Source organism: Salmo salar, chromosome 14 (assembly GCF_965601325.2).
Source record: "Salmo salar chromosome 14, fSalSal1, whole genome shotgun sequence".
Lineage (NCBI taxonomy): Eukaryota > Metazoa > Chordata > Actinopteri > Salmoniformes > Salmonidae > Salmo > Salmo salar.
This window is the reverse complement of record NC_138304.1, coordinates 100,910,522-101,054,700: the sequence shown is the minus strand read 5'-3', so window position 1 is coordinate 101,054,700 and position 144,179 is coordinate 100,910,522. Positions and strand designations below refer to the sequence as shown.

Genomic DNA, 144,179 nt, shown 5'->3' with positions numbered 1-144,179 from the left:
CATATCTAAAACTCTACAGATTAAACGTTGTGTTAAATCAAAGTTTAATACTTGGAAATAGCATCACATTCCATAAATTACCATGTACATGATTAATAAATTAACATTCATATCATCATTATTATTATTATTATACATCAACTACACTTTAAATAGCACCCTGTTCCCTACATAGTGTACTACTTTTGACAAGGCCCCATAAGTAGAGCACTATGTAAGGAATGTAGTACAGCTGTATTTGGGATGCGGTCCATTTACATGAACAAATAAACCACGGTGTCAAGTGGAGCAGGTAAATGAGAAGACTTTCCATTAATGCTTCACACACCCTATTCCCTACATAGTGCACTACATTTGACCAGGGCCCTATGGGCCCTTGTGCACTATATAGGGAATAGGGTGCCATTTGGGACTGACCAACTGACCACTGATCCCAAATCAGCATTTATCAGCGAATGGAATGGGGGTAGTGGGAACATTGTGGGGAGCAGCAAATGTGATATAGACCAGGTTAAGAGAAGAGAACAGCCAGGTAACAAGGATGATGCTGACCAGGTTAAGAGAAGGGAACAGCCAGGTAACAAGGATGATGCTGACCAGGTTAAGAGAAGAGAACAGCCAGGTAACAAGGATGATGCTGACCAGGTTAAGACAAGAGAACAGCCAGGTAACAAGGATGATGCTGACCAGGTTAAGACAAGAGAACAGCCAGGTAACAAGGATGATATAGACCAGGTTAAGACAAGAGAACAGCCAGGTAACAAGGATGATGCTGACCAGGTTAAGAGAAGAGAACAGCCAGGTAACAAGGATGATGCTGACCAGGTTAAGAGAAGGGAACAGCCAGGTAACAAGGATGATGCTGACCAGGTTAGAGAAGAGAACAGCCAGGTAACAAGGATGATGCTGACCAGGTTAAGACAAGAGAACAGCCAGGTAACAAGGATGATATAGACCAGGTTAAGACAAGAGAACAGCCAGGTAACAAGGATGATATAGACCAGGTTAAGAGAAGGGAACAGCCAGGTAACAAGGATGATGCTGACCAGGTTAAGAGAAGGGAACAGCCAGGTAACAAGGATGATATAGACCAGGTTAAGACAAGAGAACAGCCAGGTAACAAGGATGATGTTGACCAGGTTAAGAGAAGGGAACAGCCAGGTAACAAGGATGATATAGACCAGGTTAAGAGAAGAGAACAGCCAGGTAACAAGGATGATGTTGACCAGGTTAAGAGAAGAGAACAGCCAGGTAACAAGGATGATGCTGACCAGGTTAAGAGAAGGGAACAGCCAGGTAACAAGGATGATATAGACCAGGTTAAGAGAAGAGAACAGCCAGGTAACAAGGATGATGCTGACCAGGTTAAGAGAAGAGAACAGCCAGGTAACAAGGATGATATAGACCAGGTTAAGACAAGAGAACAGCCAGGTAACAAGGATGATGCTGACCAGGTTAAGAGAAGGGAACAGCCAGGTAACAAGGATGATGCTGACCAGGTTAAGACAAGAGAACAGCCAGGTAACAAGGATGATATAGACCAGGTTAAGAGAAGGGAACAGCCAGGTAACAAGGATGATGCTGACCAGGTTAAGACAAGAGAACAGCCAGGTAACAAGGATGATGCTGACCAGGTTAAGAGAAGGGAACAGCCAGGTAACAAGGATGATGCTGACCAGGTTAAGACAAGAGAACCGCCAGGTAACAAGGATGATGCTGACCAGGTTAAGAGAAGAGAACAGCCAGGTAACAAGGATGATGCTGACCAGGTTAAGAGAAGGGAACAGCCAGGTAACAAGGATGATGCTGACCAGGTTAAGACAAGAGAACAGCCAGGTAACAAGGATGATGCTGACCAGGTTAAGAGAAGGGAACAGCCAGGTAACAAGGATGATATAGACCAGGTTAAGACAAGAGAACAGCCAGGTAACAAGGATGATGCTGACCAGGTTAAGAGAAGAGAACAGCCAGGTAACAAGGATGATGCTGACCAGGTTAAGACAAGAGAACAGCCAGGTAACAAGGATGATATAGACCAGGTTAAGAGAAGGGAACAGCCAGGTAACAAGGATGATATAGATCAGGTTAAGAGAAGAGAACAGCCAGGTAACAAGGATGATGTTGACCAGGTTAAGAGAAGGGAACAGCCAGGTAACAAGGATGATATAGACCAGGTTAAGACAAGAGAACAGCCAGGTAACAAGGATGATATAGACCAGGTTAAGAGAAGAGAACAGCCAGGTAACAAGGATGATATAGACCAGGTTAAGACAAGAGAACAGCCAGGTAACAAGGATGATGCTGACCAGGTTATGTAACAGTCAAAGATGAAAAACTAAGGTGGTACTGAAGTAGTTAAAAGGAGAACAGGCAGTTTACAAGGATTAACTGAATGAGTAACAAATGGAAAAATAATGGGTAATTAAATAAACCAATTAGTGTGAAAAACAGAAGAGAAAATGTGTTATTGAACAGGTAAAAGAAGGGGGGACAGCCAGGTAACAAAGGGGGAACAATGATGGTTGGGTGAAGAGGTAAGGACTGGGAAAAGGGAAAAACAAAACTCCACAAGTACTGTCATCATGTGCAAATCAACTTTAAAACAGTCAAAAGATTCAAATCAATGGCACAGGTCTGCATGAACAAAACAATATTAAAAGTATGTGCATTAACAATAAATACCAGTACTTTACCATATATTTCTTCCCTGACTCCCATTCCTCACTCTCTGCGTGTCTCGCTAGTGTTGTGATCTAGTAGTGTCACTGTCTGGTGAGATCAATAAAATCAAGGAAAGGTGCCTGTCAACAGTCAACAGGTACTAAATGAACAAGTAAAGAAACTGGTCAAATAACCCCAGGAAGTGGAAACCCTTCAACAACAAAAATAATGCTGCCCTCTACAACAGGCAGGTGTTGCACCCCAATAACTAACATATCTTAGTGGTATTATGTACAGGTGAAATGTATTGGTAGAGGGGCGGCAGGTACCCTAGTGGTTAGAGTGTAGGGACGGCAGGTACCCTAGTGGTTAGAGTGTAGGGGCGGCAGGTAGCCTAGTGGTTAGAGTGTAGGGGCGGCAGGTAGCCTAGTGGTTAGAGTGTAGGGGCGGCAGGTACCCTAGTGGTTAGAGTGTAGAGGCGGCAGGTACCCTAGTGGTTAGAGTGTAGGGGCGGCAGGTACCCTAGTGGTTAGAGTGTAGGGGCGGCAGGTACCCTAGTGGTTAGAGTGTAGGGGCGGCAGGTAGCCTAGTGGTTAGAGTGTAGGGGCGGCAGGTACCCTAGTGGTTAGAGTGTAGGGGCGGCAGGTACCCTAGTGGTTAGAGTGTAGGGACGGCAGGTAGCCTAGTGGTTAGAGTGTAGAGGCGGCAGGTAGCCTAGTGGTTAGAGTGTAGGGGCGGCAGGTACCCTAGTGGTTAGAGTGTAGGGACGGCAGGTAGCCTAGTGGTTAGAGTGTAGGGGCGGCAGGTACCCTACCTAGTGGTTAGAGTGTAGGGGCGGCAGGTACCCTAGTGGTTAGAGGGTAGGGGCGGCAGGTACCCTAGTGGTTAGAGTGTAGGGGCGGCAGGTACCCTAGTGGTTAGAGTGTAGGGGCGGCAGGTACCCTAGTGGTTAGAGGGTAGGGGCGGCAGGTACCCTAGTGGTTAGAGTGTAGGGGCGGCAGGTACCCTAGTGGTTAGAGTGTAGGGGCGGCAGGTACCCTAGTGGTTAGAGTGTAGGGGCGGCAGGTAGCCTAGTGGTTAGAGTGTAGGGGCGGCAGGTACCCTAGTGGTTAGAGTGTAGGGGCGGCAGGTACCCTAGTGGTTAGAGTGTAGGGGCGGCAGGTACCCTAGTGGTTAGAGTGTTGGGGCGGCAGGTACCCTATTGGTTAGAGTGTAGGGGCGGCAGGTACCCTAGTGGTTAGAGTGTAGGGGCGGCAGGTACCCTAGTGGTTAGAGTGTAGGGGCGGCAGGTACCCTAGTGGTTAGAGTGTAGAGGAGGCAGCAGGTACCCTAGTGGTTAGAGTGTAGGGGCGGCAGGTACCCTAGTGGTTAGAGTGTAGGGGCGGCAGGTACCCTAGTGGTTAGAGTGTAGGGGCGGCAGGTAGCCTAGTGGTTAGAGTGTAGGGGCGGCAGGTACCCTAGTGGTTAGAGTGTAGGGGCGGCAGGTACCCTAGTGGTTAGAGTGTAGGGCGGCAGGTAGCCTAGTGGTTAGAGTGTAGGGGCGGCAGGTACCCTAGTGGTTAGAGTGTAGGGGCGGCAGGTACCCTAGTGGTTAGAGTGTAGGGGCGGCAGGTACCCTAGTGGTTAGAGCGTTAGACTAGTAACCGAAAGGTTGCAAGATTGAATCCCTGAGCTGACAAGGTAAAAATCTGTCGTTCTGCCCCTGAACAAGGCAGTTAACCCACTGTTCCTAGGCCGTCATTGTAAATAAGAATTTGTTCTTAACTGACTTGCCTAGTTAAATAAATAAAAAATGTAGTTTTGTCATTGAGCTGTTCTTGTCTATTGACGTTCTGTATTATGTGTCATGTTCTGTGTGGACCCCAGGAAGAGTAGCTGCTGCTTTTTCAACAGCTAATGGGGATCCTAATAAAATACCCAAATGCAAGTTAATGTTTCAACAGTGTTAACTACGGTAAAAGACTGGCAAAGTATTTCAATCTAAAACAATTAAAAGACTTTACAAAAAAAGTCTCACTATTCAAGGAAGACAGTTAAGAAATGTAATAATAAATGGTTAGAATTGAGATTCCTTGATTAGTAAAAAATTTCATCATAGACAGGGGTTATTTGCGCGTTAAACTCTTACAGAATATGTTATAATTTGGACGGCTAAGGGCACTTAAAATACATTTGAGTCAAATTAAAATCTTATTTTAGATGTTCGTCAAAACCTGTTCTTTATAGCGTATACAATAGTAAAGGAGTTAATTAGAACCATTTCCCACCATGCAGTGTAACATCTTGGATAGGTCCCAAATGGCCCTGGTAAAAAAAGTAGTTCACTACATATGGAATAGGGTGTAATATTGGACGCGGCCCCAGGCTAGCTGACAACATTTCTTCCGGACAGAAACAGGGATTGTGAAAAGGTCAGAGAGAGAAACACTGTGGAAGTGTTAAATCAATGCGAGTGACAGAGACACTCTCTACAGTCTGGTATCTGAGGAGTCGTTGGTCCTCTAGCTGCTGGGAACATTTCCAGAACATTCTACTGGGGGTAAAAACAATAAAACTGGTCTACAAACTAAATAAAATGTTTTATTTTAAAAAAAAATTATGAACTTCTTATCCGAAGGTGATTAAAATATGATAATCATATTCCTTTTTGGATTTCTACTCAAGAGGGAGAGAGAGAGCAGTATCGCTTGCATTAACGCCTTGTGTTAATTCCAAGGACGAGCCAAAAAAAAAAAAAAAAATTATGTGGTAATTCAATCAATATGGAAAAAGGCCTTCATTCAGACACTAAAGGCAACATAAAAACAGCATTCCTAAAATAAGAGTTGCTGTGTAAATTTCTCCCGCATGTGAAACGGTCAGTAGAGTAAGTGTATGCCCTAAGTTATGTTGTCTCTGCATCTACATTCAGCACTGTGTTTAGACTAGCTTGGCCTCAGTGGATTTGTCATGAGAGAATGACAATTCTCACAGGGACCTAGTTTAATCACCTAACACTTCCTCTGCTCTCTCTCGCGCGCGGACGCAGTCTGTCTCACGTTGTTATTCATGATGCACCAGCCACCCTCCTCCCTGCTACTCCCCTCTGCTACTCCTCCCTGCTACTCCCCTCTGCTACTCCTCCCTGCTACTCCCCTCTGCTACTCCTCCCTGCTACTCCCCTCTGCTACTCCTCCCTGCTACTCCCCTCTGCTACTCCTCCCTGCTACTCCCCTCTGCTACTCCCCTCTGCAGTGTCACAAGGATGCAGGCAGTGTCACAAGGATGCAGGCAGTGCCACAATGATGCAGGCAGTGTCACAAGGATGCAGGCAGTGTCACAAGGATGCAGGCAGTTGCCACAATGATGCAGGCAGTGTCACAATGATGCAGGTAGTGTCCCAAATGACACCTTATTACCTACGGGGGCTCTGGTCAAATGTAGTGCACTATATAGGGAATAGGGTGCCATTTGGGACTCAGACTCAGTGTCAACACCAGAACTTCTACAATCTCCATGTCTTTTCTTTGATCTCGACCTTCCTATTTCATTCCTTTATTTGATCCCTCATCATCGTCATCACTCACCGGTCCATTCTATTCTTCTGGACTCACAAACTCACACTTCTGTGGTGCTGCTTGACAAAGCTCTCCTGTCTCTCTCTCCCTATCGCCTCCCTCACCTCCTCCAATCTATCCTGCCTTGGAGTGGGGATGACAACGTCCCTCACAACTCTCTCCTCTGCCTTGGGGTTCCCGTCTCTGTTCTTAGCTATCAAGGACCTCTCCTTTTCCCAGTCCTTTCCCATCAGGCTGCTCACATCCCTCACAACTCTCTCCTCTGCCCTGGGGTTCCCATCTTCTGTCTCTGTTCTCAGCTATCAAGGACTGGTCCCTCTCCCTCTCCCAGTCCTCTCCCATCAGGCTGCTCACGTCACTCAGATCCCCCAGGTGCTCCACCGAGTCACACTTCCCCAGATCCGAGGCGATGGTCTGGAGGCTGATGTCAGACATGGAGTCTGACCCTGCCTCTCCCCTCTCCTTGTGTCCCCAGCCCTGCTCTCTGTGTCTCTCCACCCACTGCCTGGTCTTCTCTCCATCAGCCCAGTCCTTCTCCTCCAAGCCTCCTCCTCTGCCACAGGCTCCTCCAACCTGAACTCTGACCTCAGCCTCCGCCCCCACTGGGGAGCTCCGCCCACCGCAGGCTACGGGGTGGGCCCTGGTGGCTCGGACACGCCCCCTCTGAGCATGGATCTGCTCGCTGATTTGCTCCAGGTTGCGCAGGGCGACGGAGTAGCGCATCTTCACCTTTGCGACACGTTCTTCCAGCTGCACCACATTCGCCTTGTGCTCCTGTCAGAAAAGAAAAACAGACAGTAAGCTGCTTATGCCCTGGTCATTCAAATCAATGGGAGCGTCTCACGCTGTGCAAAGGTTACGCGTACGGGTCCAACGTAGCAGGCCATGTGTTGCTGAAAACATGTCAGATCTGGCCGAGCGGGAGCATGTCCATCAGGACGAGAACGGTTGTAGCACTGAACCTTGAGGGACACCGTAGATAATAGTGGACTCAGTTCTTGAATTTATTCAGATATAGACTCCTGTCCTATGGGCCATTCTGGTTGGGACAAGGCTACTCACCTCTAGTATGTGGTTGAACTGAGCCTTGAGCTCAAAGTAAGGTTTGGACTTGACGATGACCCTCTTCAGGGATTTCTGGAGGGTCTGGACTCGTTGTTCTGCCTCCTGGCACAGCTGAGTGACCCGCTGGTGCTCCCTCTCACTTCGCAGCCGCTCCTCCTCTGCCTCGTTCACCTGGGAAACACAAGCACGCAAACGCACACACGCACGCACACACAATTAGCAGCCGTCGGTCATGCCCTTTGACATCAAGCCGTCCTGAGCCAGCCTCACTCTGTAGGTGCCTCTTTCCACATCAATCACCAGAATCAACACACTGGCACTTTTACAAGGAGAAAAATCAACCAAGAGTAGAATACCTTATTTTACCTCACACATACAGTGCCTTCGGAAAGTATTCAGAACCCTTGACTTTTTCCCACATTTTGTTACGTTACAGCCTTATTCTAAAAGTGATTGAATTGTTTTTTTCCCCGCCTCATCAATCTACACACAATATCCCATAATGACATCACAATATCCCATAATGACAAAGCAAAAACAGTTTTTTAGAAATATTCTAACTGAAATATCACATTTTACATAAGTATTCAGACCTTTTACTCAGTACTTTGTTGAAGCACCTTTGGCAGCAATTACAACCTCGAGTCTTCTTGGGTATGACCCTTCAATCTTGGCACACCTGTATTTGGGGAGTTTCTCCCATTCTTCTCTGCAGATCCTCTCAAGCTCTGTCAGGTTGGATGGGGAGTGTCGCTGCACAGCGGGTTCAAGTCCGGCCTCGGGCTAGGCCACTCAAGGACATTCAGAGACTTGTCCCAAAGCCACTCCTGTGTTGTCTTGGCTGTGTGCTTAGGGTCATTGTTCTGTTGGAAGGTGAACCTTCTCCACAGTCAGGTCCTGAGCGCTCTGGAGCAGGTTTTCATCAAGGATCTCTCTGTACTTTGCTCCGTTCATCTTTCCCTCGATCCTGACTAGTCTCCTAGTCCCTGCCGCAGAAAAATATCCCCACAGCATGATGCTGCCACCACCATGCTTCATTGTAGGGATGGTGCCAGGTTTCCTCCAGATGTGACGCTTGTCATTCAGGCCAAAGAGTTCAATCTTGGTTTCATCAGACCAGAGAATCTTGTTTCTCATTGTCTGAATCATTTAGGTGCCTTTTGGAAAACTCCAAGCGGGCTCTCGTGCCTTTTACTGAGGAGTGGCTTCCGTCTGGCCACTCAACCATAAAGGCCTGATTAGTGGAGTGCTGCAGAGATGGTTGTCCTTCTGGAAGGTTCTCCCATCTTCACAGAGGAACTCTGGAGCTCTATCAGAGTGACCATCGGGTTCTTGGTCAACTCCCTGACCAAGACCCTTATCCCCCAGTTTGGCCAGGCGGCCATCTCTAGGAAGAGTCTTGGTGGTTCCAAACTTCTTACATTTAAGAATGATGGAGGCCACTGTGTTCTTGGAGAACTTCAATGCTGCAGAAATGTTTTGTTACCCTTCCCCAGACCTGTGCCTCGACACAATCCTGTCTCAGAGCTCTAAGGACAATTCCTTCAACCTCATGGCTTGGTTTTTGCTCTGACATGCACTGTCAACTGTGGGACCTTATATAGACAGGTGTGTGCCTTTCCAAATCATGTCCAATCAATTGCATTTACCACAGGTGGACTACAATCAAGTTGTAGATACATCTCAAGGATCATCAATGGAAACAGGATGCACCTGAGCTCAATTTTGAGTCTCATAGCAAAGGGTCTGAATACTTATGTAAATTAAGGTATCTGTTTATTTCATTTGTAAACATTCTAAAAACCTGTTTTTGCTTTGTCATTATGGGGTATTGTGTTTAGATTGAGGAAGAAAATTGTAATTTTTCTCAATTTTAGAATAAGGCTGTAACTTAACAAAATGTGTTAAAAGGCAAGGCGTCTGAATACTTTCCGAAGGCCCTGTATCACTCACACTCACCCTCTGAACAGAGCAGCATTAAGCCATCAACATCACGACCAACTGTTAGATTGACGCTTGGTGATGATAATACCTGGGTGAGAGTCCCTCTCTTCAATCTCACATATGCATGCTAAGTGCACTGTGGCTCACTCGAGTCACTTCCATAGCAGAACAGAACAGCGGAGCTCCATTGCATGAGAATGAGGACATCCAACCTCCAATTAATTATCATTGATTAAGCACAGAGAGTGCTCGTCTCCCTGCGCCACGCTGGCCGTCTCAGGCTACATAATAAATAGCTGATGTGGCCATCTGACACTGACCCAAATGGTGCTCTATTCCCTATGTAGTGCACTACTACCCTATGGGCCCTGGTCAAAAGTAGTGTAGTGTGTAGGGAATAGGGAGCCATTTGGGATGTAGCCTTAAACCTCCACTCCAGACTGATGAGGAGGCTTAATGCTTTCACATTTCCATTGGACCTTATTCAAGTACAATCTTGTGGGTGAAGAGATTGATAGTTCTCACAGGACCCCTCTACCATTATTCACTGTCTACCACAGATATAGCTTTAGCCACTAGTAGGCTAGTGATTGTCTAGTGCAGAGATAATCAACTCCAGGACTGGTGGGTTAAGCCACTAGTAGGCTAGTGATTGTCTAGTGCAGAGATAATCAACTCTGGGACTGGTGGGTTAAGCTACTAGTAGGCTAGTGATTGTCTAGTGCAGAGATAATCAACTCCAGGAATGGTGGGTTAAGATACTAGTAGGCTAGTGATTGTCTAGTGCAGAGATAATCAACTCCAGGACTGGTGGGTTAAGCTACTAGTAGGCTAGTGATTGTCTAGTGCAGAGATAATCAACTCCGGGACTGGTGGGTTAAGCCACTAGTAGGCTAGTGATTGTCTAGTGCAGAGATAATCAACTCCAGGACTGGTGGGTTAAGCCACTAGTAGGCTAGTGATTGTCTAGTGCAGAGATAATCAACTCCGGGACTGGTGGGTTAAGCCACTAGTAGGCTAGTGATTGTCTAGTGCAGAGATAATCAACTCCAGGACTGGTGGGTTAAGCTACTACTGGTTTTATTTTCTACCTGGTAATTAACCCCTCACCTGCTGTACCACGTCTGAATGAGTCCCTGGTTAGAAGGAGAAAATTGACACCTGGTCTGGTCCTGTCCTACCATAGCTACGACCTGTCCTCTCCCTGTAACTTGGAGAACCCCCTCCTCTCCCTCTTCCTGTGCCTTAGAGGACCCCCTCCTCTCCCTCTTCCTGTGCCTTAGAGGACCCCCTCCTCTCCCTCTTCCTGTGCCTTAGAGGACCCCCTCCTCTACATTTTCCTTTTTTTAATATATTTTAGTCATTTAGCAGACGCTCTTATCCAGAGCGACTTACAGTAGTGAATGCATACATTTCATACATTTTTTTCCATACTGGTCCCCCGTGGGAATCGAACCCACAACCCTGGCGTTGCAAACACCATGCTCTACCAACTGAGCCACACGGGACCTCTGTCTCTTCCTGTGCCTTGGAGGACCCCCTCCTCTGCCTCATCTCTCTCCCTCTCTCTGTCTGTACCTTGGAGGTGGCGTGGTTGAGCATCTCCTGCCAGGTGGGGTCCAGAGTGTTCCTGTCTGCTAGGAGCCCCTGCTCTGCCACGTACACCATCTCTCTGGCAGCCGTATGCATGGAGACGGCTCTCTCGTACCGCAGCGCTGCCTTCTGCGTCTCCTGCTGGGCCTATGAAAACAACAACCAATCATAGTTCAGTAAAAGAACACCACACAACCAATCATAGTTCAGTGTAAGAGACCACACAATCCATAAATAGTTTCATAACAGAGACACCACAACCAATCATACGACGAACCAATTACTAAAGGGGCGAATTCTGACTTAACGGTAAAGTTCAAATGTAATTCCCATCGACATCAATCCATGACTAAGTGAAAATCTGATTTAAAATGGAAGTCAGGATTAGCCTCTAAAATCAAGAGCTAGACGGTGGAGGGGACACTGAGGAAAACAGGAAGTCTCCCCATCACCAGCTATAAAACAAGACGGCAGCAACAGCTACAAATCCTAGAGAAGTGAAACATAAAAATAGGTGATCCTGATCGTATTCTAGTCATTCTAGAGAATTATGTCAAAGCCAGAGAGAGGGAAGATTTGTCCGTGTTGGTTTAGGGAGAAGGGGAGACAAAGTATCCATCCCAAATGGCACCCTATTCCCTATATAGTGCACTACTTTTGACCAGGACCAGGGTGCCATTTGGGACCCAGTCAAGGTGACTCAGAATCACAGGGCAGGACAGAGCAGTCTCCTGAGATAGGCTGTACCAGCAGGAGGGGGCGGGGCCCGGAGGAAGGCACAAGGTTGAACAAAGTTTATGGTTGTCAGGTGAAGATTGATGACGGCTTCACTTTGAACACCCGTTATCATTTTTGTGACACAGTTCCCTTGACGGTCAGTCTCGCTCAATAACAGTCAGACGTGTGGCAGGCGAACCAAGCAACTGTGTTACGGACAGAATAATAAATCACAAAAGGTGCTTAGTTGTCTCCTGAATAGACATCCACGTACGTAACATCTACAGTATCAGTCGAAAGTTTGGATACACCTACTCATTCAAGGGTTTTTCTTTATTTTTTACATTGTAGAATTATAGTGAAGACATCAAAACTACGAAATAACACATATGGAATCACGTAGTAACCAAAATGTTTAACAAATCTAAATATAATTTATATTTGAGATTCTTCACAGTTGCCACTCTTTGCCTTGATGACAGCTGTGCACACCCTTGGCATTCTCTCAACCAGCTTCACCTGGAATGCTTTTCCAACAGTCGTGAAGGAGTTCCCACATATGCTGAGCACTTGTTGGCTGCTTTTCCCTCACTCTGCGGTCCAACTCATCCCAAATCATCTCAATTGGGTTGAGGTCGGGTGATTGTGGAGGCCAGGTCATCTGATGCAGCACTCCATCACTTTCCTTCTTGGTCAAATTGCCCTGACACAGCCTGGAAGTGTGTTTTGGGTCACTGTTCTGTTGAAAAACAAATGATAGTCCCACCAAGCCCAAACCAGATGGGATGGCGTATCGCTGCAGAATTCTGTGGTAACCATGCTGGTTAAGTGTGCCTTGAATTCTAAATAAATCACCAACAGTGTCACCAGCAAAGCACCCCCACACTATCACACCTCCTCCTCCATGCTTCACAGTGGGAACCACATATGCAGAGATCATCCATTCACCTACTCGGCGTCTCAGACACGGAGGACGGAACCAAAAATTTCAAATTTGGACTCATCAGACCAAATTACAGATTTCCACCAGTCAAATGTCCATTGCTTGTGTTTCTTGGCCCAAGCAAGTCTCTTCTTATTGGTGTCCTTTAGTAGTGTTTTTTTTGCAGCATTTATTTGGGCTGCAAGTTCTGAGGATGGTAACTCTAATGAACGTATCCTCTGCGGCAGAGGTAACTCTGGGTCTTCCTTTCCTGTGGCGGTCCTCATGAGAGCCAGTTTCATCATAGCGCTTGATGGTTTTTGCTACTACACTTGAAGAAACTTTCAAAGTTATTGACATTTTTCAGACTGACTGACCTTCATGTCTTAAAGTCATGATGGAATGTCGTTTCTTGCCATAATATGGTCTTCTACCAAATAGGGCTATCTTCTGAATACTATCTACCTTGTCACAACAGAACTGATTGGCTCAAAGGAATTAAGGAAAAAAAATCCACAAAAAACGTTTAACAAGGCACACCTGTTGATTGAAGCTGGTTGAGAGAATGCCACGAGTGTGCAAAGCTGTCATCAAGGCCACGGGTGGCTACAAATATATCAAAATATATTTGTATTTTGTTTAACACTTTTTTGTGGTTACTACATGATTCCATATGTGTTATTTAATCGTTTTGATGTCTTCACTATTATTCTACAATGTAGAAAAAAGTAAAAATAAAGAAAAACCCTTGAATGAGTAGGTGTGTCCAAACTTTTGACTGGTACTGTACATGTCTAGGAAATTAGACCACCCAGCTTCTTTCTACTTTTCTCATCTACATTTTCATAGCATTGCTCTCTCTAATTCTCTCTTTCTCTCTCTCGGAGGAGCTGAGCCCTAGGACCATGCCTCAGGACAACCTGACATGATGACTCCTTGCTGTCCCCAGTCCACCTGGCCGTGCTGCTGCTCCAGTTTCAACTGTTCTGCCTGCGGCTATGGAACTCTGACCTGTTCACTGGACGTGCTACCTGTCCCAGACCTGCTGTTTTCAACTCTCTTGAGACAGCAGGAGCAGTAGAGATACTCTCAATGATCGGCTATGAAAAGCCAACTGACATTTACTCTTGAGGTGCTGACTTGTTGCACCCTCGACAACTGTGATTATTATTATTTGACCATGCTGGCCATTTATGAACATTTGAACATCTTGGCCATGTTCTGTCATAATCTCCACCTGGCACAGCCAGAAGAGGACTGGCCACCCCTCATAGCCTGGTTCCTCTCTAGGTTTCTTCCTAGGTTTTGGCCTTGCTAGGGAGTTTTTCCTAGCCACCGTGCTTCTACACCTGCATTGCTTGCTGTTTGGGGGTTTTAGGCTGGGTTTCTGTACAGCACTTTGAGGTATCAGCTGATGTAAGAAGAGCTATATAAATAAATTTGATTTGATTGGCCGTGAGGTTGGTTGTGGCTAATCAGGTCAAATTTCCAATCCATTATTTGCTTAATTGGTTTTCAATTAGATCCCTAACGGTTATCCTTACAATTTCCATCAGTTCCATTCGTTTGGAATTACCCTTCACAACGCTGATTAAACATGACTGTCACGCGTGCCAGGTTTCACCAAGGGTTAAATGTTTTATGTAATCAATAAGGATGATTTATTAGGCGGCTCCCTTGTATTACGCCCAAAATAACAATTTAGGAGGTTAAATTCATATTAGCATCTTAAGGAAAATGTTTTTTACACATTTATGCATGTGGAAAAAGATTTGTAAATGTAGGTTGACAGAAGCTGGTTAACTAAATGGATATTTTGTCATACCAAAGATAATATTAAAATTCAGTCCGACAAACAACCCCCCAGAAACACGCCAACCTCTTTGGTTAGTCTGCGGGCTTCGTAGTAGGGCCTGGCCTTCTCGATACAGGTGCCTAGCTGGGAGCCCTGAGCATTGAGCTTCCTGGCTGAGTCAGTGAGGATCCTCCTGTAGCTGGACCTAGCATCCTGAAGGAGAGAGAGACATTCACCAGTTAACCTCATAGCTCAGTACTGTAAATGATATGCTACCATTAAACTATAATCACACTAATATCATCCTCAATAGAGCTCTTTGCGATAGACTTTGACACAAGGGAAGAAAGTCATCTTCTCCACACCGCCTCTCTGACCTCTACTCAATAACAGTATGTTGAGGAGGACCTTGTGGCTAAATGAGGCCTGACTCAGTAGCCCATATGCACACAACATTCTCTATGTCAACACCAACAAAGAGCGGGTGCACCAAAAGAAAACATGTAAAGTGTAGCGCTAGCATTTAGGCCTCAGTCAAACAGACACCGTGTTGGGTAGTGTGGCTGATACGAACACTGTTCTGGGACAAATAGGCCTAGCCTCTCGAGACACATTACATTTGTTTCTGGGTGACCAGGCAAGGTTACAAAGAGCTCACTCACATCCAGTTTCAGTTCCAGCTTGTTGATCTCATCACTGGCCTGATTCAGGTGTTCTAGCTCCTCCTGAGAGAGAGAGAGAGAGAGAGAGAGAGAGAGAGAGAGAGAGAGAGAGAGCATTACAACACGGCATATAGACATGACAATTGAAATGTCTTTATTATTTTGTGAGTGTAATGTTTACTGTTAATTTTGTATTGTTTATTTCACTTTTGTTTATTATTTATTTCACTTGCTTTGGCAATGTAAACATATGTTTCCCATGCCAATAAAGCCCCTTAAATTGAAATTGAATTAACTGTAAAGAGAGAGAGTGAGAAAGAGTGGGAGGGAGGGAAAGCGAGAATAGGAAGAGGTTTATTATTGGCCCTGGTCTTCATCACAGTAAGCGAGTAGGAAAATGTTTCATATTTGGCTTAGCCTGGGCATAAATTGAATTACAATAAGTATGAAAGGAATCCCTGTGAAATTGTGGAATTAATTTGCAATGCAGATGTGGGCTTTAAGTTGCATAACTAGGCTAAATAATGCAAGCATCTGCCATACTGACATTTTGTTTCCCCATGGTTATTCATTTAGCTGTATTGACTGGGATGAGTATGCACTTGTCAAGCAGCCTACAGTACATGTAACCAGTATGAAGCATGGATTTGCAATAAAACAAGTCAGATACTGTACAGGCTGCTGTACTGTCTGTCTAACGGACAATTTCAATAAAACAATTTAACATAAAACGTACCTGAATTCGAGGGTCCAATTCCTCTTCATATTTGCCTTCATCAGCATCCTCAATCTTTTCCCCAGTAACAGCATCATCCTTACATTCTGTTTTCATCTTGTCCATAGTATTTTCGTTGCCTCCATCTCCTCCTCCTTTCAGGATGCAGTTGTCCCCATCCTCAGCCTCTTCACCGGGGGTCTCCTCACGTAGGCCCGCCACTTCGGGAACCCCAGAGCCGGATGGATTTTCACGCGAACTCCCTGGCTCCATTTGTGGCCCGGGGGTTTACTCGACAAAATATGAAATGTAAATTTATACAAGTCGTATAAAATGTTTAAATACGTGCTATATGCACCACATGTTGGAAATCCACGTTTGCAATCAGCACCTATTCCTATCTAAACTAGCAGCTAGATAGATATCTGTTGTTTGCTAGCTAAATGCTGTAATCAAGCCATTGCTTTCCTTGGCAGGCTAACTAGCTAAGGTTAGCTAGCTGCTAGTTCGCTGAACTTGCAGGTACATATAGCTAGCTAGCTAGCTAGCTCAAGCTGTAGCTCCATTTACGCCAGATAACGTCATCATATTATCTGTGGTGTAGCGTGAACCAGTAAAATACTGTAGCTTTAGACAAACCAGTCCTTCTGCCTTGTCATGACATGTCATCCCCCCATCTCTTCCCTGCTCTGTGTTGGCAGCCCTAGCTGGAGGTGTGAAATGTATAATCCGTGACAAATTTTGAAATGGTTCCATTGATGTTTGATTTAATCAAATTACAGTATTTAAAATAAAATTAAAAAACATTGAGAACATTAAATGCATTTCATAGTATCAGCCCTGCATGTTAAATCCCCACATTTATATGCATGGCTCTTTCCCCGCCGCAATGAAATACACCCAACTTATATTTGAATGCTTGTAAATGTTTTATTTTATTTATTTAACTAGGCAAGTCAGTTAAGAACAAATTCTTATCTACAATGACGGCCTAAGAACAGTGGGTTGACTGCCTTGTTCAGGGGCAGAAAGACACATTTTTACATTGTCAGCTCGTGGATTCGATCTAGCAACCTTTCGGTTACTGGCCCAACACTCTAACCACTAGGCTACCTGCCGCTACCTTCCGCCCCATATTGCATAAGTATTGCAGGCTAAGTCATACATTTCTTTAAATAATTTTATTTGCCCACCAACCCAAAAGGAGACAATGGCAATATCACCACCAAAAACAGAGACAAAGCACTTGCTTTCTCCATTTTGTCCTACCCAGCACCGGTCACGGTAGCCTGGGTGCCAGTTTTACCTTGCCAACTCCTTATGGAATTGCCATGTTTGGCTTGACAATGACAAAGTAGGTAAGAGCGCAAACAGATCTGGCACCAGGCTACAGCCATTGCGCTGCTGTGTCCAATTCAAGATCCAGTACAGTATATCCAGAAGTCTCCATATACCTTCTTCAGAAGATCATTCAACCGTCACCTCTACGGGGAAAAATAAAAATAAAAAGTCCTTTCATGTAAAAAAAAATTTAAAAAAAGAAAAAATTGAAAAGATCCTTATTCTTGTTCTTCTCTTCGTCCCCCTCTTGTTATCAAGTGTGACTCTTCTGTCGTTTCCAGAACCTCTTGACTTCGCCATGTCCCTGCGGTGAAACCACAATCACCCTGTGAGCCACGTTCTGCCACACCAGACAGCCCAGGCCCTGGAGAATGGAACACAGACAGACAGAGAGAGTAAATACATTGTAAATACAACCCATATTTATGCTTATTTATTTTCCCCTTTTGTACTTTAACCATTTCTACATCGTTACAACACTGTATATATACACACACACAATATGACATTTGTAATGTCTTTAATCTTTTGGAACTTCTGTGAGTGTAATGTTTACTGTTCATTTTTATTGTTCATTTCAATTTTGTATATTATCTACTTCACTTGCTTTGGCAATGTTAACATATGTTTCCCATGCCAATAAGGTCCCTTGAATTGAATTGAGAGAGGGGGTTTAAGTAATAAGACAGAGGTAGTATCCCAAATAGCACCATATTCACTATGTAGGGGATAGGGTGCTATTCGGGAGGCACTCAAAGGCAGCAGCCTGTGTCTGTGCTGGAGCAATGAATAAAGTACCTAGATTGTACTGAGAGGGAATAGATGACATGAAGAGAAGGTCAGACAAGCAGTTGCTACATGTGACAGGGCCTGCAGATGTTAGGCTGATAATGGTAATGGTATTCTACCATTGTTGAACTATAACCCTTTCATAGTTCAAATATTCAGAAGATGTGTAGAAGATTGTAACAAGGCTAATTTAATAAGAGTGCACAGTTAACGTCAGATAATGTAATGAGAAAGCGGGATACCTAGTCAGTTGCACATTTGACATTGTAATCATTTAGCAGATGCTCTTATACAGAGCGACTTACAGGAGGAATTAGGGTTATGTGCCTTGCTCAAGGGCACATAGACAAGATTTTTAACCTAGTCGGCTCAGGGATTCAAATCAGCTCGGTTACTGGCCCAACGCTAGGCTGCCTACTCTGGCATTGATGAGCACAAATCCTGCTCCCCCAAGAAAGCAGCGGTATTGTCCCCGTCTCTAGAGCCCCCCCCCCCCGTCCCCCAGGTCCTAGGTTGTAATTACACCTCTGATCTCATGCTGCTCCCATGACAATAATGTTCATTGGTGAGTTCATTGACACAGAGAGAGAGACAGAGAGAGAGAGAGAAAATAAAATAAGATATCTGACCTGCGCTCTGTCCCGCAACACCTCGAAGTCAGCCTGGGAGAGGAACTGGTTATACAGCACTCCTGAGATGGACAGAGAGGTAGAGAGAGAGACAGAGAGAGATAGACAGGGAGGTAGAGAGGAGAGAATGAAAGATACAGATAGCTTATAGACAAGGTTAAAGGTGCAGCCCACATCAATACTCTATCACAGATTACAAAACATCTGAGAGCAGGGGATCCAACACACACATCACACACACAGGCCACCTTGTCAGTCATCCTACTGTGGGAGGAAAATGAAACCCAAAAGAAATCAATCAGCTTTGTAAGTCCTCGCGGAGTAGCTAGAGGTGCCCCTGGACAACGCAGGAGAACATACAGGACTGGGGCCTTATGTAGAAAGTAGAGGTCGACCGATTATGTTTTTTTCAACGCCGATACCGATTATTTGAGGACCAAAAAACCGGTACCGATTACGTCGGCCGATGTTTATGTATATATTTGTAATAATGACAATTACAACAATACTGAATGAAGAATTTTAACTTAATATAATACATAAATAAAATCAATTTAGTCTCAAATAAATAATGAAACATGTTCAATTTGGTTTAAATAATGCAAAAACACAAAGAAAGTAAAAGTGCAATATGTGCCATGTAAAAAACCTAACGTTTAAGTTCCTTGCTCAGAACACCGCTCAGTCAGACTGCTCTATCAAATATCAAATCATAGACTTAATTATAATATAATAAACACACAGAAATACGAGCCTTAGGTCATTAATATGGTCAAACCTGGAAACTATCATTTCGAAAACAAAACATTTATTCTTTCAGTGAAATACGGAACCGTTCCATATTTTATCTAACAGATGGCATCCTTAAGTCTAAATATTGCTGTTACATTGCACAACCTTCAATGTTATGTCATAATTATGTAAAATTCTGGCAAATTAATTACAGTCTTTGTTAGGAAGAAATGGTCTTCACACAGTTCGCAACGAGCCAGGCGGCCCAAACTGCTGCATATACCCTGACTCTGCTTGCACAGAACGCAAGAGAAGTGACTCAATTTCCCTAGTTAAAAGAAATTCATGTTAGCAGGAAATATTAACTAAATATGCAGGTTGGTGCAACGACAGTGATTTTTTTCACGAATGTGCTTTTGAAATCATCACCCGTTTGGCAAAGGAGGCTGTGATTCGATGATAAATTAACATGCACCGCATTGATTATATGCAACGCTGGACAAGCTAGTTAAACTAGTAATATCATCAACGATGTGTAGTTAACTAGTGATTATGTTACAATTGATTGTTTTTCATGAGATAAGTTTAATGCTAGCTAGCAACTTACCTTGGCTCCTTGCTGCACTCGCGTAACAGGTAGTCAGCCTGCCACGCAGTCTCCTCGTGGAGTGCAATGTAATCGGCGTCCAAAAAATGACGATTACCGATTGTTATGAAAACTTGAAATCGTCCCTAATTGAATCGGCCATGCCTCTAGTAGAATGTACTTTAGAGTAGGTCAGGATGTTTCTGGATAAAAATGGGGTTTAAGTGGTGGCCGTGGCCAATAGCACGGTCGCAGACTGAACCTTTTAGAGGCTGTCCTTCTGGCATCTTTGACAAGAGCAGTGTGAGGCTTCTTCTTTTTTCTTTCTCATGATTGTTAGTTCTCAAAGATGATCTTATTTTAAAATATATACAGTGCCTTCAGAAATACATTTGCAAAAATTAAAAATAAAAGTTTTTACTTTGTCATGAGGGGTATTGTGTGTAGATGGGTGAGAACAAAATATCAATTTAATCAATTTTGAATTCAGGCTGTAACACAACAAAATGTGGAATAAGTCAAGGGGTATGAATACTTTCTGAAGGCACTGTAGGTCAATTATCTTTTCTACATACTATATCAGATGTTAGTCATTAAGTTTATACTGAAGACATTTTACCATCCCGAAAATGATTTTCTGAAGAAAAAATAAAATACTATTGTTGTTATATATATATATATATTATATATATATATATATATATTTTTTACTGGATTGACTTACCCGGCCTGAAAAAACTATGTTTCTATGCAGAAAAAACCCTGGTGGATCTGTTTAGCCTTTCAGATCAAAATTAATAGTATTAACATGGATAGAGGGGACCTGATCCTAGATCAGCACACCTACTCTGAACCACTTGACACATACTGGTTTCATTTCAAAACACTGAAGTCTTACGGCCTGTTTTTTCACCCAGCAACTGAATTCCTATTAACGGCACGTCTCACATGGTTCTTACCAGAGATCAGAGACACTGGGTGAGAGAGTGTGATCTCACTAACCATTAGGTGGGACTGACATAATTCATCACAATGACAAAAGAGAAACCTGCTCATGAAAAAAAACTAGTATTAAACACACACACACACACACACACACACACACACACACACACACACACACACACACAGCCTCACCCTCAGAGAACTGTAGTCGATCTCTCTCCAGCTCCCATAGTCTGATCTGGTCTGTGATGGTGGGGGGAAGCACTGGGTTCTGAGAGACAGAGAGAGTAGGTTGGAGTAGGCTTCGTCCCAAATGGCTATTCACTATGTAGTGTACTACTTTAGACCAGGGCCCATAGGGAATAGGGCCCATTGAGAATAAGGAATAGGGCCCATAGGGGATAGGGCTCTGGTCAAAAGTAGTGCACTATATAGGAAATTGCGTTCTATTTGGACCAAAACCTTAGTCTAGCATGGTAATGTCAGGATGACATAGGAGTAATGGACCTCCAGCATGGGAGTAGGGTCAAACAGGTCAGTCAGATATTACTGTAATCAACAGAACACAGAGAGGCGGAAGAGACAAGAGAACAAGAGGGCGAGAGAAAGACAGCATGAGACCGACAGAGAGCGAGCGAGCGATGGACAGAGAGCGAGAGAGCGAGAGACGGACAGACAGACAGAGAGCGAGAGAGCGAACGAGCGACAGACGGACAGACAGAGAGCGAGAGACGGACAGACAGAGAGCGAGAGACGGACAGACAGAGTGAGAGAGAGTGAGACAGATGAGGGAGCAGACTGATATTTGGAGATACCTGTTTGAGCATGACAGGATGTGCTCTGGTCCTTAGAAAGTGGAGAATCTGAAAAGCACAAAACCTTGACCGTAAACACTTCCCCACACAACATCAGAAGCACCAATCCACCATTTCATGTGCAGTACAACAATCAACTAAAACACACACAGACTGAAAGAGACAAAAACATACATACTTTCCCAACCAGCTCAACCATGTATAACAGTGAATCCCAGAACTCCAATATACTGAACAGAGAAATCCATTAACACAAAACCTAACAAACTCCAAGCTGCCATTATGTTGTTCAGTAGTGTAAAGTAACCTGCTATCTGCTGTGAGGAGGGTCTATCTGCTGTGAGGAGGGTCTATCTGCTGTGAGGAGGGTCTATCTTCTGAGAGGAGTGTGTGTGTGTGTGCGTCTACCTGTTGTGCGGTGATGCCGTTAGCGATGGCCTGCTGTACTGACTCCCTGGTAACCTGGGCTACCACCACGTTAGGGAAGCGATAGAGACACTCACTAAACAGAGCCACCAAAGCGATCTGCAGCTCAGAGTCTGAGGAGAAGAAGACAGATGAATAAGGTAACACTAATTCACTACCACCTGGATATGAGAGTGAGCCAAATCAGAAAACACTTCAACTAAACGAACAGTACGGAGCAGTTATCTGACAGATAGGAGATAAATAATTAATTATTCAACATTATGCTTCCGTTATGAATATATTAATAACATAAATGACTGTATCTATGTGTAAATACCTGTTATCAAACAAGTGTCAACCATTTTTTTTAAATGACAGAAAATAAATAACTTAAGACTATTCAATACCACCTGGAAATTAGTAATAAATGAAATCTACAATCTCAAACAATGAGAGGGATTTACACACAGGAATGAATCCTAAATGGAGATCAACACAGATAACTATCAACACAGATAACTCAGAGTTGAGGTGTAAATCTTGAATTGGTCAATGGGAGATTTGACTGAAAACTTGAATTCCTCTGGTTTCCGTGGTCCACACTGTCAGACAATACACTGCAGAGTTAGACCTTCCATCGGTACATACTAGTATAAGCATAGAGCCGATAGTTGGTTTCCACGACGATGAAACCTGAATCTCCGGTCCCTGGGGTAGCGCCCATAGCGGTGGAGGAAGAGTTGGCGGAGACGCCAGCAGACAGGGTGATGGCCAGCCTGGTAGGGTAGTACCTTCTAGACTTCCTCTGAGGAGACCAGAGAGAGAGAGGGTAGGGGTACAAGACCAGGGGTGATAAGGACAGTGAGAGGAGATATAAATGTTATTAGTGTCTGTCCATTCTGTGCTGTCCTGATATCTTGCTCTTCCACCATATTTTTAGTTTGTTTATTTGACAGCACGTACACATTTTTAATTTATTTTTTAAATTCTACAAGCTTTAACAAGGGCAAGGCACTCCCGAGTGGCGCAGCGGTCTAAGGCACTGCATCTCAGTGCTTAAGGCGTCACTACAGACACCCTGGTTCGATTCCAGGCTGTATCACAACCGGCCGTGATTGGGAGTCCCATAGGGCGGCGCACAATTGGCCCAGCGTCGTCCGGGTTTTGCCGGTGTAGGCCGTCATCGTAAAATAAGAATTTGTTCTTAAGTGACTTGCCTAGTTAAATCAAGGTTAAATTAATACAAATAAAATATGCAGAGGTTTTATTGTCCTCTCAGGAATTCTGTCTTATTTACATCGGTCCCCCACACAAGCCTTTAAATGCTGTGACACTCTGTGGAGATTGGGCATGGGAGTGTTCTGGTTACTGTAAACTTGGTATCGTTTGATTGGTCAATGGTGGTTGGTTTTGGGTTAAAAGGTTACTCCTTCAGATGTTATGAAATGGAATTAAATGTCTTTGTTCTCTCTCTCTCTCTCATCCTGGTTCCAGTCCATGGAGGAAGGTTGTATGATCTCATTTCCTAGGCTTCTAGGCCCAGTAAGCCTCTCTTTGTTTCTGCTTTGTCCTGTAAGTTAACTTTAGGATCTATATGGTTGGAATAATGTCTTGGAATGATTGTTAATGCTTTGTATAACTTAAGCTTTATGCCTGGTATGTGAATCCATTCATTTTACAAAGTAATTTAATATCCGTCTTTGAAATAGACAATTCTCAGACCAATTCTTGCTAGTCAACGTCAACTCATTGCCTAATGCTTGCTTGTATGTTTGAATGTTGTTTATGGAGTCATAAACATTTTAATAGGCTAATTGCTTAGTCTTATTACAAATCACATGAGGTATTTATTTATATTATATATACACACGCCAAATATGACTGTCCACTACAATTGTAGCTACTTTGCTAATTCTCCTCCACCATATCTCACCTTTCTCTGGAAGACGAGGCCAAACTCTCTCAGGTGCTGTAGGAAGGTGAGCAGAGATTCACTCATCCCCTCCACTGAGTAGTCCTGGGGCACAGGACAGGGGTGACAACATCAGTCGATAAGAGACTATAAAACAGAATATTCCATGACCTAATAATCCAAAATATATATTTTTTTTTTTTCTTCTTTTTTTTTCTTTTTTTTCTTCTACTGTATCATTGATTGTATGTTGTTTTACTCCATGTGTAACTCTGTGTTTTTGTATGTTGTCGAACTGCTTTGCTTTATCTTGGCCAGGTCGCAATTGTAAATGAGAACTTGTTCTCAACTTGCCTACCTGGTTAAATAAAGGTGAAATAAATAAAAATAAATAAATAAATAAATGACTATGAAATATTTTGACATGACGTCATGCTGTGTAGAAATCAATCAGTGGTTAAAGTTGAGTGTTCTGCAGGGTATGCAGGTAAGACGCCAGGCAGCTGAAACGTCAGCACTACAAGACTCACCCTGCCTAGTGTCGAGAAACTGAGCTGGAACAAGAAGGACAGAATCTCCACCAGGTCCATTCCACGAGTCTGAAAGATGAGAAGGACAAGAAAGAGCACATAATACTGGGAGAGAAGTCTGTCTGTGTGCCTCTGTGTGCCTCACGACCTACCTGTGCCGTGTTGAGGTACTGTAGGGTGTCTGACGACCTACCTGTGCCGTGTTGAGGTACTGTAGGGTGTCTGACGACCTACCTGTGCCGTGTTGAGGTACTGTAGGGTGTCTGACGACCTACCTGTGCCGTGTTGAGGTACTGTAGGGTGTCTGACGACCTACCTGTGCCGTGTTGAGGTACTGTAGGGTGTCTGACGACCTACCTGTGCCGTGTTGAGGTACTGTAGGGTGTCTGACGACCTACCTGTGCCGTGTTGAGGTACTGTAGGGTGTCTGACGACCTACCTGTGCCGTGTTGAGGTACTGTAGGGTGAAGTACCAGAGCTGAGAGGCTGTGTCCAGGAGGAGGAACTGGAAACCAGCTGAGGTGATACAGGGAGCATCTCCAGCCTCACTGGAGGAGGGGAAGAGGTGTAGGATAAACGAGGAGAGAAAGAGGACGGAAAAGAGAGGAACAGAGGGATTTAGAGAGGAAATTAGAAATAATATTGTGGTGGGGGAAAAAAAATACAAATACATGGAAAACAGAACAGTTGAAAGTGAAAATCCCAAACACATTAACACAAAAATAATGCAGGTAAAATAGGGATAAAAAATACAAAATGACAAGAAATAAAGAGTGTATGTGTTTAACATTGAGTTCATAGTGGTCCCTCAGTGGGGTGGTACCTACGTTCTCATGAGGCCAGCCTGAATGAGGAGCTGGGACAGGTCCTGGCTGACTGCAGCACTGGGACAGCCAACCATGAAGTGGAGAACCACCTCCCAGCGCTCCAAGGCATACTTATCCAGACTCTCCACGTCACGGGCATGTCTGTCAGGACCAAGACTGTCACCCTGGTCTGCCCATGACTTACCCCTGATAGGAGGTAGAGGAAGTAGTGGAGGAGGAGGAAGAGGAGGAACAGGAAGGGGAGGAGCCTTATGAAAGACATGTTCACTAAGTAAAGTTTTAGCTTTGGTAGTTCTACTGCTAGCATATTAAACCCCAATATGTACTGTAGATACTAAGTACCTTACAAATGAAAGAGTTGACTTACCCTCCTAATAATGCTATTCTCAGGTTGTCTTTGAATACGGGGTTCAGAATGTTTCCCTGCAGGCCTCCCTGTAGCTGCTGGCTGTGCCATAGTCTGAGACCAGACAGCACAGACACACACTGATCATGATCCCTGAAGGAAGAGAAGAAAATCAGGCCATTTTAGAACACAAACTACAGAAACTAAAAAGGTTAACTGACAGTAATTTAACAACCTGACAGTTAATTGAATTTACAATAGAGCATTGGACAGGTACTATGTATGGTTCAGACTCAGACTTACTTTTCACTGTCTTTTTTCACCCAAAGAGCCACCGCAGCCTGAGGAAGGGGTTGGTCTAGAAACAGCATTCGCATTACATAATTCTTGGCCAATGGGGGGAGCTCCCTGTCAAGCAGTGAAACAAGCAGATAATCTGACTCCCTGATTTACCGTGCATGTGAGTCCCATCATCATGTATGTAAACTCAGCAAAAAGAAACGTCCTCTCACTGTCAACTGTGTTTATTTACAGGAAACTTAACATGTGTAAATATTTGTATGAACATAACAAGATTCAACAATTGAGACATAAACTGAACAAGTTCCACAGACATGTGACTAACAGAAATGGAATAATGTGTCCCTGAACAAAGGGGGGGGGGTCAAAATCAAAAGTAGCAGTCAGTATCTGGTGTGGCCACCAGCTGCATTAAGTACTGCAGTGCATCTTCTCCTCATGGACTGCACCAGATATGCCAGTTCTTGCTGTGAGATGTTACCCCACTCTTCCACCATGGCACCTGCAAGTTCCCGGACATTTCTGGGGGGGGGGGGGGGGCCCTAGTCATCACCCTCCGATCCAACAGGTCCCAGACGTGAGATCCGGGCTCTTCGTTGGCCATGGCAGAACATTGACCTTCCTGTCTTGCAGGAAATCACGCACAGAACGAGCAGTATGGCTGGTGCTATTGTCATGCTGGAGGGTCATGTCAGGATGAGCCTGCAGGAAGGGTACCACATGAGGGAGGAGGATGTCTTCCCTGTAACGCACAGCGTTGAGATTGCCTGCAATGACAACAAGCTCAGTCCGATGATGCTGTGACACACCGCCCCAGACCATGACGGACCCAAAAACCTCCAAATCGATCCCACTCCAGTGTACAGGCCTCGGTGTAACGCTCATTCCTTCGACGATAAACACGAATCCGACCATCACCCCTGGTGAGACAAAACCGTGACTCGTCAAAGAGCACTTTTTGCCAGTCCTGTCTGGGCCGGCGACGGTGGATTTGTGCCCATAGGTGACGTTGTTGCCGGTGATGTCTGGTGAGGACCTGCCTTACAACAGGCCTACAAGTCCTCAGTCCAGCCTCTCTCAGCCTATTGCGGACAGTCTGAGCACTAATGGAGGATTGTGCGTTCCTGGTGTAACTCGGGCAGTTGTTGTTGCCATCCTGCACCTGTCCCGCAGGTGTGATGTTCAGATGTACCGATCCAGTGCAGGTGTTGTTACACGTGGTCTGCCTGTCTCCCTGTAGCGCTGTCTTGGGTGTCTCACAGTACGGACATTGCAATTCATTGCCCTGGCCACATCTGCAGTCCTCATGCCTCCTTGCATCATGCCTAAGGCATGTTCACGCAGATGAGCAGGGACCCTGGGCATCTTTCTTTTGGTGTTTTTCAGAGTCAGTAGAAAGGCCTATTAAGTGTCCTAAGTTTTCATAACTGTGACCTTAATTGCCTACCGTCTGTAAGCTTTTAGTGTCTTAACGACTGTTCCACAGGTGCATGTTCATTAATTGTTTATGGGTCATTGAACAAGCATGGGAAACAGTGTTTAAACCGTTTACAATGAAGATCTGTGAAGTTATTTGGATTTTTACGAATTATCTTTGAAAGACAGGGTCCTGAAAAAGGGACGTTTCTTTTTTTGCTGCGTTTATACGTTACAAGGTGCTAAAAAAAAAAAAGTGTAGACAACCTGTGTTCTGTTCCATATATGTTATTAAATAATAGCACACGGTAATATGTACATTACAGATAAATTGTGTACGAAAGCATAGCAAACAGCAGGACTTGTACATGTCATATTTTACAGTTACTTTAACAGTATCGTTTAAATGGACTGATCCTGTACCTGTAGACAGCCAGACATGTGGCCGGATGATTGTACAAGCGGTCTAAGATCTCAGGGCTCAACTCTTTCAAATACTCATGGAGGTTCTTGCATTGTAACTGAACGCGCAGCTTCATCTTCTACAGACGACAAAAACAAACAACAACAAAAAAGATGCAAATGACAACTATAGTAAGAATGAAATGTGTTTCTTCTATGGCTAACATAATGACACAAGTCTGAAGAATACAAGCTTAGCTAGCAAGCTAACGAGGATGTAATGGAGCGTTTTAAAGTGAGACAGAAAGTGTAATCAACCATGTACATCGACATTGTATTGTTTACCTTATGGTTGGGTATCGGAAAGGTCCAAAATAATTCCTATAAACTAATAAATTCAGAAATGTTCAGCATCTTGTTTTTCTCAGCAAGTGAATAGAAGCCATGTTGGATGATCACGTGATCCATACATCCAGAAGGAGGAGCGTTCTGATTGGCGCAACTACTTCCGCTGCGGTCAACGTCACAGTGAAACGGAAATGGGGTATTTTATTTTGGATAAATAAAGATTACAATAATTGCTCATTTATACATTTGTAAACATGAAGTAGGTTGTTTAGATAAATTCTCTGTCGTTGGTAAAATGTAGAAGGGAAAGGATAAAAGCAACACGAAACATGTTCTAAAGACATGTTTTAAATACAAAAAAAATCACACTTGAAAAATCAGTATTCGAACCTCATTCGAAATCCTGCGACTGCAATCCAACTGAAGTGGCAAAGGCATTAAAATGCTTAGCACCCCAGAGCGACTGGCCTAAGCCTCATTACAAGTAATGAAGGGCAATGAATAGCATAACAATTGTGTTTTCGCCAATACGATCTCAAGTTTGCATTACATTGATCAAACACATTCTTGTTCACAGACAAAATAAAGGAGAAGAATATTGAAGGAGGTCCAGGGGAATGGGGAAGCATCTCAATCTCTTCTCAGGAGTCATTTTTCTCTTTATCTGTATGCACAAATTAAATCAGAAAAAGTAACATATCCACTCGCTCATGAGTAAACATTTAGAATATGTACAGTTTATTGGGTAAGTGCTTGTCACATTGTGGTGCAGAACAACATAAAATGGAATAGATTGCTGAATCTGGGGGTGAGAACAGCTCAGAATAGCCTTGGTGAATTGGTGTTTGAGTGAGATGTAATAGGTGTGTACATTCTACATTACCTGCAGAAGACAGCCTGTCCTTCATCTGCATATCTCATTTGTCTGGTGTGATAAACCATCCCTTCTTTATTGCAGCGAGAGCAGCGCCTTTCAATCTAAAATGCCAGAGTTTGAGGAGGTTAGAGAGAAGACATACAGTGGTATTCAGTGGTACAATGGTATTCAAATCTGAGCACAGAGGTCCAGAGTACTGCTGGTTTTCTGTTCTACCTGATAATTAAACATTTGTCCCCGATTAGAGGGGATGAATGAAAATCAGAAGTGGAACTGTCTTTGAGGTCCAGCTTTGAATACACCTGCAGTGGTGTACTATTACACTCAAATTTCTCATTTGGTAGTTTATTGATCACTTTAGGAACTTTATAGGTGAATTCTTACCACAGCCCCCATGAATTCTCCTCATGAGTTCTGAGTCCTCCACCTCCACAGCAACAGTGGACAGTTCTAGAGGGTTAAAGACAACTAAAGACTCGACCTCTTGACCTGAAAAATACACACACACACACAAAAAAACTGTTATATCAAGGGTCCCATACTTATGATGACAAAGGAAACAATGTTGTGACGACTACTTCTTTGTCTTTGTGAGAATAGTTAACTAGCCAGGGGTGTATTCATTAGTCGGACTCCGTTGCAAAACGCTTATTCTGTTGCAAAATGTTTAGCAGCTTTATGGGACTAATGAATACATCCCTGATCCCAGATCTGTTTGTGACAATGACACATATATACATACACACACATATACATATATATATATATACACATATACATACACACACACACACACACACTACCATTTTAGGGTCACTTAGAAATGTCCTTGTTTTTGAAAGAAAAGCAATTTTTTTGCCTATTAAAATAACATCACATTGATCAGAAATATAGTGTAGACATTGTTAATGTTGTAAATGACTATTGTAGCTGGAAACGGCTGACATAACTGCAAAAGGGTTTTCTAATGATCAATTAGCCTTTTAAAATGATAAACTTGGATTAGCTAACACAACGTGCCACTGGAACACAGCAGTGATGGTTGCTGATAATGGGCCTCTGTACGACTATGTACAGTCGTGGCCAAAAGTTTTGAGAATGACACAAATATTAATTTTCACAAAGTCTGCTGCCTCAGTTTGTATGATGGCAATTTGCATATACTCCAGAATGTTATAACAAGTGATCAGATGAATTGCAATTAATTGCGAAGTCCCTCTTTGCCATGCAAATGAACTGAATCCCCCCAAAAAACATTTCCACTGCATTTCAGCCCTGCCACAAAAGGACCAGCTGACATTCTGTCAGTGATTCTCTCGTTAACACAGGTGTGAGTGTTGACGAGGACACGGCTGGAGATCACTCTGTCATGCTGATTGAGTCCGAATAACCGACTGGAAGCTTCAAAAGGAGGGTGGTGCTTGGAACCATTGTTCTTCCTCTGTCAACCATGGTTACCTGCAAGGAAACACGTGCCGACATCATTGCTTTGCACAAAAAGGGCTTCACAGGCAAGGATATTGCTGACAGTAAGATTGCACCTAAATCAATCATTTATCGGATCATCAAGAACTTCAAGGAGAGTGGTTCAATTGTTGTGAAGAAGGCTTCAGGGTGCCCAAGAAAGTCCAGCAAGCACCAGGACCGTCTCCTAAAGTTGATTCAGCTGCGGGATCGGAGCACCACCAGTACAGAGCTTGCTCAGGAATGGCAGCAGGCAGGTGTGAGTGCATCTGCACACACAGTGAGGCGAAGACTTTTGTAGGATGGCCTGGTGTCAAGAAGGGCAGCAAAGAAGCCACTTCTCTCCAGGAAAAACATCAGGGACAGACTGATATTCTGCAAAAGGTACAGGGATTGGACTGCTGAGGACTGGGGTAAAGTCATTTTCTCTGATGAATCCCCTTTCCGATTGTTTGGGGAATCCGGAAAAAAGCTTGTCCGGAGAAGACAAGGTGAGCGCTACCATCAGTCCTGTGTCATGCCAACAGTAAAGCATCCTGAGACCATTCATGTGTGGGGTTGCTTCTCAGCCAAGGGAGTGGGCTCACTCACAATTTTGCCTAAGAACACAGCCATGAATAAAGAATGGTACCAACACATCCTCCGAGAGCAACTTCTCCCAACCATCCAGGAACAGTTTGGTGACGAACAATGCCTTTTCCAGCATGATGGAGCACCTTGCCATAAGACAAAAGTGATAACTAAGTGGCTCGGGGAACAAAACATCGATATTTGGGTCCATGGCCAGGAAACTCCCCAGACCTTAATCCCATTGAGAACTTGTGGTCAATCCTCAAGAGGCGGGTGGACAAACAAAACCCAAAAATTCTGACAAACTCCAAGCATTGATTATGCAAGAATGGGCTTCCATCAGTCAGGATGTGCCCAGAAGTGAATTGACAGCATGCCAGGGCGGATTGCAGATGTCTTGAAAAAGAAGGGTCAACACTGCAAATATTGACTCTTTGCATCAACTTCATGTAATTGTCAATAAAAGCCTTTGACACTTATGAAATGCTTGTAATTATACTTCAGTATTCCATAGTAACATCTGACAAAAATATCTAAAGACACTGAAGCAGCAAACTTTGTGAAAATTAATATTTGTGTCATTCTCAAAACTTTTGGCCATGACTGTAGATATTCCATTCAAATCAGCCGTTTCCAGCTACAATAGTCATTTACAACATTAACAATGTCTACACTGTATTTCTGATCAATTTGATGTTATTTTAATGGACAAAATAATTGCTTTTCTTTCAAAAACAAGGACATTTCTAAGTGACCCCAAACTTTTTAACAGTATGTTCTAACAGTGTGTGTGTGTGTGTACATTACCAATCAAAAGTTTGGACACACCTACTCATTCAAGGGTTTTTCTTTATTTTCTACTATTTCTACATTGTAGAATTGTGAAGACATCAAAACTATAAAATAACACATATGGAATCATGTAGTAACCAAAAAAAGTGTTAAACAAATCAAAATATATTTTATATTTGAGATTCTTCGAAGTAGCGACCCTTTACCTTGATGACAGCTTTGCACACTCTTGGCATTCTCTCAACCAGTTTCACCTGGAATGCTTTTCCAACAGTCTTGGAGTTCCCACAAATGCTGAGCACTTGTTGGCTGCTTTTCCTTCGCTCTGCGGTCCAACTCATCCCAAACCATCTCAATTGGGTTGAGGTCAGGTGATTGTAAAGGCCAGGTCATCTGATGCAGCACTCCATCACTCTCCTTCTTGGTCAAATAGCATTCTACAATGTAAAAAATAGTCAAAATAAAGAAAAAGCCTTGAATGAGTAGGTGTGTCCAAACCTTTGACTAGTGCTGTATAGGAATGGACAAAGCCATCGATCACGATACCATTCATGCGTATGTATATGTAACCGATGTGAAATGGCTAGTTAGTTAGCGGTGGTGCGCGTGTAACCGATGTGAAATGGCTAGCTAGTTAGTTAGCGGTGGTGCGCGCTAATAGCGTTTCAATCGGTGACGTCACTCGCTCTGAGACTTGAAGTAGGGTTGCCCCTTGCGTTGCAAGGGCCGTGGCTCTTGTGGCGCGATGGGTAACGATGCTTCGGTGGGTGTCAGTTGTTGATGCGTGCAAGGGTCCCTGGTTCGAGCCCGGGTTGGGGCGAAGAGAGGGACGGAACCTACACTGTTACATTGATGCTGTTGACCCGGATCGTTGGTTGCTGCGGAAAAAGGAGGAGGTCAAAGGGGGGGTGAGTGTAACCGATGTGAAATGGCTAGCTAGCTAGTTAGTTAGCGGTGGTGCGCGCTAATAGCGTTTCAATCGGTGACGTCACTCGCTCTGAGACTTGAAGTAGGGTTGCCCCTTGCGTTGCAAGGGCCGCGGCTTTTGTGGCGCGATGGGTAACGATGCTTCGTGGGGTGTCAGTTGTTGATGTGTGCAAGGGTCCCTGGTTCGAGCCCGGGTTGGGGCGAAGAGAGGGACGGAACCTACACTGTTACACGCGCTAATAGCGTTTCAATCAGTGACGTCACTCGCTCTGAGACTTGAAGTAGGGTTTCCCCTTGAGTTGCAAGGGCTGCAGCTTTTGTGGCGCGATGGGTAACGATGCTTCGTGGGTGTCAGTTGTTGATGTGTGCAAGGGTCCCTGGTTCGAGCCCAGGTTGGGGCGAAGAGAGGGACGGAACCTACACAGTTACATATAGACTCAATAGCGCATTAAAGCCTAATTAAATCAGTTAAGATGGCGTCTCATGGAGACAAAAAAAAAAAGTGCAGGTTTGAGCTACTCCAGGAAGTGACATTGCAGGCTAGTTCAGTGCTGCTCCCTCTCATTGAGTAACTCAAGTTGAAGGCTGACCGGGGTGCTGCCATTAGCAAAACAATTATCCTTATGACTTCTTCTGTGTGCGATTTTAAAATAAATCAGTAAAATGACATACTTCTGGTGCATTAGAATTTTTTTTGGTACGAAGACTGTCTTCAAAACATTTTGGAATTTACATGAAGATTGACATTTTTTTATTAACTAGTTGGATGTCCTTGTTGTGCTAACAACGCTTGCGGTACTACGCTGGCTTCAATGAGAGGGGGCAGTTGTTTTCCTCTGGTTTGTGCTCTTGCCAACTCCATGGACTACCATAGAGGATATTTGTATCTGTGAAATTATAGGGCCTGTGAGGCAATCGGCATTTTGAAAGTCAATTTTCTTCTTTACAATTGGCTGATCCCTACTGATGACCTGATTGGACATGACTCCAACAGGGTCACCAGGAGGGATCCACCAATGAAGTTGGAAGTCCCACCCAGTTGACTATATAAAAAATGGTGGAATCCATCAATGGCGCTGCCCATACTATTATAGCCTTTTGGCCACTAGAGGTCTTTATCATTCTCAATTGGACCATTCATTGTCATGCCAAACATGATGGCACGAACAGACTGGCAAGCAGTCTCCCCCTTTTGATAATGATTCTGTATGTCAGTAGGATACATCATTATTTACAGCAGAGAAATGTTACTGACAACAAACAACACATGCTCACCGCGGACAGTTGACTGTGTCCTGAAGCCCAGGTAGAGGCAGTACGTTCCCACACTCAGGACAGAAGTTGGGCTCTTCAGTGAAACACATCACTGGCTAAGTATTTCAGTGAACAATGTCAGCAAACATTTGTCAACAAACATTTTTTTTACCTTTAATTAACTAGGTAAGTCAGTTAAGAACAAATTCTTATATACAATGATGGCCTACCAAAAGGCAAAAGTTCTCCTGCGGGGACGGGGGCTCGGATTAAAAAATATATATAGGACCAAACACACATCACGACAAGAGAAACAGCACTACATAAAGAGAGAACTAAAACAACATAGCTAGGCAGCGACACAGACAACAGCACAAAGGGCAAAAGGGTAGAGACAATAATACATCACGCAAAGCAGCCACAAGAGTGTAAATGATTTCGTCTTTGAATGAAGAGATTGAGATAAAATTGTCCAGTTTGAGTGTTAGGCCTCACTCCCCCCTATCTGAGATATCTACTGCAGCCCTCATCCTTGCAGCTCGTTCCAGTCGCGAACTGAAAAGACGAGCGACCCAGGGATGTGTGTGCTTTGGGGACCTTTAACAGAATGTGACTGGCAGAACGGGTGTTGTATGTGGAGGATGAGGGCTGCAGTAGATATCTCAGATAGGGGGGAGTGAGGCCTAAGAGGGTTTTATAAATAAACATCAACCAGTGGTTCGTGCGACAGGTATACAGAGATGACCAGATTACAATGATGTGTCCAATAAGGAGCATTGGTGGCAAGTCTGATGGCCGAATGGTAAAGAACATCTAGCCACTTTACTTCAAAACGTCAAGCGTTTAGTTAACGGACTTATTTTCACATTTTGAACACAACGTTAGCTACCCTGCTGTCAACACACATGTATCCAGATAACGCGATTTCCAATCTTTTAAATTCTCTGTAGACGCAGATGTTATAACAAGTTTGTTATTTTTCCTGTAATTCTTCTCAGGCAAATGCGTTTGAGGACTTTGTTTGAGGACTTTCAACGCATGCTCACAAAGTCGCGTGTTGATGACGTTTTAAAATAAACGGTAGCTCATTTGTAATCGCTGCAGCTACGTTTCTTCATCACGAATACGGTCACCAGTGCTTACAAGTTAAACACATCTGAAATAGAAAATGAACACAATTAATATGTTGAAAAACGTCTTTAAATATAGCTAGAAAGTTTGTCAAGCTAAATAACGAGTCGTGTGTGTGTGTGTTAGCCAGCTATCTACGGTACGCGACATTTATTTTCGTAGAATACCAGGAGGCAAAGTCAATCATATCCGCCGGGTGATTGGTTGAGGTTTCTTGGGTATGTGAGACCACTCCGAGCCCTGACCAAAACACCACACGGACGACAATTTCTCTCGTTTTTAATCTGAAACCGGTAGTAACGACCCATTTAAATTACAATTATATGATGAATCTAACATTGTCACCGAGGAGGGCTTGCTAACTACCTCTCATCACGATTTGAGCAAACTGAGGAGTAAAAACATGGCTCCCGTTGATGACAGCACAACATTAACACAATTTAGAAAACAAATACAATAAAATAGTTAACTCTTTAAAGTAGTGTTAGGGCTGCGTCAATTCAATTCTGGTATCAGAACAAAATTTAACACTAGGCTACTGAATATATTTTCAGCTGTTTATTAATAGAATTAGTCAAGCAGAATAAATGGTAAATGCAATCTTCATATATACGGATTCACTGTAACACCTCGCAGGGCAAACAGAGAACTGAAAATGACATCATAAGTTCTTCCTTAAATACTCTGACAGAGATAGTTCCCGCTCACTGCTGGCCTGTCAGAGGGAGGATGAGCGTGGTTTAAACTTACTCATCCTATCGTTGGCGTGCAGGCTGGTCCCAGCCTCTAGACGCATCTTTGTTGCCAAGCATAGTTGTCTTCTAGCTTATCTTCATGTGTGTACCCGAGAGTCAGACACCCAAGGACAGTGCCTGTTCTTGTGCCACAGCCATTCTCCCCTCTATCAGTTCCTCACATACACCTGTCCTTGAGCGGCCCCACAACCAGGCATTGTGTGTGTGTGTCACGAGTCTACTCAGCCTACACTCCTACTAGCCAGCAACCCTCCAGTTAGTCATGTCTATTATATGTTGCTCAATCTATGTTAATACAATATAAACTTATTAGTGCATTACAGTCCGTTCATACTTAGGCCTACATCTACTGTAAATGGTAATGCATCACATCTAATAAGTGAAATAAAACCCAACAATCCACAATAAGAAATTTCAGAGAAATTTAGGATTCCCCCTTTTGACACCCGCTAGGGTGTCACTCACTCACTAAAATACAATACAAACACTTTTATTAATAGGCAATAACGATAACAAAAACCTTCAGTCCTCCAGCTACACCTAACTTGTACTAGGTTGACTACCAGCCACCCAGGAACTTCATTTTTCTTTTAGTTCAGTATGAGTGCATCCCCCACGGACGATCCTGGGTGTGGATGTGCTGTGCCAGGCCAAGTCTGGTATGTTATTCTGGCCGCCCTACAGCAGCTGGAGCCTGTCACTGGACTAGTAATGTCTCTCTCTCTCCCCCTCCCTCTCTGTCTCTCTGCCTCTCCCTCCCTCTCTGTCTCTCTGCCTCTCCCTCCCTCTCTGTTTCTCTGCCTCTCCCTCCCTCTCTGTCTCTCTGCCTCTCCCTCCCTCTCTATCTCTCTCTCCCTCCCTCTCTCTCTCTCTATTTGTCTGTCTGTCACTCGTTGTCATCTGGACTGTTTATAGAACTAGTGTTGTTGTTGTCATCTGGACTGTTTATAGAGCTAGTGTTGTTGTTGTCATCTGGACTGTTTATAGAGCTAGTGTTGTTGTTGTCATCTGGACTGTTTATAGAGCTAGTGTTGTTGTTGTCGTCTGGACTGTTTATAGAGCTAGTGTTGTTGTTGTCATCTGGACTGTTTATAGAGCTAGTGTTGTTGTTGTTGTCGTCTGGACTGTTTATAGAGCTAGTGTTGTTGTCGTCTGGACTGTTTATAGAGCTAGTGTTGTTGTTGTCGTCTGGACTGTTTATAGAGCTAGTGTTGTTGTTGTCTGGACTGTTTATAGAGCTAGTATTGTTGTTGTCATCTGGACTGTTTATAGAGCTAGTGTTGTTGTTGTCTTCTGGACTGTTTATAGAGCTAGTGTTGTTGTTGTCATCTGGACTGTTTATAGAGCTAGTGCTGTTGTTGTCATCTGGACTGTTTATAGAGCTAGTGTTGTTGTTGTCGTCTGGACTGTTTATAGAGCTAGTGTTGTTGTTGTCGTCTGGACTGTTTCTAGAGCTAGTGCTGTTGTTGTTGTCATCTGGACTGTTTATAGAGCTAGTGTTGTTGTTGTCGTCTGGACTGTTTATAGAGCTAGTGTTGTTGTTGTCGTCTGGACTGTTTATAGAACTAGTGTTGTTGTTGTCATCTGGACTGTTTATAGAGCTAGTGTTGTTGTTGTTGTCATCTGGACTGTTTATAGAGCTAGTGTTGTTGTTGTCATCTGGACTGTTTATAGAGCTAGTGTTGTTGTTATCGTCTGGACTGTTTATAGAGCTAGTGTTGTTGTTGTCATCTGGACTGTTTATAGAGCTAGTGTTGTCGTCTGGACTGTTTATAGAGCTAGTGTTGTTGTTGTCATCTGGACTGTTTATAGAGCTAGTGTTGTTGTTATCGTCTGGACTGTTTATAGAGCTAAGTGTTGTTGTTGTCGTCTGTACTGTTTATAGAGCTAGTGTTGTTGTTGTCGTCTGGACTGTTTATAGAGCTAGTGTTGTTGTTGTCATCTGGACTGTTTATAGAACTAGTGTTGTTGTTGTCGTCTGGACTGTTTATAGAGCTAGTGTTGTTGTTGTCGTCTGGACTGTTTATAGAGCTAGTGTTGTCGTCTTGACTGTTTATAGAGCTAGTGTTGTTGTCGGCTGGACTGTTTATAGAGCTAGTGTTGTTGTTGTTGTCATCTGGACTGTTTATAGAGCTAGTGTTGTTGTTGTCATCTGGACTGTTTATAGAGCTAGTGTTGTTGTTGTCGTCTGGACTGTTTATAGAGCTAGTGTTGTTGTTGTCATCTGGACTGTTTATAGAGCTAGTGTTGTTGTTGTCGTCTGGACTGTTTATAGAGCTAGTGTTGTTGTTGTTGTTGTCGTCTGGACTGTTTATAGAGCTAAGTGTTGTTGTTGTCGTCTGGACTGTTTATAGAGCTAGTGTTGTTGTTGTCATCTGGACTGTTTATAGAACTAGTGTTGTTGTTGTCGTCTGGACTGTTTATAGAGCTAGTGTTGTTGTTGTCGTCTGGACTGTTTATAGAGCTAGTGTTGTCGTCTGGACTGTTTATAGAGCTAGTGTTGTTGTTGTCGTCTGGACTGTTTATAGAGCTAGTGTTGTTGTCGTCTGGACTGTTTATAGAGCTAGTGTTGTCGTCTGGACTGTTTATAGAGCTAGTGTTGTTGTTGTCATCTGGACTGTTTATAGAGCTAGTGTTGTTGTTGTCGTCTGGACTGTTTATAGAGCTAGTGTTGTTGTTGTCATCTGGACTGTTTATAGAGCTAGTGTTGTTGTTGTCGTCTGGACTGTTTATAGAGCTAGTGTTGTTGTTGTCGTCTGGACTGTTTATAGAGCTAGTGTTGTTGTCGTCTGGACTGTTTATAGAGCTAGTGTTGTTGTTGTTGTCATCTGGACTGTTTATAGAGCTAGTGTTGTTGTCGTCTGGAATGTTTATAGAGCTAGTGTTGTTGTTGTTGTCATCTGGACTGTTTATAGAGCTAGTGTTGTTGTTGTCATCTGGACTGTTTATAGAGCTAGTGTTGTTGTTGTCGTCTGGACTGTTTATAGAACTAGTGTTGTTGTTGGCATCTGGACTGTTTATAGAGCTAGTGTTGTTGTTGTCGTCTGGACTGTTTATAGAGCTAGTGTTGTTGTTGTTGTTGGACTGTTTATAGAGCTAGTGTTGTTGTTGTCATCTGGACTGTTTATAGAGCTAGTGTTGTTGTTGGCATCTGGACTGTTTATAGAGCTAGTGTTGTTGTTGTCATCTGGACTGTTTATAGAACTAGTGTTGTTGTTGTCATCTTCTTGGTCCATCAGTCCATTAGTATCTGTGAAGTACTACGCTTTCTAATGAATTAAACCTCCCACCCTGGCCACTTCTCTCTTTGTTTAGGTGTCCTGTGCTGGTGACGTGTCACACCTGAGAGCTGGCCTTTCAGATCAACAAGGAGTCTTGAGAGATTCTCCATGCCGACTATCAAGGTATACAATGTTTATCTACACCCTTTAAAACCTTAAGTCTTGATAAGAACTGCAGTGTTTCAGTAAAAAAGTAGAAGCTGACCCAAACTCCACATCGTTGGCAGAGGTACCGGCTAACGGAATAGCAAACTTTTTAAAATAAAGGCTTGTTATTTTTAAAGCGCGCTGTTTCACCACCGCTGCGCTCCCGAGTGGTGCAGCGGTCTAAGTCACTGCATCTCCGTGCTAGAGGCGTCACTACAGACACCCTGGTTCGATTCCAGGCTGTATCACAACCGCCTGTGATTGGGAGACCCATAGGGCAGCGCACAATTGACCCAGCATTGTCTAGGTTAGGGTTTGGCCGGGGTAGACCGTCATTGTAAATAAGAATTTGCTCTTAACTGTCTTACCTAGTTAAATAAAAAAGAAACTGTTTTTCTCTCACCAGGGGGCAGTGTTCTTTGGTGGCCTGTCTATAAAGAAGGATGAGGAGGTGTTGAAGAGGGAGTGTCTCCATGTGGTCGTGGGGACGCCGGGGAGAATCCTGGCCCTGATCTGCAACAAGACCCTCAACCTGCCACACATCAAACACTTCATCCTGGACGAGTGTGACAAGATGTTGGAGCAACTTGGTGAGTCTGATCTCCTCACAGTATCCGAATGACACTCAGAAACAGACGTGGGGTGTATTTACTAGGAACCAAATGGAAGCAAACCGTCCGAAATGGGGAGGGACCTACCTACCTGAACTTGTCCAATTAGGAACTCTCATTTTTGTTGCAAAAACACGTTTCTACAGTTTGCTACGCTGTGCACTAATGAATACACCCCTGATTAATCTGCAGCATCCATTATTTACTCAGCTATAGTGAGTGATAACTGAATTCTCCCATCTCTTTCTTTCCGTTCCCTCAGACATGCGCAGAGACGTCCAGGAGATATTCCGTCTGAACCGCTGTTATGAGAATTTTGTTCCCAATGTTCATAAACTGAACTTCAATTAAACTACTCTGTCTGCACCCCAGAGTTTGTAAGGTTCTGGTTAAATGACACAAACGGAGGCCCAGCCTACAATAGTCAACCAAGTTTATTCACGAGAGCTCTGAATATCATACAATGTACACAGCCTTTTATACCTAACATGTGGTCATACCATATGTCATACCCCTTACAAATGCCCCTCCTCTTCTTTAACACTGTCAATGCTTATTTACAAGTCTTCTCCATCACATACATTGCTTATCATATCCTGCCCCATGTTACATAATCTACTGTAAGCCTAAAGGTTTCTCCCCTCCCTGGGTGGGGAGACCTTCTTCCTGTTATCAATTTCACAGTGGTCACAAGTTGTCTGCTGTCTGTTAACAGTTCTCCTTTTCCTTGAATGTCTCACTTATATTGCTAAATAGTAAAGTCTTAGCTTGTCCTATGCACACACAGTTATAGAATTAGTATTATAATCACTCAGTTATACATTTTCAGGGTGGAATCATTTAGTCAAAACCTTAAACATATCAATTATTTTATCAACCGCCCATGAGAAACAGGTCATGATTTTCAGCGCCACCCTGAGCAAAGAGATCCGCCCCGTCTGCCGAAAGTTCATGCAAGATATAATTACACCACCTCCTCTCCTCCTGTATCCACCACGCCTCTCCCCCCGCCACACCTCCACCCACCCCCCCTGCCTGGTGGAACGAGGCGTGAAGGGGGTTACCCTACGGCCGCCTGAGTGTGATATGAGTGATAAAGTGATGTCTTTCTATATGCCAAACAGACCCACCTCTATAAGGGAAGTGTCAGCCCATTGACATAGTTCTATGTCACTAACTCAGTACAGTAATAACTTGCGGTACTAGTGTAGTGGCTGACCTTTCACCAACATGTCATGCATTGCGGTAATGGGATCTCAGTTATAGACTGGCTTATGTTGTTCGCTTGAAATTTACGCAGTCTTAACTTCTTGACGATGTTGAACGCTGTCCAGCAGGCGCAAGTAGGTCCAGTTTTCAGTCTGTACGCTACGAATCGGACATCCCCCTGATGTCACGATGCTTTCGTTCAAAAGCAGTTAAATAATCTTGTAATCTAGCCGAGCAAAAGCAATATGTCACGACCCCTAATCTTCCACCTTTTTATTTATTAAGGAAACTGCTTTACCAGCCTGGCATGAGTGTGTACACTCTGCTCCGAGCTGCTCGTAAAAACTCCCCCAGCTCACTGCCCTGTAGAAGGACTCTCCCTGGAGCTGGACCCGCTCATTTGGCAAATGACAGGCACAACTCTCTGAGGAGAGAAAGACACATTTAAGCAAATATAAATTATCTCAAAGAACCTCAGTCAAACGAATAAAACGAGCAACTAGAGAAATGAGGAGGAAGACTTGACAAGCACCAAGTTCTGGAGAGTAAATGAAGTGGACGCTGCCTGGCTCTCTGGGCCGCTGGAGTTCATTAGTTTCCCAACCAAGTGGTAAAAAAGAGCAGTGAAATTGCCTGGGTCTGCCGAGTCGATCCAAAATGGCCCCATTGCCTCTGTCAGCTAGTCTGCTTTTAAATGGAATTGAGGTAACTGTCTGGAGATGGCTAGATAAGGACTGTCTCACAAGGGAAAATGGCCGCTATTCTGTCCTTAAGCTGCTACCGTAGCATCAGGACACCTTGGTAATAAATCACAGACATGAACCTTGTCTAAGACACTGTCCAGACAGAAGGGGGTCACAACCCACTGTCCAGACAGAGGGGGGTCACAACCCACTGTCCAGACAGAAGGGGGTCACAACCCACTGTCCAGACAGAGGGAGGTCACAACCCACTGTCCAGACAGAAGGGGGTCACAACCCACTGTCCAGACAGAAGGGGGTCACAACCCACTGTCCAGACAGAGGGGGGTCACAACCCACTGTCCAGACAGAAGGGGGTCACAACCCACTGTCCAGACAGAGGGGGGTCACAACCCACTGTCCAGACAGAAGGGGGTCACAACCCACTGTCCAGACAGAGGGGGGTCACAACCCACTGTCCAGACAGAAGGGGGTCACAACCCACTGTCCAGACAGAAGGGGGTCACAACCCACTGTCCAGACAGAGGGGGGTCACAACCCACTGTCCAGACAGAAGGGGGTCACAACCCACTGTCCAGACAGAAGGGGGTCACAACCCACTGTCCAGACAGAAGGGGGTCACAACCCACTGTCCAGACAGAAGGGGGTCACAACCCACTGTCCAGACAGAAGGGGTCACAACCCACTGGATGGAGGGAGGGAGGGAGGGAGGGAGGGAGGGAGGGAGGGAGGGAGGGAGGGAGGGAGGGAGGGAGGGAGGGAGGGAGGGAGGGGGGGAGGAGAGGGGGAGAGGGGGAGAGAGGGAGAGGAATGTGTAGTATGCAGGAGAGTAGAGGGGAAGATGTGACTGTAGATAGACGGTACACAGAGCCGTCTCATGCTACAATGAATCTAGAATCTGTGAGGTAACTCAGAAATGCTTGAAGTGGATGGAAGAGCATTGTAATCTCATGAGAAATAGACAATAAACCAAAAAAACATCCAACTTTCTCAAAGCCTTTGTCTGTAAACGAGGCAGTGCCATTATATAACATCCTGTCCTTAGTACAGCCTAACAACATGTCCAATCTGAAAACTAACATTCTAATAGTGTTTTTAGTTGACACATTCTAACTACATGATCATGGATATTAGACACACAACTAAACACTACATAAACCCTCATACTCTCGCAAGCATCCAAGAGCTGGAAAAACACACAGACACACACACACACACACACACACACTAAGGTTGAATGGTGGGAACTCGGTTACCGAGATTTACTGTGATTCAACTGCCCAAAACCACTCCCTTTTCCCGGGATAAATAACTGTGAGAAACCAGTAAATTATAATAAGTAATTTATATGAACAGCATGGCATGAAATGGAACTGTTAAATTATACACAAGGTCTAACTCTGGCTTCTCTACGACCTCTGCACAACGAATCATCAATGCTCAGGGTAGGGACAGACAGTCTATTTCATGGTGGGGACAGACAGCCCATCTCATGGTGGGGACAGACAGCCCATCTCAGGGTGGGGACAGACAGCCCATCTCATGGTGCGGACAGACAGCCCATCTCAGGGTGGGGACCGAAAGCCCATCTCAGGGTGGGGACAGACAGCCCATCTCATGATGGGGACAGACAGCCCATCTCATGGTGGGGACAGACAGCCCATCCCATGGTGGGGACAGACAGCTTATCTCATGATGGGGACAGACAGCCCATCTCATGGTGCGGACAGACAGCCCATCTCAGAGTGGGGACCGAAAGCCCATCTCAGGGTGGGGACAGACAGCCCATCTCATGATGGGGACAGACAGCCCATCTCATGGTGGGGACAGACAGCCCATCCCATGGTGGGGACAGACAGCTTATCTCATGATGGGGACAGACAGTCCATCTCAGTATGCAGCGCAGTTCACAACGCATGTAGACCTATCATCTCATCATGTTCTCTCCCTGCTTTATTATGGTTTGAATGATGTGAGTAATTCCAGTCCATATAATACAGTATAATACAATACAGTAATACAGTTCACACTCCAAAAGATTAGCCTACTGGAGCTAGTTTCATTGAATTACCCAGAGAGCATAGAGCTAGCTACATCGATAGGCTTTTATGTTTTTCTGTCGTGTGTAATGTCCAGTAGTCTGTTTTGGATTATGACACAATCATTTGGGCTTAAAATGTCTTTAATGTGGGGCTCATAAAATGTCTTTAATGTAGGGCTCATAACATGTCTTTAATGTAGGGCTCATTACATGTCTTTAATGTAGGGCTCATAACATGTCTTTAATGTAGGGGCTCATTAAATGTCTTTAATGTAGGGCTCATAAATTGTCTTTAATGTAGGGCTCATAAAATGTCTTTAATGTAGGGCTCATAAAAATGTCTTTAATGTAGGGCTCATCACATGTCTTTAATGTAGGGCTCATAAAATGTCTTTAATGTGGGGCTCATAACATGTCTTTAATGTAGGGCTCATAAAATGTCTTTAATATAGAGCTCATAAAATGTCTTTAATGTAGGTCTCATAAAATGTCTTTAATGTAGGGCTCATAAAATGTCTTTAATGTAGGGCTCATAACATGTCTTTAATGTAGGTCTCATAAAATGTCTTTAATGTAGGGCTCATTAAATGTCTTTAATGTGGGGCTCATAACATGTCTTTAATGTAGGGCTCATTAAATGTCTTTAATGTGGGGCTGATAACATGTCTTTAATGTACTGTGGGGCTCATAACATGTCTTTAATTACATTTACATTTACATTTTAGTCATTTAGCAGACGCTCTTATCCAGAGCGACTTACAGTAGTGAATGCATACATTTCATACAATTTCATACATTTTTTTCTGTGCTGTAGGGCTAATCAGGCTCAGGTAGCATTAGACTTGAATGTTCGATCAAAGCTCTAATCAAATCCGGACATAGGCCGATGTATAGGCTTTATAATGCTTTGGAATGACACTTCCTGTTTTGGCAGGAAATACCGTGAGAAAGGGCCTGTAAGTAAGCATTTCAACGTAAGGTCTACACTTGTTGTATTCAGCGCATGTGACAAATAAAGTTTTTGATTTTATTTTATTCTCAGGATGGAACATTTTGTAAAATACTGAGAAAATATTCAACATTAACACACACACACTAACAGAAGCAGCATCTTCAAACACGTAGTCTACAGTTGGCGAAAGGAGGCTGTGTTTGACTGACTGACATGACTTTGAGTGAATTACATTCTCCAGTAACTGGGATTGAGAGGACAGACTGAGTGAATGAGAGATGTCAGAGAGGGACAGATACGGTCAGCAATACTCACCTTAGTCTAGTTTACTAGTGTATTACTGTAGATTACCATCCTGTAAATCTAGTTTACTAGTGTATTACTGTAGATTACCATCCTCTAAATCTAGTTTACTAGTGTATTACTGTAGATTACCATCCCGTAAATCTAGTTTACTAGTGTATTACTGTAGATTACCATCCTGTAAATCTAGTTTACTAGTGTATTACTGTAGATTACCATCCTGTAAATCTAGTTTACTAGTGTATTACTGTAGATTACCATCCTGTAAATCTAGTTTACTAGTGTATTACTGTAGATTACCATCCTGTAAATCTAGTTTACTAGTGTATTACTGTAGATTACCATCCTCTAAATCTAGTTTACTAGTGTATTACTGTAGATTACCATCCTGTAAATCTAGTTTACTAGTGTATTACTGTAGATTACCATCCTCTAAATCTAGTTTACTAGTGTATTACTGTAGATTACCATCCTGTAAATCTAGTTTACTAGTGTATTACTGTAGATTACCATCCTGTAAATCTAGTTTACTAGTGTATTACTGTAGATTACCATCCTGTAAATCTAGTTTACTAGTGTATTACTGTAGATTACCATCCTGTAAATCTAGTTTACTAGTGTATTACTGTAGATTACCATCCTGTAAATCTAGTTTACTAGTGTATTACTGTAGATTACCATCCTGTAAATCTAGTTTACTAGTGTATTACTGTAGATTACCATCCTCTAAATCTAGTTTACTAGTGTATTACTGTAGATTACCATCCTGTAAATCTAGTTTACTAGTGTATTACTGTAGATTACCATCCTCTAAATCTAGTTTACTAGTGTATTACTGTAGATTACCATCCTGTAAATCTAGTTTACTAGTGTATTACTGTAGATTACCATCCTGTAAATCAGGCTCTCAGTCAGGGAACTGGACTTTCTCTTAGCTTTCTGAAGGTAAGTGCTATGATCCTAATTGGACAATGAGTGAGCTGAGGACAGATTGGATTCTAAAATTAACAATAGAAAGTCTAACTATACTGAACAAAAATATAAACGCAACAATTTCAATGATTTTTCCTGAGTTACAGTTCATATAAGGAAATCAGTCAATTTAAATAAATTCATTAGGCCCTAATCTATGGATTTCACATGGTTGGTTCTGGGAGGGCATAAGACTACCCACTGGGGAGCCAGGCCCAACCACTGGGGAGCCAGGCCCAACCACTGGGGAGCCAGGCCCAACCACTGGGGAGCCAGGCCCAACCACTGGGGAGCCAGGTCCACCCACTGGGGAGCCAGGCCCAACCACTGGGGAGCCAGGCCCAACCACTGGGGAGCCAGGCCCACCCACTGGGGAGCCAGGCCCAACCACTGGGGAGCCAGGCCCAACCACTGGGGAGCCAGGCCCAACCACTTGAGAGCCAGGCCCAACCACTGGGGAGCCAGGCCAAACCACTGGGGAGCCAGGCCCAACCACTGGGGAGCCAGGCCCAACCACTGGGGAGCCAGGCCCACCCACTGGGGAGCCAGGCCCAACCACTGGGGAGCCAGGCCCAACCACTGGGGAGCCAGGTCCACCCACTGGGGAGCCAGGCCCAACCACTGGGGAGCCAGGCCCAACCACTGGGGAGCCAGGCCCACCCACTGGGGAGCCAGGCCCAACCACTGGGGAGCCAGGCCCAACCACTGGGGAGCCAGGCCCACCCACTGGGGAGCCAGGCCCAACTACTGGGGAGCCAGGCCCAACCACTGGGGAGCCAGGCCCAACCACTGGGGAGCCAGGCCAAACCAATCAGAAGGAGTTTCTCCCCACAAAAGGGCTTTATTACTGACAGAAATACTCCTCAGCAGCCCCCCTCTCCCCTCTGACGATCCCCAGGCGAAGAAGCCGGATGTGGAGGTCCTGGTCTGCGGTTGTTGGACGTACTGCCATATTCTCTAAAACAACGTTGGAGGGCGGCTTATGGTAGATAAATTAACATTCCATTACTTGGCAACAGCTCTGGTGGACGTTCCTGCAGTCAGCATGCCAATTGCACGTGCATTCAAAACTTGAGACATATGTGGCATTGTTTTGTGACAAAACTGCACATTTTAGAGTGGCCTTTTATTGTCCCCAGTACAAGGTGTGCCTGTGTAATGATCATGCTGTTTAATCAACTTCTTGATATGCGACACCTGTCAGGTGTATGGATTATCTTGATAAAGGAGAAATGCTCACTAACAGGGATGTAAACAAATTTGTGCATCATATTTGAGAGAAATAAGCTTTTTGTTCATATGGGAAATTTATGGAATCTTTTATTTCAGCTCATGAAACATGGGACCAACACTTTACATGTTGCGTTTTATATTTTTTGTTCAGTATATATGGGTCAGCAGGTAGCCTCGCGGGAAAGAGCGTAAAGTGCGTAACCGAAAGGTGACTACATGAAAAATCTATCGATGTGCCCTTAAGCAAGGCATTTAACCTGGACAAGAACGTCTGCTAAATGGAGAAAAATATTAAACATATTCAAAAACAATGTATCAAATTGGTTGCATATTGAAAGACAATTGATTACAGTATGTAATAAACTTAACGTTAATCTATATTAAATGTATATTGATGACTTCTATCTATGTAGTAGTGCCTCATAGTAAATGATGTCCCTGATTTAATCACATAGACATCTAACTGGCAGAGACTGTTACCGTCATTGTTTAATTAGGCACAGCTGCTAGCAGAGAGACGGGACCAAATTAGTGGCTAAATGAATGTGTTTGTATGTTATGATGATGAATCGATCTTGTCTCATCGCTGCAACTCCCCAACGGGTTCGGGAGGCGAAGGTCGAGTCATGCGTCCCCTGAAACATGAACCGCCAAACCGCGCTTTTTAACATTTAGTGAATGAGGATGTATATACACCTTGGTGGAACAGTTGCTAGCAGTTGATAACAGTTCCTGGTGGAGTCTCAGTAGCCTGGATAGCTTAACCCGGAAGCCAGCCGCACCAATGTGTTGGAGGAAACACCTTTCAACTGACGGCAGAGGTCAGCCTGCAGGTGCCCGGCCCGCCACAAGGAGTCGCTAGAGCGCGATGCGCCAATTAAAGCCCCCCCCCCCCCCGGCCAAACTCTCCCGTAACCCGGATGACGCTGGGCCAATGGTGCGCCGCCCTATGGGACTCCCGATCACGACCGGTTGTGATACAGCCCGGGATCAAACCTGTGTCTGTAGTGATGCCTCTATCACTATGATGGCTTTAATTAATGTATTACTTGTGTTTACGTTTTACAATAACTGTTGATCACTATGGCTTTTCATTTCATCAGATCGATTTTTTCCCCTCCAAGTGTTCTGTGGATAGTAGTGACTAGTGAGAACTGTGCCTGGCTGTCTATGTTCATCTGTGTTGCATCCCTATGTCAGTGTGTATCCTGTGTGCGCGTGCATGTCTGGCTGTCTGTCAGTGCGTCCGTCTGTCTGTGTGTGTGAGAGAAAGAAGTTAAAATCTTGTGTGGTGGGAGGTCAGGGTGTCCATCTAACTCCCCCATCCCTTTTCTTCCTATTTCACCATCTCCTCATGTCTCCCTGCTTCACCTCTACCTCGTCACCTTAACCACTACTCTCTGGGAACCATTCAGTCCTTGTATACTTTCCCTTCCCTCTCTTGAACGTGTATCAACCTACGTGCAACTCCTCTGTTCCTCACAAACCACCACCACAACACCCTGGTGCCTGGACAAACCATTTAATACCCCTGTCAACAAATCCTTCCCACCCCCATCTAACTCTCCTCAAACATCCCTCCTACCTTCCCACCACCATCTACTCTACTCACAAGTCTTGCTCATTCCCCTCCCCACACCTCACCCCTCCTTCCCACCCCCTCCCTGCTCCACCCTAACCCTGTCCCACCCCCTTCCTGCTCCACCCTAACCCTGTCCCACCCCCTTCCTGCTCCACCCTAACCCTGTCCCACCCCCTTCCTGCTCCACCCTAACCCCGATCTCTCCCTGCTCCACCCCCCACCCTAACCCCAATCTCTCCCTGCTCCACCCCCCACCCTAACCCCAATCTCTCCCTGCTCCACCCCCCACCCTATCCCCAATCTCTCCCTGCTCCACCCCCCACCCTAACCCCAATCTCTCCCTGCTCCACCCCCCACCCTAACCCCAATCTCTCCCTGCTCCACCCCCCACCCTAACCCCAATCTCTCCCTGCTCCACCCCCCACCCTAACCCCAATCTCTCCCTGCTCCACCCCCCACCCTAACCCCAATCTCTCCCTGCTCCACCCCCCACCCTAACCCCAATCTCTCCCTGCTCCACCCCCCACCCTAACCCCAATCTCTCCCTGCTCCACCCCCCACCCTAACCCCAATCTCTCCCTGCTCCACCCCCCACCCTAACCCCAATCTCTCCCTGCTCCACCCCCCACCCTATCCCCAATCTCTCCCTGCTCCACCCCCCACCCTAACCCCAATCTCTCCCTGCTCCACCCCCCACCCTAACCCCAATCTCTCCCTGCTCCACCCTAACCCTGTCCCACCCCCTTCCTGCTCCACCCTAACCCTGTCCCACCCCCTTCCTGCTCCACCCTAACCCTGTCCCACCCCCTTCCTGCTCCACCCTAACCCTGTCCCACCCCCTTCCTGCTCCACCCTAACCCTGTCCCACCCCCTTCCTGCTCCACCCTAACCCTGTCCCACCCCCTCCCTGCTCCACCCTAACCCTGTCCCACCCCCTTCCTGCTCCACCCTAACCCCGATCTCTCCCTGCTCCACCCCCCACCCTATCCCCAATCTCTCCCTGCTCCACCCCCCACCCTAACCCCAATCTCTCCCTGCTCCACCCCCCACCCTAACCCCAATCTCTCCCTGCTCCACCCAGCCGATGATAATCTTTGTTGATGATGAGACCAAGCTGACTCACCACGGGCTGCAGCAACAAGAAACGGAAGGACAAGGAGAAGAACAGGAAGCTCTTTGATCTCCTCGACGTACTGGACTTCAACCAGGTACTGGAATTCAATCATGATGTTCCAGAGGCACATACCGTAGCAGGAGAAACTGAGGACATTTTGTTACTGCTAACTGGGGAAGTTTTAATATGCAAATCCACTGTGTAGTTCAACCAGGAACTGTGTTTCATGTTCCAACGTGGTACATAACAGGGAAACAGAAATGCTGACTAAACGAGTTATGTTTTGAAAATGCAAATGCACTGCGTGTGTAGTGAAATGTGTTGCCGTTTCCAGGTGGTGATCTCTGGTCCAGTGTGTGATATTATTATATATTATAGATGGTGATCTCTGGCCCAGTGTGTGATATTATTATATATTATAGATGTTGATCTCTGGTCCAGTGTGTGATATTATTATATATTATAGATGGTGATCTCTGGTCCAGTGTGTGATGTTATTATATATTATAGATGGTGATCTCTGGTCCAGTGTGTGATATTATTATATATTATAGATGGTGATCTCTGGTCCAGTGTGTGATATTATTATATATTATAGATGGTGATCTCTGGCCCAGTGTGTGATATTATTATATATTATAGATGGTGATCTCTGGTCCAGTGTGTGATATTATTATATATTATAGATGGTGATCTCTGGTCCAGTGTGTGATATTATTATATATTATAGATGGTGATCCCTGGTCCAGTGTGTGATATTATTATATATTATAGATGGTGATCTCTGGTCCAGTGTGTGATATTATTATATATTATAGATGGTAATCTCTGGCCCAGTGTGTGATATTATTATATATTATAGATGGTGATCTCTGGTCCAGTGTGTGATATTATTATAGATGGTGATCTCTGGTCCAGTGTGTGATATTATTATATATTATAGATGGTGATCTCTGGTCCAGTGTGTGATATTATTATAGATGGTGATCTCTGGTCCAGTGTGTGATATTATTATATATTATAGATGGTGATCTCTGGTCCAGTGTGTGATATTATTATAGATGGTGATCTCTGGTCCAGTGTGTGATATTATTATATATTATAGATGGTGATCTCTGGTCCAGTGTGTGATATTATTATATATTATAGATGGTGATCTCTGGTCCAGTGTGTGATATTATTATATATTATAGATGGTGATCTCTGGTCCAGTGTGTGATATTATTATATATTATAGATGGTGATCTCTGGTCCAGTGTGTGATATTATTATATATTATAGATGGTGATCTCTGGTCCAGTGTGATATTATTATATATTATAGATGGTGATCTCTGGTCCAGTGTGTGATATTATTATATATTATAGATGGTGATCTCTGGTCCAGTGTGTGATATTATTATATATTATAGATGGTGATCTCTGGTCCAGTGTGTGATATTATTATATTATTATAGATGGTGATCTCTGGTCCAGTGTGTGATATTATTATATATTATAGATGGTGATCTCTGGTCCAGTGTGTGATATTATTATATATTATAGATGGTGATCTCTGGTCCAGTGTGTGATATTATTATATATTATAGATGGTGATCTCTGGTCCAGAGTGTGATATTATTATATATTATAGATGGTGATCTCTGGTCCAGTGTGTGATATTATTATAGATTATAGATGGTGATCTCTGGCCCAGTGTGTGATATTATTATATATTATAGATGGTGATCTCTGGTCCAGTGTGTGATATTATTATATATTATAGATGGTGATCTCTGGTCCAGTGTGTGATATTATTATAGATTATAGATGGTGATCTCTGGCCCAGTGTGTGATATTATTATATATTATAGATGGTGATCTCTGGTCCAGTGTGTGATATTATTATATATTATAGATGGTGATCTCTGGTCCAGTGTGTGATATTATTATATATTATAGATGGTGATCTCTGGTCCAGTGTGTGATATTATTATATATTATAGATGGTGATCTCTGGTCCAGTGTGATACTATTATATATTATAGATGGTGATCTCTGGTCCAGTGTGTGATATTATTATATATTATAGATGGTGATCTCTGGTCCAGAGTGTGATATTATTATATATTATAGATGGTGATCTCTGGTCCAGTGTGTGATATTATTATATATTATAGATGGTGATCTCTGGTCCAGTGTGTGATATTATTATAGATGGTGATCTCTGGTCCAGTGTGTGATATTATTATAGATGGTGATCTCTGGTCCAGTGTGTGATATTATTATAGATGGTGATCTCTGGTCCAGTGTGTGATATTATTATATTATTATAGATGGTGATCTCTGGTCCAGTGTGTGATATTATTATATATTATAGATGGTGATCTCTGGTCCAGTGTGTGATATTATTATATATTATAGATGGTGATCTCTGGTCCAGTGTGTGATATTATTATAGATGGTGGTCTCTGGTCCAGTGTGTGATATTATTATATATTATAGATGGTGATCTCTGGTCCAGTGTGTGATATTATTATATATTATAGATGGTGATCTCTGGTCCAGTGTGTGATATTATTATATATTATAGATGGTGATCTCTGGTCCAGTGTGTGATATTATTATATATTATAGATGGTGATCTCTGGTCCAGTGTGTGATATTATTATATATTATAGATGGTGATCTCTGGTCCAGTGTGTGATATTATTATAGATGGTGATCTCTGGTCCAGTGTGTGATATTATTATATATTATAGATGGTGATCTCTGGTCCAGTGTGTGATATTATTATATATTATAGATGGTGATCTCTGGTCCAGTGTGTGATATTATTATATATTATAGATGGTGATCTCTGGTCCAGTGTGTGATATTATTATATTTTATAGATGGTGATCTCTGGTACAGTGTGTGATATTATTATATATTATAGATGGTGATCTCTGGTCCAGTGTGTGATATTATTATATATTATAGATGGTGATCTCTGGTCCAGTGTGTCATATTAATATATATTATAGATGGTGATCTCTGGTCCAGTGTGTGATATTATTATATATTATAGATGGTGATCTCTGGTCCAGTGTGTGATATTATTATATATTATAGATGGTGATCTCTGGTCCAGTGTGTGATATTATTATAGATGGTGTTCTCTGGTCCAGTGTGTGATATTATTATAGATGGTGATCTCTGGTCCAGTGTGTGATATTATTATATATTATAGATGGTGATCTCTGTTCCAGTGTGTGATATTATTATAGATGGTGATCTCTGGTCCAGTGTGTGATATTATTATATATTATAGATGGTGATCTCTGGTCCAGTGTGTGATATTATTATAGATGGTGATCTCTGGTCCAGTGTGTGATATTATTATAGATGTTGATCTCTGGTCCAGTGTGTGATATTATTATAGATGGTGTTCTCTGGTCCAGTGTGTGATATTATTATAGATGGTGATCTCTGGTCCAGTGTGTGATATTATTATATATTATATATGGTGATCTCTGGTCCAGTGTGTGATATTATTATATATTATAGATGGTGATCTCTGGTCCAGTGTGTGATATTATTATATATTATAGGTGGTGATCTCTGGTCCAGTGTGTGATATTATTATATATTATAGATGGTGATCTCTGGTCCAGTGTGTGATATTATTATATATTATAGATGGTGATCTCTGGTCCAGTGTGTGATATTATTATATATTATAGATGGTGATCTCTGGTCCAGTGTGTGATATTATTATATATTATAGATGGTGATCTCTGGTCCAGTGTGTGATATTATTATATATTATAGATGGTGATCTCTGGTCCAGTGTGTGATATTATTATATATTATAGATGGTGATCTCTTGTCCAGTGTGTGATATTATTATATATTATAGATGGTGATCTCTGGTCCAGTGTGTGATATTATTATATATTATAGATGGTGATCTCTGGTCCAGTGTGTGATATTATTATAGATTATAGATGGTGATCTCTGGCCCAGTGTGTGATATTATTATATATTATAGATGGTGATCTCTGGTCCAGTGTGTGATGTTATTATATATTATAGATGGTGATCTCTGGTCCAGTGTGTGATATTATTATATATTATAGATGGTGATCTCTGGTCCAGTGTGTGATATTATTATAGATGGTGATCTCTGGTCCAGTGTGTGATATTATTATATATTATAGATGGTGATCTCTGGTCCAGTGTGTGATATTATTATAGATGGTGATCTCTGGTCCAGTGTGTGATATTATTATAGATTATAGATGGTGATCTCTGGCCCAGTGTGTGATATTATTATATATTATAGATGGTGATCTCTGGTCCAGTGTGTGATATTATTATATATTATAGATGGTGATCTCTGGTCCAGTGTGTGATATTATTATATATTATAGATGGTGATCTCTGGTCCAGTGTGTGATATTATTATATATTATAGATGGTGATCTCTGGCCCAGTGTGTGATATTATTATAGATGGTGATCTCTGGTCCAGTGTGTGATATTATTATATATTATAGATGGTGATCTCTGGTCCAGTGTGTGATATTATTATAGATGGTGATCTCTGGTCCAGTGTGTGATATTATTATATATTATAGATGGTGATCTCTGGTCCAGTGTGTGATATTATTATATATTATAGATGGTGATCTCTGGTCCAGTGTGTGATATTATTATATATTATAGATGGTGATCTCTGGTCCAGTGTGTGATATTATTATATATTATAGATGGTGATCTCTGGTCCAGTGTGTGATATTATTATATATTATAGATGGTGATCTCTGGTCCAGTGTGTGATATTATTATATATTATAGATGGTGATCTCTGGTCCAGTGTGTGATATTATTATATATTATAGATGGTGATCTCTGGTCCAGTGTGTGATATTATTATATATTATAGATGGTGATCTCTGGTCCAGTGTGTGATATTATTATATATTATAGATGGTGATCTCTGGTCCAGTGTGTGATATTATTATATATTATAGATGGTGATCTCTGGTCCAGTGTGTGATATTATTATATATTATAGATGGTGATCTCTGGTCCAGTGTGTGATATTATTATATATTATAGATGGTGATCTCTGGTCCAGTGTGTGATATTATTATATATTATAGATGGTGATCTCTGGTCCAGTGTGTGATATTATTATATATTATAGATGGTGATCTCTGGTCCAGTGTGTGATATTATTATATATTATAGATGGTGATCTCTGGTCCAGTGTGTGATATTATTATATATTATAGATGGTGATCTCTGGTCCAGTGTGTGATATTATTATAGATTATAGATGGTGATCTCTGGCCCAGTGTGTGATATTATTATATATTATAGATGGTGATCTCTGGTCCAGTGTGTGATATTATTATATATTATAGATGGTGATCTCTGGTCCAGTGTGTGATATTATTATATATTATAGATGGTGATCTCTGGTCCAGTGTGTGATATTATTATATATTATAGATGGTGATCTCTGGCCCAGTGTGTGATATTATTATAGATGGTGATCTCTGGTCCAGTGTGTGATATTATTATATATTATAGATGGTGATCTCTGGTCCAGTGTGTGATATTATTATATATTATAGATGGTGATCTCTGGTCCAGTGTGTGATATTATTATAGATGGTGATCTCTGGTCCAGTGTGTGATATTATTATATATTATAGATGGTGATCTCTGGTCCAGTGTGTGATATTATTATAGATGGTGATCTCTGGTCCAGTGTGTGATATTATTATATATTATAGATGGTGATCTCTGGTCCAGTGTGTGATATTATTATATATTATAGATGGTGATCTCTGGTCCAGTGTGTGATATTATTATGTATTATAGATGGTGATCTCTGGTCCAGTGTGTGATATTATTATATATTATAGATGGTGATCTCTGGTCCAGTGTGTGATATTATTATATATTATAGATGGTGATCTCTGGTCCAGTGTGATATTATTATATATTATAGGTGGTGATCTCTGGTCCAGTGTGTGATATTATTATAGATGGTGATCTCTGGTCCAGTGTGTGATATTATTATATATTATAGATGGTGATCTCTGGTCCAGTGTGTGATATTATTATATATTATAGATGGTGATCTCTGGTCCAGTGTGTGATATTATTATATATTATAGATGGTGATCTCTGGCCCAGTGTGTGATATTATTATATATTATAGATGGTGATCTCTTGTCCAGTGTGTGATATTATTATATATTATAGATGGTGATCTCTGGTCCAGTGTGTGATATTATTATATATTATAGATGGTGATCTCTGGTCCAGTGTGTGATATTATTATATATTATAGATGGTGATCTCTGGTCCAGTGTGTGATATTATTATATATTATAGATGGTGGTCTCTGGTCCAGTGTGTGATATTATTATATATTATAGATGGTGATCTCTGGTCCAGTGTGTGATATTATTATATATTATAGATGGTGATCTCTGGTCCAGTGTGTGATATTATTATATATTATAGATGGTGATCTCTGGTCCAGTGTGTGATATTATTATAGATGGTGATCTCTGGTCCAGTGTGTGATATTATTATATATTATAGATGGTGATCTCTGGTCCAGTGTGTGATATTATTATAGATGGTGATCTCTGGTCCAGTGTGTGATAATGTTATATATTATAGATGGTGATCTCTGGTCCAGTGTGTGATTTTATTATATATTATAGATGGTGATCTCTGGCCCAGTGTGTGATATTATTATATTTTATAGATGGTGATCTCTGGTCCAGTGAGTGATATTATTATATATTATATATGGTGATCTCTGGCCCAGTGTGTGATATTATAATATATTATAGATGGTGATCTCTGGTCCAGTGTGTGATATTATTATATATTATAGATGGTGATCTCTGGTCCAGTGTGTGATATTATTATATATTATAGATGGTGATCTCTGGTCCAGTGTGTGATATTATTATAGATGGTGATCTCTGGTCCAGTGTGTGATATTATTATATATTATAGATGGTGATCTCTGGTCCAGTGTGTGATATTATTATATATTATAGATGGTGATCTCTGGTCCAGTGTGGGATATTATTATATATTATAGATGGTGATCTCTGGTCCAGTGTGTGATATTATTATATATTATAGATGGTGATCTCTGGTCCAGTGTGTGATATTATTATATATTATAGATGGTGATCTCTGGTCCAGTGTGTGATATTATTATATATTATAGATGGTGATCTCTGGTCCAGTGTGTGATGTTATTATATATTATAGATGGTGATCTCTGGTCCAGTGTGTGATATTATTATATATTATAGATGGTGATCTCTGGTCCAGTGTGTGATATTATTATATATTATAGATGGTGATCTCTGGTCCAGTGTGTGATATTATTATAGATGGTGATCTCTGGTCCAGTGTGTGATATTATTATATATTATAGATGGTGATCTCTGGTCCAGTGTGTGATATTATTATATATTATAGATGGTGATCTCTGGTCCAGTGTGTGATATTATTATAGATGGTGATCTCTGGCCCAGTGTGTGATATTATTATAGATGGTGATCTCTGGTCCAGTGTGTGATATTATTATAGATGGTGATCTCTGGTCCAGTGTGTGATATTATTATATATTATAGTTGGTGATCTCTGGTCCAGTGTGTGATATTATTATATATTATAGATGGTGATCTCTGGTCCAGTGTGTGATATTATTATATATTATAGATGGTGATCTCTGGCCCAGTGTGTGATATTATTATAGATGGTGATCTCTGGTCCAGTGTGTGATATTATTATATATTATAGATGGTGATCTCTGGCCATGTGTGTGATATTATTATATATTATAGATGGTGATCTCTGGTCCAGTGTGTGATATTATTATATATTATAGATGGTGATCTCTGGTCCAGTGTGTGATATTATTATATATTATAGATGGTGATCTCTGGTCCAGTGTGTGATATTATTATATATTATAGATGGTGATCTCTGGTCCAGTGTGTGATATTATTATATATTATAGATGGTGATCTCTGGTCCAGTGTGTGATATTATTATATATTATAGATGGTGATCTCTGGTCCAGTGTGTGATATTATTATATATTATAGATGGTGATCTCTGGTCCAGTGTGTGATATTATTATATATTATAGATGGTGATCTCTGGTCCAGTGTGTGAAATGATTATATATTATAGATGGTGATCTCTGGTCCAGTGTGTGATATTATTATATATTATAGATGGTGATCTCTGGTCCAGTGTGTGATATTATTATATATTATAGATGGTGATCTCTGGTCCAGTGTGTGATATTATTATATATTATAGATGTTGATCTCTGGTCCAGTGTGTGATATTATTATATATTATAGATGGTGATCTCTGGTCCAGTGTGTGATATTATTATATATTATAGATGGTGATCTCTGGTCCAGTGTGTGATATTATTATATATTATAGATGGTGATCTCTGGTCCAGTGTGTGATATTATTATATATTATAGATGGTGATCTCTGGTCCAGTGTGTGATATTATTATAGATGGTGATCTCTGGTCCAGTGTGTGATATTATTATAGATGGTGATCTCTGGTCCAGTGTGTGATATTATTATATATTATAGATGGTGATCTCTGGCCCAGTGTGTGATATTATTATAGATGTTGATCTCTGGTCCAGTGTGTGATATTATTATATTATTATAGATGGTGATCTCTGGTCCAGTGTGTGATATTATTATATATTATAGATGGTGATCTCTGGTCCAGTGTGTGATATTATTATATATTATAGATGGTGATCTCTGGTCCAGTGTGTGATATTATTATATATTATAGATGGTGATCTCTGGTCCAGTGTGTGATATTATTATAGATGGTGATCTCTGGTCCAGTGTGTGATATTATTATATATTATAGATGGGGATCTCTGGTCCAGTGTGTGATATTATTATATATTATAGATGGTGATCTCTGGTCCAGTGTGTGATATTATTATATATTATAGATGGTGATCTCTGGTCCAGTGTGTGATATTATTATATATTATAGATGGTGATCTCTGGTCCAGTGTGTGATATTATTATAGATGGTGATCTCTGGTCCAGTGTGTGATATTATTATATATTATAGATGGTGATCTCTGGTCCAGTGTGTGATATTATTATATATTATAGATGGTGATCTCTGGTCCAGTGTGTGATATTATTATATATTATAGATGGTGATCTCTGGTCCAGTGTGTGATATTATTATATATTATAGATGGTGATCTCTGGTCCAGTGTGTGATATTATTATATATTATAGATGGTGATCTCTGGTCCAGTGTGTGATATTATTATATATTATAGATGGTGATCTCTGGTCCAGTGTGTGATATTATTATATATTATAGATGGTGATCTCTGGTCCAGTGTGTGATATTATTATAGATGGTGATCTCTGGTCCAGTGTGTGATATTATTATATATTATAGATGGTGATCTCTGGTCCAGTGTGTGATATTATTATATATTATAGATGGTGATCTCTGGTCCAGTGTGTGATATTATTATATATTATAGATGGTGATCTCTGGTCCAGTGTGTGATATTATTATATATTATAGATGGTGATCTCTGGTCCAGTGTGTGATATTATTATATATTATAGATGGTGATCTCTGGTCCAGTGTGTGATATTATTATATATTATAGATGGTGATCTCTGGTCCAGTGTGTGATATTATTATAGATGGTGATCTCTGGTCCAGTGTGTGATATTATTATATATTATAGATGGTGATCTCTGGTCCAGTGTGTGATATTATTATATATTATAGATGGTGATCTCTGGTCCAGTGTGTGATATTATTATATATTATAGATGGTGATCTCTGGTCCAGTGTGTGATATTATTATATATTATAGATGGTGATCTCTGGTCCAGTGTGTGATATTATTATATATTATAGATGGTGATCTCTGGTCCAGTGTGTGATATTATTATATATTATAGATGGTGATCTCTGGTCCAGTGTGTGATATTATTATATATTATAGATGGTGATCTCTGGTCCAGTGTGTGATATTATTATATATTATAGATGGTGATCTCTGGTCCAGTGTGTGATATTATTATATATTATAGATGGTGATCTCTGGTCCAGTGTGTGATATTATTATATATTATAGATGGTGATCTCTGGTCCAGTGTGTGATATTATTATAGATGGTGATCTCTGGTCCAGTGTGTGATATTATTATATATTATAGATGGTGATCTCTGGTCCAGTGTGTGATATTATTATATATTATAGATGGTGATCTCTGGTCCAGTGTGTGATATTATTATATATTATAGATGGTGATCTCTGGTCCAGTGTGTGATATTATTATATATTATAGATGGTGATCTCTGGTCCAGTGTGTGATATTATTATATATTATAGATGGTGATCTCTGGTCCAGTGTGTGATATTATTATATATTATAGATGGTGATCTCTGGTCCAGTGTGTGATATTATTATATATTATAGATGGTGATCTCTGGTCCAGTGTGTGATATTATTATATATTATAGATGGTGATCTCTGGTCCAGTGTGTGATATTATTATATATTATAGATGGTGATCTCTGGTCCAGTGTGTGATATTATTATATATTATAGATGGTGATCTCTGGTCCAGTGTGTGATATTATTATATATTATAGATGGTGATCTCTGGTCCAGTGTGTGATATTATTATATATTATAGATGGTGATCTCTGGTCCAGTGTGTGATATTATTATATATTATAGATGGTGATCTCTGGTCCAGTGTGTGATATTATTATATATTATAGATGGTGATCTCTGGTCCAGTGTGTGATATTATTATAGATGGTGATCTCTGGTCCAGTGTGTGATATTATTATATATTATAGATGGTGATCTCTGGTCCAGTGTGTGATATTATTATATATTATAGATGGTGATCTCTGGTCCAGTGTGTGATATTATTATATATTATAGATGGTGATCTCTGGTCCAGTGTGTGATATTATTATATATTATAGATGGTGATCTCTGGTCCAGTGTGTGATATTATTATATATTATAGATGGTGATCTCTGGTCCAGTGTGTGATATTATTATATATTATAGATGGTGATCTCTGGTCCAGTGTGTGATATTATTATATATTATAGATGGTGATCTCTGGTCCAGTGTGTGATATTATTATATATTATAGATGGTGATCTCTGGTCCAGTGTGTGATATTATTATATATTATAGATGGTGATCTCTGGTCCAGTGTGTGATATTATTATATATTATAGATGGTGATCTCTGGTCCAGGTGTGATATTATTATATATTATAGATGGTGATCTCTGGTCCAGTGTGTGATATTATTATATATTATAGATGGTGATCTCTGGTCCAGTGTGTGATATTATTATATATTATAGATGGTGATCTCTGGTCCAGTGTGTGATATTATTATATATTATAGATGGTGATCTCTGGTCCAGTGTGTGATATTATTATATATTATAGATGGTGATCTCTGGTCCAGTGTGTGATATTATTATAGATGGTGATCTCTGGTCCAGTGTGTGATATTATTATATATTATAGATGGTGATCTCTGGTCCAGTGTGTGATATTATTATATATTATAGATGGTGATCTCTGGTCCAGTGTGTGATATTATTATAGATGGTGATCTCTGGTCCAGTGTGTGATATTATTATATATTATAGATGGTGATCTCTGGCCCAGTGTGTGATATTATTATATATTATAGATGGTGATCTCTGGTCCAGTGTGTGATATTATTATATATTATAGATGGTGATCTCTGGTCCAGTGTGTGATATTATTATATATTATAGATGGTGATCTCTGGTCCAGTGTGTGATATTATTATATATTATAGATGGTGATCTCTGGTCCAGTGTGTGATATTATTATATATTATAGATGGTGATCTCTGGTCCAGTGTGTGATATTATTATATATTATAGATGGTGATCTCTGGTCCAGTGTGTGATATTATTATATATTATAGATGGTGATCTCTGGTCCAGTGTGTGATATTATTATATATTATAGATGGTGATCTCTGGTCCAGTGTGTGATATTATTATATATTATAGATGGTGATCTCTGGTCCAGTGTGTGATATTATTATATATTATAGATGGTGATCTCTGGTCCAGTGTGTGATATTATTATATATTATAGATGGTGATCTCTGGTCCAGTGTGTGATATTATTATAGATGGTGATCTCTGGTCCAGTGTGTGATATTATTATATATTATAGATGGTGATCTCTGGTCCAGTGTGTGATATTATTATATATTATAGATGGTGATCTCTGGTCCAGTGTGTGATATATTATATATTATAGATGGTGATCTCTGGTCCAGTGTGTGATATTATTATATATTATAGATGGTGATCTCTGGTCCAGTGTGTGATATTATTATATATTATAGATGGTGATCTCTGGTCCAGTGTGTGATATTATTATATATTATAGATGGTGATCTCTGGTCCAGTGTGTGATATTATTATATATTATAGATGGTGATCTCTGGTCCAGTGTGTGATATTATTATATATTATAGATGGTGATCTCTGGTCCAGTGTGTGATATTATTATATATTATAGATGGTGATCTCTGGTCCAGTGTGTGATATTATTATATATTATAGATGGTGATCTCTGGTCCAGTGTGTGATATTATTATATATTATAGATGGTGATCTCTGGTCCAGTGTGTGATATTATTATTATAGATGGTGATCTCTGGTCCAGTGTGTGATATTATTATATATTATAGATGGTGATCTCTGGTCCAGTGTGTGATATTATTATATATTATAGATGGTGATCTCTGGTCCAGTGTGTGATATTATTATATATTATAGATGGTGATCTCTGGTCCAGTGTGTGATATTATTATATATTATAGATGGTGATCTCTGGTCCAGTGTGTGATATTATTATATATTATAGATGGTGATCTCTGGTCCAGTGTGTGATATTATTATATATTATAGATGGTGATCTCTGGTCCAGTGTGTGATATTATTATATATTATAGATGGTGATCTCTGGTCCAGTGTGTGATATTATTATATATTATAGATGGTGATCTCTGGTCCAGTGTGTGATATTATTATATATTATAGATGGTGATCTCTGGTCCAGTGTGTGATATTATTATATATTATAGATGGTGATCTCTGGTCCAGTGTGTGATATTATTATATTATAGATGGTGATCTCTGGTCCAGTGTGTGATATTATTATATATTATAGATGGTGATCTCTGGTCCAGTGTGTGATATTATTATATATTATAGATGGTGATCTCTGGTCCAGTGTGTGATATTATTATATATTATAGATGGTGATCTCTGGTCCAGTGTGTGATATTATTATATATTATAGATGGTGATCTCTGGTCCAGTGTGTGATATTATTATATATTATAGATGGTGATCTCTGGTCCAGTGTGTGATATTATTATATATTATAGATGGTGATCTCTGGTCCAGTGTGTGATATTATTATATATTATAGATGGTGATCTCTGGTCCAGTGTGTGATATTATTATATATTATAGATGGTGATCTCTGGTCCAGTGTGTGATATTATTATATATTATAGATGGTGATCTCTGGTCCAGTGTGTGATATTATTATATATTATAGATGGTGATCTCTGGTCCAGTGTGTGATATTATTATATATTATAGATGGTGATCTCTGGTCCAGTGTGTGATATTATTATATATTATAGATGGTGATCTCTGGTCCAGTGTGTGATATTATTATATATTATAGATGGTGATCTCTGGTCCAGTGTGTGATATTATTATATATTATAGATGGTGATCTCTGGTCCAGTGTGTGATATTATTATATATTATAGATGGTGATCTCTGGTCCAGTGTGTGATATTATTATATATTATAGATGGTGATCTCTGGTCCAGTGTGTGAGATTATTATATATTATAGATGGTGATCTCTGGTCCAGTGTGTGTATATTATTATAGATGGTGATCTCTGGTCCAGTGTGTGATATTATTATATATTATAGATGGTGATCTCTGGTCCAGTGTGTGATATTATTATATATTATAGATGGTGATCTCTGGTCCAGTGTGTGATATTATTATATATTATAGATGGTGATCTCTGGTCCAGTGTGTGATATTATTATATATTATAGATGGTGATCTCTGGTCCAGTGTGTGATATTATTATATATTATAGATGGTGATCTCTGGTCCAGTGTGTGATATTATTATATATTATAGATGGTGATCTCTGGTCCAGTGTGTGATATTATTATATATTATAGATGGTGATCTCTGGTCCAGTGTGTGATATTATTATATATTATAGATGGTGATCTCTGGTCCAGTGTGTGATATTATTATATAATATAGATGGTGAACTCTGGTCCAGTGTGTGATATTATTATATATTATAGGTGGTGATCTCTGGTCCAGTGTGTGATATTATTATATATTATAGATGGTGATCTCTGGTCCAGTGTGTGATATTATTATAGATGGTGATCTCTGGTCCAGTGTGTGATATTATTATATATTATAGATGGTGATCTCTGGTCCAGTGTGTGATATTATTATATATTATAGATGGTGATCTCTGGTCCAGTGTGTGATATTATTATATATTATAGATGGTGATCTCTGGTCCAGTGTGTGATATTATTATATATTATAGATGGTGATCTCTGGTCCAGTGTGTGATATTATTATATATTATAGATGGTGATCTCTGGTCCAGTGTGTGATATTATTATATATTATAGATGGTGATCTCTGGTCCAGTGTGTGATATTATTATATATTATAGATGGTGATCTCTGGTCCAGTGTGTGATATTATTATAGATGGTGATCTCTGGTCCAGTGTGTGATATTATTATAGATTATAGATGGTGATCTCTGGTCCAGTGTGTGATATTATTATATATTATAGATGGTGATCTCTGGTCCAGTGTGTGTTATTATTATATATTATAGATGGTGATCTCTGGTCCAGTGTGTGATATTATTATATATTATAGATGGTGATCTCTGGTCCAGTGTGTGATATTATTATATATTATAGATGGTGATCTCTGGTCCAGTGTGTGATATTATTATATATTATAGATGGTGATCTCTGGTCCAGTGTGTGATATTATTATATATTATAGATGGTGATCTCTGGTCCAGTGTGTGATATTATTATAGATGTGGTGATCTCTGGTCCAGTGTGTGATATTATTATATATTATAGATGGTGATCTCTGGTCCAGTGTGTGATATTATTATATATTATAGATGGTGATCTCTGGTCCAGTGTGTGATATTATTATAGATGGTGATCTCTGGTCCAGTGTGTGATATTATTATATATTATAGATGGTGATCTCTGGTCCAGTGTGTGATATTATTATATATTATAGATGGTGATCTCTGGTCCAGTGTGTGATATTATTATATATTATAGATGGTGATCTCTGGTCCAGTGTGTGATATTATTATATATTATAGATGGTGATCTCTGGTCCAGTGTGTGATATTATTATATATTATAGATGGTGATCTCTGGTCCAGTGTGTGATATTATTATATATTATAGATGGTGATCTCTGGTCCAGTGTGTGATATTATTATATATTATAGATGGTGATCTCTGGTCCAGTGTGTGATATTATTATAGATGGTGATCTCTGGTCCAGTGTGTGATATTATTATATATTATAGATGGTGATCTCTGGTCCAGTGTGTGATATAATTATATATTATAGATGGTGATCTCTGGTCCAGTGTGTGATATTATTATAGATGGTGATCTCTGGTCCAGTGTGTGATATTATTATATATTATAGATGGTGATCTCTGGTCCAGTGTGTGATATTATTATATATTATAGATGGTGATCTCTGGTCCAGTGTGTGATATTATTATATATTATAGATGGTGGTCTCTGGTCCAGTGTGTGATATTATTATATATTATAGATGGTGATCTCTGGTCCAGTGTGTGATATTATTATATATTATAGATGGTGATCTCTGGTCCAGTGTGTGATATTATTATATATTATAGATGGTGATCTCTGGTCCAGTGTGTGATATTATTATAGATGGTGATCTCTGGTCCAGTGTGTGATATTATTATATATTATAGATGGTGATCTCTGGTCCAGTGTGTGATATTATTATATATTATAGATGGTGATCTCTGGTCCAGTGTGTGATATTATTATAGATGGTGATCTCTGGTCCAGTGTGTGATATTATTATATATTATAGATGGTGATCTCTGGTCCAGTGTGTGATATTATTATATATTATAGATGGTGATCTCTGGTCCAGTGTGTGTATATTATTATAGATGGTGATCTCTGGTCCAGTGTGTGATATTATTATATATTATAGATGGTGATCTCTGGCCCAGTGTGTGATATTATTATATATTATAGATGGTGATCTCTGGTCCAGTGTGTGATTTTATTATATATTATAGATGGTGATCTCTGGTCCAGTGTGTGATTTTATTATATATTATAGATGGTGATCTCTGGCCCAGTGTGTGATATTATTATATTTTATAGATGGTGATCTCTGGTCCAGTGAGTGATATTATTATATATTATATATGGTGATCTCTGGCCCAGTGTGTGATATTATTATATATTATAGATGGTGATCTCTGGTCCAGTGTGTGATATTATTATATATTATAGATGGTGATCTCTGGTCCAGTGTGTGATATTATTATATATTATAGTTGGTGATCTCTGGTCCAGTGTGTGATATTATTATATATTATAGATGGTGATCTCTGGTCCAGTGTGTGATATTATTATATATTATAGATGGTGATCTCTGGTCCAGTGTGTGATATTATTACAGATGGTGATCTCTGGTCCAGTGTGTGATATTATACACTGCTCAAAAAAATTAAGGGAACACTTAAACAACACAATGTAACTCCAAGTCAATCACACTTCTGTGAAATCAAACTGTCCACTTAGGAAGCAACACTGATTGACAATAAATTTCACATGCTGTTGTGCAAATGGAATAGACAACAGGTGGAAATTATAGGCAATTAGCAAGACACCCCCAATAAAGGAGTGGTTCTGCAGGTGGGGACCACAGACCACTTCTCAGTTCCTATGCTTCCTGTCTGATGTTTTGGTCACTTTTGAATGCTGGCGGTGCTTTCACTCTAGTGGTAGCATGAGACGGAGTCTACAACCCACACAAGTGGCTCAGGTAGTGCAGCTCATCCAGGATGGCACATCAATGCGAGTTGTGGCAAGAAGGTTTGCTGTGTCTGTCAGCGTAGTGTCCCGAGCATGGAGGCGCTACCAGGAGACAGGCCAGTACATCAGGAGACGTGGAAGAGGCCGTAGGAGGGCAACAACCCAGCAGCAGGACCGCTACCTCCGCCTTTGTGCAAGGAGGAGCAGGAGAAGCACTGCCAGAGCCCTGCAAAATGACCTCCAGCAGGCCACAAATGTGCATTTGTCTGCTCAAACGGTCAGAAATAGACTCCATGAGGGTGGTATGAGGGCCCAACGTCCACAGGTGGGGGTTGTGCTTACAGCCCAACACCGTGCAGGACGTTTGGCATTTGCCAGAGAACACCAAGATTGGCAAATTCGCCACTGGCGCCCTGTGCTCTTCACAGATGAAAGCAGGTTCACACAGCACGTGACAGACGTGAGTCTGGAGACGCTGTGGAGAACGTTCTGCTGCCTGCAACATCCTCCAGAATGACCGGTTTGGCGGTGGGTCAGTCATGGTGTGGGGTGGCATTTCTTTGGGGGGCCGCACAGCCCTCCATGTGCTCGCTAGAGGTAGCCTGACTGCCATTAGGTACCGAGATGAGATCCTCAGACCTCTTGTGAGACCATATGCTGGTGCGGTTGGCCCTGGGTTCCTCCTAATGCAAGACAATGCTAGACCTCATGTGGCTGGAGTGTGTCAGCAGTTCCTGCAAGAGGAAGGCATTGATGCTATGGAATGGCCCGCCCGTTCCCCAGGCCTGAATCCAATTGAGCACATCTGGGACATCATGTCTCGCTCCATCCACCAATGCCACATTGCACCACAGACTGTCCAGGAGTTGGCGGATGCTTTAGTCCAGGTCTGGGAGGAGATCCCTCAGGAGACCATCCGCCACCTCATCAGGAGCATGCCCAGGCGTTGTAGGGAGGTCATACAGGCACGTGGAGGCCACACACACTACTGAGCCTCATTTTGACTTGTTTTAAGGACATTACATCAAAGTTGGATCAGCCTGTAGTGTGGTTTTCCACTTTAATTTTGAGTGTGACACCAAATCCAGACCTCCATGGGTTGATAAATTGGATTTCCATTGATTATTTTTGTGTGATTTTGTTGTCAGCACATTCAACTATGTAAAGAAAAAAGTATTTAATAAGATTATTTCTTTCATTCAGATCTAGGATGTGTTGTTTAAGTGTTCCCTTTATTTTTTGAGCAGTATATATTATAGATGGTGATTTCTGGTCCAGTGTGTGATATTATTATATATTATAGGTGGTGATCTCTGGTCCAGTGTGTGATATTATTATATATTATAGATGGTGATCTCTGGTCCAGTGTGTGATATTATTATATATTATAGATGGTGATCTCTGGTCCAGTGTGTGATATTATTATATATTATAGATGGTGATCTCTGGTCCAGTGTGTGATATTATTATATATTATAGATGGTGATCTCTGGTCCAGTGTGTGATATTATTATATATTATAGATGGTGATCTCTGGTCCAGTGTGTGATATTATTATATATTATAGATGGTGATCTCTGGTCCAGTGTGTGATATTATTATATATTATAGATGGTGATCTCTGGTCCAGTGTGTGATATTATTATATATTATAGATGGTGATCTCTGGTCCAGTGTGTGATATTATTATATATTATAGATGGTGATCTCTGGTCCAGTGTGTGATATTATTATATATTATAGATGGTGATCTCTGGTCCAGTGTGTGATATTATTATATATTATAGGTGGTGATCTCTGGTCCAGTGTGTGATATTATTATATATTATAGATGGTGATCTCTGGTCCAGTGTGTGATATTATTATATATTATAGATGGTGATCTCTGGTCCAGTGTGTGATATTATTATAGTTGGTGATCTCTGGTCCAGTGTGTGATATTATTATATATTATAGATGGTGATCTCTGGTCCAGTGTGATATTATTATATATTATAGATGGTGATCTCTGGTCCAGTGTGTGATATTATTATATATTATAGATGGTGATCTCTGGTCCAGTGTGTGATATTATTATATATTATAGATGGTGATCTCTGGTCCAGTGTGTGATATTATTATATATTATAGATGGTGATCTCTGGTCCAGTGTGTGATATTATTATAGATGGTGATCTCTGGTCCAGTGTGTGATATTATTATATATTATAGATGGTGATCTCTGGTCCAGTGTGTGATATTATTATAGATGGTGATCTCTGGTCCAGTGTGTGATATTATTATATATTATAGATGGTGATCTCTGGTCCAGTGTGTGATATTATTATATATTATAGATGGTGATCTCTGGTCCAGTGTGTGATATTATTATATATTATAGATGGTGATCTCTGGTCCAGTGTGTGATATTATTATATATTATAGATGGTGTTCTCTGGTCCAGTGTGTGATATTATTATATATTATAGATGGTGATCTCTGGCCCAGTGTGTGATATTATTATATATTATAGATGGTGATCTCTGGTCCAGAGTGTGATATTATACACTGCTCAAAAAAATTAAGGGAACACTTAAACAACACAATGTAACTCCAAGTCAATCACACTTCTGTGAAATCAAACTGTCCACTTAGGAAGCAACACTGATTGACAATAAATTTCACATGCTGTTGTGCAAATGGAATAGACAACAGGTGGAAATTATAGGCAATTAGCAAGACACCCCCAATAAAGGAGTGGTTCTGCAGGTGGGGACCACAGACCACTTCTCAGTTCCTATGCTTCCTGTCTGATGTTTTGGTCACTTTTGAATGCTGGCGGTGCTTTCACTCTAGTGGTAGCATGAGACGGAGTCTACAACCCACACAAGTGGCTCAGGTAGTGCAGCTCATCCAGGATGGCACATCAATGCGAGTTGTGGCAAGAAGGTTTGCTGTGTCTGTCAGCGTAGTGTCCCGAGCATGGAGGCGCTACCAGGAGACAGGCCAGTACATCAGGAGACGTGGAAGAGGCCGTAGGAGGGCAACAACCCAGCAGCAGGACCGCTACCTCCGCCTTTGTGCAAGGAGGAGCAGGAGAAGCACTGCCAGAGCCCTGCAAAATGACCTCCAGCAGGCCACAAATGTGCATTTGTCTGCTCAAACGGTCAGAAATAGACTCCATGAGGGTGGTATGAGGGCCCAACGTCCACAGGTGGGGGTTGTGCTTACAGCCCAACACCGTGCAGGACGTTTGGCATTTGCCAGAGAACACCAAGATTGGCAAATTCGCCACTGGCGCCCTGTGCTCTTCACAGATGAAAGCAGGTTCACACAGCACGTGACAGACGTGAGTCTGGAGACGCTGTGGAGAACGTTCTGCTGCCTGCAACATCCTCCAGAATGACCGGTTTGGCGGTGGGTCAGTCATGGTGTGGGGTGGCATTTCTTTGGGGGGCCGCACAGCCCTCCATGTGCTCGCTAGAGGTAGCCTGACTGCCATTAGGTACCGAGATGAGATCCTCAGACCTCTTGTGAGACCATATGCTGGTGCGGTTGGCCCTGGGTTCCTCCTAATGCAAGACAATGCTAGACCTCATGTGGCTGGAGTGTGTCAGCAGTTCCTGCAAGAGGAAGGCATTGATGCTATGGAATGGCCCGCCCGTTCCCCAGGCCTGAATCCAATTGAGCACATCTGGGACATCATGTCTCGCTCCATCCACCAATGCCACATTGCACCACAGACTGTCCAGGAGTTGGCGGATGCTTTAGTCCAGGTCTGGGAGGAGATCCCTCAGGAGACCATCCGCCACCTCATCAGGAGCATGCCCAGGCGTTGTAGGGAGGTCATACAGGCACGTGGAGGCCACACACACTACTGAGCCTCATTTTGACTTGTTTTAAGGACATTACATCAAAGTTGGATCAGCCTGTAGTGTGGTTTTCCACTTTAATTTTGAGTGTGACACCAAATCCAGACCTCCATGGGTTGATAAATTGGATTTCCATTGATTATTTTTGTGTGATTTTGTTGTCAGCACATTCAACTATGTAAAGAAAAAAGTATTTAATAAGATTATTTCTTTCATTCAGATCTAGGATGTGTTGTTTAAGTGTTCCCTTTATTTTTTGAGCAGTATATATTATAGATGGTGATTTCTGGTCCAGTGTGTGATATTATTATATATTATAGGTGGTGATCTCTGGTCCAGTGTGTGATATTATTATATATTATAGATGGTGATCTCTGGTCCAGTGTGTGATATTATTATATATTATAGATGGTGATCTCTGGTCCAGTGTGTGATATTATTATATATTATAGATGGTGATCTCTGGTCCAGTGTGTGATATTATTATATATTATAGATGGTGATCTCTGGTCCAGTGTGTGATATTATTATATATTATAGATGGTGATCTCTGGTCCAGTGTGTGATATTATTATATATTATAGATGGTGATCTCTGGTCCAGTGTGTGATATTATTATATATTATAGATGGTGATCTCTGGTCCAGTGTGTGATATTATTATATATTATAGATGGTGATCTCTGGTCCAGTGTGTGATATTATTATATATTATAGGTGGTGATCTCTGGTCCAGTGTGTGATATTATTATATATTATAGATGGTGATCTCTGGTCCAGTGTGTGATATTATTATATATTATAGATGGTGATCTCTGGTCCAGTGTGTGATATTATTATAGTTGGTGATCTCTGGTCCAGTGTGTGATATTATTATATATTATAGATGGTGATCTCTGGTCCAGTGTGTGATATTATTATATATTATAGATGTTGATCTCTGGTCCAGTGTGTGATATTATTATATATTATAGATGGTGATCTCTGGTCCAGTGTGTGATATTATTATATATTATAGATGGTGTTCTCTGGTCCAGTGTGTGATATTATTATATATTATAGATGGTGATCTCTGGCCCAGTGTGTGATATTATTATATATTATAGATGGTGATCTCTGGTCCAGAGTGTGATATTATTATATATCATAGATGGTGATCTCTGGTCCAGTGTGTGATATTATTATATATTATAGATGTTGATCTCTGGTCCAGTGTGTGATATTATTATATATTATAGATGGTGATCTCTGGTCCAGTGTGTGATATTATTATATATTATAGATGGTGATCTCTGGTCCAGTGTGTGATATTATTATATATTATAGATGGTGATCTCTGGTCCCCATCCCTTAACGACTGTTGAGGTGAACATCAGCGAGCTGCCGCCTGACGAGATCTACATCTCGTCTTAAAGTAAGTGCTGCTTAGTTCCAATCATCAGTCTTGGATATCAGTGGGTCTTGAGCATGGGTATTAAACTCTGACCCTGCTATGTCTGGAGCCTGCTGGTTTTCTGTTCTATCGGTTTAATTGCGCCTGTCTGGTGTCGCAGGTCTAAAATCAGTCCCTGATTAGATGGGAACAATATAAAAATGCAGAGGAACTGGTTTCGAGGTCTAGAGTTGAGTTTGACTGTTCTAGCATGACACTAGGTTAAAAACCAAAATATGCACCCAGGTGGGGCCCCAGGACAGAGTTTGGGAAACACTGCTCTAGGCTGTCGTCTTTGCTGGTCATCTGTTACTTATTAGAAAATGTATTATGTTAGGAACATCTATTTCATTACTCATCAGTGAAGTAGAGAAGATTATCAAGTGAATGTGAATGTCCCACTGTAGCTCATTTGGTAGAGCTTGGCGCTTGCAACGCCAGGGTTGTGTGTTCGATTCCCACGGGGGGGCCAGTATTTAAAAATGTAATAAAATGTATGCACTCTACTGTAAGTCGCTCTGGATAAGAGCGTCTGCTGAATGACTAAAATGTAATGTTCTGCTTTAACTTGTGTTCTGTGCCCTCAGTTGAACCAACAGGGTAAAGACTTCTATTATCCTGCAGACATTGTATCAGAATTGTGATTGATATTTTACCTTTGATTTTTTTTAACACTGATAGCTAAGGTCAAATCAACTATTATCAGATCGAACAATACGATAATCTCTTAATCTGCTGTCAGTCAGTCGCGCCTATAATGACTACATTAGGACTACTGTGAATTAGCACCCCTGGTGGATAGAAAGGATATTTCTGAACATTGTCAGGCCTTTTCCAAAGCCATTTGTTTAATGATGTTAATATTATTTGGTTGTATTTATCTAAAGACTAGGTAACGGTCACTGAATTAGTTATATTTTGTGAATTTTATTTCCCGTGTCATTTGGATGGCAAATGCTGCATTTGTTTGCCTGTAAAAATAGTTGACCAGTTACCAAGCGGTAGTTCCTAGTGCGACGGAAATGTTACATTGAAGGACATTTAAAGATGGACACTAAACACGCTCTGTCCTGGTGCTCAATGTGGATTCATAAATGTTTGACTAGATATAGACTTGCTGCTTCTTCTTGCCTCAACATCTAATCTTGTCATTGTCTCAGTCTGAGGTGTCAGTCCAAAAAGATCAACACCCTGGTTCAAAGGTTGCATATCAAATAGTACCTTATTCCCTATGCAACCTGGACATACGGACGCGTTTATCACCTCAGGACTGATCCCTTTAAATAGCTAGTGAGATCATGCCAGCAGCTACACGATAAAGTACAATCGTGGCCCAAAGTTTTGATAATGACACAAATATTAATTTCCACAAAGTTTGCTGCTTCAGTGTCTTTAGATATTTTTGTCAGATATTACTATGGAATACTGAAGTGTAATTACAACCATTTCATAAGTGTCAAAGGCTTTTATTGACAATTACATGAAGTTGATGCAAAGAGTCAATATTGGCAGTGTTGACCCTTCTTTTTCAAGACCTCTGCAATCCGCCCTGGCATGCTGTCAATTAACTTTTGGGCCACATCCTGACTGATGGCAGCCCATTCTTGCATAATCAATGCTTGGAGTATATCAGAATTTGTGGGGTTTTGTTTGTCCACCAGCCTCTTGAGGATTGACCACAGGTTCTCAATGGGATTAAGGTCTGGGGAGTTTCCTGGCCATGGACCCAAAATATTGATGTTTTGCTCCCCGAGCCACTTAGTTATCACTTTTGTCTTATGGCAAGGTGCTCCATCATGCTGGAAAAGGCATTGTTCGTCACCAAACTGTTCCTGGATGGTTGGGAGAAGTTGCTCTCGGAGGAAGTGTTGGTACCATTTTTAATTCATGGCTGTGTTCTTAGGCAAAATTGTGAGTGAGCCCACTCCCTTGGCTGAGAAGCAACCCCACACATGAATGGTCTCAGGATGCTTTACTGTTGGCATGACACAGGACTGATGGTAGCGCTCACCTTGTCTTCTCCGGACAAGCTTTTTTCCGGATGCCCCAAACAATCGGAAAGGGGATTCATCAGAGAAAATGACTTTACCCCAGTCCTCAGCAGTCCAATCCCTGTACCTTTTGTAGAATATCAGTCTGTCCCTGATGTTTTTCCTGGAGAGAAGTGGCTTCTGTGCTACCCTTCTTGACACCAGGCCATCCTCCAAAAGTCTTCGCCTCACTGTGCGTGCAGATGCACTCACACCTGCCTGCTGCCATTCCTGAGCATGCTCTGTACTGGTGGTGCCCCAATCCCGCAGCTGAATCTATTTTAGGAGACGGTCCTGGCGCTTGCTGGACTTTCTTGGGCGCCCTGAAGCCTTCTTCACAACAATTGAACCACTCTCCTTGAAGTTCTTGATGATCCGATAAATGGTTAATTTAGGTGCAATCTTACTGGCAGCAATATCCTTGCCTGTGAAGCCCTTTTTGTGCAAAGCTATGATGACGGCATGTGTTTCCTTGCAGGTAACCATGGTTGACAGAGGAAGAACAATGATTCCAAGCACCACCCTCCTTTTGAAGCTTCCAGTCTGTTATTCGAACTCAATCAGCATGACAGAGTGATCTCCAGCCTTGTCCTCGTCAACACTCACACCTGTGTTAACGAGAGAATCACTGACATGATGTCAGCTGGTCCTTTTGTGGCAGGGCTGAAATGCAGTGGAAATGTTTTTATTGGATTCAGTTCATTTGCATGGCAAAGAGGGACCTTGCAATTAATTGCAATTCATCTGATCATTCTGGAGTATATACAAATTGCCATCATACAAACTGAGGCAGCAGACTTTGTGAAAATTAATATTTGTGTCATTCTCAAAACTTTGTCACAACTGTACAGTAGCTCTTAGCAGAAACCTAACCAGACCAATTATCTGTCAGCACAGTGTGTTATAGGGACCACCCGCTGTCATTTTTTCCTGTTTCTAATTGTACAAATCGGTTTGCAAATTATGACAGGTATTCTGTTCAGGAGGTGCTAGCACGTCTTTTGGCAGACGCTTGACAATCCTACAGGGCTGTCCATGCCTCATCATAGCTAACCTATATAAGTGATGGACAAAAAGCTAAATCATTTAATATAAAATGTACCAAGCTGAAGGTATTGACCTAACTATCCTCGGACACTCCGGCTTGATTTGGAGAGTCTACGGACATAAGTCTTTGAGTTAGCAAATATTTTTAGGGAGTCACAGTTGATCAGCCAATAGTCTTACATACCATCATCAATGGTGTCCTAGTCTAAATCCACTCACTGAGTCAGTTGATCTCTTCTATTCTGGATTGTAAAAGTGTTAAAAAAAAAAAAAATTTAAATCAGACCAGTTGTTTGTGAAACAGGAAGCGAGACCGGTCAGGAAGTCAACAGGAGAAGAGTGCACTCAAAAGGAAGTGGGGAGGGATAGCTTAGATTGAGTCCCGAATGGCTCCCTATATAGCCCATAGGGTTCTCTTCTAAAACAGTGCACTATACGGAATAGGGTGCTATTTGTGACACGGGCAGGAGGTTACGGGCACAAAACGGGAAACGATTGTTGGAAAATTACCAGGAACAATAAAACCCAGATCCAATAACATTAGCAGACACTCCAAAAGATAAGACACAATGGATGTGTGGACAAAATAGCAAAATAGTCAGTTTTATTTACAACGTATTCAAGTTATAAACACGCCAGGTAGTGGTTGTTACACATCACCATATAGGACATATGATCTTCCTGACAATCACCCCAGAATTAAATCAAGTACATGAATAAAAAGCACCACCCAGTTTTAACCAATCACGTAAATCAAGAAAACATGTAAACAATCATAACCATTGGGGGGGGGGGGGGGGGGTTTTCAACAAACCAAAAACGGTGGTCTGCTACAGTTGGAATAACCAACCAACCATTCATTTTGAAAAAGGACTAAAGTATATGGATATCCCAAATGGCACCCTATTCCCTTTATAGTGCACTTCTTTTAACCAGGGCCCATAGGGTTCTGGTCAAAGGTAGTGCACTATATAGGGAATAGGGTGCCACATACAGTGTGTTAAAACTGGCTCGCTGCAAGGCAATGTATGAACCTCTGATCATTTATTTGTAGGATCATCTCTTTATAAACCATTTACAAGAGACAAAGAAATCATTCCCAAAATAGTATCCCCCCCCCAAAAAAATCATGGTACTTTTTTCCATTTTAAGAATAAATCAGATTATATATTTATGATAAAAGTTTAATACCAGTCTAACTAATATTTCGACCTCATTCATTCACTTTGAGTGAGTGGAATACTGCAAGTTCTTTTAAAGTAGACATCTGTGAATAGAATGTAGACAGAGGCTGTCCTAAATGGGTCCCTATATAGTGCACTACTTTATACTACAGCCCTATGGTTCCTGGTCAAAGGATAGTGCAGTAAATAGGGAGCCATTTGGATCCTTTAAGATCTGGTGACACAGGAAAAAAACAACAACACAAAAAGCAAGTCTGAGGCCTCCAAATCCATGTAATCAGACTTCAGGTTTAAGACATCACGTTGAAGCAAACCGTAAACCACGTGTCAAATTCATTCCACAGAGGGCTGAGTGTCTGCGGGTTTTCACTACTCCTTTGTACTTGATTGATGAATTAAGGTCACTAATTAGTAAGGAACTCCCCTCACCTGGTTGTCTAGGTGTCAGTAAGGAACTCCCCTCACCTGGTTGTCTAGGTGTCAGTAAGGAACTCCCCTCACCTGGTTGTCTAGGTGTCAGTAAGGAACTCCCCTCACCTGGTTGTCTAGGTGTCAGTAAGGAACTCCCCTCACCTGGTTGTCTAGGTGTCAGTAAGGAACTCCCCTCACCTGGTTGTCTAGGTGTCGGTAAGGAACTCCCCTCACCTGGTTGTCTAGGTGTCGGTAAGGAACTCCCCTCACCTGGTTGTCTAGGTCTCAGTAAGGAACTCTCCTCACCTCGTTGTCTAGGTGTCAGTAAGGAACTCCCCTCACCTGGATGTCTAGGTGTCGGTAAGGAACTCCCCTCACCTGGTTGTCTAGGTGTCGGTAAGGAACTCCCCTCACCTGGTTGTCTAGGTCTCAGTAAGGAACTCTCCTCACCTCGTTGTCTAGGTGTCAGTAAGGAACTCCCCTCACCTGGTTGACTAGGTGTCAGTAAATAATAAAAAACAGCAGACACTAAGCCCTCCATGGAATGAGTTTGACACCCCTACCGTAAAGCGTTCCAGCTCTAGCAGGAGAACAACAAAGCATGAAATGGTTTGTAATTTCTGTGAGACGTGCTATGTGGTTTCACTGCCTGGGTGTTGCCCTGTGTCACACTGCATTCAGGTTTTCACTCATAAAACGAGTGGCTTACTCTATCACATATCCAATCCCTTCACCCACCTGTCTGTTTAGCTTCAGTTCCTTCAATATTACCTTGTTTTTGTTTTCTTTGGTTTGAGAGGGTGTTCCTCTCTGTCGAGTCTGTTTTCGATAACATTCGTCCTGTCGGAACCTTTCAGCTCCAGCTGACGTCATACTTTGTCCATCCCTCAGGTGGGGTCAAGAAGACCCGTCGTCCACGGGACAGGAAGCTGACCACACCCCTGTAACCCGCACGGGGAACCCCCGATTTCAAGTCATCCATCACCCCTAAGTTACGGGCCAGAACCTTAAAATTGTCTCGGCTGGAATATTGCACCCGGTACGGACCAGTTCCCGCCAAACCACCCCCTTGTTGTAGCTCCTCCACCTTAATCAGAGGGGCGCTGTAAACCTGCTTCACAAAGTTCACGTCAAAGTTCTCCTTCATCAAGTAAGACAGATCCTGTTTGGTGAAAGGCACAAAGTCAGTGTTGAGTTTAATATAACGCAGATACTGGTCAAAGAACTGACCCAAGCTGACACCCTTACGTCCAAAGGTCATAGTTCTGGAGATCTCTGGGCGGATGCAGGAGCGCTCTTTACGCTGCTCAGGGTGACGCATCCAGTCGTCCCAGAAGGCCGTGGGCCACTTGGGTTCTAGTTCTGCCCAGATGTCCTTCAGCAGCATCCAGCCCAGCCCAGGGAAGAAGTCTGTCCTGAAGAGGAGGTCCGCCTTCCCAGGGTCCACCAGCCCCTCCCTGCCGTTGTCGTTCCAGGCAGACACACACCACAGGGTGGGGTCAGAGGTCAAGATGGGGTGGAGGGCACGGAAGTACTCAAAGAAGTCTGGGGCCACCTTGGAGAGAGAGTCATCTGATTAGTAAACTGTGTTACAGTTACAACTTAGTAGGCTCTCCTCCAGTGATAAGAAGCAATCATTCAAATCAGTATATACAGTAGCTTTCATGACTAGTTTATGGTCACTGAAAACTGCTAGCCTGGACCCACATCTGTTTGTGCCATCATTTCAATTCCATGTCATGCCAAACATAAGGAGTTGGCAAAAGACCAGAAACAGACTGGCACCCAGGCTATATTAAAAAAGAGAGACCAGAAACAGACTGGAACCCAGGCTAGAAAACTGCATCTGCTGTATGAATCTATGCAAAACAAGCAATGGACCAAAATTAACTTGAGCAGGCCTGATAAAAACACCCATATGGGCCTCAAGGAATGACCAGTCAAATGTTTGGCTGATTAATACAATGCCAAATGGTACGTCAACATGAAATGACTTGCCAAAAACATGATACATTTGTCTTTGTCAGCATCTACAGGAAGAGTTACATAAGTGGACACAGTGTTTCTCTCTCTCTCTCTCTCTCTCTCTCTCTCTCTGGAAAAGTTTAGCCTAAAAGCTTTAAACTGGTGACTCAGGACAGTTCTGTTGTTTTAGCCATTTCCTGTAACTCTCATTACACATCTGGTGTAGAATTCTGTTTGACGTTTTTTTCCCCCCCCCAGACCATTTGTTCACCCAGCTGGCTGTTTCACTTCGTCTGGTACTCAAATGGCACCCTATTCCCTATATAGTGCACTACTTTTGATCAGAGCCCTATGGACCCACAGGGTGCCATTTGGGACACAGTCTTGGTCTGATTTGATGGGGGACAGAACGAACCGAGCAGGATTTAGGGGATCCTTCCCATCACCCCTCTCTGCTAGGTGCCAACGTTGGTTAATCCACTAATCAGTTAAATGTGCTAATCTGGGAAGGTCAACCAGGATTACAGCTGTCCACTGAATTAGACACATTGACTAAGACCGGTTCCCTCTGACACAGTTGGTAGAGCAAGATCATGGGTTTGAATCCCGCTGGGGCTATCCATATGAAACATTTATGCATGACTGTACGTCGTTTTGGACAGAAGCATCTGCTAAATGGCATCGCCTATATACACTAATGTTTAGGCGAGTGATTTACAAATGATTGACTGAAAATTCCTTGGGTCTTCACAGAACACAGTGAAAGATCCCAAGTGGCAGTCTAACCACTGGTCACAATAGACTATAACAAATAGGCTTAGAGCCAAGACAAATTTCTGGCTACAAAATGTTCAAATGTTTCAGTGAGGAAAGCTCTGTTTTAGGTTATCCAAAGAATGTTCTGTGTAAATGAACATTATAGGATCCACTTCCATCATCATGATCCCAAATTTAAATGTGAGACAGATTTTAATTACACTGAACAAAAAAATATAAAAACACAACATGTAAAGTGTTAGTCCCATTTTTCATGAGCTGACATACCAGATCGCAGAAATGTTCCATACACACAAAATTCTTATTTCTCAAAAATGTTGGGCATAAATGTAATTAAATCTGTGTTCGTGAGCATTTCTCCTTTGCCAAAATAATCCATCTACCTGACAGGTGTGGCATATCAATAAACTGATTAAACAGCATGATCATTACACAGGTGCACCTTGTGCTGCAGACAATAAAAGGCCACTAAGAATGTGCAGTTTTGTCACATGCTACAGATGTCTCAAGTTGAGGGAGGGTGCAATTGGCATGCTTACTGCTGGAATGTCCACCAGAGCTATTGCCAGAGAATTGAATGTTCATTTCTCTACTATAAGCCACCACCGACGTTGTTTTAGAGAATATGGCAGTACGTCCAACGGGCCTCACAACCACAGACCTCGTGTAACCACGCCAGCCCAGAACCTCCACATCCAGCTTCTTCACCTGCAGGATCGTCTGCGACCAGCCACCCGGACAGCTGATGAAACTGTGGATTTGCACAACCTAATAATTTCTGCACAAAATGTCAGAAACAGTCTCAGGGAAGCTCACCTGCATGCTTGTTGTCCTCACCAGGGTCTTAACCTGACTGCAGTTCGGCGTCGTAACCGACTTCAGTGGGTAAATGCCCACCTTCGAAAGTTACTGGCACACTAGAGACGTGTTCTTCACGGATGAACGGGCAGACGGCGCCGTGTGGGAGAGCGGTTTGCAGATGTCAACATTGTGAACAGAGTGCCCCATAGTGGCGGTGGGGTTACGGTATGGGCAGGCATAAAGTACAGACAACGAACACAATTGCATTTTATCGACGGCCCAGAGGCCTGAGATCCTGAGGCCCTTTGTCGTGCCATTCATCCGCTGCCTTCACCTCTCGTTTCAGCATCATAATACACTGTCCCATGTCACAAGGATCTGTACACAATTCCTGGAAGGTGATATAAATGTCCCAGTTCTTCCATGGCCTGTATACAATGGAAAGTGCTGAATAAGCAGAGAGAGAAGGCATCTTCAGACACGCAGTGGGGGGGGGGGGGGGGGGGGGGGGACTTTGGTTTAAGCTCTGCAAACAGAGCGCTTAATGTTTCGTTGCAGGCCATAGGGTCGTCGGTGCCCTTAAAATAAGTTATTGCGTTTGTCTGCTGATCGCTCAGCTCTGCGTTTTAGAAACCACCCGTAGTAGACATCTGACTGGCGACATTTTCCACGCGATTCTACATGTAAAAATCGGTGCGGACTTGGTTCGCAAATATGTTCAGAGGTGCTAAGTACTCTCAACCAGAAAACGCTACTGGTGTCTAAGCGCTTAAGCTTTTGGCATAATGCCAGGGCTGGAGAGCGCAACTGCAAACCATTATGCCAGAGCTGGAGAGCACAACTGCAAACCATTATGCCAGGGCTGGAGAGGAACTGCAAACCATTATGCCAGGGCTGGAGAGTGCAACTGCAAACCATTATGCCAGGGCTGGAGAGCGGAACTGCAAACCATTATGCCAGGGCTGGAGAGAGGAACTGCAAACCATTATGCCAGGGCTGGAGAGAGGAACTGCAAACCATTATGCCAGGGCTGGAGAGAGGAACTACAAACCATTATGACAGGGCTGGAGAGAGGAACTGCAAACCACTATGCCAGGGCTGGAGAGCACAACTGCAAACCACTATGCCAGGGCTGGAGAGCACAACTGCAAACCACTATGCCAGGGCTGGAGAGCACAACTGCAAACCACTATGCCAGGGCTGGAGAGCACAACTGCAAACCACTATGCCAGGGCTGGAGAGCACAACTGCAAACCATTATGCCAGGGCTGGAGAGGAACTGCAAACCATTATGCCAGGGCTGGAGAGCGGAACTGCAAACCATTATGCCAGGGCTGGAGAGCGGAACTGCAAACCATTATGCCAGGGCTGGAGAGCGGAACTGCAAACCATTATGCCAGGGCTGGAGAGCGGAACTGCAAACCATTATGCCAGGGCTGGAGAGCACAACTGCAAACCATTATGCCAGGGCTGGAGAGCACAACTGCAAACCATTATGCCAGGGCTGGAGAGCACAACTGCAAACCATTATGCCAGGGCTGGAGAGGAACTGCAAACCATTATGCCAGGGCTGGAGAGCACAACTGCAAACCATTATGCCAGGGCTGGAGAGGGCAACTGCAAACCATTATGCCAGGGCTGGAGAGGAACTGCAAACCATTATGCCAGGGCTGGAGAGGAACTGCAAACCATTATGCCAGGGCTGGAGAGTGCAACTGCAAACCATTATGCCAGGGCTGGAGAGTGCAACTGCAAACCATTATGCCAGGGCTGGAGAGGAACTGCAAACCATTATGCCAGGGCTGGAGAGTGCAACTGCAAACCATTATGCCAGGGCTGGAGAGTGCAACTGCAAACCATTATGCCAGGGCTGGAGAGTGCAACTGCAAACCATTATGCCAGGGCTGGAGAGTGCAACTGCAAACCATTATGCCAGGGCTGGAGAGTGCAACTGCAAACCATTATGCCAGGGCTGGAGAGTGCAACTGCAAACCATTATGCCAGGGCTGGAGAGTGCAACTGCAAACCATTATGCCAGGGCTGGAGAGTGCAACTGCAAACCATTATGCCAGGGCTGGAGAGCGCAACTGCAAACCATTATGCCAGGGCTGGAGAGCACAACTGCAAACCATTATGCCAGGGCTGGAGAGCACAACTGCAAACCATTATGCCAGGGCTGGAGAGGAACTGCAAACCATTATGCCAGGGCTTGAGAGGAACTGCAAACCATTATGCCAGGGCTGGAGAGCGCAACTGCAAACCATTATGCCAGGGCTGGAGAGCGACTGAAAAGGCAGCAGTGGATAAATCAGCTAGGACTACGTATACGGAGCCTCATGCAAGTCAATAAAAAGTATTGACGCTTCACATCAATGCCTTGGTGACAAGCAGGGATTTCAGTTCATTTCACTGACCGAATTCATCTTCTATTGAACATCATGCAAATCACCAGCAACTCAGACACTTCTAATCAACGCTTTCAACACATTCAGACTGAGGTGCAATTTAAATCCATTCCTCAATTACAGTGCATGCAGACTGACGTATATGGATTTCAGTTACTGTTCACTTACCTCCAAGTCATCTTCCACGATCACTACGGTGGAGTGAGAGAGTGTGTTGAACACCTGGTTGAGGGCCCAGCGGTAGTGTCTGGCAATCTTATAGTAGCCCTGGAACTTCCTGTGCTCCGGCCGTACCCGGATGTCCGAGAGGTCTGGTTGGCTAATGTGGGTCACCTGACTGCCATATGAGCCAATCACTTGGGCTGTCTCAGCATGGCCACAGTCCTGACTAACTATGATTGGGTAGAGTTCTGCAGAGGGGCGGTATTGGATCAACTTGTCAAGACTCCTTTTCACGGTCACCCTGTCACAGGCGATGACCAATATGGGAATGACAACTTGTGGGCTGACGACAGTAACTTCCAGTTTGGTGTAGTCGGTCAGCTCTTTTATTTCATTGTCCAGTTGTGTGTCTACTTTAGGGTCTTGGACTGCTGTAATGATCAATTCCGGTGTATTTTCCTCTTGACTTTGGTCCTTGTTCTCTGAATCGTCCTTCGGAGGTACTGCAGACAACTGTGGCGGCGGTTTGTGTCCCTCCTCATTTTCTACCTTCTCTCCATCCGTCTGCCTTTTTCCCATCCCTTTCCTCTTTTCCCATAGTGACCTGTGACTCTGAATCTGCTTCAGAAGTTCCTTCTGGGTCTCAAGTTCCGATTCTACCTCTTCGGCCAATCGGATCACCTCGCCAGCCAGATTAGTCCCACCCCCTTTTAATTTGGCCACACCCCACTCTTCCCGCCCCCCTGGTTCAGCCCCGCCCCCTCCCCCAAAGCGACCAATGGGAGTTCGTCCCCAAAGGAACAGGAGAAGCAAGCCATTGCAGGCGACGAATAGGAAAGCCCCACACAAGATAAGGGAGCCTCTCTTGCGAACCATGGCCCAATGACATCAAAGGATGGATTACAGTGAGGAAAAGAAAACCGAGGTGGGACAGTGTTGAAGTGACAAACAGCCAATAGGGTCCAAACAAAACACAAAGATGAGAAAAAGAAAAAAAAACGTTGTCCAATAGGGGTGGAGAGAACTGAGGTCCAATCATAAGATCTTTACTTCTCATCCAATCATTGTGTGATCAATAACACGACAGGAGAACGATACAGAACCTCTATTGCTGGACGGAGACGGAGACGTGCTTTGTTGTTATCGGCTTGGCTGTCCTCCGTGAAATAGAGGAGCAGGAGACTGAGTTGGCTCAAGGGGAAATTGAGAAAAACAGGAAAGTAAAAAAAAACATTTAACAGGGAGAGGAGAGAGGTGTTTGGATAAGATAGAAACAAACAGGGTCACGTTGGGGTGGAAGGGCTGAGAGTCCTTGCCGTTATCCCTCGGCCATCACCCTGAAAAAGAGAGGGAGAGAGAAAAGTACATTTCAAATTTACACATCAGTGAAACAGTCTGAAATAAACAAACACCATATCATCACAAAACACACAGTAGTCTCTTATAGAATACAACTAGTTTATATTATCTAGAAGTTGTCAATTGAATCATCAGCAGATTCAGAAACACTCGCCAAACTGTTCAGTCGGGGCTGTTGCCTCATCGTTGATGGCCACGGTTTTGTGTGGTACGCCTCTGAATCAAGCTGTCAAACTCTGTTCGAGGTCCATGCTTATGAATCAAGCTGTCAAGTTTAGTACTGGAATAGCTTAACTTTTCACTACCTTTATCAGGATCGGGGTACAGCTAAAATAATGACCATATTATGTACCCATCAGCCCGAGTATCGCAGAGGAACAGGACGTTTCATGTGTGTGGTTTTAAACCCAACGGTAAAGTCCAGAAACATAATGCCATGGCCATCCATATTCTATTCAATGGAGATATTTTTAAAACTTGAAAAAAATATATGTTATTCAGTACATGGGAATTTAATCTTGCACTACGTTGTAAAGCACAGCCTTCTATCTGCAACAAGTCAATTTGATGGTGAGAAAAAAGTACATATTGTTTTTATGTGGATTTTAGAACACTCGCATGAAAATCTGTTGCCAGTTGGATGGAAACCTAGCAGACTGACTGACTGACTGACATAAGAGAGAACCTAGCTGACTGACTGACATAAGAGAGAACCTAGCTGACTGACTGACATAAGAGAGAACCTAGCTGACTGACTGACATAAGAGAGAACCTAGCTGACTGACTGACACAGGAGAGAACCTAGCTGACTGACTGACACAGGAGAGAACCTAGCTGACTGACTGACATAGGAGAGAACCTAGCTGACTGACTGACATAGGAGAGAACCTAGCTGACTGACTGACATAGGAGAGAACCTAGCTGACTGACATAGGAGAGAACCTAGCTGACTGACTGACATAGGAGAGAACCTAGCTGACTGACTGACATAGGAGAGAACCTAGCTGACTGACTGACATAGGAGAGAACCTAGCTGACTGACTGACATAGGAGAGAACCTAGCTGACTGACTGACATAGGAGAGAACCTAGCTGACTGACTGACATAGGAGAGAACCTAGCTGACTGACTGACATAGGAGAGAACCTAGCTGACTGACTGACATAGGAGAGAACCTAGCTGACTGACTGACATAGGAGAGAACCTAGCTGACTGACTGACATAGGAGAGAACCTAGCTGACTGACTGACATAGGAGAGAACCTAGCTGACTGACTGACATAGGAGAGAACCTAGCTGACTGACTGACTGACTGACAGACATAGGAGAGAACCTAGCTGACTGACTGACTGACTGACTGACATAGGAGAGAACCTAGCTGACTGACTGACATAGGAGAGAACCTAGCTGACTGACTGACATAGGAGAGAACCTAGCTGACTGACTGACATAGGAGAGAACCTAGCTGACTGACTGACATAGGAGAGAACCTAGCTGACTGACTGACATAGGAGAGAACCTAGCTGACTGACTGACATAGGAGAGAACCTAGCAGACTGACTGACATAGGAGAGAACCTAGCTGACTGACTGACATAGGAGAGAACCTAGCAGACTGACTGACATAAGAGAGAACCTAGCTGACTGACTGACATAGGAGAGAACCTAGCTGACTGACTGACATAGGAGAGAACCTAGCTGACTGACTGACATAGGAGAGAACCTAGCTGACTGACTGACATAGGAGAGAACCTAGCTGACTGACTGACATAGGAGAGAACCTAGCAGACTGACTGACATAGGAGAGAACCTAGCAGACTGACTGACATAAGAGAGAACCTAGCTGACTGACTGACATAAGAGAGAACCTAGCTGACTGACTGACATAAGAGAGAACCTAGCTGACTGACTGACTGACATAAGAGAGAACCTAGCTGACTGACATAAGAGAGAACCTAGCTGAATCACAACCCCATGTGTAAAATGGCACCTGGTGTATTCTATTATTCTAACTATCAACAATAAGTTGAGACTGACTGAGTTCCATGAAACAAAAAGCCAGCGGGCTGCCAGTTGCCCAGCCCTGGTTTATATCATTATTATTCATGGCACACATCCATTTTCTAACACCACCCTGCTGCTACCACCAAAGCCTTCATGCATCCTAAATGGTACCCTATTCCCTATATAGTGAATACATGGTCAAAGTAGTGCACTGAATACGGTTCAATTTGGGACACACAGACAAATTTCCCAAAGGGCATATTGGAGCTGGAAGCAGTTTCCTGACCATGAATCCTCCTAACAAGGTATTAAACCTGCATATGGATAGTCAGTCTGCAGGGACCAGAGGTGAGGGACCAGAGTGAGGGACCAGAGTGAGGGACCAGAGTGAGGGACCAGAGTGAGGGACCAGAGTGAGGGACCAGAGTGAGGGACCAGAGTGAGGGACCAGATGGACAGAACGTACACTATATCAGTAGACGTACTTGTCGGGGTGCATCTCAAGTCTTACGTAGCTTCATAAATCCCTTTTCCTCGTCTCTCCTGGCTGACTAGGTCCATCCATTCATACTACACCGATTCAACTATTGTTTAGCCTACATTAAAAACGTTTTGAAACTTCCATTCAGGACGACTGAATGTTTTCCTGTCTGAACAGTGTTCATACCAGATGGTAGGATTAGGCTTATACCTAGAACACGTGTCACACACCTGGTACATATTAGCCCTCACAGTTGATTTGTCGAGCTTTAAAAAGTGAAGCAACTAAGTCATAAAACACATCAGACTTATTACCCTAGTTCAGTCAACTCGTATGAGTTATTACTTATGCAACCACTCTAATAAGTGGTTTGAGAGAAGCGCGTACCACACAGTCAATATGCTGACGATTTAAAAAAAAGACTCAAGCTTTCCCCTCAGAGCTCACACAAACCTGGCACCAGTCACCTCTTCTCCTTGGTTTTATAAAATGTTGTAAATACTTGCGGAGTGAGCATTTCAACAGCAACAAAAACATCCAGCCTTAAAAAAAAGCAAGCTGACCAAATAATATCCAAGCTTCATACCCAGGTCAGGGATCTAGCCTACAGTGTCCGCAATATCTGGACAGCTTTCAATGACTGAAAATGTGTTGAAATAACAGTCAAATTCCATTAAAATAGGCCTAGATATCACAGACAACATGGGTGGAAATTCATGGTCAAATAGCTACCAGATCTGTGCTAATAGTTTAACTACTTAGTGCATCTAAGAGAACCCTTTCAACAGGTCCAGCTCTTGACCACATCATCACTTAACTAGCCTACATTCTGAAATGCCCTTCTGAACAGACAATACGCTCTATAGAGGGAGGACAGAAAGAAATGGGGGTTACAGATACTGAGAACACAATGTAGCAGAGAGAAATAGGCATAAGGGTTTCCAGACGCGATTTGGAAGGATGGCCTCATGAGGCTTAGATAAGGGGATTGAGTCCAGGTTGGGAGAAAGAGGTCATTGTATATCCTAACAGGAGAATTTCAACAGACGAGGTGTCTAAACCAATTACAGGTGATAATAAGAACAATAATCTTGTAATCATGTCAATCAGACTAAGTACAAACTAGCTTCTCAGAGTAGATGTCCCAGTCTGGATGAGTAATGTGCTGCTGTAGCTTACAACTTTAACATTTGTCCTCCATGCTTTGTTCACGGTAAATACTAGGCTAACTAACTAACTAACTAACTGATGCTTATACCCACTTTTTACTTTTCAGGAAATGTAGGCTGGAGAGCAGGGCTGGAATTGCCAGGGACTTCATGATACGACATTATCACAAAAAATGATCACAAAAAAAATGTTTGTGCCGATTCTATATGTATTGCGATTTGAAACTGTGATTTTATTGCAAGTCGACGTTCCAAACATATTGCTCACCATATGTCTGCTGCAGAGGGACAAGACAATGGAAAACAAGTTGATCAGTCATGGAAATAAAAGTGCTGAAAACAAATTGGCTCCTTATTTAAAAGGGATACTTCGGGATTTGGGCAATGAGGCCCTCTATCTACTTCCCCAGCATCAGATGAACTACTTTATCTACTTCCCCAGCATCAGATGAACTACTTTATCTACTTCCCCAGCATAAAGGAGTTCATCAGACTCTGGGGAAGGAGATAAAGGAGTTCATTGCCAAAATCCCAACGTATCCCTTTAAAAAGAAGATTAAAAAAAAAATAATAACTATGAGGAAAAAATACTGGAGTTTTGGTGCAGGTACCGCAAACTAGCACCCCAAAAAATATGGCGATACTGTCAAAACGATACTTCGCCAAAAACATACCACTATGTAATTATTGATTGTTCCCCATCACTATTAGAGAGGAAATCGGTGAGCAACAAATTCAGAGCTGAAGAGAGGCTAATCTACCCAGCTCACCATCTGGCCATGAGAACACCAAGAGCTACGACTATTCCAGCTCACACACACACACGGTTAACCTTTACATCTGAAAACACATGGCTTCAAACACCTAGACATGGTAGGATTGCAACACCAGACAGCTATAGGGTGAGAGAACGAGGGCATGGAGCAGTGGAGGGGAAAACAAATAGAAAGAGGTACTGCACTAGAGGTGTTGGGGTTTTAGGACAGAGGAGTAGACAGCATAGACTTATCGGTAGACAAACATCAAAGATGGAAATAAAACAGGGAGATGACAATCTATGGTAGCATTGTAAGAGACAAGTTACACAAAAGCCAAAGAAGAAAAAGTTTGAAAGGAGGTGCCAAAAGGTGACCAAAAAGTATTGTTCTTCAGTACCTGAAACAGAGCAGTCTAGTTCTCCAGTGTCTCTTCAAACAAATGATGAGAAAGTTTAAAGGCAGAGGGGAGGATGGGAAATGAGGTGGGAGAAAAGAAAGGGGAGGGAAATGTTGCTCTCCCTTAAAAAGGAACAGACCATTTGATACTCTGACCTATTTAACAGACTCGCCTTTCGTTCTCTCTCTGACACTTATTAAGTACCTGAGTGGTTAAAACACTGTAATTAGAAGGTCGAAGTTCAACTGATTCAGTAGTCATTAAAGTAACTACGTGGAGTTGTCCTAGTCTAGAGAAGAGTAGTCTACTAAACCAAACTCGGCTTCAGTATAATGATAAAGAAAAGGAAAAAGTCAGTCTCAATGCAACTTATGTATCCGTGTCACTTCGCTGCTTTTGTTTAGACAACTTTGCTACATTTTAACTCGACTATCAAAAACGTGGCCAATTACAATAATAAACACAAACGTGACCAAATTACACAACTATTTCACAACTTTAAAAAAAATAACGAATGTCAAGCAACCTAGCAACTGACTAACGTGTCGAACTGGTAACGTTAGCTAGCTTGTATGACTGGGATAGCTAGCTACTCACACTTATTGTAACCACAATGAAGTTACAAATCTTTGGGAAATTACAATACCTGAACATCTGCATAGTGTTGATGCTAACTAGCTCACATTGTAGTAAGTCAGAGTTTTTTTTCATTTTTCTTCAGAAAACAAATGCTAGCTAGATAGTTCCATAACGAGCTAGTTAGCTGGCTAGGTACATCAAGTCAAATGTATTAAGTTTAAAACGTTAGTTGTCTGAAGTTAACTACCTATCCGACTAAGCATGAGTACAATTTCCACGTCACCTTTTTTTGTTGTCATTTCCCCATGTAGGACGTGTTGCCTGCTTTCTGAATCGATGAATAATCTCCCACTCTCACTTTTCCTTCCTCTCCGTTTTTCACACCGGTGTCAGTACCTCACTGCATGTCCAGTTCCCATTTTCCGCTCGATCACCCCTCACTACCTCCAATCCGCCATTTAACTACATGTTGGTTTTTTATATATATCAACCAAATAATTCACCGAGATGAATTTACGATGATCCTCCTCTTCACCACTGCCCTCCTACCAATTCCGTCCAAAGCCCGTGTCTGTTTCACTGGCTCTTGACGTTATTTTTCATTTAACACCGAATTGTACACTCTCATTAAGTAAGGCCGACCTCCGCAATCCTCCTCCCTTTTACAATTTCCCCCTAGCAACAAAGTGCCCTGTGACACTCGTTGTTTTTGCTATCTATCTGTTGTGTCTATGGTTAGTTAAAAATGCAGTGTTCTGCTGAAACAAAACCCTGCGGCGTTGTCAATGCCAACTGTCATCTGTGTGTGTGTGTGTGCAATCAGTTGGACCTTTTTTTTTTCTCCGCTCAAATTTGGCTCCACCCCTGGATCCATTGATAAGAGTTGACAAGTCATATCATTACACTTCAAACATAAGAGACTTGAACTTGTCCAGTAAATAATGTAGTGCTACTTACTCATATACAATTCATCCTGAAATGTGATATCTTTTTTAACTCATGCTTAGTCGGATAGGTAGTTAACTTCAGACAACTAACGTTTTAAACTTAATACATTTGACTTGATGTACCTAGCCAGCTAACTAGCTCGTTATGGAACTATCTAATGAAAGCTTTATATATATATATATATATATATATATATATATATATATATACACCACAAAAGTGGTATGTGAATAATGTATTATTTTACATTCATGCCTATGTGACTCGACTCCAAGCATGTGCCACCACTGCATGTAGGGGTATGGTCACAACACCAGTATGTAGAACATGCAATGGTCACATTAAACCATTGTTATAGTTCATCTCTCAAATCTATGTAGGGTCAACTACTAAATCTGTGAGATCCATGAAGTAAAGTGTTGTGTCAATTTATCCAATACCAGGCTAATTGACATAACATTTATCTATCCAGCTGATTTCAGTTGAGCCATTGATGTGACAGTGACTAACTGTCAGACTTCTTCTTGGTCATGCCACACTGGGCCCTGAGGAACCTGGCTACCCTCACTGCTTCCTGGACCAGAGGGAAGTCTGCTTCCTCCAAGGGAAGTGCCAGTGTGCCTGTCAGGAAGTTCAGCAGAAATAACAAAAGAGAGAAGAGTTGTAAAAGAGAGAGAGGGACAAAGCAGATGAGAAAGGCAAAAGATAACTATTTGACAGACTGGAAAGAATCAACCAAAAAACAGAGCAAACTAGAATGTTATCTGGCCCTAAACAGAGAGTACATAGTGGCAGAATACCTGACCACTGTGACTGACCAAAAATTAAGAAAATCCTTGACTATGAACTGACTCATTAAGCATAGCCTTGCTATGGAGAGAGGCCGCCATAGGCAGACTTGGGTCTCGAGAGCCATGTCTGCCTATGTGCCCACTGCCCACAAAATGAGGTGCAAACTGAGCTGCACTTCCTAAATGTATGACCATATTAGAGACACATATTTCCCACAGATTACACAGACCCATAATAAATTTGAAAACAAATCAAACATTGATAAACTCCCACGTCTGTTACGCAAAATATCCAACATTGTAAATACCACCAACATTATATGTTTATTTATTTTCCCTTTCATACTTCAACTATTTTCTCATTGCTACAACACTGTACAAAGCCAATAATATAACATTTGAAAGATTTGTTTATTTCCCCATTTCATTTGCTTTGGCAATGTAAACGTGTTTCCCATGCCAATAAAGCCCTTGAGAGAGAGAGAGAAATTGGAAAACAGTAAACAAACACAAAGAAGGATCTATCCAAAATGGAGATGTATGGGTAAACCACTTCTCCAATCTTTCTGGCTCTATAACAAAGAAACAAACTGCAAAAACATATACATGATCAAATACTCCAATTTGAGCAGCAGCAGCTGAAAAATGAGCTCCTACAAATATTGAAATTTACATGGTTTTTAGAGTGAAGTACATCGGAAAAAAGCAAAAGAAAACTGCAAGACTGAATAGGAGAAAAAACAAGCAACAAACAAAGAAGATAGGCTTTTGAAAAATAACTATTTTTCATAAAATTGTAGTTATCTTAGCTAGCTGAATTGTTTACCAGTTGCTAAGCAGTTGCTAGGGAATCTTTTGGAAGAAGCTAGCTAGCTAACGAAGAACAACAAAGAATATCTAGTTAACAGAAGAAAAGAAAGAGAAAATCAGGACAGAAGAAAAAGGATATCAAAGTGAAACAGTTCTCTAAAGACACAGGAGACAATAATACAAGAAACAACACTTCTGTAGCTTGTCAACTATGTGTCTGTCTATCCCTGTTCTCTCCTCTCTGCACAGGCCATACAAACGCTTCACACCGCGTGGCCGCTGCCACTCTAACCTGGTGGTCCCTGCGCGCACGACCCACGTGGAGTTCCAGGTCTCCGGCAGCCTCTGGAACTGCCGGTCTGCAGCCAACAAGGCTGAGTTCATCTCAGCCTATGCTACCCTCCAGTCCCTAGACTTCCTGGCGCTGACGGAAACATGGATTACCACAGATAACACTGCTACTCCTACAGCTCTCTCTTCGTCTGCCCACGTGTTCTCGCATACCCCTAGAGCATCGAGCCAGCGGGGTGGTGGCACTGGAATCCTCATCTCTCCCAAGTGGACATTCTCTCTTTCTCCCCTGACCCATCTGTCTATCTCCTCATTTGAATTCCATGCTGTCACAGTTACCAGCCCTTTCAAGCTTAACATCCTTATCATTTATCGCCCTCCAGGTTCCCTTGGAGAGTTCATCAATGAGCTTGACGCCTTGATAAGTTCCTTTCCTGAGGATGGCTCACCTCTCACAGTTCTGGGTGACTTTAACCTCCCCACGTCTACCTTTGACTCATTCCTCTCTGCCTCCTTCTTTCCACTCCTCTCCTCTTTTGACCTCACCCTCTCACCTTCCCCCCCTACTCACAAGGCAGGCAATACGCTTGACCTCATCTTTACTAGATGCTGTTCTTCCACTAATCTCATTGCAACTCCCCTCCAAATCTCCGACCACTACCTTGTATCCTTTTCCCTCTTGCTCTCATCCAACACTTCTCACTCTGCCCCTACTCGGATGGTATTGCGCCGTCCCAACCTTCGCTCTCTCTCTCCCGCTACTCTCTCCTCTTCCATCCTATCATCTCTTCCCTCTGCTCAAACCTTCTCCAACCTATCTCCTGATTCTGCCTCCTCAACCCTCCTCTCCTCCCTTTCTGCATCCTTTGATTTTCTCTGTCCCCTATCCTCCAGGCCGGCTCGGTCCTCCCCTCCTGCTCCGTGGCTCGACGACTCACTACGAGCTCACAGAACAGGGCTCCGGGCAGCCGAGCGGAAATGGAGGAAAACTCGCCTCCCTGCGGACCTGGCATCCTTTCACTCACTCTTCTCTACATTCTCCTCTTCTGTCTCTGCTGCTAAAGCCACTTTCTACCACTCTAAATTCCAAGCATCTGCCTCTAACCCTAGGAAGCTCTTTGCTACCTTCTCCTCCCTCCTGAATCCTCCTCCCCCTCCCCCCCCCCCTCCTCCCTCTCTGCGGATGACTTCGTCAACCATTTTGAAAAGAAGGTTGACGATATCCGATCCTCGTTTGCTAAGTCAAACGACACTGCTGGTCCTGCTCACACTGCCCTACCCTGTGCTTTGACCTCTTTCTCCCCTCTCTCTCCAGATGAAATCTCGCGTCTTGTGACGGCCGGCCGCCCAACAACATGCCCACTTGACCCTATCCCCTCCTCTCTTCTCCAGACCATTTCCGGAGACCTTCTCCCCTTCCTCACCTCGCTCATCAACTCATCCTTGACCGCTGGCTACGTCCCTTCCGTCTTCAAGAGAGCGAGAGTTGCACCCCTTCTGAAAAACCCTACACTCGATCTCTCCGATGTCAACAACTACAGACCAGTATCCCTTCTTTCTTTTCTCTCCAAAACTCTTGAACGTGCCGTCCTTGGCCAGCTCTCCTGCTATCTCTCTCAGAATGACCTTCTTGATCCTAATCAGTCAGGTTTCAAGACTGGGCATTCAACTGAGCCTGCTCTTCTCTGTGTCACGGAGGCTCTCCGCACTGCTAAAGCTAACTCTCTCTCCTCTGCTCTCATCCTTCTAGACCTATCTGCTGCCTTTGATACTGTGAACCATCAGATCCTCCTCTCCACCCTCTCCGAGTTGGGCATCTCCGGCGCGGCCCACGCTTGGATTGCGTCCTACCTGACAGGTCGCTCCTACCAGGTGGCGTGGCGAGAATCTGTCTCCGCACCATGCGCTCTCACCACTGGTGTCCCCCAGGGCTCTGTTCTAGGCCCTCTCCTATTCTCGCTATACACCAAGTCACTTGGCTCTGTCATATCCTCACATGGTCTCTCCTATCATTGCTATGCAGACGACACACAATTAATCTTCTCCTTTCCCCCTTCTGATAACCAGGCGGCGAATCGCATCTCTGCATGTCTGTCAGACATATCAGTGTGGATGACGGATCACCAGCTCAAGCTGAACCTCGGCAAGACGGAGCTGCTCTTCCTCCCGGGGAAGGACTGCCCGTTCCATGATCTCGCCATCACGGTTGACAACTCCCTTGTGTCCTCCTCCCAGAGTGCTAAGAACCTTGGCGTGATCCTGGACAACACCCTGTCGTTCTCCACTAACATCAAGGCGGTGACCCGATCCTGTAGGTTCATGCTCTACAACATTCGCAGAGTACGACCCTGCCTCACACAGGAAGCGGCGCAGGTCCTAATCCAGGCACTTGTCATCTCCCGTCTGGATTACTGCAACTCGCTGTTGGCTGGGCTCCCTGCCTGTGCCATTAAACCCCTACAACTCATCCAGAACGCCGCAGCCCGTCTGGTGTTCAACCTTCCCAAGTTCTCTCACGTCACCCCGCTCCTCCGCTCTCTCCACTGGCTTCCAGTTGAAGCTCGCATCCGCTACAAGACCATGGTGATTGCCTACGGAGCTGTGAAGGGAACGGCACCTCCATACCTTCAGGCTCTGATCAGGCCCTACACCCAAACAAGGGCACTGCGTTCATCCACCACTGGCCTGCTGGCCCCCCTACCTCTGAGGAAGCACAGTTCCCGCTCAGCCAAGTCAAAACTGTTCGCTGCTCTGGCACCCCAATGGTGGAACAAGCTCCCTCACGACGCCAGGACAGCGGAGTCAATCACCACCTTCCGGAGACACCTGAAACCCCACCTCTTTAAGGAATACCTAGGATAGGATAAAGTAATCCTTCTAACCCCCCCCCCCTTAAAAGATTTAGATGCACTATTGTAAAGTGGTTGTTCCACTGGATATCATAAGGTGAATGCACCATTTTGTAAGTCGCTCTGGATAAGAGCGTCTGCTAAATGACTTAAATGTAATGTAAAATACAAATCTTAGAATCAACTATTAAAGACTACCAGAACCAACTTAATTCTCCAATTACATTGAATGAACTACAGGACAAAATAAAAACCCTCCAACCCAAAAAGGCCTGTGGTGTTGATGGTATCCTCAATGAAATGATAAAATATACAGACAACAAATTCAAATTGGCTATACTTAAACTCTTTAACATCATCCTTAGCTCTGGCATCTTCCCCGATATATGGAACCAAGGACTGATCACCCCAATCCACAAAAGTGGAGACAAATTTGACCCCAATAACTACCGTGGGATATGCGTCAACAGCAACCTTGGGAAAATCCTCTGCATTATCTTTAACAGCAGACTCGTACATTTCCTCAGTGAAAACAATCTACTGAGCAAATGTCAAATTGGCTTTTTACCAAATTATCCTACGACAGACCACGTATTCACCATACAGAGCCTAATTGACAAACAAACAAACCAAAACAAAGGCAAAGTCTTCTCATGCTTTGTTGATTTAAAAAAAATACTTTGACTCAATTTGCCATGAGGGTCTGCTATACAAATTGATAGAAAGTGGTGTTGGGGGAAAAACATATGACATTATAAAATCCATGTACACAAACAACAAGAGTGCTGTTAAACTTGGCAAAAAACACACATTTCTTTCCACAGGGCCGTGGGGTGAGACAGGGATTCAGCTTAAGCCCCACCTTCTATATCAACGAATTGGCGAGGGCACTAGAACAGTCTGCAGCACCCGGCCTCACCCTACTAGAATATGAAGTCAAATGTCTACTGTTTGCTGATGATCTGGTGCTTCTGTCACCAACCAAGGAGGGCCTACAGCAGCACCTAGATCTTCTGAACAGATTCTATCAGAACTGAACCCTGACAGTAAATCTCAGTAAGACCAAAATAATAGTGTTCCACAAAAGGTCCAGTCGCCATGACCACGAATACAAATTCCATCTAGACACCGTTGCCCTAGAGCACACAAAAAACGATAAATACCTTGGCCTAAACATCAGCGCCACAGGTAACTTCCACAAAGCTGTGAAAATATCTGAGAGACATGGCAGGGAGGGCCTTCTATGCCATCAAATGAACATAAAATTCGACATACCAATCAGGATCTGGCTGTCACGATTGTCGTATGAAGGAGCGGACTAAAGCGCAGCGTGTGTATTGTTCCACATCTTTATTTAACTGTGAAACTATGCAAGACATACAATAAACAAAAACAACAAACCGTGACGAAGAGGTGCAACATACACTACCTCAATATATTCTCCCACAAAACCTAGTGGGAAAAACAACAACTTAAATATGATCCCGAATTAGAGACAATGATAACCAGCTGCCTCTAATTGGGAATCATACAAAAACCCCAACATAGAAAAAAGAAACTAGAACCAACATAGATAAACTAGACATAAATAAACTAGACAAAACCCTGTCACACCCTGACCTACTCTACCATAGAAAATAAAAGCTTTCTATGGTCAGGACGTGACAGTAGCCCCCCCAAACGTGCGGACTCCGAACGCAAAACCTGAAACAAAAAAAAGGGAGTGTTAGGGTGGGTGTCTAGTGTTGGTGGCGGCTCTGGTGCAGGATGAAGAACCCTCTCCTCCTGTGGATCCGCCAGCATAGGATGCGGCTCTGGTGCAGGATCAAGAACCTTCTCATCCCACGGATCCTCCTGCATCGGAGGCGGTTCTGGTGCGGGACGAAGAACCCTCTCATCCTGCTTATCCGCCAGCATAGGAGGCGGCTCTGGTGTAGGACGACGAACCCTCTCATCCTGCGAATCCGCCATCGTCGCTGGAGGTTCCGGACCGTCGACCATCACTGGAGGCTCCGGGCCGCAGGCCGTCTCAGGAGGTTCCGGGCCGCAGGCCGTCTCAGGAGGTTCCGGGCTGGGAACTGTCGCCGGAAGCTCCGGGCTGGGAACTGTCGCCGGAAGCTCCGGACTGGGAATGCGCACTGGAGGCCTGATGCGTGGGGCTGGCACAGGTGGCGCCAGACTGGTAACACACACCTCAGGGCGAGTGCGGAGAACAGGAACAGGAGACACCGGACTGGGCAGGCGCACTGGAGGCCTGATGTGTGGGGCTCGCACAGGTGGCGCCAGACTGGTAACACGCAGCTCAGGGCGAGTGCGGGGAGCAGGAACAGGACACACCGGACTGGAGAGACTCACTGGAGGCCTAGTGCGTGGAGCCGGGACAGGTGGCACCAGACTGGTGACACGCACTTCAGGGCGAGTGCGAGGAGGAGGCACAGGATATACTGGACCGTGGAGGCGCACTGGAGGTCTGGAGTGTAGAGCTGGCACAACCCGTCCTGGCTGAATGCTCACTTTAGCCCGGCAAGTGCGGGGCGCTAGCACAGGACGCACTGGAGATACGATGTGCATCACTGCATAACACGGTGCCTGTCTGGTCACGCGCTCCTTAAAGCGAGTACGTGGAGGAGACACAGGACGTACCAGACTGGGGAGGCGCACTGAAGGCCAGATGCGTAAAACTGGTGCATATGACACCGGACTGGTGTCACGCTCCTCAGCACGCCCGCTCTGCAGCACTCTCAATGCCAACACCTCTCTCCGGAATCTTGCGTCGAGTTCCTCACTCATCTCCCTGACTGGCTCTGGTTCACCCCTCAGTTCTACACGGTAAGCACAAGGAGTTGGCTCAGGTACCAAACCTCACTCCACCAAACTCCCCATGTGCCCCTCCCCAATTTTCTTTTGGAGCTGCCTCTCGGGCTTCCGTTGTTGGTATAGTTCCTCATATCGTCACCGTTCTGCTCTCGCTGCCTCTATCTCCTCCTTCGGAAGGCAATACTCCCCTTCCTGCCTCCAGGGTCCTTTCCCGTCCAATATTTCCTCCCAGGTCCATTCCTGTTGACCACGCTGCTTGGTCCTCTGGTGGTGGGAGATTCTGTCACGAATGTCGTATGAAGGAGCGGACCAAAGCGCAGCGTGTGTATCGTTCCACATCTTTATCTAACTCTGAAACTATGCAAGACCTACAATAAACAAAAACAACAAACCGTGACGAAGAGGTGCAACATACACTAACTCAAATTATTCTCCCACAAAACCTAGTGGGAAAAACAACAACTTAAATATGATCCCCAATTAGAGACAACAATAACCAGCTGCCTCTAATTGGGAATCATACAAAAACCCCAACATAGAGAAAAGAAACTAGAACCAACATAGAAATACATAAACTAGAAAATAAAGAAATATTTATGAGAAAATAAAAGCTTTCTATGGTCAGGACGTGACACTGGCTAAAAATACTTGAATCTGTTATAGAACCTATTACCCTTTATGGTTGTGAGGTCTGCGGTCTGCTCACCAACCAAGAATTCACAAAATGGGATAAATACCAAATTGAGACTAATATATAAATATCATCCGTGTACAACATAAAACACCAAATAATGCAGGCAGAGCAGAATTAGGCCGATACCCGCTAGTTATCAATATCCAGAAAAGAGCCTTTAAATTCTACAGCCACCTAAAAGGAAGTGATTCCTAAACCTTCCATAACAAAGCCATCACCAACAGAGAGATGAACCTGGAGAAGAGTCCCCTAAGCAAGCTGATCCTGGGGCTCTGTTCACAAACACAAACAGACCCCACAGAGCCCCAGGACAGCAACACAATTAGACCCAACCAAATCATGAGAAAACAAAAAGATAATTACTTGACACATTGGAAAGAATTAATAAAAAAAACAGAGCAAACTAGAATGTTATTTGGCCCTAAACAGAGAGTACACAGTGGCAGAATACCTGACCACTGTTACTGACCCAAAATTAAGGAAAGCTTTGACTATGTACAGACTCAGTGAGCATAGCCTTGCTATTGAGAAAGGCCGCCATAGGCAGACCTGGCTCTCAAGAGAAGACAGGCTATGTGCACACTGCCCACAAAATGAAGTGGAAACTGAGCTGCACTTCCTAACCTCCTGCCCAATGTATGACCATATTAGAGACACATATTTCACTCAGATTACACAGACCCACAAAGAATTGGAAAACAAACCCGATTTTGATAAACTCCCATGTCTACTGGGTGAAATACCACAGTGTGCCATCACAGCAGCAATATTTATGACCTGTTGCCACAAGAAAAGGGCAACCAGTGAAGAACAAACACCATTGTAAATTCAACCCATATTTATGTTTATTTATTTTCCCTTTTGTACTTTAACCATGTTCACATTGTTACAACACTGTATATATACATAATATGACATTTGTAATGTCTTTATTCTTTTGGAACTTCTGTGAGTGTAATGTTTACTGTTCATTTTTATTGTTTATTTCACTTTTGTTTATTATCTATTTCACTTGCTTTGGCAATGTTAACATATGTTTCCCATGCCAATAAAACCCCGTAAATTGTATTGAGAGGAGAGGGAGAGAGGTAGGGGATGAGAGGGAGAGAGAGAGAGAGATAAATATGTAAGATGTATTTCCGGCTATAACAGTATTTTTAGACTTGGGCGAATCCTAACTTCCAGTCACATTTTCACTTAGTTTCCCATTGCCATTAATGCATGACTAAGTGAAAATATGATGTGAATATGGATATAATATTGTCATGTCTACTCGTGTTCCAGTACAGTATAAATCTAATCCATGTGCCAGTGTTACCAGTTCAGGCCCCCCTGTCCTCCAGTACATCCAATGTGAATCTCACTGCCTTGTAAGATCAGACAGGGAGGAACTCACCCTGGGCCTTGTAAGATCAGACAGGGAGGAACTCACCCTGGGCCTTGTAAGATCAGACAGGGAGGAACTCACCCTGGGCCTTGTAAGATCAGACAGGGAGGAACTCACCCTGGGCCTTGTAAGATCAGACAGTGAGGAACTCACCCTGGGCCTTGTAAGATCAGACAGGGAGGAACTCACCCTGGGCCTTGTAAGATCAGACAGTGAGGAACTCACCCTGGGCCTTGTAAGATCAGACAGGGAGTAACTCACCCTGGGCCTTGTAAGATCAGACAGGGAGTAACTCACCCTGGGCCTTGTAAGATCAGACAGGGAGGAACTCACCCTGGGCCTTGTAAGATCAGACAGTGAGGAACTCACCCTGGGCCTTGTAAGATCAGACAGGGAGTAACTCACCCTGGGCCTTGTAAGATCAGACAGGGAGTAACTCACCCTGGGCCTTGTAAGATCAGACAGTGAAGCGGAGTGCGTCTGATCCCCTTAGGGAAGTCTTTCCTCTGGACACCATAGGGGAGACAGGCGTTAGGGGGCTCCGTCCCAAATGGGCCCTGGTCAAAGGTAGTGCACTACATAGGGAATAGGATGCCATTTGGGATGTAACCAGGGAGAGATCACCGATGATGTAATGAAAGTACATACTCAGACGGAACTACCAAAAATGACTGATAGGACCGAGAGGAGAGAGTCGAGGGACGGCGGAGGTCGACTGGCTGACCTGTGCTTCCATGGCAACCACGCTGTCACGGGGGTCAAGGTTGGCCTCCTTCACTTTCTCTTGGAGCCACTGAGAAGACGAGAGAGAGAGAGAAAGACACAGAGACAGAAAGAGAGAAGAGTGAGATTAAGTAATTTTGTGATTTGTGACATTTCTTTTTTAATCCTGCTAAGTAAATAATTCCACTGACAGAGTAGCTCCACTACGGGTTGTTTGACTGGAAAGTCCACAGCAGCATGACATCATCCATCCTCTCCCTTCTCCCCCTGTTGTTTTTACAGCCCAGAACAAGATTATCAACACTATAACAGTAGTGTCCTTCCAGCATCCCCAAGGATTTAGTACTCTGCTGATCTTCCCTGTAATAAATTGTTCTGCTTCTCATAAAAAAGTTGTATATGTCCAGGCTGGCTGGCTGGGCGGGTCTGACTAGGCTGGCTGGCTGGCTGGCTGGGCAGGTCTGACTAGGCTGGCTGGCTGGGCAGGTTTGACTAGGCTGGCTGGCTGACTGTGTGCGTCTGGAACTCCAGAGAGATGCCAGAGATGACGTCTAAAGGGCCGATGACATTTACTAATCTTCCTGCCATGCTTATCCCTCACCAGTGAGTGGAGGAGCACCTGGGAGAGAGATGGCGAGCGAGAGGAAGAGAGAAGGGGAGAGAGAGATAGATATAGAGAGGGGAGAGGAAGAGAGAGAGAGAAAGAGGGGAGAGAAAGAGGGAGAGATAGAGACGGTAAGAAGAGGGGGCAGTGATTCAGACCTTGTTATCGTTAATATCAGAAACGGTTGTCTTTAATATCGAAACCTGTCATCGTTAATATCAAAACCTGTTGTCGCTGGTGCAGTTCGTCTAGACTGGGTGTTATGAGGTATTATATACCTGTCGTCGCTGGTGCAGTTCGTCTAGACTGGGTGTTATGAGGTATTATATACCTGTCGTCGCTGGTGCAGTTCGTCTAGACTGGGTGTTATGAGGTATTATATACCTGTCGTCGCTGGTGCAGTTCGTCTAGACTGGGTGTTATGAGGTATTATATACCTGTCGTCGCTGGTGCAGTTCGTCTAGACTGGGTGTTATGAGGTATTATATACCTGTCGTCGCTGGTGCAGTTCGTGTAGACTGGGTGTTATGAGGTATTATATACCTGTCGTCGCTGGTGCAGTTCGTCTAGACTGGGTGTTATGAGGTATTATATACCTGTCGTCGCTGGTGCAGTTCGTCTAGACTGGGTGTTATGAGGTATTATATACCTGTCGTCGCTGGTGCAGTTCGTCTAGACTGGGTGTTATGAGGTATTATCTACCTGTCGTCGCTGGTGCAGTTCGTCTAGACTGGGTGTTATGAGGTATTATATACCTGTCGTCGCTGGTGCAGTTCGTCTAGACTGGGTGTTATGAGGTATTATATACCTGTTGTCGCTGGTGCAGTTCGTCTAGACTGGGTGTTATATCTATCTGTTTGAAAGGCAGCTGCCTAGTCAGTTCTGTGCCAAGCATCATGATCCTGGCCACCAAGAAGATTGATGAGGTCACTTCCTGTTTCCAAGATAATGTTGGGGTATAACTGCCTCTGTTGGGGCATATTTATAGGGGACACAACTTGGCAAGGTAGCCTAGTGGTTAGAGCGTTGGGCCAGTAACTGAAAGGTTTGCTAAATCGAATCCCCAAGCTGACAAGGTAAAAATCTGTCGTTCTGCCCCTGAACAAGGCAGTTAACCCACTGTTCCTAGGCCGTCATTGTAAATAACAATTTGTTCTTAACTTACTTGCTTAGTTAAATAAATAAAGGTAAAATACAAAGTAAGATCGAGGAACTGTGGGCACTTTATGGGACATTCTAGTGAGACAGGGAGAGAAAACAAACATCAATTGTCTCACAACACAACAATGTGTATTCCTCTGAAAGACAGGTGAGCAGCAGAGGGACTCTGATGAGTCATTGTTGTGTTGTAAACAATTCAATGGGTTTGACTTATTAAGGTGAGTCCCCCTAAGTCAGTGTAATTGTGTCAGTCTCCCTGAGTCAGTGTAATGGTGTCAACTGATGATACCATTAAACTGACTCAGGGTGACTGATGACACCATTACACTGACTCAGGGTGACGGACACCATCAGTATAATGGTGTCCATCACCCTGAGTCAGTGTAATGGTGACAGTCACCCTGAGTCAGTGTAATGGTGTCATCAGTCTCTCTGAGTCAGTGTATTGGTGTCATAGTTCACCCTGAGTCAGTGTAATGGTGTCATCAGTCACCCTAAATAAGTGTAATGGTGTCAGCAGTAACCCTGAGTCAGTGTAATGGTGTCCGTCACCCTGAGTTAGTGTAATGGTATCATCAGTCACCCTGAGTCAGTGTAATGGTGTCAGCAGTCACACTGAGTCAGTGTAATGGTGTCAGCAGTCACCCTGAGTCATTGTAATGGTGTCAGCAGTCACCCTGGATCAGTGAGTCAGTGTAATGGTGTCATCGTTCACCCTGAGTCAGTGTAATGGTGTCATCAGTCACCCTGAATAAGTTTAATGGTGTCAGCAGTAACCCTGAGTCAGTGTAATGGTGTCCGTCACCCTGAGTTAGTGTAATGGTATCATCAGTCACCCTGAGTCAGTGTAATGGTGTCAGCAGTCACACTGAGTCAGTGTAATGGTGTCAGCAGTCACCATGGATCAGTGAGTCAGTGTAATGGTGTCAGCAGTCACCCTGAGTCAGTGTAATGTGTCAGCAGTCACCCTGAGTCAGTGAGTCAGTGTAATGGTGTCAGCAGTCACCCTGAGTCAGTGTAATGGTGTCAGCAGTCACAACTTGTCAAGGTAGCCCCGAGTCAGTGTAATGGTGTCAACTGTCACCCCGAGTTAGTGTAATGGTGTCAGCAAGCACCCCGAGTCAGTGTAATGGTGTCAGCAGTCACACTGAGTCAGTGTAATGGTGTCAGCAATCACCCTGAGTCATTGTAATGGTGTCAGCTGTCACCCTGGGTCAGTGAGTCAGTGTAATGGTGTCTGCAGTCACCCTGAGTCAGTGTAATGGTGCCTGCAGTCACCCTGAGTCAGCGTAATGGTGTCAGCAGTCACCCTGGGTCAGTGTAATGGTGTCAGCAGTCACCCTGAGTCAGCGTAATGGTGTCAGCAGTCACCCTGAGTCAGTGAGTCAGTGTAATGGTGTCAGCAGTCACCCTGGGTCAGTGAGTCAGTGTAATGGTGTCAGCAAGCACCCCGAGTCAGTGTAATGGTGTCAGCAGTCACACTGAGTCAGTGTAATGGTGTCAGCAGTCACCCTGAGTCATTGTAATGGTGTCAGCAGTCACCCTGGGTCAGTGAATCAGTGTAATGGTGTCAGCAGTCACCCTGAGTCATTGTAATGGTGTCAGCAGTCACCCTGGGTCAGTGAGTCAGTGTAATGGTGTCAGCAGTCACCCTGAGTCAGCGTAATGGTGTCAGCAGTCACCCTGAGTCAGTGTAATGGTGTCAGCAGTCACCCCGAGTCAGCGTAATGGTGTCAGCAGTAACCATTACACAGTCACTCAATAGGCTGGAATCTGATGACCCCACCAAAATCTGCCTGGAAATGCACCGATCACTGACGTGGAAAACACCAACAGACAGCTTATTGTTAAAACCACATAAGTCATAACAAGGACATGTTTATGACATCAGTGTAATAGAATCAGGGGACAGCGGGCAACAATAAAACAATAATGATGGCAGGGCCTGGTGTTGCTTAGCACGGACGACGTCAGCCAGTCCAGCAGTAAAACAAACAAACAGAAATGTTGTTGCTTTTATCACACGTCACACTATTGTTCACTGATCACAGTTCAGTTTGGAATGTAAATCAAAAGACAAGCTGACTGACGTCCTAAAATCCTAGTTGGAAGATTCCAGATGTTCTATTCCCGGGAATATTCCAACCAGGTTTTTTGGGAAAACAGGGAATTTTACAACCCTGCTAACCTGATAGGAAGAGGAGGAAGGGAAGCGCTACTAAGGTACACAATAGTACATTTTGGTAGACAAGAAGGTGCTCTTTGGTAAAAGGGGTGAATTGGTCATCAAAAAGAAAGGAGGACCAAGGCACTCTTCATATAATTAATTAAAATGCCTTTATTTGTATGGCATGTTCAATAGAAACAAAGTTTATAAAAATCCGACGCGTTTCGGCTGCATGGCCTTCGTCAGGGAGTACAAAGAAATAATACAATGTTCTCTTTTGAACAGCTTTTCCAATTGGCCCTAATTTGAAGAGGGAGTGGTTACAAAATTGATTGGACACACCTAGTAAGCAATACTATACACATTAAAAAGTGAAATACTGTAGCTATGTTATCATAAAAATACAACTCCAAGCTAGGAGTATCAGAACACTTAGAAAGGTAGTTCTAACCTTAAATATGACTGGGAGAAGTGTCAAGAATAAGAAAGCAATATATTCCATAGTACACTAGAACACAGCCAAACATGAACAACAACAGTCTAAACATAGCTGAGGGCAATTGAGCAAAATGTCCACTAGATGACAACAAATGGACCTATCAACAACCCTACAGGAAGGGTGAGAAATCCATATCTTCATTTAAACCAGCATACTTAATGGCCTGTAGTTTGTAAATCCATATCTTCATTTAAACCAGGGTACTTAGTGGCCTGTAGTTTGTAAATCCAAAAACGTTCCCTTTGGTTTAACTGTTTAAGACGGTCCCCTTTTCTAATAGAGGCCGGAACATAATCAATACCCATAGCTTGTAGGGAGGCAGGGTTGCCATGGTGTAAGGACTTGTAGTGCCTTGCCATGGGGTAGTCTTCATTGCCTACCCGTATGGCGTACTCGTGTTCCGCTAAGCGGTCTTGAAGGCGTCTCTTTGTCCATCCAATGTAGAACACCTTGCAGTTTTGCAGTTAATGAAATGCTTGACGTAATACTCCCATTTTAGAAGCTGTGTCAACAAAATACTTTTTCTGTGCAATATTTCTGCAATGGTTGCACTGGTTACATTTAAAAGAGCCCTTGGGTTTGTGGTCAAGCCAAGTTATTTGAGAGTAACCAGGAAGATAACTGTGGACTAATTTGTCATTTAGGGTAGGACATCTCTTAAAGTTTATAACTGGTGGCTCAGGGAAGACTTGGCGTAGTAGCGTATCACTTTGGATGATTCCCCAATTATTTTTAATGATTCTTTTAACGTTCTCTGCTTCAGTGCTGTATTTTGTAACAAAATACACTCTCTCTGATGTATCACGAGGCACTCCCCTTCACAACAAGTTCTCTGTTAAGTATTCCAGCCCTTATAGCTGCATCTTTCAGGACCTGAACGCTGTAGCCCCAATTCAAGAAGCGATTCTCCAATTCAGCAGATTTGACAGTGTAGTCTGTTTCCTGATCGCAAATTCTGCGAACTCTTTGGAATTGGCAATATGGAATATTCTCTTTTAGCCTTTTGGGGTGAAAGCTGTCTGCTCTCAGAATGGTATTCCCATCTGTAGGCTTCCTAAAGATTGATGTGTGCAAACAACCATTGTCATTTTTACTGATGTCGAGGTTCAAATAATGAATGTTATACTTGCTGTTCTCCATAGTTAGTTTGATGTTAGGGTTAATGCTGTTAAGGTATTGGTGGAAGGAAATAAGTTCATCTTCTGAGCCAGATCAGAACAGGAAAACATCATCAATATAGCGTCCCCCACCATATAATCTGGTCAAAGAAATGGTTATTAGAAGGATCCAAAATGAAATCATTTTCCCATTTACCCAAGTACAAACCAGCGTAGGAAGGGCTGTAGCAAGCTCCCATGGCACATCCTTTGACCTGTTTAAAAATACAGTCCTGAAAAGATAAAGATGGTATGATTAAGAGTCCATTCAGTCAGTGAGACAATAAATTCTGTAGGAGGCATCTCAGTCTCAGGTCGGGTACTCAAGAAATGGTGCATAGCTGCCAAACCTTGTTCATGTTCAACGGTGGTGTGTATAGAGACTCCACATCCATGGAGACTAAAAAGGAAGCTGTACCTATATTGTTCAATTCCTTAATTTTGTTCAACACATCTGTGGTATCTTGAAGATAGGCTGGGAGTGACGTCAGAAAAGGCTTAATAAAGTAATCAATGTACCCAGAGATGGGTTCTGTCAGACTTTCATTACCACTAACGACTGGTCTGCCTGGGGGGGGGGGGGGTTTCAAGATTTTTGTGGACTTTTGGAAGAAGATAAAAAGAAGCCATACGTGGACTGCCATTAAAAATAAATTTGAACTCATTGTCTGAAATGTAGCCATTCTCCTTAGTTTCTGTGAGGATCCCTTTCAATTCTGTTTTTAGGTCCTCTGTAGGGTTGAAAGTAAGAGATTGGTAGAATTCATCATTGTCTAATTGGCGGTAGGCTTCTGTCACATATTTGTCTTTAATCCACACTACTGTAGCACAGCCTTTGTTTACTTTTTTAACCACAATCTGTTCATTATTGGACAATGATTGAACTGCATCCCTCTCTGTCTTAGAAAGGTTACGTCGTGTTTGGTTGGAGTCAATTTTACCCTTAAACAGATTCTCCACATCAAAATTCACCTTCGTGGCAAATGTATTTAGTGTGGCATTCGGACGATGGGACAAAAGGTGGACTTGGGCTTAAAAGGTGTTTTTGAGGGTACAGAAACTGCCTGACCTGAGACACTGGTGTCTGTAGTTAGAGAGATGTTTTGCTTGTACCAGGCCTTCAGATGTAGATTCCTGTAGAAACGAAATAGGTCAATCTTTGTATTGAATTCATTAGTTGAGTATGTGGGGGCAAAGGACAGTCCTTTAGACAATACCCTTACGCAATCATCAGAAAGGGGTTCTCCAGAAATGTTGATCACAGCCTTGTTCTGGTCCTGCTCTGTGTGGTTGAATAGTATTGATTTCTTCCTCCCCCTCCGTGTTGGCCTCTTCCGCGTCCTCTCCCTCTCTTGTTGAGGAACCTGCGTGACTCCTTTTCCTGATCTAAAACATGTTGGAGAGCTACTTACTCTCGCTTCTCAATTCAATTCCCTCCCTCCCTCCCGCTCCTCTCTCTCACTGCCTGAGAGAGAGAAGAGAGAGGAGAGGGAGGAAAACAGAGAGAAGGGAGAGAGAGAGAGAGAGAGAGAGAGAAGGAGGGAGACAGAAAAGAGAGAGAGTCAGTGCCATGCATTACATCCTTTTCATTGACATGCTCAAATGATCGAAAGACCCTCTGACCTACATAGGGCTATGGTCAAAGGCAGTGCACTATGCTGGGAATAGAGTGCCATTTGAGACGCAGGCATACCCAGTGACCAACATGCAAATACTACAACACAAAGAGAAAGTCAAATGTCCTGTATGGCTCTCTGGGCCATCTCTTCACAACGCACAAACCACTGCTTCTTCAATAAAGGTTCCCCAGAGCGGCTGAAAGACAGGAAGGGGGGAAAGAGGACAAGAGAGAAATATTTAGCATATAGAACAAGATACGAGATTTACCATGGCAACTGGGCGTGGCCTTTACTGTATGGTGTCAAAAGTACATTATTAGTGACTTAATGTAGTGCCTTAATAATGTAATGTAGTGCCCTAATAATGTAGTGCCCTAATAATGTAATGTAGTGCCCTAATAATGTAGTGCCTTAATAATGTAGTGCCTTAATAATGTAGTGCCTTAATAATGTAGTGCCTTAATAATGTAGTGCCTTAATAATGTAGTGCCCTAATAATGTAGTGCCCTAATAATGTAATGTAGTGCCCTAATAATGTAATGTAGTGCCCTAATAATGTAGTGCCCTAATAATGTAGTGCCCTAATAATGTAGTGCCCTAATAATGTAATGTAGTGCCCTAATAATGTAGTGCCTTAATAATGTATTGCCCTAATGTAATGCCTTAATAATGTAGTGCCTTTATAATGTAGTGCCCTAATAATGTAATGTAGTGCCCTAATAATGTAGTTGCCTAATAATGTAATGTAGTGCCCTAATAATGTAGTGCCCTAATAATGTAGTGCCCTAATAATGTAGTGCCCTAATAATATAGTGCCCTAATAATATAGTGCCTTAATAATATAGTGCCTTAATAATATAGTGCCTTAAAACCTCTATGGGCTAGGTGGGAAGCTAGCGTGCCACCCGTGGTGCACTCCATCAACAGCAGGTGCATTTCAAGAGCGGCAAATTTGAATCCAAATAAATGTCAAAATTCAAATTTTTCAAACATACAACTATTTTACACCCTTTGAAAGATAAACATCTCCTTAATCTAACCACGTTTTACGATTTCAAAAAGGTTTTACGGCGAAAGCATAAATTTAGAGTATGTTAGGACAGTACATTTACAAGAGTTGTGTGTAATGTTTTGTCAATTCAAAGACAGGGTCACCAAAACCATAAAACCAGCTAAAATGATGCACTAACCTTTTACAATCTCCATCAGATGACACTCCTAGGACATTATGTTAGACAATGCATGCATTTTTAGTTCTATCAAGTTCATATTTATATCCAAAAACAGCGTTTTACTATGGCATTGATGTTGAGGAAATCGTTTCCCTCCAATAACCGGCAGTCAAGTCAGCATCACAAATTAAATAATTAAAATTAGAAAACATTGGTAAAATATTATATTGTCATTTAAAGAATTATAGATTTACATCTCTTGAACGCAATCAACTTGCCAGATTTAAAAATAACCTTACTGGGAAATCACACTTTGCAATAATCTGAGCACTGCGCCCAGAAAAATACGCGTTGCGATACAGACTAGTCGTCATGTTGGGGAGATCTAAAATCGAAAATACTATGTAAATAATCCATTACCTTTGATTCTCTTCATCAGATGTCACTTCCAGGTATCACAGGTCCATAACGAATGTAGTTTTGTTCAAAAAAGCTCATCATTTATGTCCAAAAATCTCCGTCTTGTTAGCACATGATCTAAGCCCGCCGGACTTCACTTCATGAACGAGGGGAAAAAATATATTTACGTTCGTTCAAACATGTCAAACGTTGTATAGCATAAATCATTAGGGCCTTTTTTAACCAGAACATGAATAATATTCAAGGTGGACGAATGCATACTCTTTTATAACGTATTGGAACGAGGGTACCCAACATGAACTCGCGCGCCAGGTGTCTAATGGGCCATCATCGTTCCATGGCTCTTGTTCGGTCAGATCTCCCTCCAGAAGACTCAAAACACGTTGTAAAGGCTGGTGACATCTAGTGGAAGCAATAGGAAGTGCCAAAATATTCCTCAGCCCCTGTGTTTTTCAATGGCATAGGTTTAAAGGTAATACAACACATCAGGTATCCACTTCCTGTCAGAAAATGTCTCAGGGTTTTGCCTGCCAAATGAGTTCTGTTATACTCACAGACACCATTCAAACAGTTTTAGAAACTTTAGAGTGTTTTCTATCCATATATAATAAGTATATGCATATTCTAGTTACTGGGTAGGATTAGTAACCAGATTAAATCGGGTACATTTTTTTTATCCAGCCGTGCAAATACTGCCCCCTAGCCCTAACAGGTTTTAATAATATAGTGCCTTAATAATGTATAGTTGTAGAGATACAGTGATTGTGGCTCCCTCTACATACAGATACAGATAGTGAGGCTCCCTCTACATACAGATACTGAGGCTCCCTCTACATACAGATACAGTGACTGAGGCTCCCTCTACATACAGATACAGTGACTGTGGCTCCCTCTACATACAGATACAGTGACTGAGGCTCCCTCTACATACAGATACAGTGACTGAGGCTCCCTCTACATACAGATACAGTGACTGAGGCTCCCTCTACATACAGATACAGTGACTGAGGCTCCCTCTACATACAGATACAGATACTGTGGCTCCCTCTACATACAGATACAGATACTGAGGCTCCCTCTACATACAGATACAGTGACTGAGGCTCCCTCTACATACAGATACAGTGACTGAGGCTCCCTCTACATACAGATACAGTGACTGTGGCTCCCTCTACATACAGATACAGTGACTGAGGCTCCCTCTACATACAGATACAGTGACTGTGGCTCCCTCTACATACAGATACAGTGACTGTGGCTCCCTCTACATACAGATACAGTGACTGTGGCTCCCTCTACATACAGATGGATCAATACAAGATTTTATCCCTTTTTCCTCTGAACATTATCTCTATTAATGCACTTGTCCTCTGGCATCAAAATGTTTCACTCCCTGAAAAGAGGAGTATGAGAGGAAGAGATAGACAGAAGAGAAAGATTAGATATGTCTTAGACATCTCAGCTATTAGATAACTGCCAGACAGACAGACAACCACGTCTAGATGAGATTGTGTACCTCCAAACATTGTACCATTTCCACCAATCACAGTGAGGAGAGGAAGACAGTGCCTCTGGGAAAGCAGGAAGTCAGTGTGGTCGTGAGCTGGTAAATACAACCCATATTTATGTTTATTTATTTTCCCTTTTGTAACTATTTGCACATTGTTACAACACTGTATATAAATGTCTTTGGACACTGTATATATTCCTTTGGAACATGTGTGAGTGTAATGTTTACAGTACATTTTTTATTATTTTTTAAACTTTTGTTTATTATCTATTTCACTTGCTTTGACAATGTAAACATATGTTTCCTATGCAAATATAGCCCTTGAATTAAATTGTCATTTTAATAGTATACTAGTTTGACTACAACTTCTAAAGCCAAACGTGTATGGATAAGTCATTTTAATAGTATACTAGTCGACACCTCCCCATCTAATAGAGAGAAAGAAAAACATGATCTAATCAAAAGAGTGAATGAAGCAACAGGAACTATGGAAGAAACAACAGGAACTATGGAAGAAACAACAGGAACTAGGCCGGCTAGGAAGAAAACAACAGGAACTATGGAAGAAACAACAGGAACTATGGAAGAAACAACAGGAACTATGGAAGAAACAACAGGAACTATGGAAGAAACAACAGGAACTATGGAAGAAACAACAGGAACTACGGAAGAAACAACAGGAACTATAGAAGAAACAACAGGAACTATGGAAGAAACAACAGGAACTATGGAAGAAACAACAGGAACTATGGAAGAAACAACAGGAACTACGGAAGAAACAACAGGAACTATGGAAGAAACAACAGGAACTATGGAAGAAACAACAGGAAATACAGAAGAAACAACAGGAACTACGGAAGAAACAACAGGAACTATGGAAGAAACAACAGGAACTATGGAAGAAACAACAGGAACTACAGAAGAAACAACAGGAACTATGGAAGAAACAACAGGAACTATGGAAGAAACAACAGGAACTATAGAAGAAACAACAGGAACTACGGAAGAAACAACAGGAACTATGGAGGAAGAAACAACAGGAACTATGGAAGAAACAACAGGAATTATGGAAGAAACAACAGGAACTATGGAAGAAACAACAGGAACTATGGAAGAAACAACAGGAACTATAGAAGAAATCACAGAAATCACAGCTCTCCCTGTCCTCTGCCGTGCCCTGATTGTATTACTGCTGATGATATCTGGAAATGTGCATGTACACCCTGGCCCATCTACTGTTGCTGGCCCCAATTCTGACTTGTTCTCTGATATCTGGTTCAATGATTTCTGCTCTGATAAAAGCCTTGGTTTTCTGCACGTAACACTAGAAGCTTATTACCTAAAATGGATCAATTGAAAGTGTGGGTTCACAGCTCCAATCCAGATGTGTTGGTCATTACTGAGAAGTGGTTAAGAGAGAGTGTTTTTGAACACTGACGTATATAATATTTTTCGGCAAAGATCTTCCAAAGGTGATGGAGTGACAATCTTTATCATGGAACACCTTCAGTGCTCGGTTGTCTCCACCAAGTCTGTCCCCAAACAATTCGATTTGCTGGTTTTACGCATTAAACTTTCAAATAACTCTTTGTTGACTGTTACTGGGTGTTATCGTCCTCCATCAGCACCGGCCTGTACCCTACCTGCCCTAAGCTCTCTCCTGGCCCCTTACACTAAGTTTGAATTTGTCCTGCTAGGTGACCTAAACTGGGACATGCTTAAATCACCTGACCAAATCCTAAAACAATGGGACTCCCTAAATCTTTCTCAGATTATTACTAATCCCACAAGATATATGACTCCAAACATCCAGAAAAGGTTACTCTCCTTGATGTTATCCTTACAAATACTCCTAAATCATTTTCACTCAAACTGGACCGTTTTATCTCCATCTCTTCATTCAAAGACTCAATCATGGACACTCTTACTGACAGTTGTGGCTGCTTCGCCTGATGTATTGTTGTCTCTACCTTGTTGCCCTTTGTGCTGTTGTCTGTACCCAATAATGTTTGTACCATGTTTTGTTTCGCTACCATGTTGTGCTGCTGCTGCTGCAGACTAGCCTCTATATCAGAGATGGTAAACTAGCCTCTCTATTGGAGACGGCAGACTAGCCTCTCTATCGGAGATGGCAGACTAGCCTCTATATCAGAGATGGCAGACTAGCCTCTATATCGGAATGGGTAGACTAGCCTCTATATCAGAGATGGTAAACTAGCCTCTATATCAGAGATGGTAAACTAGCCTCTATATCAGAGATGGTAAACTAGCCTCTATATCAGAGATGGTAAACTAGTCTCTCTATCGGAGATGACCGACTCCTGAGCACAGCTCCAGTTGACGAGCCCCTCAGAGGGATAGATCAGAGTCACACATCCTTACAAAGGCCTCTGTCACAGCACTGCTGAAGCCCTGAAAAAGATAGAAGTGAACAGGTGACACAGGACACTAACATCCCGTAACGTCGAGCACCCGATTCCCTCTTTTTGTTCAAGGTTGGCTGAATCTGTCACAACTTCCTCTCCTTGTTCGGGCGGCATTCGGCGGTCGAAGTCACCGACCTTCTAGCCATCGCTGATCCACTTTTCATTTTCCTTTGGTTTTATCTTGTCTTCCATCACACCTGATTCCAATTCCATCAATTACATGTTGTGTATTTAACCCTCTGTTCCCCCCCATGTCCTTGTCGGTGATTGTTTCTTGTAGTGCTTGTGCACGGTATGCTGGCATTTACCGGGTTTTGTTTGACCCATTTATTGTATTGTTCTGTTGACGGTGGTTTATGGATATTAAACGACACCGTTGTAAATCAGTTTTCGCTCTCCTGCACCTGACTTCTCTGCCGCCAGTACGCACCTCTTTACAGAATCGCATTTATGGTATACTTTCTTTTCATTATTGTAAAAAAGGATAGGGTGTAAACCAGTGATTTATACATACAATATATGACTGATAGGTGGCCACCATGCCTCCATCTTGGCACTCCCTCAACGTTGTAAAAAAATGTTTTGGAAGCTATGGAAATGCATGTATTAATGTCTTCATTCGTTTTTGTCACATCTATTCGATTACAGACACCTTAATGAACACCTTTACATTATATTATGTGAGCTAAACACAGAAATAAATAAAAATAAAATATATTTTTTTTAAATAATAATTTTTGGAGATTATTAATGTTACTGTCCCCACTACAACATCAAAAATACTTGAAACGTTTAATTGAAATACTGTAGAATTCCATTCATTCCTATGGAGGACTGCAATATGGCCGACAGGTGGCTTCAAAACTCCTCAATGGCCAATGCATAGCATCAGCTATGCAGGGTTTATATACATCGTTGGTGTAAACCTGAGGACTAAACCAGTTTGCGGAGTCGGATACTGAATCACCACAAGACTGCTGGCTTGAGCAGTATGGATGATGTCTTAACTGACTTGTCAAATCATCAACCAACACACTGGAGAACTTTAGGTTTCTTTAATGGATAACTGTAGATAGTGGTTATACAAGGGTAGAAAAGAGAGAACATATTATAGTACACAATAATATACAATTACATTTAAATGGAAAGATAATGCAGTCTATACACTGGTACACAATACAGTTCTGGTATGCTTGCATGACGGTAAACCATAAAGTGGCATGCAAGGACACGTGACCACCATTAGGTGTAATAAACTGCGTATTGACCATAAAATGGCGGACATAGCACTCAATTTACAACTTAAAACATTTTATGAGTCTCTAATAAGCTGCCACATTTACAAGCAGACTGTACAATGTAAAAAAATTATTCATAGAATACAAGCAATAATACAAGGACATAAATATTCTTATCTCAATCATAAACATAAACTGCAATGCATCGTGTGCATGACGCATAGAACATAGTTAGGCTGGCTAACTAGTTAGTAGCTAGCATGCATCAGCAACTTCAGACTTTTAGATACAGGCACAAATACAGTTCAAATCCTTAATGCCTCGATCACACCGACAGCGTCGTTGCGTTTCGGTACACCAGAAGTACATTCATTTCCAATGGAACGCTGTGTTTGCCTTGCAGCATTACGTTGCAGAGGCAGTTGCAGTGTGTTCTGTGTGGTGCATACATTGGATTTATCGAACGTAAGCATCAAACTGTATGCGTAGGCGGCTTGACAGAAATGGTAGCAGAAGGTTGCACACATATCCAGATGATGCACACCTAACATTTTGCGTAGTGAGGCTGTAGGTGTGATCGAGGCGTATGAGTTTATTGATGCAGCCGTGTGTCAATCTAAGTAACAATAAATAAAAACATCCCCATGAAAGAGTTTATTTATCTAATGCTAAAATATGTACTTTTTTTGGGTGACCTGACCAAATTCACAAAGAAATGTGAGTTATAGATCTGTCATTCTTATTGAATGCAAGTCCATGAAGCGATAGATCTGTTCTATGTGCTCTATTTCTATGCTTCCCGTTTTTAAGTTTCATTTTTGCATCTTTTCCTTTAGGTTTTGTACACCAGCTTCAAACAGCTGAAAATACAATATTATTGGTTATGGAAAATATACTGTATTTCACAGTGGTTTAAATCAGGGGTTCCCAAACTTTTTCACTAAAGCCCCCCTTCCAGCATTGGAGAAATTAGGCAATCTATTAGAATTTTAACAACCAGGAAATGACGGAATGATTTCTGCATAGTCCATCAAAGCTCGAGATATCTGCAGGGCTGCATCTCAATCTGCTGCATCTGAGGTGGACGGTGGCCAAGCTACAGCAGTGTTTGTCAGCCATGAGGACATCCCAAAAATCTGTCTTCTAACGAAAACCACGAGACTCTCACAAACACCATGGTGTTCTCCGTTTTGCTCTACAACCCCCACAAGTGTCCCATCTGAAGGGAACCCATACAAATTAATGGAAGTATGGAGGTAGTTTTGTGCCAGCAAAAATAAGGTGTTAAATATGTGTAAAAAAAAAAAATATATATATATATATATATATATATATATATATATAGATATATATATATATAAATATTTCCTGAGCTTTCCTACATATAGGACAGACATTTCTAAACCTTATTGCTTATTTTTTTTATTTTTTGCCATTTATGAATGTGTTATTATTATTATTATTATTATTATTATGTGTGTGTATATATATATATATATATTGTTTTATGCCTAAAATCTAAATAAAATAGCTAAATGATGCATGGTATGACCATCTTAAAACAATATCAATATGTTAGCTTAGTAGAACCACCCCCACGGCTTAGACTTTACAGGTTTAAACACGGTGCACCTTTGTCTGGTTGCTTTCTGTGGGTGAACTCACTAGCGATGGGTCGCGAACGAACGGCTCTTTATGAACGGATCTTTTTGGTTAACATCGGGTACGAATCGCATTGCTGAAAGAGACGTTCATATGACTCCCTGATTTGCATACTGCTACTACTGCTTTATGAGTTCATAACAACATGTTTCAGCAGATAAGTTATACAATTATTATTTAAAGCGGGTGAATCCTACTGCGGAAACAACAATAAATAGTGGGAAGAGTCTGTCAATCAGTGCATTAAAGAAGTATACATTTATTTTTGCATGCCATCTAATAATTTGCCCAGGTAAAAATGTATTTACATTTACATTACATTTAAGTCATTTAGCAGACGCTCTTATCCAGAGCGACTTACAAAATGGTGCATTCACCTTATGATATCCAGTGGAACAACCACTTTACAATAGTGCATCTAAATATTTTAAGGGGGGGGGTTAGAAGGATTACTTTATCCTATCCTAGGTATTCCTTAAAGAGGTGGGGTTTCAGGTGTCTCCGGAAGGTGGTGATTGACTCCGCTGTCCTGGCGTCGTGAGTGAGCTTGTTCCACCATTGGGGTGCCAGAGCAGCGAACAGTTTTGACTGGGCTGAGCGGGAACTGTGCTTCCTCAGAGGTAGGGGGGCCAGCAGGCCAGTGGTGGATGAACGCAGTTGCATTGTTTGGGTGTAGGGCCTGATCAGAGCCTGAAGGTATGGAGGTGCCGTTCCCTTCACAGCTCCGTAGGCAATCACCATGGTCTTGTAGCGGATGCGAGCTTCAACTGGAAGCCAGTGGAGAGAGCGGAGGAGCGGGGTGACGTGAGAGAACTTGGGAAGGTTGAACACCAGACGGGCTGCGGCGTTCTGGATGAGTTGTAGGGGTTTAATGGCACAGGCAGGGAGCCCAGCCAACAGCGAGTTGCAGTAATCCAGACGGGAGATGACAAGTGCCTGGATTAGGACCTGCGCCGCTTCCTGTGTGAGGCAGGGTCGTACTCTGCGAATGTTGTAGAGCATGAACCTACAGGATCGGGTCACCGCCTTGATGTTAGTGGAGAACGACAGGGTGTTGTCCAGGATCACGCCAAGGTTCTTAGCACTCTGGGAGGAGGACACAAGGGAGTTGTCAACCGTGATGGCGAGATCATGGAACGGGCAGTCCTTCCCCGGGAGGAAGAGCAGCTCCGTCTTGCCGAGGTTCAGCTTGAGCTGGTGATCCGTCATCCACACTGATATGTCTGACAGACATGCAGAGATGCGATTCGCCGCCTGGTTATCAGAAGGGGGAAAGGAGAAGATTAATTGTGTGTCGTCTGCATAGCAATGATAGGAGAGACCATGTGAGGATATGACAGAGCCAAGTGACTTGGTGTATAGCGAGAATAGGAGAGGGCCTAGAACAGAGCCCTGGGGGACACCAGTGGTGAGAGCGCATGGTGCGGAGACAGATTCCCGCCACGCCACCTGGTAGGAGCGACCTGTCAGGTAGGACGCAATCCAAGCGTGGGCCGCGCCGGAGATGCCCAACTCGGAGAGGGTGGAGAGGAGGATCTGATGGTTCACAGTATCAAAGGCAGCAGATAGGTCTAGAAGTATGAGAGCAGAGGAGAGAGAGTTAGCTTTAGCAGTGCGGAGAGCCTCCGTGACACAGAGAAGAGCAGTCTCAGTTGAATGCCCAGTCTTGAAACCTGACTGATTAGGATCAAGAAGGTCATTCTGAGAGAGATAGCAGGAGAGCTGGCCAAGGACGGCACGTTCAAGAGTTTTGGAGAGAAAAGAAAGAAGGGATACTGGTCTGTAGTTGTTGACATCGGAGGGATCGAGTGTAGGTTTTTTCAGAAGGGGTGCAACTCTCGCTCTCTTGAAGACGGAAGGGACGTAGCCAGCGGTCAAGGATGAGTTGATGAGCGAGGTGAGAAGGTCTCCGGAAATGGTCTGGAGAAGAGAGGAGGGGATAGGGTCAAGTGGGCAGGTTGTTGGGCGGCCGGCCGTCACAAGACGCGAGATTTCATCTGGAGAGAGAGGGGAGAAAGAGGTCAAAGCACAGGGTAGGGCAGTGTGAGCAGGACCAGCGGTGTCGTTTGACTTAGCAAACGAGGATCGGATATCGTCAACCTTCTTTTCAAAATGGTTGACGAAGTCATCCGCAGAGAGGGAGGAGGGGGGGAGGGGGAGGAGGATTCAGGAGGGAGGAGAAGGTAGCAAAGAGCTTCCTAGGGTTAGATGCAGATGCTTGGAATTTAGAGTGGTAGAAAGTGGCTTTAGCAGCAGAGACAGAAGAGGAGAATGTAGAGAGGAGTGAGTGAAAGGATGCCAGGTCCGCAGGGAGGCGAGTTTTCCTCCATTTCCGCTCGGCTGCCCGGAGCCCTGTTCTGTGAGCTCGTAGTGAGTCGTCGAGCCACGGAGCAGGAGGGGAGGACCGAGCCGGCCTGGAGGATAGGGGACAGAGAAAATCAAAGGATGCAGAAAGGGAGGAGAGGAGGGTTGAGGAGGCAGAATCAGGAGATAGGTTGGAGAAGGTTTGAGCAGAGGGAAGAGATGATAGGATGGAAGAGGAGAGAGTAGCGGGAGAGAGAGAGCAAAGTTTGGGACGGCGCAATACCATCCGAGTAGGGGCAGAGTGAGAAGTGTTGGATGAGAGCAAGAGGGAAAAGGATACAAGGTAGTGGTCGGAGATTTGGAGGGGAGTTGCAATGAGATTAGTGGAAGAACAGCATCTAGTAAAGATGAGGTCAAGCGTATTGCCTGCCTTGTGAGTAGGGGGGGAAGGTGAGAGGGTGAGTTCAAAAGAGGAGAGGAGTGGAAAGAAGGAGGCAGAGAGGAATGAGTCAAAGGTAGACGTGGGGAGGTTAAAGTCACCCAGAACTGTGAGAGGTGAGCCATCCTCAGGAAACGAACTTATCAAGGCGTCAAGCTCATTGATGAACTCTCCAAGGGAACCTGGAGGGCGATAAATGATAAGGATGTTAAGCTTGAAAGGGCTGGTAACTGTGACAGCATGGAATTCAAATGAGGAGATAGACAGATGGGTCAGGGGAGAAAGAGAGAATGTCCACTTGGGAGAGATGAGGATTCCAGTGCCACCACCTCGCTGGCTCGATGCTCTAGGGGTATGCGAGAACACGTGGGCAGACGAAGAGAGAGCAGTAGGAGTATTTGAACGTGCATTTTACAATCTCACATAATGGTAGCCTACCTTTTGAGATTTACATTGGAGATTTGTTTCATGGTTCTAGGTCTATTTTTATAAGCATTTCGAGCTGTCCGGGAGCCAAATGATCCAGCTCACCGAAAAGACTCGGAATGCCCATCACTACAACTCACTTGCAGGAGGCGGGGCATACAACGAGCAGCTAAAGAGAATGTTTCTGATTGGGTGGAAAGTTAGGGGTACTTGACAGGCGCTGTCGGGCATTCTAACAAAAGGGACAAACTATGGGGGTGCATAGGGAAATACAGAACCTGAATGCATAGCCGTTGTTATCAGTTATACAGGAACATATAACACAGTATAGTCTCACTTGTAAAAGAGGTCTACCTCAATGGCACTTCATGGAGATCATGAGATCTTGAAACTAGTAATGTAACTACTACTAAATGTACTATTAACTAGTACTGACCGGATCCATGGTGAGGCTGGCTCTGCTCCAGTCCAGAGATGTTCCCTCAGCTGGTGATAGATCTCCTCTCCCGTACTGGAACACGCAGACAGAACCCTTACTGGAACAGACAGACAGAACCCTTACTGGAACAGACAGACAGAACCCTTACTGGAAAACACAGACAGAACCCTTACTGGAACAGACAGACAGAACCCTTACTGGAACACACAGACAGAACCCTTACTGGAACACACAGACAGAACCCTTACTGGAACACACAGACAGAACCCTTACTGGAACACACAGACAGAACCCGTACTGGAACAGACAGACAGAACCCTTACTGGAACAGACAGAACCCTTACTGGAACACGCAGACAGAACCCTTACTGGAACAGACAGACAGAACCCTTACTGGAACAGACAGACAGAACCCTTACTGGAACACACAGACCGAACCCGTACTGGAACAGACAGACAGAACCCTTACTGGAACACACAGACAGAACCCTTACTGGAACAGACAGACAGAACCCTTACTGGAACAGACATACAGAACCCTTACTGGAACACGTAGACAGAACCCTTACTGGAACAGACAGACAGAACCCTTACTGGAACAGACAGACAGAACCCTTACTGGAACAGACAGACAGAACCCTTACTGGAACAGACAAACAGAACCCTTACTGGAACAGACATACAGAACCCTTACTGGAACAGACAGACAGAACGCTTACTGGAACACACAGACAGAACCCTTACTGGAACACGCAGACAGAACCCTTACTGGAACAGACAGACAGAACCCTTACTGGAACAGACAGACAGAACCCTTACTGGAACACACAGACAGAACCCTTACTGGAACAGACAGACAGAACCCTTACTGGAACAGACAGACAGAACCCTTACTGGAACAGACAGACAGAACCCTTACTGGAACACACAGACAGAACCCTTACTGGAACAGACAGACAGAACCCTTACTGGAACAGACAGACAGAACCCTTACTGGAACAGACAGACAGAACCCTAACTGGAACACACAGACAGAACCCTTACTGGAACAGACAGACAGAACCCTTACTGGAACAGACAGACAGAACCCTTACTGGAACAGACAGACAGAACCCTTACTGGAACAGACAGACAGAACCCTTACTGGAAAACACAGACAGAACCCTTACTGGAACACACAGACAGAACCCTTACTGGAACAGACAGACAGAACCCTTACTGGAACAGACAGACAGAACCCTTACTGGAACAGACAGACAGAACCCTAACTGGAACACACAGACAGAACCCTTACTGGAACAGACAGACAGAACCCTTACTGGAACAGACAGACAGAACCCTTACTGGAACACACAGACAGAACCCTTACTGGAACACACAGACAGAACCCTTACTGGAACAGACAGACAGAACCCTTACTGGAACAGACAGACAGAACCCTAACTGGAACACACAGACAGAACCCTTACTGGAACAGACAGACAGAACCCTAACTGGAACACACAGACAGAACCCTTACTGGAACACACAGACAGAACCCTTACTGGAACAGACAGACAGAACCCTTACTGGAACAGACAGACAGAACCCTTACTGGAACAGACAGACAGAACCCTAACTGGAACACACAGACAGAACCCTTACTGGAACAGACAGACAGAACCCTTACTGGAACAGACAGACAGAACCCTTACTGGAACACACAGACAGAACCCTTACTGGAACAGACAGACAGAACCCGTACTGGAACACACAGACAGAACCCTTACTGGAACAGACAAACAGAACCCTTACTGGAACAGACATACAGAACCCTTACTGGAACAGACAGACAGAACGCTTACTGGAACACACAGACAGAACCCTTACTGGAACACGCAGACAGAACCCTTACTGGAACAGACAGACAGAACCCTTACTGGAACAGACAGACAGAACCCTTACTGGAACACACAGACAGAACCCTTACTGGAACAGACAGACAGAACCCTTACTGGAACAGACAGACAGAACCCTTACTGGAACAGACAGACAGAACCCTTACTGGAACACACAGACAGAACCCTTACTGGAACAGACAGACAGAACCCTTACTGGAACAGACAGACAGAACCCTTACTGGAACAGACAGACAGAACCCTAACTGGAACACACAGACAGAACCCTTACTGGAACAGACAGACAGAACCCTTACTGGAACAGACAGACAGAACCCTTACTGGAACAGACAGACAGAACCCTTACTGGAACAGACAGACAGAACCCTTACTGGAAAACACAGACAGAACCCTTACTGGAACACACAGACAGAACCCTTACTGGAACAGACAGACAGAACCCTTACTGGAACAGACAGACAGAACCCTTACTGGAACAGACAGACAGAACCCTAACTGGAACACACAGACAGAACCCTTACTGGAACAGACAGACAGAACCCTTACTGGAACAGACAGACAGAACCCTTACTGGAACACACAGACAGAACCCTTACTGGAACACACAGACAGAACCCTTACTGGAACAGACAGACAGAACCCTTACTGGAACAGACAGACAGAACCCTAACTGGAACACACAGACAGAACCCTTACTGGAACAGACAGACAGAACCCTAACTGGAACACACAGACAGAACCCTTACTGGAACACACAGACAGAACCCTTACTGGAACAGACAGACAGAACCCTTACTGGAACAGACAGACAGAACCCTTACTGGAACAGACAGACAGAACCCTAACTGGAACACACAGACAGAACCCTTACTGGAACAGACAGACAGAACCCTTACTGGAACAGACAGACAGAACCCTTACTGGAACAGACAGACAGAACCCTTACTGGAACACACAGACAGAACCCTTACTGGAACAGACAGACAGAACCCGTACTGGAACACACAGACAGAACCCTTACTGGAACAGACAGACAGAACCCTTACTGGAACACAGAGACAGAACCCTTACTGGAACAGACAGACAGAACCCTTACTGGAACAGACAGACAGAACCCTTACTGGAACACACAGACAGAACCCTTACTGGAACACACAGACAGAACCCTTACTGGAACACACAGACAGAACCCTTACTGGAACAGACAGACAGAACCCTTACTGGAACACACAGACAGAACCCTTACTGGAACACACAGACAGAACCCTTACTGGAACACACAGACAGAACCCTTACTGGAACAGACAGACAGAACCCTTACTGGAACAGACAGACAGAACCAAATATAAAAATAGAATATTGCTTTAATTCATTAAGAAGATGGATAGTTGTATGATTCTACTAATGACAGTGGAAAGCACTTTCAGACAGAAGACAGAAGAGAACGAGAGTGAGAGAGAGAATAAGAGAGAGAGAGAGAGAATAAGAGAGAGAGAGAGAATAAGAGAGAGTGAGAGAGAATAAGAGAGAGAGAGAGAGAATAAGAGAGAGTGAGAGAGAATAAGAGAGAGAGAGAGAGAATAAGAGAGAGAGAGAGAATAAGAGAGAGTGAGAGAGAATAAGAGAAGAGAAAAGGGGACCTTCTACTGACTCTTTCATGTCCACACTTCCTTTAGAAACTCCTGTCTTCGCTTTCCTCGTATCCTAAACATCCTCCTCTCCACCACCGTCTGAAAGAAAGACTAGAGGGTTGGACACGTTTTTATATTTAGCTTGAAAGAGAAGAGAAAGATAATATAGATAGCCAGGTCAGAGAGACATACCTGTGTTGCGATGCCTGCATGGTCACAGCGTAGTACCCACGGAACTTTGTAACCCTGCATCCTGCTCCTGCTACAACCACACATTCAATCAGAAAAACAATACATAAAACAATAAGCTCAGACAGTTCTCAAATGACTGACATAATTGTATATGGTGACTTCAATCAAACGTGTACCATTTACATTTCAGCCGAACAAAAACATCTCTATCCAACGGATTCCATTACTGTTGCTGAGAAGAATAGTTACTAGCGAGCCAGTGCGTCCTCTATGGCCACTGTGAGGTGCAGCGTGCCAGTCACATTAGGTGGAGGGATACACATAAAAGAATGGCCAAGGTGCAGCGTGCCAAGTCACATTAGGTGGAGGGATACACATGGAGAATGGCCGAGGTGCAGAGGGCCAGTCACATTAGGTGGAGGGATACACATGGAGAATGGCCGAGGTGCAGAGGGCCAGTCACATTAGGTGGAGGGATACACATGGAGAATGGCCGGGGTGCAGCGTGCCAGTCACATTAGGTGGAGGGATACACATGGAGAATGGCCGGGGTGCAGCGTGCCAGTCACATTAGGTGGAGGGATACACATGGAGAATGGCCGGGGAGCAGCGTGCCAGTCACATTAGGTGGAGGGATACACATGGAGAATGGCCGGGGTGCAGCGTGCCAGTCACATTAGGTGGAGGGATACACATGGAGAATGGCCGGGGTGCAGCGTGCCAGTCACATTAGGTGGAGGGATACACATGGAGAATGGCCGAGGTGCAGAGGGCCAGTCACATTAGGTGGAGGGATACACATGGAGAATGGCAGGGGTGCAGCGTGCCAGTCACATTAGGTGGAGGGATACACATGGAGAATGGCCGGGGTGCAGAGGGCCAGTCACATTAGGTGGAGGGATACACATGGAGAATGGCCGGGGTGCAGAGGGCCAGTCACATTAGGTGGAGGGATACACATGGAGAATGGCCGGGGTGCAGAGGGCCAGTCACATTAGGTGGAGGGATACACATGGAGAATGGCCGGGGTGCAGAGGGCCAGTCACATTAGGTGGAGGGATACACATGGAGAATGGCCGGGGTGCAGAGGGCCAGTCACATTAGGTGGAGGGATACACATGGAGAATGGCCGGGGTGCAGAGGGCCAGTCACATTAGGCGGAGGGATACACATGGAAAAGGAACGATTCACAGCATGTGGCAGTCTGTTCTGTATGGGAATGAGAAAAAAACAGGCATTTGAAAATATAGCATTATTATAGCATTATCACATACAATGTTATTAGATTTTTATTACACTTTATCATAACATTTACATTTACGTCATTTAGCAGATGCTCTTATCCAGAGCGACTTACAAATTGGTATGAAGGATTACTTAAACCTATCCCAGGTATTCCTTAAAGAGGTGGGGTTTCAGGTGTCTCCGGAAGGTGGTGATTGACTCCGCTGTCCTGGCGTCGTGAGGGAGCTTGTTCCACCATTGGGGTGCCAGAGCAGCGAACAGTTTTGACTGGGCTGAGCGGGAACTGTGCTTCCGCAGAGGTAGGGGGGCCAGCAGGCCAGAGGTGGATGAACGCAGTGCCCTTCTTTGGGTGTAGGGACTGATCAGAGCCTGAAGGTACGGAGGTGCCGTTCCCCTCACAGCTCCGTAGGCAAGCACCATGGGACAATTTTAAAGTATGACTTATAATACTCTATTCTCTTACATGGATCTCTGGGGTGAAAAACCCTTCTTTCTCCCACCACTGGTACCAGCTTGTCACCACATATTCAGGAGTGGAGGATGAAGGGAAGGGCAAGGTGGTGTTTAACAAAGGGATGGTCAGGGTGAATAAGAACGGACGAATTTATTTAGCGAAGCCTGGCAAATGAAACAAACCGATGTTTAAAAAGACTGACGTACAGCCAGATGACACAGGACAGGACTAGGGTGAGAGTCCAGGAAATACATGACCTTTATTTTCCCCAGGAGGTGGTGAAGCACTGTACACTTTCCTCTCATTCTCACTCCAGCTCATTCCTTGATCTTCTAAGAAGGCATGGATGTAATATCTTGTCAACTTTCATGTAAAAAATGTGAAAATAAGTAGCCTAGATGTGTAGGGGTATGTTATGTAGTTTACAATATAAGAGTCTTACTGTGTAGACGGCTCCTTCTCTCTCCTCCACCTCTCTTTCTCAGCCGTGGGTCCGAAGAGCAGGAGTTGATTGAGAAGAGGGTTTCCCTGTATTGTGAGAACACAGCCTGCGTGACCATGTCCCCCACACTGTGTGTACCCCTCTCTCTGCTACCCTCAGACAGAGGACCTCCACATCTCCTGCAAAACAAATTGGAAGGACTGTTGTTTAGTTGTTCAATTGGCCATTATGAAAGGGAGTTGCAATATACACTGAAAAATATATATAAATGCAACGTGCAACAATTTCAAAGATTTTACTGAGTTACAGTTCATTTCAGGAAAACAGTCAATTGAAATAAATTCATTAGGCCCTAATCTATGGATTTCACATGACTGGTATGCATCTGATATGCATCTGTTGGTCACAGATAACTTAAAAAAAGGTAGGGGCGTGGAAAAATGTAGGGGCGTGGATCAGAAAACCAGTCAGTATCTGGTGTGACCACCATTGGCCTCATGCAGTGCGACACATATCGTTTGCACAGAGTTGATTGTGGCCTGTGGAAGGTTGTCCCACTCTTCTTCAATGGCTGTGCAAAGTTGCTAGATATTGGTGGGAACTTGAACATGCTGTTGTACACGTCGATCCAGAGCATCCCAAACATGCTGAATGGGTGACATGTCTGGTGAGTACGCAGGCCATGGAAGAACTGGGACATTTTCAGCTTCCAGGAATTGTGTACAGATCCTTGAGACATGGGGCTGTGCATTATCATGCTGAAACATGAGGTGATGGCGGCGGATGAATATCACGACAATGGGCCTCAGGATCTCGTCACAGTATTTCTGTGCATTAAAATTGCCATTGATAAAATGCAATTGTGTTTGTTGTCTGTAACTTATAGCTGTCCATACCATAACCCCACCGTCAGCATGGGGCACTCTGTTCATAACATTGACATCAGCAAACCGCTCGCCCATACGACGCCATAGTCTGCCATCTGCCCGGTACAGATGAAGCCGGGATTCATCTGTGAAGAGCACACTTCTCCAGCATGCCAGTGGTCATCAAAGGTGAGCATTTGCCCGCTGAAGTTGGTTATGTCGCTGAAATGCAGTCAGGCCAAGATCCTGGTGAGGACAACAAACACACAGATGAGATTCCCTAAGACGGTTTTTGACAGTTTGAGAATAAACTATTTGGTGTGAAAACCCACAGATTCATCAGCTGTCCAGGTGGCTGGTCTCAGACAATCCCACAGGTGAAGAAGCCGGATGTGGAGGTCCTGGGCTGACGTGGTTACATGTGGTCTGCGGTTCTGAGGCCGGTTGGACGTACTGCCAAATTCTATAAAACGACATTGGAGGCGGCTTATGGTAGAGAAATTAACATTCAATTCCCTGGCAACAGCTCTGGTGAACATTCCTGCAGTCAGCATGCCAATTGAACACTCTCTCAAAACTTGAGACATCAGTGGCATTATGTTGTGACAAAATTGCACATTTTTGAGTGGCCTTTTATTGTCCACAGCACAAGGTGCACCTGTGTAATGATCATGTGGTTTAATCCGTTTTTTTATTTTACCTTTATTTAACTAGGCAAGTCAGTAAAGAACAAATTCTTATTTATAATGACGGCCTAGGAACAGTGGGTTAACTGCCTTGTTCAGGGACAGAACAACAGATTTTTTTTTTACCTTTACCTGGGGGTTTGGTCTTGCAACCTTTCGGTTACTAGTCCAACACTCTAACCACTAGGCTACCTGCCACCCCAGTTTCTTGATATGCAGACAATAAGTAAATACAGACAATACCTGCACCTTTTCAAAGAGTGTCGCTCTGTCACATAATTATGCAGAATTTTCATACAATGACCTATGGTGATTGAGTGCTACAAATTCCAGTGTAGACCCCCTTTCTGTGTTTACAAACATTGCCACACGAGGGCGATGCGCGCAAGTTGGTGGTTAACTTTTATACTTAAAAACAACGCTGTAATTTCAACCAGAAAAATTGCTCTTTGGCTAATACTAGCTGTTGCTACAGCCTATTATTTCAATGAGCGTTAGCATTCTAGCTAACAACTGCTGCCTCCAAAATAGTTATTCTGCAAAGATCACAACCAAATATAATCTTAGCGACTGTTCAATCAAGAATCAAAACATCCTTGTACGCGTATGAGAGCCCCCCAACAGTGATTTTTGTTTATAAGTAATAAAAACGTAAAACTAAGCTATGTTGAATGGGTGCAGATGACTTCCGCATCTGTATTTAGTACGTGTGACCCTTCAACTACGACCTAACGGAATATGAATTTGTGTTCACTATAGTCCCCTGATTGACTGACGACCTGCAACTGGACATGGGATCAAAGTTTTATTATTATTTTTTATTAACAACAAATCAATACAGGAAGTACATGTGGGAACACAAGTATATATAAAAAATATACAAAGGACAATTGTGCTAAGGGCGGGGCTAGGGGGTAAAATATCACATTACACAAGTCTCTTAAGGGACATACAGACACATAATTCTAACAGCTTTTTTGTTAGTAGGTTATTTAATTGTCTTAAAATACAGTTCAATTTATTTTTGTAAGGTAAGAAAATTTGTTGTTTTTTGTTTGTAAATGTACATTTGTGAATATGAAATTTGGCCAAAAGAATAATTAAATTAATTACATAAAATTGTTTCAGCTTATTTCTATCGTAGGTAAAGAATCCAAGCAGTACATCTCTCCACAATAGTGTAAAATCTTCATAAATGTGTTCAATTATAAATCTACTGATGTCTTGCCACAGTTTTCTTACATGAATACAATACCAAAACAGATGCAACACCGTTTCTGGGTGGTCATTACATAAGGTACAATTTCAGTTTATGTTTTCCTTAAACTTCTTCATATAGTGGTTGGCAGGATAATATTTATGAATAATTTTTAACTTCATGTTGGTTTGCAATTATAATGTTGACAAAGTTCCAGTGAAACTTTCTGCTTTTCATCGGCAGGTTTTCTTGTCATGGTCCTTAATTTATAAGCATAATTTTTTTCCACACAGATATTATATATGGAATAATCGGGACATATTGTATAAAAATACCTCTTTGTTTTTAGAATATTGGTTCCGAAATAATATCCTATTGGTGAGCCAACTGGTAAATAATATCCTATTGGTGAGCCAACTGGTAAATGCAGAGGCTCTTTTACTTATAAGGAATTCTTATCACTTTACAAGGTCCCCGTAACACCTAATAATTTAGCAATTGTTTTAGATTGCCATTCCCTCAGGTGTTGCTTTACTATTCAGGAACGTGTCAAGACCTGACCCTCAGAGCCTACCTTCCGTTGACCCTGTTGACTCATCAGTAGGAAAGATTTGTTCCTCTTTTGGTCCATTCAACAACAGAGCGATACGAACCTTGTTTCAGCAGGATGTTGTATCTATACCTTACGTCATGCCTTATTGGAACGGATTTATTGATAATATCTGTTGGACCAAAGTTTGGATGTTGCCACACACAAACCTACTTGTTAACAAAATTAAGGAAGTTTCATTTAAAATTATTCATAGACATGGGATCAAAGTGCCGAAGTGTTAAACATTTTTTGTATATTATAATTATCTTCAGTTCATATTTGTTTGCTTTGTAAATACATTTGGATTAATAAGAGATTTAAAATAAACCGTTCCCTTGATAATTATGTTCGTGTCATTTATTAACTAGCTAGCTACAACAATCGATGTTTCCGGCGAACACGTTTGCGTACGGAGCTACCGGAAGTGGTCCGTCTAGGAATTACTTCCTCCATATAGCCAATATTTTTTATTATTTTCAACAACAAAAAATCTGATACAGCTTCTTGCCGAACATCCAACGACAACGAATCAGTTTAGTGTTGCCGAAACAGGGTGGTTGTTGTTCCTAAAACAACGTTGACGTTTGTTGACGGCTGGCGCGACCTCAATACCGCCAAACTTAACATCATCAGGATGGCGGAGGCGTCAGGTACTTCTAACGAGACGATAACGGAGACCATTCAAGTAGAAACCCCGCCACCGCCTCAGCAGGTAAGCTAGCTATAGAAACCCCAAATAATTAGCTAAGTAGTAGATACAGGAAGATAACGATAAGACTGTTTGGAATCGAGTCCAATATGCATGCAGAGGCCGCAGTGGATTGGAGCAAACTAGCTAGTTATCTAGTTACAATAGCTAAAGTAATCCATTATTAGCTAAAGCCAGCAATTCCATGGTAACGCGGCATTTATGCAGAGTCACACATTTTTCACTTTAAAACGTATACCAAACAAAAGTAATTGATTTCAAAGTTGAACAATAAAAACCGAGCGAAGATTTGAACGTATTTCTTTCTGTTAGTTACCAAACTTTGCATTTGCACAGTTTTTCCAGTAAATGTTTTATTTATTTACTGTGTAACGTTAAATGGTTCAAAGTAGTCATTGTGCATAAAGTTGTATGGTTTATGTTGTCAAACTTTGTACAGTTTGTACAGTTCTTCCTGTAAAATTTTCTGTGCAAATTGTTCAAAATAGTTATTGTGCATAGAGGTCTATGGTTTGTTCAATTTTGAAATTAAAATATCTGAGTCTTGGTGTAATTCCGTTACCATGGAATTTCCCCTTACTAACTAGCTCATACAATCATGGTTCAATGATTTGATCGTAGCTGACAAGTGTAGTACATTACCAGTTGTACCAGCCCATCAACTAACTAGCAAATGTGATGTTGAATGACTACATGACATTGTTGACAAGAGAAACACCATATGCCTGTATGAAGGTGAAGCTTAAAGTCTCCTGTTTGTGTCTCTCAGGAGGGACGTAGCCTGACCATCAAGCTGAGGAAGAGAAAGACTGACAAGAAGGTGGAGTGGTCCAGCGACACAGTGGACAATGAGCATATGGGAAGGAGGTCCTCCAAGTGTGAGTATTTATTTCACAACTCCCTCTGTTTCTAGCTGTTTAGATGCACTTCTCTGTTATGCAATTGTAGGTATTATTGATGACTGAGTATTTCTGACACCTTCACAGGTTGCTGCGTCTACGAGAAACCCAAACAGTTCGGAGAGTCCTCCTCTGAAAGCGAGGGAGATGACGAAGGCTGTGGAAGTGCACACTGCATTCTAGGACATGGGAAAGACGGGCATGGACACAGTGGAGGGGGTGGGGGGAACTCTGGAGGATCACATGCCCATTAATGATTAAGAGTGGAGACTGGGGGTTACGACACATACTGCTACACACACACTCTCATTTAGTTCAGTCACTGCAGTACTGGGAGGAAAAGGGATAGATAAAGATTAAAAGAGAGAGAGAACAAAGGAAAGAAGACAACCTATACACAACCTGTTTGATAAGAAAACGGGGTGCTGTTGAGAGTTCATTGTATATATTACAATCATTTTTCTTTTTATAAAGAGTACTTTTCCTTATTTGTCTAAATACTTGATTTTACTTATGTTGCAGTATCTTAGCCTGTGTGCCAGACAGTCTGTTCCTGCTTGTCAAACAAGGATTTGGAAAGATGACGATGTAACATTGTAGAGAGCTGAAATAGTCTGGTACCCAGACTACTACTAGGGAGCGAGTTCCAAACAACAGCCTATCCAGGGCTCTCCAAACCTGTTCCTGGAGAGCTACCATCCTGTAGGTTTTTGAAGCTGGTTGATAAGCTGAATCAGGTTAGTTACAACTGGGGTTGGAGTGAACCTACAGGAGGGTAGCTCTCCAGGAACAGGGTTGGAGAGCCCTGCCCTATTCACTATATAGGGTCCTGGTCGAAAGTATTGCACTTTAAAGGGAAGAGGCTGCCATTTGTGTTGTAACCTCATATCTTTTATCTCTACTTCAAAGTAATGAGTACTCCATGAATACTTAAACAGCACAGTCTTATTTTATGGACACAATGTTGTACAGACAAACAGTAGTCTATTGGTAACATTTAAAGTTTAGGGGAGTATTTAGGACACTATTTTTAAGGAAAAGCTAGTCTTGTTTTTCTTATTTTCATGTAACGTTGCTGACATGACCTTTTAGTTGAGGAGTGCAGTGAAAATGTGTTGATGCACAATCCTCTCCCTGCCCTTTACAATCCTCAGAAGTGTTGAGTACATTAGTCTCAGCACTTAAAATAACAATAGAATGGATGGCAGATTGCCTTAAATTCTGAGAAGATGTTGTAAAAATGTTATTTTGTATTGATGAGGTTGAGGTGAGAGAATGTCAACATACCAATAATCAGAAGAATCTTAAAAACCTTGCATATGCAACAAATGTATATACAGATTATATACACTGAGCTACAGAAGTATTGGGACAGTGACACATTTTTGTTGTTTTGGCTCTACTCCAGCACTTACAATTTGAAATGACACAATGACTGAGGTGAAAGTGCGGACTTCCAGCTTTAATTAGAAAGTGTTTTCATTCATATCGGGTAAGCTGTTGAGAAATTACAACACTTTTTGTACATATTCCTGCCATTTTAGTGGACCAACCGTATTGGGATAGATTCACTTAAGTGTATTAAAGTAGTACAAAGTTAAGTATTTGGTCCCAAAGTCATAGCACGCAATGACTACATCAAGCTTGTGACTACAAATTTGTTGGATTCATTTGTCGTTTGGTTGTTTGAGATTATTTTGTGCCCAATAGAAATTAATGGTAAATAGTGTATTGTCATTTTGGATTCACTTTTATTGTAAATAATGTTTCTGAACACTTCTACATTAATGTGGATGCTACCATAATTACGGCTAATCCTGAATGAATCGTGAATAATAATACGTGAGAAAATTAGACGCAAATATCATATCCCCTCCGCCCCCCCCCCTAAAAATCCACACTCCTGTTATTGTAAGGGTGAGAGGTTAGCATGTCTTGGGGGTATGATATAAAATGCTAACCTCTCCTGTTATTGTAATGGTGAGAGGTTAGCATGTCTTGGGGGTATGATAGAAAATGCTAACCTCCCCTGTTATTGTAATGGTGAGAGGTTAGCATGTCTTGGGGGTATGACATTTGTGTGTCTGTAACCCTCAAATTAAAGCTGACAGTCTGCACTTTAAGCTCATAGTCTATGCATCATTTTACATCCAAAGTGCTGGAGTACAAAGCCAAAGCAACAGTTATGTCACTGTCCCAATACTTTTGTAGCTCACTGTATATTCTTTAATTCATTAATCCCTCTGAGAATGAATGCACCGGGCCAACATTGGCACTAACTTCAGCTGCATGCTGGTTGGTTAGGAAGAAAAACAATTGCCATTTTAAATCAGTCTTTGTATCATATATATATTTACATCCATTGTACCCATCTGCTGTGATCTGCAGATGAGAGGAGATAAATGCCATTTATTTAGTGCTGCTGTGTACTTTCGGTACTACACTGAACATAAAGTGGGACAAAATGTAGTATACTGCAGTCCAGATCATGCAGTTCAACTGAAAGCATGGGAGAAGGAGAGTTTTTGAATGGATAGGGAGAAGGTGCATGATGAATTTCTGGCCCAAGCTGTGTTCACGAGTGTCTCAACTGACCAAATGTCACAGGCCATTTCCCAATACTCCTCGCATCCTCTCTCCTCGTCTCCTCAAAACCCAATCGGAGGAGACGGTTAGAGGGGTGGGACCTCTGGCTTTCTCATCCAATGGATTTTGAGGAGAGAGGACGTGAGGAGTATGCAATTGAGAAAAGGCCAGTGTCTAGGGCTATATCCTTTGTGGTTCCCAACACGGTAGTACTACTTAAACTGTACTTGATCTGTGACAACATACACTATGTATGATGGACTACATCCAATTTCACCATACGTCACCATTTTCTATTACGGATACACACATACAATGTTCCTGTACTGGTAAAGCACCTTTCTGTACATAAAATACATCATATGAGATCAGATTTAATGTGAATAAAAGATTAAATCACTTTGTCCAAGTGTGTTACATGAGTTGAACTTGAGGTGTATGTCATAGCACAAAGAAAGATTCTTCAAGGCTGCATGGAAATTAGAATATTGGTTTATTATGTTAGTTCTGGACCTCCATCTCCCAACAATCTCTCCTACAACACTGATAGTTCAGGCCATGGGTGTATTCACTAGGAACCATTACATAAGCAAACAGGCCAAAAGGGGGAGACTACCAGAACTAATTTCCATTGCACAATGTTTTTCTACGGTGTGCACTAATGAATAAACCCCTGGATCTCCCATCAACCCCACCTACAAGACCGTTCAGGTTTCCAGGACTGTACCGTAGTTACCTCATCCCACTGTAGGTCAAGACAGAGGGATACTGAATTAGTGGTTTGTAGCCATGGCGACCAGTAGAAATAAGTCAAATGACCAGGACACATCCAGGGATCTGCTCTGATGTTATCAGTGAGGTTATTCTGGTCTCTCTTTGTCCTGCTGCCAAAAGTATGAATCCTATTGACGGAGAGCTCCCAATACCTGACACATGGCCTTGGATGCTTCCCAAATGGCTCCCTATTCCCTACATAGTGCACTACTTTTGACCAGTGCCCATAGGGCTATATAGGAAATAGGGTGCCTTCTAGGATTAACGCACCATATGAGATAATGTCACTCTTCTCATGGCATTTTTTATCTGCAACATTGATCAATGTTTGGCTACTGAACATGGCCATGGTGGATTTTCATGTGATTGTTTTGCTACCTTATTATTTTTGAGAATCAGATTCTCGAGTCATTTTGACAGTGATCCAGCACTTGTCTGGGACATTGCACATTCTCGTTACAAAACAACATCTTTCTTTATAATCAACACATGGAGTAACAAGTCAAAATGTGACAAAAACACACAAGAGATAAAAGGCAGAGAGGAATTGCAGATATGGTGTCACTGTTTAAAGGTCTCATTATCAGTACACAACGAGGGTATCATATAACGTTCTGCATCACTGTGAAGTTTTGATAGCTGTATCTGTTTTGCTACGATACAAAAACGATCTGAAAAAGGCCATTGTAGAAACTAGAACATTCTTCAAAGCTTTCATGATACAGGGGCACTGTGGGTAAAAACCCTCTTCCGCATGCATACTGTAGATTGTGGCTCATGCTGAGGAAGAAAAAAACCTTGCAGGTAGAATTTAGTGTTCCTGAGCTTCACTGTTGGTTTCTATGGGATTGTGCAAAACTTGCTACTGGGTAACTGCACAACCAAGTTTCATATAAACACATGTTCTTTCAAAAAAGGGTTACCATTAAATGTTTCTGGTCTGTAAGTTACCTTTCAATCAGGAACCATATATGTGATAAGACAGAGAAATAAATAAATGTGTTCAATTTGTAGTGTACTATTAACAATATGATTATCATGGAGAAAGACAGGGATAATATACTAAGTCATACTTGTAAAGTTAAACTACCTACACATGCAGTATTATGGCACAGGAAATAAACAGAAAAGGCTAATACACCTTACATCCAAAAAACAAACTGAAAGAAACCTATGAAAAAAAAGGTGCTGGTATCTGTCGAGTAGATATTCAAAAGTTAATGTGAACAAAACAAAAGAATCCCTCTTGCCATGTCTAATAAAACATAATTGTATGAATTTGAGTATCAAAAGAAAAGTACTTTAGGGGGAGGGAAACTCATATGAAAAGGCAGAAGAACAGAACTGAGAGATGACAACAGTGTTATCACTGGGCCTATTTGACCAAGGTTGTAGTGGACGTGCTTTGCCTCAGCTCCAATGAATATCACAGTAGTGAGGTGAAATGTAGCGTAAAGTCCTTCAGCCTCTCCCTCTCCTCATTGCACACAGTGTCAGCTGGGCTCAGCTCTCTTCACGGGACTGTCTATGCATTGATAGGCTGTCGAAACGTAACTTCTCAGTCCCTCCAAGTCAGGGTCTCGAAACAACCCCCTCCCCCCCCACCCACAAACATCCCTCTTCCCTCCAACTTTCCTCCATGTCAAAGGATTTCCTGTGGGAAAAAAGCTAATGATCAGTAAACAGTTTGTGGTTCAGATGCTTTAAAATAGCCTAAAGCTAACCATAACAAAATCATATGGGAAGGTCATTAGGATGACAACAGCAAGAGAAAAACAGGAGATGAAAACAACTTAAACGGTCAGCTTTAAAAGTCTGGGTTGTATTCACTAGGCAGAAAACGGAGGTAAACGTACTGAAAGAGGCAAGGACAACATGACCTTGCCCAAAAATAAACGCTTTTTGTCATGCACTTATGAACAAGACCCTATTACATGGACAAAACCATCACTTTATTCCCGTAGGGCTGTAGTTTGTGGCTATTATAGCAGCACCCCTTCAGGCAAATAAAATCCCATCCTTTCTTCATACATAACTGCTCTCTGTGTAAACTGTAATGACATGTCTTTCCCCAAAGCCATAGATGTATCATTAGTTCAAGCTGGTTTCACACAACTTGGAAAATGTCACAGTTCCTTTTCTCTGGTTGCAAGATTAAAATAGCTCAAAGCAGAGCAGCTTGTGGCAGGCTGTAGATTAAAATAGCTCAAAGCAGAGCAGCTTGTGGCGGGCTGTAGCCTAGCAGTTAAAAGCTTTGGGCCAGTAACCGAAAGGTTGCTGGTTCAAATCCCCGAGCAGACAAGGTAATATGTGCCCTTGAGCAAGGCAAATGACCCTAATTGCTCTGGATAAGTGTCTGCTAAAATGACCCCCAAAAATCAAAAATAAATAAAAAAATTGTAGGAGGTGCAAACATTGCCAACCTAGACAAGAATCTGAGTTTACACTAAAAGCACAATACTTTATTTTTTTTGCATTTCGTTAACTTGAAAACTCACACTTGACATCCCAAGGATTGAAAACTGCGCAGATCAGGACTGTGAGAAAGACCAGAAAATCAAACAGAGAGAAAGAGAAGACTGAAAGAACTTACCAAAACAAACTTTCTTTCAGGGATCATCTTTCCTTTGATGTATTATTTTGTAGTCAGGTACATCTCTGTAACTTCCCCGTCATCTCCCACTTCCTCCTCCTTCTCATCTTCCACCTCCTTCTCCCCTTTCTCTTCCTCCACCTCATCTCCCTCTCCTAAGATCACACACTGCCGGACGCTGACAGAGATGACCAGTGCTTGCACGATGCCGTACACCAGAGCAAACTGTGGAAGATACTCCTGGACCAACCAGAGCAGTCCTGCCATTCCAACAGTGGAGACAAAAAACATGGCCATTCCATGGAGCCACAACTTCAGTCCTCCTTGGACCCCTAGAACCTCCAGGACCAACTTGGCAGGGGGGGACACAGTCCACAGGAAGCCCACCACCAACAGGTCAAACAGGTGGCGAAGGAGGTTGAAGCAGATCTCATAGTGTTCCGGAACTATCTCCCCATTCCAGGCACGTGCAAAGAACCGGAAGGCTGATGAGGAGCTCGGTGTGGGAGAAGGTGGAGGGGTTCCATAGTCAGAATACTCCCCATCGTTGTCAGAGTCCCATCCTCCACCGATACATTTCCTCTGCTTGAGCCCACCAGGTTCAGCTGCTCTTGGCCAGAGGAAGTCGGAGGACGCCAGAACCTTATTCCACCATCTGGAGCCACCATGTTCTCCTTTCCCCTCAGCCACCAGCTTGCCCTCGCCCAGATCTTCAATTTCCAAGGACTGTATTTTCTCCTCACTTGCTTCCCAGTACTCGTCAATCAATGTTGTTTGGTCACCTGCTTGCCTTTTCTGTCCGGTTCCCCAAAACCATTTTGTTAACCCTCCCAAGCCCCAGCTGCCTCTTGTCTGCCCCTCGTCTTTCATGGTTTTGTCGGGTGCTACTTTGCTGCCCCAGGGCCGGTAGGAGACAGCTGGACGCATCCAGCCCCAGACTCTTCCTACTACAGCTGTCATGTCAGCTCCCTTAGTTTAGTGCCCTTAATTCTGTCTGGATTTTACACTAAAAGACTAATGAAGAATGTACTAATGGGTTAAACTGTATATTATTTCTATCAGCTGTAAGATTTTGTTAGAGTATAGTACATTAGATGAATGAGTCAAATTAACTCTCTCCTTGCCAGTAGATATAAACAATAAGAGGGTGTGCACCTCAGGACATGAGACCTGTAGGTGTGTTCAATGTTATATGGAAACCAACAATATGGTCCCTACACAGCGCAACACCAACGCCCAAGGGAAAATTCCAACTTGAGGTACTAGCTACATGTCTTCACCAAATAGACTTTCACCTTGCTTTAGCCAATTTTGCTCTTATAACAGTCAGTGCCATACAAATAAACCATACCAAAATACAACTTGGAGTAATACAAATAGCTTAAAATTGAATCCCTAATCTTTACACTGTAGATGTAAAACTGGCTCTTTTAGTCTATACATAAATATACTTGGCTACAATATTTTCAGGTACTTTCTGAAGAACATGTCCAACCTACTTTACAGGGTAAAGACGTTCTTGTTTAGTGGAGGAACGTAGCAAGCCAATCTTAAATCTGACAATGTGTTTCTCTTGAGTTCCTCAGCCTAAGGATACAGGAAATATCCGTATATCTTCAAATCAAACTGAAGATAGTCTGTTCCACTTCTTGATCTGGGGAGAGATAAAATAGGAGTCAACTCGTTGTTACAACATAGCTAACCAACTTACTAGTTACGATTTTTAACATTAGCCAGCTAAGAGCTAGATAATCTTACAATACAATCCCTGGCAAAAAAAAGTTACATTCATCTAGTTATCTATATTTAACGGTAGTCTTGTTAAATTGTTAGACAGTTGTCACTCGAATCAAGTTGTGAGTTGGAAAAGCAAAACTCACCTTGTCCCCTATGACAGTTAGCGAATCAAGATCCGACAACGTCCACGTAGCTATCAACTTACTGGCAAAAGTAGGTTCATTTGAGTGCCAAACGTAATGAACTGTTATCTAAACGTTGTGGATGCATCCACGTAATCGACTGGCATATTTTACAATGTCGTCCATACGATATTAGCTAGACGTTTAATCCGAAAACAAACAGCCAAACTCGCCGATTATCTGCAGTAATTGATGCTAACTAGTTAGCATACAATAGAACGCACCTGGAACCGGAAATAGCTGGCATACCTCCGAGCCGAGTGAAACCAGCAGAGGAACGATTTCTGTACCAAAGATTTATATAACCCTAGTTAGGTCATGATCCGTCTTTCCACTGGGAGGAAATTAACCATAGCAGGCAGAGTCAAACACGAGCTGGTGAGATCCTAGTGGTGCGTTCTAGCATTTATTTGCATATCACCGTTTAGTAACGCCTAATCTGTGGTGTGCGTGCGCAATAACTCAATTAGGCCATGCACGCCTTCTAAACGCACTAGATGTTTATTTTTTTACTTTGGCAAAAGGTCTACAAAGCCCAGTCCTGTTAGATTCTTGTTTCGGAAATCAAATTGTACGAAGAGCAAATGTGTCATCGATGAGAAAAGTAGCATGATCTTGCCCAAAATTCCACCTCCCATCACCAAATTTGGTAGTGAGTGGAAACGCTAACCGGATGCTTCACATTTACACATCCGGTTATGTGCCATTGTTCTGCATATACCCCAGTGGATGACATGGCCGTTGTCGGCTGTTATTGGTTCTTATTTGCAGTGGCTTAGTCCTACTGCTGGTAATTGATAAACCAAACTTTATGACTAAATTAAAAACACGTTAGATTGCATTTACTATTCATGTGAAACTTCTGCATTGAATGCTTTAGCTTTGGTTAGTAACCTCTTACAGGGGCAACCTTACGAAGAGGTATGGTTGAGTGTTAAATATCACATTACACAATTAGCAAGCCCACCCCCCAGTCAAAAACAGTACAAGGATGCCTATTCATTATTTTTTTATTCAAACACTACAAGCACAAATTGAATGATAAGTGGCAATTGACTTCCAATTATATATCCTTTTTATATCAGCAGTTGTCAAAAAGTCTTCTCCTTTGGTAGGATCGTGTCCAAGAACACATATCACCAACAAAATTCCTTGATTGTCGTCTAGCCAACTTAAATTGGTCCACAGCAAAGTCTAGTCCAATCAACTAAATGCTTACTTTAAGCATTTCACAACTGAAGCTCTTGAAGAAACTCCAAGTCCTATAAAAACAAAAATGTCAGTTAAAACCACATAGGATGATTAGGAACTTATTGCAATTTGTTTATCCTGTGTCAGTGTATTGAAAGAGCTTAATGGTAAATCAGAGACGTAAATGAGTATATTCATCAAAGACACAGCAAGGAAGCAGTCGCCTTCTGTACTGACCGGTCAACATACACAAGTAATCCTGGCGTCCGCAGTCTGGGCAGGGCAAAGCAGCAACACTCAACCTAAAGAAATGGAAAAGCAGCAATTACTCCCTCCATTACAATGTACATATGAAAACATCTAACCAATTGGATTTATCAGCTACTCAGTTGAAACAATATATTAAGGGTAACATCACTTGCAAAACCAACCAATAGCATCTTACCAGTGCAAGTGATCATGTAGTGAATGTTGTCAATATGACAGATTCAAGACTACGTATTGACATGCTCTTGATATTTGACATTTGTGTCTCAGTGCGCTGCGAGAAAGCTTCAGTTTAAATCAGTAACCGAAATAGCAATCATAGACGCTACAGGCATTATCCCATAAAACAATTACACCAAAAACGTGAATTTCACAACATACAAAGTGTGAATGTCCTTACATTTGTTCCAAAGATGTAAACACCCAACAGCCACCTTGTGGCCTGAAAGCAGAGAAATCATGATTACATATTGAAACATGGACATGTACACAGAACCACTATAATATCCACTGTCTCAGATGGTAATGTGAGTTATCATAGTAGTTACTCAAGCAATGTATGTTAAGCAGCATCACCGACAGCTGTAGCAAGTTATATTAACATAGCCAGGTCTACATCATGATGTAAGTACACACGTCAAGTGACAATCCGACTGGATAATGATCAGTCATTAGATGGTACTAATTGATCAGAATAAGTGACTTCATAACTCACCCAGCAGAACTTCCGTCGCCACAATGGCAGCAAGTAGACAAATTAAAATTGCCCCTGCCATCGAGCAGCAGTACCTGGGAAAGTAAGAGCAAGACTTAAGCTATTTGCTACAACCTGAGGTTCAAATGATTCAACAAGGTTGCTTTTATGTCTCAGATGGTAGTGCATGTAAAGTATTCTCATGGTCGTTAAACTCAAATACATTACTGTGGTAAACATCACTGACAAGCAAAAATATGTACTTGGATAAATACATTTAACTACAGTTTAGGGCATTGATTCACAGCCACTGGTACTCTGAGCCACAAAAAGACCTCAATGAAGACTAATTTAATGCATAACACATTTCACATAAAGGGGTAAGAGCCTTCCAAGAAAGTATCCACAATCACTCTAGAAAGTAATGAAAAGCATTAGAATCTAAAGGAACTTGATGGCATGATACCCCTGTATGCATTTCCAGAGCATAGTGACGTGAACTTCATGATAAACTCAGACTAGTCTAGATAATCATTAATGCATACTCTGATAGATCTAACAGGGCTTCTGTGCATTACTCTCACCGATTGGCTGAACACTTGCAGGAGTTGCAGTCTCATTGCGATCCAGCTATTTCTTCCCACAGCACAGAAGACTGGAGACAAACCTCATGGAATCTGAGCATGCAGCGTTAGAGAAAGGAGAACGAGTTAACACATGACATTCTGTAACTGTATAGTGTGAATAGGGGTTATCAGAACCAAAAGCAGTATGTCACATTTTAGCATAGTTTGCAAAACCAATCAATGATTCATTATATTTAACCAATAACTGAGTTGATAGTAAGCCATTCTGATGGCCACTAAGGATGTAAGTAATTTTATTTAACTAGGTTAAGTCAGTTAAGAACAAATTCACATTTACAATGATAGCCTACCCCAGCCAAACCCTAACGATGCAGGGCAAATTGTGCACCACCCTATGGGACCCCTAATCACGACCAGTAAAACAGCCCAGGATCGAACCAGGGTCTGTAGTGATTCCTCTAGGACTGAGATGCAGGAGTGGGTACAATTTGTGTTATGTTCCAAAAAACAAAGCCAACAAACGCATACAATAGTAGCATTAGAAATTCACCTAGCTAACTAGCTGCCTAATAGGTATCAACTCACCAGGTAGTTTACGCTCAATAGACAGACATTTTTTGGGAATAAACGTAGTGAGTGAAAAACGTACCAAATTGGCCCACTCCCTACCCGGCATCTTAGCCTGCCACTATACAACGTTTATTGCGTTGTTAGTCGGCAACCTTGTTATTTAGGACGTTTTTTGAACGTTAGCCAAATAAAACCGACCCAGATGCAGTGTCTTAAACCGCTGCGCCACTCGGGAGTAAGTCATCAGTACTGTCCCGACAAGATAACATGGTTAACCAAATGATTGTTGAGCAAGCTTGGAACATCGTCCTACACATTTACACTTCAGTCCCCCAAGTCCAGAACAGACATGGGGGTGCGCACAGTACTACAAGGAACTCTATTCCACATCAATTAACTGAAGCAAGCAGTAAAATTAAACTTAGATACAAATACAACTTATGGAACATGGGGGACTGAAGAAAACGGAGGGACATAAGTCACATGCATACACATGGATTGCCGAGTTTATTGTAGATAGGTGGTAGTGGCCTGAGGGCACACTAGTGAAATCTGAATCTAGTGTAATGTTAATTTTTATAACTGCCATAATTTAGCTGGACGCCAGGAAGGGGATCCATAATACAAAAACACGTTAAGTGTGGCCTTTAGCATGCAAAATGTACAGAGATTACGACATTAATTACCGAGTAATACACAACCTTTACGGGCGGTACGCATACAACAATGGATCTTACTTCCATGACTGATTTATTTGTCAACCTTATGATGCCACAGAAAAAAATAAAACTCACCATCAAATGATGACTACTGCTTGAAACGCCCGTCCACTTCCCTGAGACAACCAAACATGTATTAGTTCGTTCTCTTTCAACTCAAAGGTAACGTTAGTGAATGATACATCAGAGGGAAGTGTCTCAGTGCACTGTGAAAGAACATCACTGTAAATCAGAGACTCTAGTCTAGTAAATCATCATAAACACTCCAGGCACATTTCATTATTCGTGTGATTTCATTATTCGTGTTAACTTTGCACCTCTTCCGTGCATTCGCACATGGTGTTGCTGCTCGCTAGCTAACGTTGGTAGATAACTATTTAAATTTACCTTGCAAACTTCATGTGACCTGGGCAAACTCTCAGCCACACTCGCCGTCTTTATAAAAAGCATTGCCAACCCATTTGGGTTGTATTTTTCCTGACATAAACGTAATGCGTGTCTTCATCTTTCTCTCATGTGCCTACACCACCTATTAAAGCGTCTTGACTGGAGAGAGGCCTGGTGAACGGGGGCGCGTTCCATTTATACGGCTGGGTCCTTCAAGTTTTACGGCTAGCACATATACTGCCTGTTTTTATATTTTCATTCATACATATCCCATAATGATGTTTAGATACGATATTATAACGTCTATATTTCCACGTTTGTTTTCAGATAAATATTTACAAGGTGATAAACTGGAAAATATAGACAATTTCTGAGATTTCTAAACCTTCCGACAAAATACTTATTATGCGCACTAGGTGGCGTATTTCCCAGTAAATATCCATGACAGGCATACAAACCACACCCTCTGGCGCGCCCACTTTTATAGATATAATGACAAAATACAGGTCTCTCCGCCTTGACAATTTATTTTATTTTTTATTTTATTTCATCTTTAT

General features: G+C 42.7%; 5 protein-coding genes, 2 long non-coding RNA genes, 1 other non-coding gene and 1 pseudogene across 11 annotated transcripts; 2 read left to right on the top strand and 7 right to left on the bottom strand.

The window, feature by feature from the left end:
- Positions 1-3,984: 3,984 nt before the first annotated feature.
- Positions 3,985-16,336, bottom strand: LOC106570686 (SH3 domain-binding protein 5-like). The gene is made up of 6 exons (XM_045695039.2): positions 15,653-16,336; positions 14,917-14,979; positions 14,339-14,467; positions 10,806-10,967; positions 7,281-7,454; positions 3,985-6,992 (listed from the first exon to the last, which is right to left on the bottom strand). Exons 1-6 carry the CDS (start codon positions 15,902-15,904, stop codon positions 6,408-6,410), a joined length of 1,365 nt encoding a protein of 454 aa, XP_045550995.2. The 5' UTR covers positions 15,905-16,336; the 3' UTR covers positions 3,985-6,407.
- A 45-nt stretch (positions 16,337-16,381) lies between these two features.
- Positions 16,382-28,111, bottom strand: gtf2h4 (general transcription factor IIH, polypeptide 4). The gene is made up of 14 exons (XM_082961356.1): positions 27,955-28,111; positions 27,631-27,749; positions 25,795-25,899; positions 25,513-25,644; positions 25,146-25,331; positions 24,758-24,866; positions 24,319-24,387; positions 23,810-23,893; positions 22,525-22,681; positions 21,877-22,007; positions 21,469-21,516; positions 20,846-20,924; positions 18,391-18,452; positions 16,382-17,336 (listed from the first exon to the last, which is right to left on the bottom strand). The coding sequence occupies exons 2-14, from the start codon at positions 27,744-27,746 to the stop codon at positions 17,226-17,228; spliced, it is 1,389 nt and encodes a 462-aa protein (XP_082817482.1). The 5' UTR covers positions 27,747-27,749; positions 27,955-28,111; the 3' UTR covers positions 16,382-17,225.
- Positions 28,112-38,300: 10,189 nt separating this feature from the next.
- LOC106570684 (spliceosome RNA helicase DDX39B-like) lies at positions 38,301-72,425 on the top strand (annotated as a pseudogene). The gene is made up of 6 exons (XR_014380517.1): positions 38,301-39,131; positions 39,562-39,745; positions 40,029-40,067; positions 40,647-40,726; positions 49,841-49,967; positions 72,339-72,425. The product of XR_014380517.1 is annotated as a spliceosome RNA helicase DDX39B-like (transcript).
- Positions 72,426-76,108: 3,683 nt separating this feature from the next.
- On the bottom strand, positions 76,109-90,794 carry LOC106570655 (alpha-1,3-mannosyl-glycoprotein 2-beta-N-acetylglucosaminyltransferase). 2 transcript variants are annotated; one of them, XM_082961354.1, is made up of 3 exons: positions 90,254-90,794; positions 83,233-84,563; positions 76,109-78,671 (listed from the first exon to the last, which is right to left on the bottom strand). In XM_082961354.1, the coding sequence occupies exons 2-3, from the start codon at positions 84,100-84,102 to the stop codon at positions 77,970-77,972; spliced, it is 1,572 nt and encodes a 523-aa protein (XP_082817480.1). In that variant the 5' UTR covers positions 84,103-84,563; positions 90,254-90,794; the 3' UTR covers positions 76,109-77,969. The 2 variants fall into 2 exon arrangements, with proteins under 2 accessions (XP_082817480.1, XP_013998601.3); XM_014143126.3 differs by lacking the exon at positions 90,254-90,794 and adding an exon at positions 89,392-90,214.
- A 28,163-nt stretch (positions 90,795-118,957) lies between these two features.
- On the bottom strand, positions 118,958-128,641 carry LOC145860412 (uncharacterized). The gene is made up of 4 exons (XR_014380467.1): positions 127,584-128,641; positions 124,245-127,497; positions 124,073-124,151; positions 118,958-120,620 (listed from the first exon to the last, which is right to left on the bottom strand). It is a non-coding gene; the product is annotated as an uncharacterized LOC145860412 (long non-coding RNA).
- Positions 128,642-130,122: 1,481 nt separating this feature from the next.
- On the top strand, positions 130,123-134,325 carry LOC106570666 (E3 ubiquitin-protein ligase PPP1R11). Its single transcript, XM_014143136.3, has 3 exons — positions 130,123-130,439; positions 131,206-131,314; positions 131,423-134,325. Exons 1-3 carry the CDS (start codon positions 130,362-130,364, stop codon positions 131,587-131,589), a joined length of 354 nt encoding a protein of 117 aa, XP_013998611.1. The 5' UTR covers positions 130,123-130,361; the 3' UTR covers positions 131,590-134,325.
- A 72-nt stretch (positions 134,326-134,397) lies between these two features.
- On the bottom strand, positions 134,398-139,834 carry LOC106570658 (uncharacterized). Of its 2 annotated transcripts, none has more exons than XM_014143129.3 (3): positions 139,169-139,834; positions 137,289-138,942; positions 134,398-136,349 (listed from the first exon to the last, which is right to left on the bottom strand). In XM_014143129.3, exon 2 carries the CDS (start codon positions 138,246-138,248, stop codon positions 137,331-137,333), a length of 918 nt encoding a protein of 305 aa, XP_013998604.1. In that variant the 5' UTR covers positions 138,249-138,942; positions 139,169-139,834; the 3' UTR covers positions 134,398-136,349; positions 137,289-137,330. The 2 variants fall into 2 exon arrangements, with proteins under 2 accessions (XP_013998604.1, XP_013998605.1); XM_014143130.3 differs by having other exon boundaries at positions 139,432-139,834.
- Positions 139,835-140,199: 365 nt separating this feature from the next.
- On the bottom strand, positions 140,200-143,794 carry LOC145860411 (uncharacterized). The gene is made up of 7 exons (XR_014380466.1): positions 143,623-143,794; positions 143,311-143,351; positions 141,944-142,036; positions 141,381-141,454; positions 141,066-141,107; positions 140,636-140,700; positions 140,200-140,469 (listed from the first exon to the last, which is right to left on the bottom strand). It is a non-coding gene; the product is annotated as an uncharacterized LOC145860411 (long non-coding RNA).
- On the bottom strand, positions 141,527-141,609 carry LOC123726929 (small nucleolar RNA Z195/SNORD33/SNORD32 family). The gene has a single exon (XR_006759039.1). It is a non-coding gene; the product is annotated as a small nucleolar RNA Z195/SNORD33/SNORD32 family (small nucleolar RNA).
- Positions 143,795-144,179: the final 385 nt, after the last annotated feature.

Bases quoted from the DNA above. Each gene is read 5' to 3' on its own strand.
- LOC106570658 (XM_014143129.3), bottom strand. From the start codon at position 138,248: ATGACAGCTGTAGTAGGAAGAGTCTGGGGCTGGATGCGTCCAGCTGTC.
- LOC106570655 (XM_082961354.1), bottom strand. From the start codon at position 84,102: ATGGTTCGCAAGAGAGGCTCCCTTATCTTGTGTGGGGCTTTCCTATTC. The intron at 78,672-83,232 runs GTAAGTGAACAG...TCTCTCTCCAAG, and splicing joins TCGTGGAAGATGACTTGGAG to GTGGCCCCAGACTTCTTTGA.
- gtf2h4 (XM_082961356.1), bottom strand. From the start codon at position 27,746: ATGAAGCTGCGCGTTCAGTTACAATGCAAGAACCTCCATGAGTATTTG. The intron at 25,645-25,794 runs GTAAGTCTGAGT...CTCTTCCTTCAG, and splicing joins GTGAAAAAAGACAGTGAAAA to GGATCATGATCAGTGTGTGT. The intron at 24,388-24,757 runs GTAGGTCGTCAG...CTCATCTTTCAG, and splicing joins AGTACCTCAACACGGCACAG to ACTCGTGGAATGGACCTGGT.
- LOC106570666 (XM_014143136.3), top strand. From the start codon at position 130,362: ATGGCGGAGGCGTCAGGTACTTCTAACGAGACGATAACGGAGACCATT. The intron at 130,440-131,205 runs GTAAGCTAGCTA...TGTGTCTCTCAG, and splicing joins CCCCGCCACCGCCTCAGCAG to GAGGGACGTAGCCTGACCAT. The intron at 131,315-131,422 runs GTGAGTATTTAT...ACACCTTCACAG, and splicing joins GGGAAGGAGGTCCTCCAAGT to GTTGCTGCGTCTACGAGAAA.
- LOC106570686 (XM_045695039.2), bottom strand. From the start codon at position 15,904: ATGGAGCCAGGGAGTTCGCGTGAAAATCCATCCGGCTCTGGGGTTCCC. The intron at 10,968-14,338 runs GTTGGCGTGTTT...TTGTTTTCATAG, and splicing joins CCCGCAGACTAACCAAAGAG to GCCCAGCAGGAGACGCAGAA. The intron at 6,993-7,280 runs GTGAGTAGCCTT...CTTTTCTGACAG, and splicing joins AGTTCAACCACATACTAGAG to GAGCACAAGGCGAATGTGGT.